Genomic DNA, 113,197 nt, shown 5'->3' with positions numbered 1-113,197 from the left:
TTCAATCTCCAGTTGACAGGACACCAGCAGTCCAGGTCAGTAGTGTCAGGATACCAAACCTGAACCCTCACCTGTGGCACAGCCCAGCAGAAACTGCCAGGCCTCTGCTAAATTGGCATGAGTCGGCAGGGACAACCAGAACCAGAGGTACGTCGGGAGTTCTCTGCCGTGCCTCTCAACAAAGTGAAGATCAGCAAAGACAGGACCCAAATGAGACCAAGTGTTGTAAAGCTGCGCAAGCCTCCTCCATCACTGGTTCATTGGGTCCCTCCTAACATCACACATCTTCCCACGGGTCTTGCCTCAGCAAAACACCACGTGAGTCTGTATCAGCTGGCATATCCAGAAACTTCCACTTCACTCTACCAATGGGCCCGAATCCTCGGAAGTGGCAGGAAACCGCCAGAACACCACCAGAAGTTTCTGGGCACATTTCTTTCTATGAAGTCAATGAAACAATGAAACAATGAATGGCACGAGTACCAATACCATCCAGTGTCATCCACCATCTGTTGGGTCATATTTATATTCTGTCTTAACATCACGTGTTCTGTCACGTGTTTGCTTTAGCAGAACATCCTTTCGCCTGGGTGCCCCAGCAAACCATCATTTGACATAACAGACTTTCCAAAGAAACCAGAAGTTTCCACTTCACCTCAGCCTGGCTTGTCTCTCTGGTGGACAGTACTAAGCCAGACTGCCTATTGCTGTTGTGTTAAGATATTAGTGGTCTCTACGGTGCTAATAGATCCACCTCCAACAACCAGGCTGTAGGGTACCTTTTCACCGACAGTGGCTATATTCTTTACTTTCTCGTTGCTGTGATGAAATACTGACAGAAGTAACTTGAGAGAGAAAGGTTTTATTTTGGCTTACAGTCCCAAAGGGACACAGTCCACCCTAGTAAGAAGGCGTGGCAGCAGTAGCAGGAAGATGATCATACCGAATTCATAGTCAGAAGGAAGTGACACCGGTCTGTCAAGCCTTCCTCCAGCGAGATGCCACCTCCTAAAGATTCCATTGTATAAACTGACTAAGTGACCACTCTATGGTCTGGTTATTGGGAATGTTTTTTGTAGATAGAAGAGATTATCCAGGGGTGCCTGGAAGAGTATAGCGCAGAGAAAGTAGCAGGCTGAACGTGGCCAGCAGACTGGAGCTGGCCATGGAAAACAGCAGTGGAGTAGAGGGAGGACCAGGGATAGAGAGAGCAGGAGTCAGCGAGCATAATTGAATAGGGTAATAAAAAGAATGAGTAGCTGTTGTGGATAATATTAAAAAGTCGGCACCCAGTCCAGCTTGTTCCCAGACGGCCACCATTTTCCTGCAGTTCTGGATGTCTAGAAACACCAACCCTGGCACCCATGAGACGCCAGCGTGGTGGCTGGCTCTGCCAATCCACCACACTCTCCGAAATGCTTGGCTGAGCCCAGACCATTCCCGCTATGACCGCAGTACCCGATAGAAATGAGACTCTTAATGCTTAAAGATTATCTAATATTTATATATTTGGAAATGCTCAATTAACAAGATGCCCACATGCTGGGCGGTGGTGGCGCACGCCTTTAATCCCAGCACTTGGGAGGCAGAGGCAGGCCGAAAAAAACAAAAAACAAAAAAAACAAAACAAAAACAAAACAAAACAAACAAACAAACAAAAAACCAACAACAACAAGATGCCCACACAATTAGAATTGTTAACCCAATTAACCAACCTAGATATGAATAACTACCTGAGACGGCTAGAGACACGCAGCCATCTGCAGCCATCTTCTCTCCCCCCCCCCACGCCTGCCTCTTTCGTCTCCTCCCCTTCCTCTCACTCCCAACTCCTCACTCCGCCTACCTCTCATGCAGCCCTCCACAAGTAGCTGTAGGGAGGGAAGCCTGTGCACTGGAGGACGAGGGGGGCCAGGATTCTAGCATGGACTCCGGGAAGTGTAGCAGGTACTTGTCATGCCGAAGGAGCCTGGAGGTCAGCATGTGCTTGCGCTTCGGTATGCTAACGGACACCACAGAGAGCCATTTGTCCCATCTGCCTTTTAGAATTTGAGGAAATGGAGCTCCCTTTGGACTTAGCATGTCACATGAGCCAGTGGGGGACAATTCTCAGACAATAACATGGGCCACAGACCAAAATCCATTTCATGTGCAAATATCCAGGAATGAGGAGTCAACAAATGGCCATATAACTCTTTTGCTAGTTTGGAACGTTCCTGCCTCTGCTTTGGGGCAGAACTGGCAGCATCAAGGTGGAGAAGTCACCGCTCAGTGGACGTATCACCTATGGATAAGTCTGGAAGGCCAAGTGATTGATTTGGAGAAGCAAACTTATCGCTAATGTTTGACTAGGGTCGTTTTAGGCACAACTTTATAAGCAGTAGCTAAGATACAGCTGCAGCCAAGTCTCCATGCGCTTTTACTACCTGCTCTAGCCATGAACGCCCCACCAAGGCCAAAACACTGAACATTTCCTCCGCCCTCCCAGTCCATCCCCCTCTGCTTCACAGGGAGTGCACTTTGGTGAATTTCTCCTGCACGGAATCATGTGTCGTGTGCTCTCATGTCATGTCTGGTTTCTCATTCGGCTGTTTTTGATTCGATCTTCTGGCTCACATATTCCTTTACTCTGTCGGAGCTGAGCGGAATTTCATTATATAAACACAGTATGTTTGTCCACTCTACTGAGGGTGTGTGTGTGTGTTACTTAGAGTTTGGCCATTGGAAATAGCTGCTAGGAATGCTTTTACTTTTATATATCCTGCCTCCACTCTCTCTTATGTGTTTATTTTTATTTCTCAACATAGCCTCACTGTACGGCCCTGGCTGCCTGACATCTGCCTGTCTCTGCCTCATAGTCATGGTCTGACAGCTATAGCTGCCGCAGCTGCCTTTACACATGTCAGTTGGCTGCCTCTAATTCTCATTCTCCTCTGGTGTAGCCCTATGAGTGACCTGCTCCATCATGGGGCAGGTGCAGTTTAGTAAATTCTGCCATTGTGCTGGTGTGTGTGTGTGTGTGCGTGTGCGTGTGTTTTGTCTGAGTGTGTGTGTGTTTTGTGTGAGAGAGAGTGGTGTGTGTAAGTGCATGTGTGTTGTCTGAATGTGTGGTGTGTATGTCTGTGTTGTGTGTGTGAGAGAGTTCTATGTGTGTGTGAGTAAGAAAGTGTATGTGTGGTGTCTGAGTGTGTGTTGTGTGTGTATGTGAGAGAGTGTGCCTGTGTGGTATGTGAGTGTGTAGTCTGTGTGTAAGGGTATGCATGTGTGTGTGTATGTATGTGTGTGAGACAGTGTGTTGGGGGTATGTATGGGTTCGTGTGTATATGTGAGCGCGTGTGTGGTGTGTGTGTATGTGTGTATAGCTATGTGTGTGAGAGTGTGTGTGGTGTGTGTGGGGTTCATGTGTGGTGTGTGCATATGTGTGTGAGAGCATGTGTGGTCTGTTTGCAGGCATGTGAGTGCATGGCAGGATGGGGAGGTCAGAGGCTATGTGAAGTCAGTTCGTTCCTTCTACCCTTATGTGGGTTCCAGGGAAGCTTCAGAAACAAGTACTTTTACCCGCAGAGTTGTCACCAGACCACACTTTATGCTTTTACATCCCAAGGTCAGTAACCCTGGCCAGAGCAGGTCTCTTTTGCTGGCTGCCTGTCTGTCTGTCTGTCTGTCCATCCATTTATCGCAGTGCTGGGGTCAAACTTAGGGACTTGCAGATGCCAGGCAAGTGTCCTGCCCTAATGTCCCTTTCAGTTGAACAAAGCAGGTTCTAATGAGGTAACAAGAGCAATGTCACCAGATCCGAGATTAAAAAGGGACCAGAAGAGCCCACTAGCTCTTAGCTGACCTTGGTGCATGTACACACATCTCAGACAACAGGGCGAGGAAGGTGCAGAAGACTCTGAAGTGACTTCAAAGGAATCAGCCAGCTCTAGGGGTGGGTGTTATCAGAGATAAGGGTCTGGGAGGCAGACTCTGACTGGAAGCTTTGTGTGGAAGCCAAGTTCTGGAAACAAGATTGCACACCCTGCTGGGACTGAGGCGGAGGTGTAGTCCAAGGAGGGGGAGCACAGGGCTGTCCTGGGTTGGCCAGGCTTGGGACCCTGCTTCTGCCCCTTGTGTTCCAGATAAGAGAGAGTTGTCAGAAGAATGGGGGGGGAGTCAGCTACAGCTTCCTCTCAGGGGACAGAGAGGAGCAGAGAGAGGAGGTAGAGAGAGAGGGGAGACTGGCAATTGATCAGCTGTAGGAGCAAAGACAGCAAACATGGTGGGAGAGCCCTGCCAGTTATAAGGAGTTCCCAGTGGCGAGCTGGTTAGCTGAGACAGTGTGGGGCTCGGAGCTGTTGCAGGCCTGTTGGAGTTAATGGCTAGATGCCCTCTCTGGAGACTGGGGGTGCTGTAGGAGTAGATAAGACAGTGGTGGCTTTTTCCTGGTAAACAGAAGCCCTTTGCGGGGACACAAGGTGTGTCTCTGTGTGTGTGTGTGTGTGTGTGTGAGAGAGAGAGAGAGAGAGAGAGAGAGAGAGAGAGAGAGAACTTTTACAAGGTTTGTTTTTGTTTTTTCGAGACAGGGTTTCTCTGTGTAGTCCTGGCTGTCCTGGCACTCACTCTGTAGACCAGGCTGGCCTCGCCTGCCTCTGCCTCCCGAGTGCTGGGATTGAAGGCGTGTGCCACCACCGCCCGGCTGCAGCTTTTGTTGTACCTGCAGTTGAGGACTTTTGTCAGTGTCGTAGGCGTCTGGCTGTGGTGTACGGTGTTCACTCCTACGGCCCATACTACTGCGACATGATTGCTTCCTCGCTGTAGATTGAGGGCATGGGGTGCTTACAATGATTTGCTTCTAGGAACGCTACTATGAAAGCTGGTAATTGTTTCCCCAGGGTAGAATCTGGGTAAGGACTTCCCCAGGGCTAAGGCAGAGACCTGGGGAATGCATTTTTTTGCCCAAAGTGCTTGTCACCATTCCCATACCTGGCAGGTTCCCGGGGGTCACTGTTTGTGTTTTCCAGACTCGTCTAGATAAGATGTTGACTTGGCGAGGTACTTCCTCCCCACCCTGGCTAGAGAAGGATCTGCCCCATGGTGGTTTGCACTCACCAGCTGTTCATGGATGATGCCATGTTGGCACCAGTATATAGTCAGCTCTGCAGCAAGCAGCCCTGGGGACAGCCAGCAAATGCTGCTGTAGATGGGAGACTGTTCAAAGGGGTACACAGGTACCTCTGAGATGTTGAAATAGACAGAAGCTGGTGTGTTTCAGCTCTAGCCCCATACTGCAGTTTCTTCGCTGTCCTGAGGCATGGCTCCTTCCTCTTTGAAAACAGTAACCTGATGCTTACTTTTCTAAGGTTTGGTGTGGACAAGATCCATTTTTTTTTTTTCTCCATTTGTTTTTCTGAGAATGGTCCTCGCTGCCAAGACGGTTACTTCATCCATCTCCCTTCATCCATCTGAGCCTCAGAGAGGACTTGGTCCGAGTCACATAGCTAGGAAGTGGCAGAGCTGGGATCTTTAAGTCTGATTCTAGAGCCCTGTGCACTGTTGTCCCCTCCACCCTCGGGTTTGTCTCTTTCTTTTTTCACCTTAATAACTTTTCTATGACATCTGAAAAGGGGGACCACAAACACTCCAGCATCCTGAGTCTTATCAGGTCTTACCCAGAACACTTCCTTTCTCACCCTCTGGCTGTCCATCCAGGTCCAGCTTCCAAATGCTTCTTTTGGGGGAGGACATGTGTCAGTTCCCTCTATGCTCAGCACACAGTAGGACAACACAAAGCCCGGGTGAGCTGGGCATGCCCTTTCCTATAACCTCATCTCCTGCAGGAGCCTGTTCTTTTTCCTCAGCACCCCAGAAAACTCAACCCAGTGAGTGGCACAGGCCTCTAATCCCAGCCAGGAGGTGGAGGCCGGAGGATCAACCTTTGCTCCATAGCAAGTTTGAGGCTAGCCTGCTACAGACGAAACCTTGTCTCAGGAAAAACAAAACCAAATGAAACCAAATGAGTGTGGTGCCCTCAAAACCTTGTCAGGGGAGAGCTCACTCCGCCGCCAAGGAGAACAGCGGAGGCTCTGGGTGCCCTGGTTTGCTGTTTGACCCTTCTTGACCTCCTTATACCATAGAAGAATCCCGGGACCTCTGACTTTGAGGCCCCTTCATAGCCCCTGTAGTCACACTGCCTCCTGGTGGCAGTCTGAAGGCAGCTAGGCAAGGGAGGGTAATCCCACATGCTGCGGGTGGATTATGTGCCTGCAAAAGTTCAGGAATCTGAGAACACGGAGTCTGGGGTTGGAGTGTCTGAGCTCACACTTCTCAGAAGCAGAGCGGACAGGTGCTGTCCCTGTCCTCATCTATGGGTGGCTGGAGAGTAGCAAGGCAGAGCCACCTCCCTTGACTCCTGTGGCCTCCCATGGCTCATTAGCTGTCTTGGGCTCTGCTGATAAGACTGTCTATCCTTCATAAAAAGCCAGCTGTCCCCTGCCAGCTCACTGCCGTGTGTGTGTGTGTGTGTGTGTGTGTGTGTGTGTGTGTCCCTAGGGTGGCAGCTTTGAGATCTGTGGATAAAGGAAGTTCGTTCCAGGTCATTTCAACCTTGTAACACTCAAGGCTACTGTCCAAGACAATGGCTCGGCTCTCCTCCCTCCTGGGTCTTTTATTTTTATTTTTTGTTTTGCTTGTGTGTGCCCAGTGCTCAGGGAGACCAGAAGAGGGCATCAGATCCCTTGGAACTGGAGTTATAGGTGGTTGTGGGTCACCACACGGGTGCTGGGGACCAAACCCAAATTCTCTGTAAGAGCTTTTAAATCCCAGGCCACTGTAATGGCAGCCAAATTAACTGTTTCCTCCCCAAACTGCTTTTGGTCATGGTGTTATCAGCACAACAAAAAAAGCAAACTAGAATAGGTGTACCAGATGGGGGCAGTTCTTAACTGAGGGTTCCTCTTACTGTGTAAGTCAAGGTGACAGCTAAAAATAACTATAGCAAGAGTCTACTTCAGAAAATTATCGGGAGGCAGAGGCAGGCAGATTTCTGAGGCCAGCCTGGTCTACAGAGTGAGTTCCAGGACAGCCAGGGCTACACATAGAAACCCTGTCACTAAAAAAAAAAAAAACAAAAAAAAAAAAAAAACAAAAAAAAAAAACAAAAAAAAAACCAAAACAAAAAACAAAAAAAACAAAAAAAACAAAAAAGAAAGAAAGAAAGAAAGAAAGAAAAGAAAGAAAGAAAATTATCCTTCGATCTTCACATGTGCCCACAAGCTTGAACACACACACACACACACACACACACAGACACACACACACACACACACACACACACGTGCGTACACTATTATCTACTTATTTGTTTATTTATTCATTTGTTTGTTTATTTATTTTGAGACAAGATCAGGTTATATAGCATTGCCTGGACTCAGACTCTAGAAATCTGTCTGTTCCTGCCTCCCAACTGCTGGTATCAAAGGCATTGTACACCATGCCAAGCTTAAAAAAAAAAATTCTTTTTTCTTTTCTTTCTTTCTCTTTCTTTCTTTCTTTCTTTCTTTCTTTCTTTCTTTCTTTCTTTCTTTCTTTCTTTCTTTCTTTCTTTCTTTCTTTCTTTCTTTGGTTTTTTGAGACAGGGTTTCTCTGTGTAGCCCTGGCTGTCCTGGAACTCACTCTGTAGACCAGGCTGGCCTCTAACTCAGAAATCCGCCTGCCTCTGCCTCCCAAGTGCTGGGATTAAAGGTGTGTGCCACCACTGCCCGGCTGCAAATATAGTATTTTCAATTCATTCTTATTTTGAGTATGGCTGGTGTGCCTGCATGTATACCATGTGTATGAAGTGCCCCTGGTGGCCAGAAGAGGGCACCAGATCCTCTAAAACAAGATTTACAGATGGTTTCAGTCCCCACGTTGGTGCTGGAATTTGAACCCAGGTCCTCTGCAATAGAAGCAACTGCTGAGCTGTTTCTAGTACCCAGATCTTAAGATGGACGGATAGATGGATGGATGGACAAAGACAGACAGACAGATAAAATCTTCACCCAGTTTCCTCACCAGTGTCCCAGTTTCTGGGTCTGCCACAGGCACCCTGCCTCTCCCTAGCCACAGGCAGAAAACCAAGCATTATCTGTGAATCACCTGGCTCACCTAGCCAGTCTCACATCCAAGACTCTGTGGCAATAGCTTTGCTGATTCATCCTCCAGCCATCCCCAGGCCTGGCCACCCCATCTTCTTGGATTCCTGGATCACTGACCCTAATCTCTGCTCCCTTCCGTGACTCTCCAGCTGGAGTGTGCTCCAAGCACACACCCCGCCCCACCCCCACCCCGGCTGTGGAGGTCCCATGTGTCTCTCTTCCACAGACCCCAGGATCCATCTGCTCCAGAAACCTTGGACTCTACTGTCTTCTGATACTGACAGGCATGTCACCTGGCAGGCACAGTCATTACCTGTCACCTCTATAACTCCTGTTAAGTTTAGGAATTACTGCCTGTTTTGCAAATAGGGGAAAATCCAAATGTACGGTTGTGAGTCCTAACTCATGTAAACAGCAGGAAAGACCCAGGGAGTCAGCCTGTCTGTTTGACCTCAAGGCCACCTCCCATGCCTGAGGTCATCATGCCTCCCCTCCCCAGGAAGCCCAGAGCTGTCTTACACCTCCCCCCACCATCTCTAGTCTGGGGTCCCCAGCTTCTGATGTTACAGCCAGTCTGCTCTCCCTCCCTCTTTGCTCCTCCTGAGGCAATCTAGCCTTGCACAATGTAGTAGTTAATTACAGGATGCCTTGGCTGGGTCTCTGCTTACTTCACATGGTCAGACTCCCAGGAAGCTAACTCCTGTTAGTATCTGGTCTGGGGGAGTTGAGGCGGCATTTCTCCTTGTTCTCATTGCCAAAAGCCATTGGCTTCTTCCTGTCACATGTCCCCGACACACCACACCCACCCCACCCCCCCACACCCACCCCCACACCCCTAACTAAAACCTGCCTTCCAAATCTGACAATTACATGTCTGAATCGATCTGCCGAAGATGGAACACTGGAAGGCTCCCTCCTTAGTGGGTGCGGACTGTGTATTTCCAGTTTGGATTGACAGAATCGTCAGTTTTGGGGAACTCCAGGAAAGACATCCATGTGCCCACCCATAGAGAGGCTGGGGCCAATCGGGACTAGGAGGGAGACAACTTGGTATCTCAGTTCTAATTCTGGTCCTGCTGCCATGGGGTGATGGTGATAGTCACGGTGATGGCTAAGATGGTGGAAGAGGATAAAGAGGAGGAGGGAGAGGAGGGAAAAAGGAGAGGGAGGAGGAGGGGGGAGGGAGCGGATAAAGAGGAGGAGGGAGAATATGGATAGAGGAGGGAGAGGAGGAGGAGAAGGGGAAAAGGAGGAGAGGGAGGAGGGAGAAGATGCAGAGAAGGGGGAGGGGAAGAGGCAGAGGAGGAGTGGGAGGAGTGGGAGGAGCAGAAAGTGGAGAGGGAGGAGGGGGAGGAGGGAGAAATACAGAGAAGGAGGAGGAGGGGGAGGAGGGGACTAGGAAAGCTTTGGCTGCCTTAGTGATCTACAGTGACATTTTTGGGCTGTGAGGAAATTTCCTCCTCTCCAGGAGTCATGCTGGGCAGCTCTAGAGCTAACCCTGGTCCCCAAGCCCTTGTTGTCCCTTACCAAAACACCTCTCTGCCCTGATCCTGATCCGGTCTCCACATGGGATCTCATGACAACCCTCCCCCCCACCCCCATCCACAAGCTGTTTCTCTATGTGACCATCTTGGAATGATCCAGCTGTCTGCTCTCTTCCACTTAAGAGAACCCACTCCAGCTGGAGAGATGGCTCAGGGCCAGAGGCTCTCCCTGAGGATCGGGGTTCAGTTTCCAGTACCCACATCAGGCAGCTCACAACTGCCTGCGATCCCGGCTGCAGGGCATTGGATGCCCCCTTCTGGCCTCTGGAGCTGGCACAGGGCTGGGAGGCAGGCAAGAGGACCCCGACCAGGCCAGGGACAGGGAGATGACAGTAAGAGCTGGGAAGGAGGCTGGAAACTGCTGGCTGGTTATTGACAGAACCTGGGAAGAGGGACTCTCATTGGAGGAACTGCCTCTATCAGATTGGCCTGTGGGCAAGTTTGTAGGGTATTTTCTTGATTAATGATTGATGGGAAAGGGCCCCGCCCACTGTGGGCGGTACCATCCCTGGGCAGGTGGTCCAGGGTTGTGAAAGAAAGCAGCTTGGTGTGGGGGTCGGGGAGCAAGCGTTTCTCCATAGCCTCTGCATCAGCTCCTGCAGCCCTGGCTTGACTTTCCTTCATGATGAACCTTAAACTGTGAGCTGAAATAACCCTTTCCTCCCCAAGTTGCTTTTGGTCACGGTGTTATCACAGCAATGGAAAGCAAACCAAGGCAAACACCCAGGGCCAAGCCTCCTCTGTTAGAGTTTTTGCCCAGAGCCAATCCTAAGGTAAGAATAAATAGAGAGGTGCTTGTGTTAGAACTTTGCAGAGTCTGAGGAGGGTGGGGAGGGGCATGGGGGTGGTATGAGTTGCTCCTCCCCTTTGAAAGCCAAAGCCACTGGGCAGACCACACTGGGAATGAGGGGGACACGGGCTGGGGGCGTGGCGGCTAGGGGCGTGGCATGTAACTTTGTCCAGTGAAGAGCAGCCTGTCAGTGAGGGAGGCACAAGGCGAGGCAGAGATTTTGCAACTGGATGCTGAGGGTTGAGAGGCACCGCCTCTGTGGACACGGCCCAGAGCAGGGAGCACGGAGCACGGCATGCCCGGCTCCTGGGTGCGCTCCGGATGGGTGGAGAGCACTGAAGAGTCTGTGCCCGCCATGAGTCTAGCTAGGCCATGAAGTCAGCGTGGGGTCTGCAGGACCACGCCCCTGCCCATGACTCTGAGGACTGTCAACATTTCATCCAGGACCTGGGGTCCCTTATCATCCCTTCAAGGGTGCCTCTCAGCAGAGCTAAACAGGCCCAGGCAGTGGCTGGATGAACACACCGTGGGTGCCTGACTGGGCCGGTAGAGTTGCCACATTCCCGGTTCTTGGCTGCCGAGGAAAGAGAGACTGAGCCAAGGCAGACCAGTGTGGGTTCATCCTCCGCTGGGAGGCCAGAGGCCCCGAAGATGGACGAACAGGTGTTCAAAGGGGACCCAGACACCCCTCATTCCATCTCCTTCTCCGGGAGCGGGTTCCTTTCCTACTACCAGGCTGGGGCAGTGGATGCTCTGCGAGATCTGGCCCCGAGGATGCTGGACACGGCCCATCGCTTTGCAGGGACCTCAGCTGGGGCAGTGATTGCGGCCTTGGTCATCTGCGGGATTGAGATGGGTAAGACCTTTATTCTGGTGTCTCTGAAGGGGGATCCTGGAGGGACTCCTCAGAGCAGACCCTGTACAAGCTTGGAAGTGCCCTGGGGGACAAAGCCGAGCCTGGCCAGGGTAGTCCTCTCTCTCTCTCTCTCTCTCTCTCTCTCTCTCTCTCTCTCTCTCTCTCTCTCTCTCTCTCTCTCTCTCTCTCACAATGCTCCTCCCTCTGTGTTGAGCCAGAACACTACTGTTTGGTCATGAGCGAGGTTGGGTGAGGCTCTTTTAAAATGTAAACATTTAATGCCTTATCTTCCTAGTACAGAGGGGTTTCTCAACATGCAAACCCCTGGGGCTTGAGGAGAAGCTGGGGACAGTGTGGCAGCTTCAGCTGTGCCATGGTAGGCCAAAGGCCACAGTGCTGACCCAGGGCTATAAGCAGCAGCCTCGTCCTAACAGTGTAGAGCACAGACCTGGCCACCCCACCCCCCACCTGCTCAATGCCAGGCTGTGGAGCTGAAGTTCTAGAACGTTCTAGAGAGAAAAGACAGTTAACAAACTTCCAAATGGAGATGTCTTTCCTGTCATGATGGAAGGGATGGGGGGGGGGGGTCCGTGAACAAATTGCTGCTGCCAGGGGCTGAAGGGGGGAAGGGGACCGTGCTTCAAAGATGTTCAGGGGCAGCCATGTTGAGGAGGTAGGTATGTATCCAAGTGGACACTTCACAAAGTAAGGAAACAGGCAGAGAAAAGACATTTCTGGGGCCCCGGGTGACAGACCTGAGGGCGAGGACTGGGGATGAGGTTGGAGGAAGCCACGGTGACTTGAGACTGTTGGCCAGCTCCAGCCCAGGGCTGATGCCTGTGGGGTGCCGAGTGTGCCCCCAAACTGAGTTCTAGCTCTGGCATTCAGTCCTGTACACACAGAAGCCAGTTGCTGGCCTTCCTTGTGCTCCAGTTTCCGCCATCGGGACAATGCCGTCAAAGGAGGAACTTCAACAGGGGTGAACTGCTTTGTGACTGGGGCGTGGAATGCTGGAAACCGCCAACTGTCTAATTTGGCGATTTTAAGGATGCCCGAGTAGAAGTCAACTAGGGCACAAGTGTGTTATGAGGTAGCAGCTATTGGCTCTAGCCTTGAACTCTCTATGTAGCTCAGGATGACCTTAACTTCTGATCCTCCTGCCTCCTCTCTGCAGGGGTAACAGAGAGACTGGGTTTAGAATGTGCTAGAAGGTAGAGTTGAGACCAACTGAGGTGTCAGCTATTGGATCTCTGAGGAGACAGCGGCCAGTGGGGAGGTGGGCTTTGCCGGAAAGGGTAACAGTAGGGTCCTGATTGCCATATACAGGCAAGGGACCGTCTCTTTTTTAATAATGTATAAGAAACAATGGGACAAGAGAGTTAAAATTTCGGCCCATCCTGCAGCCCCTAGTCCATTCACCCTCCCCAAGCCTGGATGAAGAGAGGGACAAAGATCTTTTCAGATCTTTCTTAGGCACGGGCCCTCTGTGGTTACACACCCAGTGCTTTTTCACCCAGAGAAAAGGATACCAGGCCTTTGGGAAGGTAAGAGTCAGCCCCTCCTGGGGTAGCAGGCTCCCTGCCCTGGAGACAGGGTCCCTGGGAGGAGGCCCTGGCCTTTCCGGTCCCTGCAAACGCTCTCACACTCCCCTTATCTTTTATGTTAGGCAGGGTCTCATGTAGCACAGGCTAGCCTTGAACTCTCTATGTAGCCGAGGATGACCTTAACTTCTGATCCTCCTGCCTCCTCTCTTCCAGGGTAACAGGCCTACACGTCCATGTCCATGTTTGTGGTGCTGGGAGTTGAACCTAAGGCTTTGCACAGGCTAGGAAAACATTTTATCCAGTGAGCCACATCCCTAGCCTTGGCCTCTGCTGCCTTATCCTAAGAGGCCAGCCTGGTCTACAGAGTGAGTTCCAGGACAGCCAGGGCGACACAGGGAAACCCCTTTTAGGATCAATTCAGTTTATTCAATAGAAGAAATAAAAACCTGCTTAGCCAGCCTGAGGTCACCATGGACCCCCACAGGGCATGGGAGGAGTCATGAAGAGGCCTCTAGAAAGGATCAAGGCCTAGACCCAGCATGGTCACGAGGATAGCAGGATGTAAGGAGGGGTGAGGTGTGCAGAACAATCCAGTTCAGTCATTTTACTACCCTGTGATTTCCTGGTGACCGGAATACCCTTTGTTTTTAGTGTATTAACTCATCCAGACTTTACAGCTCCTCCTGGGGGAACTGTTATCTCCTTTTATACAAAGAAGGAAACAGAGTCACAGGACACTTATACAGCCTGAGGTCATATAAACAGTACGTGGGAAGTTCAACCTGAAGTCTGTCCAGAGTAGACACATGAATGACTTAAACCATGTTGCTGCTTGGCAGAGTGGACTCCCATGGGATGCTGGCTTTGTGACTGCAGGGGTTAGCATGGGGGAGGGGAGAGTTTTTACACAGATCTGATGCACCAAGGGGATGGGCTGGAAAATGTATTGGGCCGAGGCATGGCGGTGCAGGCCTTTAATCCTGGTGCATGAGAAGCAGAGGCAGGTGGATCTCTATGAGTTCAAGGCCAGCCTGGACTACAGAGTTCCAGGATAGCTAGGGCTATATATAGAGACCCTGTGTTAAAAGAAAACCAAACCAAGAATAAAGAAAAATTCTCTCTCTCTCTCTCTCTCTCTCTCTCTCTCTCTTTCTCCATATATATATATATACATATATATGTATATATATATACATACATATATACACATATGTATGTATGTATATGTATGTATGTATGTATACACACATACACACACACACACACACTAAAAAAGTACTTTGGGGACAGAGAATGGGTAACTAGGGTATTGACCTGCTATCAGAAGCTCACCCCTGCTCAGTTCATTGCTCCGTTGATGGACACCCCAAGTCCTGTGATTGTAAACAGTGTTTCAGTGAGCAGGCTGGTTGGAGTCTGGCATCCCCAAGATGCATGCAAGCCCTTAGACTCAAGAGTAGCCTGTGGTGGGCTCTTCTATGCCATGCTGGAGGATTCTCTGAAATGACTGTACAGTTTAGGCCCCAGAGACACACAGGAGTGGTGTATGTGTGATGTCTGTGAGATGTATATGTGTGAGATATATGTGTGTCATTTGTGTGACGTATATATGATGTGTATGTGTGTAAGTGTGTCAGATGTGTGTGTATATGTATGTATGTGTGTGATATGTATGTGTGTGATATGTATGTAGTGTGTATGTGAGATGTGTGTGTGAGGTGTGTGTGTATGTGAGAGATGTGTGTATGTGTGGATATCGAGATGTATGTGTGTGATGTTTGTATGTGTATTGTGTGTGTGATGTGTGTGTGATATGTATGTGTGTGATATGTATGTATGTGTGTATGTGAGATGTATGTGTGTATGAGGTGTGTGTATGTGAGAGATGTATGTGTGGATGAGATGTATGTGTGTGATGTGTGTATGTATATCATGTGTGTGTGATGTGTGTGATATGTATGTATGTGTGTATGTGAGATGTATGTGTGTGAGTGTATGAGGTGTGTGTATGTGAGAGATGTGTGTATGTGTGGATGAGATGTATGTGTGTGATGTGTGGATGTGTATCGTGTGTGTGATATGTGTGTGTATGTGAGATGAGTATGTGTGTGAGGTGTGTGTGATGTGTGTGAGAGAGATGTGTGTATGATGTATGTGTCATATGTGTGTGTGTGTCCTCTCCAACATGTGGAGGCCAGAGGAGACCCTCAGTGTTAGTTCAGAAACATTGTACACCTTCATTGAGTCCGTCACTGTGGCCTGGAACTCACTGACAAGGCTAGACTAACTGGCTAGGGAGCCCCAGGAGTCCTCCCACCTCTGCCTCGGCCTCTCTGGTACCAGAATCTCAAACATAGGCACGCACACATGAACACACACATGTATACACATGTGCACACACACACGCACCAGCATGCCATGCATTTTCAAGACATCTTTTTTTTTTTTTTTAAGGATGCGTTTATTTTGACTTTTATGTGTATGGGAGTTTTGCTTGCATCTATGTCTGTGTGCCACATGCTTGTCTAGTGCCCCAGAAACCTCTTCCCTTCTCTTCCCCCCACCCCCGCTCCTTTCCCCCTCTTTCTTCCTCCCCTCCTCCTCTTCTTCCTCTTCCTCCCCCTCCTCCTCTTCCCCTCCCTCTTCCTTCTTCTTCCTTCCCCTCCTCCTTTCCCTTCCTCTTCCTTCTTCTTCCTCCTCCTCTTCCCCTCCCTCTTCCTCCCCTCCTCCTCTTTCCTCTCTCTCTTCCTTCAGACCTTCCTTCTATTATTCTCAGCCTCTTTGCCTCTCCACCATGAAAGGCCCAGTTTCGATCTTATCTGGAATTAAGGTCCCCCCACCCCCACCCCGTGGTAAATATAACCCATGTGCCCTTTAATGAAGACACCGGCAGCGGGTGTCACTATGTTTATTAATCTAAGGATCTTTGTTTTGTTTTTGTTTCACTCTGTAGACCAGGCTTGCCTGGAACTCATGGTGATTCTCCTGCCTCAGCCTCTGGGACCAGGTTTATCTCTAAGGTTCTTATGGTTTTTACTGCTGTAAAGGGGCTTCTTTTTCCATAGCGTTTCCTGATGGCTTGGCACTGACACAGGAGGGTCCGGGGGTTTTCCCTGCTGGTCTTGTTCTCAGGGATTTGGCACACATCAGTAGTAGCTGAAAGAGTGTATTCATTACCTTGTTCTTTACACAGGATTACTCTCGTATGTATAACTGGAGATATGTTGCCTTTTGAAATTATTTTTATTATACTTACGGTGTGAGTGCATGAGTGTCTGTGCAGGTGCACAAGTGCCACATCAAATATGGGGTCAGAGGACAACTTTCAGGAGTGGCTTCTCTCCTGCCACCAGGTGTAGATCCTAGGCTATGTCCCTGCACGGCTTGGGCCTTCTAACCCTGACTATGGGTGTTAGGGGATGAAGAAATGACAGATACACAGAAAAGCTGGGTTGGTGTGAACAGGGCTTTCTGATGAAGAAACTGTAGCACCCTGGAAGCTCAGTGTGTTTATTACAGACAGCAGGTCACAGAAGTAAGGTAATTACATACAGATAAAACAGGAGATACGATTTATACACAGCTCACAGAAGTAGGGTAATTACATACGGATAGACCAGGAGATACGACTTATATACAGCTGGACAAGGGGACAGGGCTATTGCATACAGTTGTACAAGAGGACAGGGATATTAAACACAGTTGTACAAGGTGGCAGAGTTATTATATACAGCTGGACAGGGGGATCAAACAGACAAGATGGCAGGGATAGTGCCTACAAATATACCAGGAGATAGGGTTATTATACACAACTGGACAAGGAGGCATGGTTATTATATGCATCTGGGTAAGGGGACACGGTTATTATATACTTCTAGACAAGAAGGCGGGTTTATTATATACCAGCTGGAGTAGGTTTGGCTAATCTTGGTAGGAGCAGTCTCTCTCTCTGCAGGGGAGCAATCTGCAGGCTGTAAATATCAGGAGGAGAAAGCTATGGTGGGCATTTTCTGCACACACTATCAACATCCACACGGGGACTAGAGGAAGGCTTTGCCATTCCCACGAGGCCGAGGCATTAGGTCTTTGACATGGCGGTGCCCAGGTCAAGAGCACAGTGACTCAGTCCTTCATTTATCTATGGCTTCTCCTGCTTCCCTTGGTCCTGGGTACCAAACTCAGCTCATCGAGCTTGGCAGCAGACACCTTTGCCTACTGATCCGATGGTGCCCTGTCTTTTTTTTTTTTTTCTTTAAAAAATTCTTTAAAGTAAGCCACACTCAAAGTTGCTTCCATGTGGGGCTTCTCTAGCCGGAGACTTCTCTGTCTCATCCCTGGGGAAGCTGAATGCTGCCAAGGGCCCACTTTCTCATACTTCAGTCGGTGCGAAGATATTGCAAAAGCACTTAGCACCTTGCCTGGTCCTCATGGGAGATGACATCACCATTCAGTTGAGGAGAGGCAGTCTCCATGACAACCAGTGGGGTTCCAGAGATTCTGCTGTGGCCAGAAGTGGGACACAGTCTCACAGATCTGAATTTCCTGTATTTTGAAAATAACTGCTTTATAGGGTATTTTAAGTTACATTCATTCATTCCTTTATTGTGTGTAGGTGTGGGTGGGTGAGGGGGCACATGGCACACCTGTGGGGGGTCAGAGGGCAGGAGTCTGTTCTTTCTTCCCACTGTGTTGGTCCCAGGGATCAAACTCAGACCTTCAGGCTTAACAGCAAGTGTCTTTATATGCGGAGCCATTTTGCCAGCCCCAAAATAATTTCTTATCAAAGGATAAAGATTTGGTGGTCTGACAGCTTCACCCCCTTCAGCTGCTACTACAGAAAGACCCCTCCCCAAAACACTTCATGGCAAGCCTTCCCACCTCTGTCCATGCTTTCCTTCCCTGTCTGTCTTATGCTTTCTTTTCTTGAGATGGGGTCTCAGGTAGGCCAGGCTGGCCCTTCATGTAGTCAAGGCTGACCTCGAACTCATGTTCCTCCTGTCTGCACCTCCCAAGTACCGGGACCACATGCCTGTCTCATCATGTCTCACCATGCCTGGCTCTCCATGGTGTCACTCTAACATGAGAGGAAGTGTCTCCTGGGTTCTAGAAAGGCACAAAGTGAGGCCAGCGCCTCCAGTCAGAACTGCCTGAGGGAGCCAGCACTATGAGTGGGAGTTAGGCAGGGAGAGACAGGCTAGGCAAGACCGGAGGCCTCCCGCAAGGACGTAGGAGGACGGAGTGACAAGGTGGACAAACCAGTGTGTCCAGAAGATGGACGGCACAGGTCACCTGGTGTCACAGTTTCAGAGAGGAGGACTTCGGTTTATAAAGGCTTCTCAAGTGGGAAAGCTGAGGAAAGGGAGCAATGGATTCTGGGGAGAGCCCAAGCAGAACCACTGGCCATCCAGCCGGTGGCCATGCTGCTGGTAGCCATGCCGGTGTCCCCTGCTTTACTGAGGCGCATTACATGGACGAAGGTGACCTATGACTGACATCATGGGTCAACACCCACAGTAAGAAAGACTTGGGCTGGAGGCAGGATGACTCAGTGGGTAAAGGTGAACCTGATGACCAAATAAGTGGTGATGTCATCTCCCATGAGGACCAGGCAGGGTGCTAGGTGCTTTTGCGATATCTTCGCACCGATGAACACATTTGATATAACACAAATCTTCACATTTAATAGGCAGGTGATACATAAACTAGTTTGCACCTGACTTCTTTCCCTCAGCGTGATGTTAATCAAGGGTCACCAGGATGTAGCATGAACCAGTTGGTGTTCGTTCCATGGTGGAATAATATTCTCCTGGGTGGACTTACTACACCTATTCATTCATTCTTTCGGTGATGGACATCTGGGTTGTTTTTACTTTGGGCTTTCATAAATAGTGCATTTGTAAGCATTTCTGTCCATTTAAAAATGCTTTTCCCCGGGCAGTGGTGGCACACGCCTTTAATCCCAGCACTTGGGAGGCAGAGGCAGGCGGATTTCTGAGTTCGAGTTCCAGGACAGCCTGGTCTACAGAGTGAGTTCCAGGACAGCCAAGGCTATCCAGAGAAACCCTGTCTCGAAAAAAACCAAACCAAACCAAACCAAACCAAACCAAACCAACCCCCCAAAACAAAACAAAGAAAAACCCAAAAACAAACAAACAAAAACCCCAAAAAACAAAAATACTTTCCTTTTTTTTAACATGGACAAAACTGAGCACATCTGACAGGATGACGTTATAACCCCTCATGTCTTTCTTTAGCTGCAGCATTCACCAAGGGATGTCAACTCCACCCCCAGTTGCTGTGTTACTGTAGAAGGCTTTAAAAAAAAAAACAACAACAACAACAACAAACATTTAGGGCTGGAGATGTGGCTCAGTTGGTAGGCCACCTGTCTGGAGGTGAGTTTGATGTCTGGCACTACGTAAAGCAGGCACTTGGTTCTTGCCGCCCCTTGGTCTGCTCGCAGATAGGTAGCGCAGAGCCGAGACTCTCCCAGGGAGGAATTCCATCAGGATTGCAGCTTTGCCCGCCCTGAGAACAGGAGCTAAAGAAATTGTGGGCAGTCGGAGTGGCTCACTCCAGGGCTCCTTGCTTCCCTGTGGCCTTTCTGGGTGGGATTTAGCAAGGAGGGAAAAGACTTTAGACCAGGATCCATCTCCATACCCTTCCACTCTGGTCCCTGATGTCATCATCCTCTCTGCGTCAGTTCACCTGCTTTAGAGTGGAAGAGACACCGCCCGTCTCCCTCCCTGTTGGCACAGAGATCTCTTGGAATCAGTGGTGCCCAATCTCCGGAGCCTTCCACAATCCCAGGAGACTGTTGAGAGAGCAGTATCAATTGGGGGCAGCAGAAGAGGGCCCTGCCTCTACTGCGCATGTCCTAGTTCCCCTAAGGTCTACGTGTGGCATTCTCTATAGACCCCAAGCCCCGTCCCAAGAGTCCACAAGCACCATCAAGGTGCACACAGGTGTTGCCCTGTGCCCTGTCCATGTCCACATTCCATTTAGTCAGAGGGGGAAGCAGACACACCCCTTCCCTCTGAGGTGGGACTCAGGTGACACACACCTTGTTAGCCCTCATCTGTGGATCAGAACTTAGTCACATAGCCTAGCCTGGTAGCAAAGGATGCTGGGAAGTGCAGGTCCGCTCTCAGCGGGTGGGGGTGGGGTGCGGGGCGCACATGCAGCCAAGGAATAGAGAGCCAATGGCTGAGTATAGTAATGTATATGGGTGATGTAGTCTTTAGCTATGACTGTCAATGGGTGACACAAAGTGACAGGGTGCTTGTCTAGAGTGCATGAGGTCCCAGGTTCAATCCCAGCACCATCAAAAAGAAAAAGAATAAGAGAAACTGTCCCCTGCCTCAGACCAACTTGGAGACTAGGAGGCCACCAGGTCACAAGGCTGTTTTGGATGGGGAGGGACATCTGTGGTACCCTGGACTTGCAGAGGCCTGGGCGGTGCTTGATCTGAGCCCCTGCCTTAGGCTGACCTGCTTTGCTTTCTCCTTCCCAGCTCAACGTTGACAGTTGAGCCTTGGTCTGAGCTGTAGAAGAGGCGGTCTCATTACCCATCTGAAGTGAGTGTGGCGAGGACCAAAGGGGAGGACTTGACATCAGACATCAGCGGCAGGCACCAAAGAGGAGCCAGGAAGGTTACCCCTGCAGAGAGCAGTCACACCGGGGTGGGGCAGGGCCCTGCAGAGTGGATGCCTCGGGCAGCCAGGGCTCTCCTACCATCAGCAGAAATGACTACGTATCATGGTTGAGAGTGGGGGTGGAACCATGGTGGGCAGGAGGCCTGGTCTTGCTCTGCCAAGGTATCCAACTGGAGAGACTCATGGCTGAAGGGGTGCCCTGCCACACACACAACCCAACATGGGAGAGGTATCCACAGTTCTGGCTTCACCTGAGGGTGTCTCACTCATGCCAAAGAATGTGGATGGGGCCAGGGTAGATTTCTACCTTGGACCACAATCTCCAAAGACGACAGAGAAAGAAGGGCGGGGTGGGGGGGTGGGGGTGGGGGAACTGATGGCCCTGAGGTATTGAGTCTCCAGAGAACTTTCTAGACATACTCATTCCCTCTGTGTTAGTTCAGCATGATCCGTAAGAGTCCTCCATCTTTCACAGGTGAATGTCAGGAGAATGTGCCTGGAATCTTGGGGAGAGGTGCACAGGGGTGGGGAAACACCCAGAACTATAATGTCCAAAGGGGTCTGTGTCAGATGGCTGGAAATCCAGGCTATGAGCCCATTCCCACGGCAACTGACATAAGCCTATTGGAGTTTCATTTGGTTGTTTTGGGGATGGGAATCTCACTATGTAGCCTAGGCTGGCCTAGAAATCACTAGGTAGCCCAGGCTGCCCTCTAACTCATGGCAATCTTGTTGTATCAGTTTCTTAGGGGGTTACAGGTGTGAACCACCATACCATAGTTCAGTGTAAGGTTTTTATTAAATTCTAGGGCTCTTTAAAAATTCCATGTATACATATGTGCGTGCTGCTAATAACATATTTCTGCTAACATAGGGTGTATGATTTAGAGTGTGTGTCCATTCATGTATGAACCTTCCCACCCACTTATCCACCCATCCACCCACCCACAACCTTACCCATCCATCTACCCATCCATCCATCCATTCATCCACCCACCCACAATCTCACTCATCTACCTATCCACCCATCCACCCACCCACAATCTTACCCATCCATCCACCCACCCACCCACCCACACACACACACACACACAACCTTACCCATCCATCTACCCATCCATCCATCCATTCATCCACCCACCCACAATCTCACTCATCTACCTATCCACCCATCCACCCACCCACAATCTTACCCATCCATCCACCCACCCACCCACCCACCCACAACCTTACCCATCCATCCACCCATCTACCCACCCACAACCTTACCCATCTACCCACCCTTCCACCCACAACCTTACCCATCCATCTACTCATCCATCCATCCATCCATCCATCCATCCATCCATCCACCCACCCACAATCTTACCCATCCATACACCCATCCACCCACCCACCCACAACCTTACCCATCCATCCATCCACCCACCCACCCACAACCTTACTCATTTACCCATCCACCCACCCACCCACTTATAACCTTATTCATCCATCCACCCACCCACCCACAACCTTACCCATCCATCCATCCACCCACCCACCCACAACCTTACTCATTTACCCATCTACCCACCCACCCACTTATAACCTTATTCATCCATCCACCCATCTACCCACCCACAACCTTACCCATCCAACCACCCACAACCTTACCCATCCAACCACCACCCCACTTAACCATCCACACATCTACTCACCTTCAGCTTTATCCTGGTCTGGAATTTCTACCTGCAAAAGCAGACAAACAAGGGCTGGTCTGGTATGTGAGGGGCTGCCTGTTAGTGCATATATGTACAGGTGCACATGCCTTTGTGTGCACCTGGGGTCAGGAATCAACCTCAGATGTCTTCCTTCAGGAGCCACCCACATGTGTTGTTTGTTTTTTTATCATCTCACAGGGGACTGGGGCTTTCCAGTTAGGCTAGACTGGTCAGTGAACCGCACGGATCTAGATGGCTCCCCGTCCCTAGCACTGGGGTTACAAGAGCACAACTTTTGCATGGGTTCTGAGGACCAAACTTGAATCTCGTGTATTCCTGGCAAGCATTTTTAACCCCTTGATCAACCCTCCCTGCATCTGGTCTAGTATTCTTGACCTAGACTCTCAGAACTATTCACTTCCAGGAATTTTTTTTTGGGGGGGAGGGGGTGTTTCCTGTGTAAGATGGGGCCAGGCAGTCACACAGGGTTCAACCTCCATTCAGTTTCATTCCTTAACAGCTTGTGTTTAGTCATTTTATATATCAATTTTCACTTTAGATTGCCTGGCACAAAGCCTTCTCTGGCTGAAAACTGGCCGTACCAGAGGGTCCCCAACGGACCTTCCGCAATCGTTAAGGCCAAATGCTTTTATGGATGCCTCTGCAGTGTGTGGTACATAAACCAGGATTACTGCCCTTAGAGTCTGACTGTCACTTGAAGATAAACAGACTCCAAGTGGGAAAGCCTGTTTGGGTGAACTACTTTCATTAAGAAAATAATAACAGTTATTATTAGAATGTGGTTAGGTAGTCAAGACAGACCCACGGGAAAACACAGCTGGGATTCCAGCCTGCGATTTGGAGCCAGTCGGGAGCTTAAGGCTTGCAGGTGCCTCCAGGGATTCTGAGCCTTGCAGAATCCCAAGCTTCCCTGGGAATCTGCTCACTCCTGCCTCCCAGAAGCCACCTCAACTCAGCTTCCCCTGAGCAGTCAAGGGAGAGATGGCTGGCCAACTGTGATTGGCTAAGCTGGAGGCTGTTGCTAGGTTACCAGTCTACTGAGACTAGGTGAGTGTGTATGTGCATGTGCGTGCAGCCCCATCCTCCTTCCCAGAGGCATCCCACACAGCAGGCCTAATTCTTGCACATCCAAGAACAGGATCCAGTCATTTGCAGGGTCGGCCTGCAGTGCCCTGTGTGGGGGAAGGGAAGACGGGCATCTGCTTTAACTCTGAGTCATCTTGAATAACTATTTGTCTCCTTGGGCCTCAGTGTCCCCTTTTGATTTCTGGAGCTCACTAATTTATTCATCATTATCTGTGTATGCATTCAGCTAATTAAGCATCTGCCTGGACTCCAGATGCTATATTGAATACTAAGGATTAGTAAGACCTCTTTGCTCTTGGGAAAGGGGTAAATATTTCCAATTTAATTAAATAACATACACAGGCATCCAATTATCTCTTTTATTCCCCTTTGGTGATTCTTCTAGTCCCTGATTTTTTTTTCCAACTCAACCTCCAGCCATCTCTCTTTGAAGAGGCATGTTGCCAGATTGGCTCTGTAACTCCTGAGACCGCGGGTCCACCTTCTTAGTCGTGTTTTTACTATGTCCATGTATTTTGTGTCTTGTTTTAAATGTATTTATTTTCATGTGTGTGGGTGCTTTGTCTGCATGTCTGTCTGTGTGCCACATGTCTGATGTGCTCATGAAGGCCAGAAAAGGGTGTCAGATCCCCCAGAACTGGAGTTGAAGATGGTTGTGAGCCATCATCTGGGTGCTGGATATCAAATCTGGGTCCACTGAAGGAATAGCCGGTACTCTGAAGCACTGAGGCATCTCTCTAGCCCCTTACTTTGACACATCTTGAAGAGGATGCAGGGAAAGATTGCTGCCTTGTTCGGTGGACGCTTTATGTCACATGGATGTTTACAGGCATGACCAAGATTGAGTGCATACTATATGCACTCACTGCATATAGCTTACACACTGTCTCATAACTCAATAAAGGAGGTATTCTCTTTTGGTGGTTGGTTTTTGTGAGACAGGGTCTTATGTAGCTCAGGCTAGCCTCTAACTTGCTCTGTAGCAGAGGGTAACCTTGAACTCCTGATCCTCCTGCCTCCACCTCCACAGTGCTGGGGTTGCAGGTACACACCAAGTCCAGCTTATGCACTGATGGAGGTGGACTAAGGCTTTGTGCATGCTGAGAAAGCCTTCTACCACCTGGACAAATCCTCAGTCCCAAAGAAGATATCTTTACCCATATTAAAAACATGTAACTGCTGGGCATGGTGGTGCCCGCTTGCCTTTAATCCCCACTTGGATGGCAGAAGCAGGCAGATCTCTGAGTTTAAGTCTAGCCTGGTCTACAAAGTGAGTTCCAGGATAGCCAGGGCTACACAAAGAAACCATGTTCCTGTGTGTGTGTATCTCCAACTTTCTATTTTTTAAAATTGTGTGTGCGTGCGGGCACATTTGGTCATGGGCACACAGACAGCATATATGTGCTTTGTGGAGGTCAGAGAACAACTTGTGTGAATTAACTCTCTCCACCCCGTGGTTCCCAGGGATAGAACCCAGGCTCCCTGGTGAGTGCCTTTACCTGCTGAGTCACCGCACTGGACTCTCCTTATTTTATAGATGGTGGAATTGAATGAACATACCTAAGTAGCCAGTGCTGCCCCAGATGGCTTGTGTGACCCTGGGATTGGAAGCAAATCTGCCTGGCTTTGCAGCACAGATCTGTGGTTAGAGACGATGAAACTCCCCGAGTAGCTGGAAGTCATTGTTTCTTCCTTCACACTGCCCCAACAGACTCCTCATCTTCCTGCTAAACTCCTTACACCAGAGGCTTTTGAAGCCTGAGTTGGCCACACTAGTCAATACAATTGATTCTTACTGGTTACAGACTTCCCTTCCGGCAATCTCACTGCTGGGGAGATACAGGGAGGAGGCTGGGGGTCGGGGTGTTTGATGGTCATTCTTGGCAGTATAGTAAGTTTGAGGCTAGCCTGGGATATAGGAGGCCATATACCATAATTGAATGTGTTCTCTATCTGTGTGTGACCTCACCTGACGGCCAGGCTTTCACTGAAGAGTCAAGCGTCAATGTTCCCTGGACAAGCACAAGCACCCACTGCTATCCTAGAGACTGACTTGGTAAGAGAAGGATTCCCAGTCTTTCTGGAAGGTTCCTGAAGGGCCTTTGCAGATACAGCATCCTGATGGGTTATCAAGGAGAGAGGGGAGGCCTCACAGACAGACACAGACACACAGACACATACATGAGAACAGCCACCTGTAGTAGAAGCAGCTGGTGGGGACTGGGTTGGGGCAACTAGCCTGGGGTTTCCTGACCAGGACACACTGAGCCCAAGATACTAATTTCAAACCCCATGTTGGTGTAGAAACCATCACCGAGGGAGCCTGGCAGCCTGGAAATTATCACTACTTGTAGTGACAAAACCATTTGACAAAAATACATAGGAAGAAAGCTTTATTTTGGCTCAGTTTGAGGGTGCCATCCATTGCCATAGGGATGTCACACCGGTGGGAGCTTGTGACAGCTTGTGAGGACTCAGGAGAGATCAAGGGTGGTACCCAGCTCCCTTTCTCCCTCTTAGGCAGTTCAGGACCCCGGCCCAGGCAATGGTGCTGCCCACTTTCAGACTGGGTATTCTCTTCAGTGAACTCTGTCTAAAATTTCCCTGATGCATATGCCCAAGGTTTGTCTCCGAGGTGACTCTAGATCAGTTGATGATAGTAACCACCACAGAGGCCTTTGAACGGGAGAAAGTGCTAGAAAATGACAGACATGTAAAGAAGTGAAGGCTCCAAACCCAGCCATGGTCATGTTTGGCTCTCTCTCTCTCTCTCTCTCTCTCTCTCTCTCTCTCTCTCTCTCTCTCTCTCCCTCCCTCCCTCCCTCCCTCCCTCTCCTCTCTCTGAGGCAGGGTCTTCCATGTGAGCATGGCTGGAGAACTCTCTATGTAGACCTGTAAAGTAACTTTTACTCATCTGATGTAATTGTCATATTACGTCAGTCCGCTAACCTAGGCCTAGTCCTGGAAGCTTTTAGCCTCCATACGATCTAATCTAAGCCTAGAATGTTTTCAACCTCTAGTACCCGCTGATGAATAAGCTCACCCTTTCTAGCTCTTTCTGAGCTCTGGCCAGCTGATTCGACTCAGCTGTTCTGGCTCAAATGCCTCTCCAAGCTGACTGATTCAATCTGGCTTCTTATTCTCGGCTTCTCACTGAATTGGCTCTGCTTGGCCTCATACTAACTTTGACAATCTGTTCTAATCTTCTGGCTCCTTCTCATTCTCTGGGGCATTCTGTCTTCACCTGTGTCTAGCTTGTTCTCTCTCTGCAACCATCTGTGTAAAACTCTTCCAGTAAAACTGCTTCTTTTTCTTTTCTCTATTCTCTTAAATAACCTCTCTTTTCTTCTGTTCTTGTCAGAGTTGGGCAGATCCTATTCTGTCAAATCTTTCTCTGATTCGTCACTTTGTCTGCCACTCAATTAGACATCACTTTCAAACATGGATGCTTCCTTCTACACACTAACTTTACCTTCATTGTTTGGGGTTAAAGGTGTGTACTAAGGTATTTCTACCCAGAGGGATTAAAGGTGTGTGCTAAGAGCATACACCACAACTAGAATCAGGTTTTTTCTTCAGTAAACAATGGAATCTCAGGGTTCACAGTGTGAACAAATATCCTGTGACATAGACCAGATTCAGTTTGAACTTGAAGCAACCCTCCTGCCTCTGTCTCCAGAGAGAGGATGACTGCCTGAACCATCACAACTGCTAAAGGTTGACTCCACCAAAGGACATTTGTTTGACCTGGTTACTTATCCATCTCTCCTCCCTATCACCAAAGAAGCTGGGAGGAGGGAGAGACATCGAGGGAAGAGGGCGAGACAGTGAGGGAGGAGGGAGAGACAATGAGGGAAGGAGAGATTGAGGGAGGAAGGAGAGACAGTGAGGGAGGAGAGAGAGACAGGGAGGAGAGAGAGACAGTGAGGAAGGAGAGAGAGACAGTGAGGGAGGAGGGAGAGACAGTGAGGGAGGAAGGAGAGACAGGGAGGGAGAGACAATGAGGGAGGGAGAGACAATGAGGGAGGACGGAGAGACTGAGAGGGAGGAGGGAGAGACAGAGGTGGGGAGAGACATCGAGGGAGGAGGGAGAGACAGTGAGGGAGGAGGGAGAGACAGTAAGGGAGGAGGAAGAGACAGTGAGAGAGGGAGGAGGGAGAGACAGTGAGAGAGGGAGGAGGGAGAGACAATGAGTGACCCCAAGGATGGACACACACAGAAACCAGAAGGGAAGCAAGAAGATGCAGGGAGACAGACGACCTTTTAGTTTGTGCCTGTTTTAAGCATCAAGGAAGAATTTTAAGCCAAACACCCCCAGGCTGAGAGAAACCAGTCCGCCTCCCTCTGGCTGTGTGTGTGTCTGCGTGGTACACAGCTGATTTCCCGACTGAACCATTCTCAGATGCAAGGACCCTGCAAATGTCAGTACTATTTCCATTCTCTCTGCTACTGTTCATCCCTGTCACTCCCCTCCCTATCGACTGGGAATGAATCCTGTTCTAAAGCTAAAGGAAGCACTGGAGGCTTGACTCATGCAGACCTTTGACCTCCCATGCCCACTTCTAACAGTTTGTCCTAAAGAGAATAGTCCAGGACATGGGCAGAGAATTTAGCATGGATTGTTTCTTCTGAGATATGTGTATTTTAGTTCGTCTATTTGTGTCTTATGCTTATGAGTGTTTGCCTGCAATGTATGTCTTTGCACCAAGTGCATGCAGTACTCACAGAGGTCAGAAGACGGCGGTAGATGCCCTGGAACTGGAGTTATAGATTGCTGAGTGTTGGGAATCGAACCTATTCTCTGGAAGAGCAGTCAGTGCTCTTAACCACTGAGCCATCTCTCCAGTCCTCTGGCAGACTAGTCTTTAAAATTATGTGTGCACTTGAGTGTGTGCATGCCTGCATGCTTGCTTGTATGTATGTGTGTGTTGCGTGCATGTATGTATGTGTGCATGCATGCACATGTGGTAGTTTGAATGAAAATGTCCCCAAAGGCTCAGGAGGTTGAATGTGTGTCCCAGGTTGGTTGAAGTCTTTGTGTAGGTTCAAGAGGCAGAGTCTTGCTGGAGGAGGTGTGTCACTGAAACCTTGAGGTTTCAAAAGATTCAGCCATTCCCAATTAGTTCTCTGATTGGGATCCTACTGTGAGCCCTCAGTGTCTGCTCTGGCTGCCATGTCTGTTGCTTGCTTCCATGTTCCCACATCATGGCAGACTCTTATCTCTTTACTTGAAGCAAGCAAATCCTCCCACGTGTTGCTTGGTCCTAGTCTTTTATCACGATAACAGAGGAGTAGCTAGTATGGTGTATTTGTTGTTGTGTATACATGCCCCAGTGTGTTGTAGTAATTATTCAAAAAACAGTGCCTGAGAAGCTGACTATCTAAGCTGCGCAGCTCTGCCTAGCTTAGCCACCATGTTGCGTGGCCAGAGGCCACGTGCACACCACAGCTAGAAACGGCCAGCCAGAAACACCAGCCCTGCCACCCATAAGACGCCAGCGTGGGAGATGGCTCTACCAATCTCCCACACTGTCTCTACAAGGCTGGGCATTGCCCAGACCATCCCGCCAGCCACACAGGCTCGGTACAAATGAGACTCTAATGCTTAGATTATATAAGGCTTATATATTTAGTAATGATCAATAACAAGATGCCCATACAATCAGAGGTGTAACCCAATACTCAACCTAGATATACCAACTACCTTTGACTGCTACAGACAAGCGAACATCAGCCTTCATGTCCCCCTCTCTCCTTCTCCTTCTCTCCCTAGCTCCTCCTCTTCCTTCTCCTCCTCTCCTTACTCCTCCTCTTCCTCTCCTTACCCCTCCCACCTTAGCTCCTCCTACACCAGTGGAGGTCAGAGAACAACCTGTAGAGTCCAGTTCTCCTCTAGCTTGTGGGTTACCAGGCTTGGAAGCAAGAGACTTTACCCACTGAGCCATCTCACAGGCTCAGTCTTCTTCAAAGGTCTTCTCCTTCTCCTCCTCCTCCTCCTCCTCCTCCTCCTCCACCACCACCTCCTCCACCATCTTCGTGTTTCAAGATAAGGTTTTGTTGTGTAGCCCTGGTTGTATTGGAATTTGCTTTGTAGATCAGATTAACTGCATGTAGGAGCTGGTGAGATGGCTCAGCAGTTAAGAGCACTGACTGCTCTTCCAGAGGTCCTGAGTTCAATTCCCAGCAACCATATGGTGGCTCACAACCATCTCTAATGGCATCTGATGTTCTATTGTTCTATTCTGGCATATAGGTGTACATGTAGATAGAGCACACACACACACACACACACACACACACACACACTACATTTTTAAAAAGGAGGAGGAGGAAGAGGAAGAAGAGGAGGAGGAAGCTGGCCAGACATTAATTTCTGAATAGAGGGCAATTCTGACTTTTTGTTCCTTTTGTTTCTTTGCATTTCTGTCTTGTTTTTAAGGCAGGGTCTATGTAGCTCAGGCTATCCTCCAACTCCTGATCCTCCTGTGTCTACGCCCCAAGACCTGGGGCTGCAGTAGACTTGTGCCTCCATGCCTGCTTGTATCAGATTTGTTTGGTGTTTCTCACACATGAGTGGGTGTGCTTCCTGTGACAGAAAGACACGTTTCTGCATCCTCCCCAGGCACCGCCAGTGATTCTCTAGAACTAGTAGAACAAGCTTGAAGCAGGGCTGAAAGCAGTCAGTGACCTTAGGTAACCTGTTAAAAATTAAAAAAAACAAACAAACAAAAAACAAAGCAGGTGCAGGCTGGAGAAACTGCTCAGTACTGGCTGATCTTCCAGTTGATCTAGATGGATCCCCAGAACCCACTTGACGGCTCACAACCACCTGTAACTCCAGTTCCAGGGCGTCCATCACCCCTGTGACCTCTGTGGGAATCAGCAAAGGCATGGCGACACGCATAGCTTGTGTCGTGATGTGTGTACATAAACAATAAGGTTCTCAAACATCTCATCTGATGGTAGACATCTGTCAACCCAGGACTAGGAAACTGGCTGAAGGGGGAGTCAGGAGTTCAAGGTCGTTCTTGGCTATGTAGTGAGTCTTCGGCCAGCCTACCTTACAAGAAACCAATTCCCAGAAGCTCGTGCCTGCCTCTGTTCTAATCTGTCTTCTGGATGACCTGAGACCTTGGCGGGCCCCTTGCCAGGTTGTTGTCTAACCTGCCAGCTTCTCACCACCCTCCCCAGAGGGAGGATGCTGCTTGCTCATGCCTACACATGGTAAGGCTAACATTGCCAAACTTCCAAATCCCAGGAAGGAGTATGAACAATCCATGTTCACAGCAAAGTCTGGGACCCCTACCGTGTAATGCAGCTGTGATCTGGGTGTGGGTGAGGGATGGCTTGGAGTCAGAACAAAATGACAGCAAACCTGCATTGCCTGACCGTGTGACCTCAGGCTAGACACTCGTCACTGCCTCAGTTTCCCTATCTGTCCAACAGTACTCCAGCACTAGTAGCCTCTAGGATTAGACCAGTAACATATAATCTGTGAACTATAAAATCCAATAGGAATAAGGTAGCCTTTTGTCTCTAAATTGTTGTGTGTGAGTTTGGGCAAATCAGTCACCTTCTCTGTGTGTCTGCCATGGATTGATTGCCAGGCGCTAGAATGCCAGCCTGAATCTCCAGGCTGGAAAGACTCAGCCCTCCCCACCCACCCAGGGATCTGGTTGATAAGCTCTCTGACAGAGGTGCTTATGCAATCTCCGCTCCCCTGCCTCCCACGGGCAGAGCGCTCATGACTACACAAGTCCCTGTTACATATGCATGATGCTAACTTTAAACAAATTTTTCCAAATGAGATAGCTGTTTAAGGACTGGCTGTGTAGTTCAGTGGTCAAGCACCGAACTTATGCAAACCTATGCAAAGCCCCGAGTTCAATCCCTGACACCAAGGGAAGACAGTATTTGTGGGACTGGAGAGGTGACTTAGTCGTTAAGGGCATCTGCTGTTCTTGCAGAGGATTTAAGTTCATTTCCCACTGGCCATGTCATACCGCTCCCGGCTGCCTTTAACTGCAGCTGGGGTGGGAGAGATCCTACAACCCTGTCTAACTTCTGTGGGCACACACGCACATGTGTACATACGTACACACGAATAAAAATAAAATGTAAAAATCAGGTTATGAGAGCAGGGTTTACAGCTAAGTTGGCAGAGTTCTTCCCAGCATCCATGCAGCCCTGGTTGTTTCCTTGGCACAGCATAAACCAAGCATGGTGTCACTCCTGGGGAGGAGACCCTAGAATTGAGAGTTCAAGACCATCCTTGGCTACGAAATAAGGGTGAAGTCTGTCAAGGGTGCCAGACTAAGTGCCCTTCAAGCAAGTGCCCTTGTCCTTGGTAAAAGACTTCCAAACACATCTGTGTTTGTGTAGGAATTTCACATAGGACCCTCATAAACAGCCTGGAGCCGGGCGGTGGTGGCGCACGCCTTTAATCCCAGCACTTGGGAGGCAAAGGCAGGCGAATTTCTGAGTTCGAGGCCAGCCTGGTCTACAGAGTGAGTTTCAGGCCAGCCAGGGCTACACAGAGAAACCCTGTCTCGAAAAAACTAAAAAAAAAAAAAAAAGCCTGATGGCGGACCTCAGGTTCGGGAACAGGAAGCTGGGGGAAGCTGTTTTGCAGGGGGAAAAGTATCTTTTTAGTCACTGCTAATTTCTGATGGTCAAGAAGCAGGACACCTGGGTCCCATGCAGGTGCTGGTGTCACCTAGCTGTCATCTGGGACTTTATGGTCTGGCTCTGTCCTGTTACACACACACACACACACACACACACACACACACACACACACACACACACACACTGCTTCTGGTTCTGAGGCCTCCTCGCTGTGAACTGTTAGGTTAAATGGTTAACATCACTGAGCCCTGGGCCCCTCCCCCATGGTCCTGCGCTGTTGCCGAGGGTGCATCACCCCTCTGCTCCTTCCACAGAGGAGTACCTCAGAGTGCTAAATATGGGCCTGGCCGAGGTGAAGAAGTTCTTCCTGGGACCTCTGTCTCCATCCTGCAAGATGGTCCAGATGATGCGACAGTTTTTATACGACGTGCTCCCGGAGGACTCCTACAAGTTCGCCACCGGGAAGCTGCACGTGAGCCTTACCCGAGTCACGGACGGCGAGAACGTCGTGGTTTCCGAGTATCGCTCCAAGGAAGAGCTCATCGAGGTAAGGCACTGGTTGGGGCGTCCCCACCTGTGGGGAACAGGAGCAGCTCAGTCCAGCCCACTCCCCAGCCTCCGTCTTCCCTTCCTTCGTGTCTCAGTCTCTGCCCGCAGCAGTTCTGTAAGAGAAGACTAGATTAGTCTACTAGGTGGTCCAGTAGATTACCAAGGCGCCAGCTAGGGATCAGGATGGGAAGTGAGTTTCAAACTGTTTCCCAGGCCAGTACCCTTACTTTAAATTTAAGGAATGGAGAATTGGTGGGAGTCGCCAGGCAGTGGTGTCGCAGGCCTTTAATCCCAGCACTTGGGAGGCAGAGGCAGATGGATTTCTGAGTTCGAGGCCAGCCTGGTCTACCGAGTGAGTTCCAGGACAGCCAAGGCTACACAGAAAAACCCTGTTTCGAAAAACCAAAAAAAAAAAAAAAAAAAAAAGAATTGGTGGGAGTCAGGAGTCATTGGCACCCACCCCAGGCCCTGTAGCATCTCAGCCCCCTCTCTCCCCAGGCCCTGTATTGCAGCTGCTTTGTTCCTGTCTACTGTGGCTTCATCCCCCCAACTTACCGTGGCGAGGTGAGTGGCTGGGTGACCTGAGACCTTGGAGAACCTTAAGGTGAAGAACATTTACTATGCAGAATTTCTAGCTTTTTAAAGGACGCCTTCTCTAGTTGGGCCAAGTCCCTCTCTAAATTCACCAACCCTGAACTGAACCCAGCAAGTCAAGGCTCCGAGGCTTGGCAGGTCCTCCCAGAAGTCAATGCGCAGAATACAGACCCCAGAACACAAGGACTTGAGACTCTGACTGAGGAGACCTTTGAGGCTATCACAGGCCAGTGATCACAGGTTTTCATGTACCCATGAGTAACTCAGAGGAGTCCTGAGATAATGAGGACTCTGCTTTAACAGATCTGGGCAAGCCAAGATTCTGCACCTCTGACTGGCCTTAGGGTACCCTGTCTCCTGGCTACAGTCTGAATAGTGGGGATGTAAGATATTTTATGGGTCTCCTGGGCTACAGAGCCTATGTGCTGGTCATCTCTTGTTCAGTTTATAAGTAAGGAAACCAACGGAAGCCCCACCCTGACTCCAAAGGAAAGGGATTGTAGGTGGGTGTACTGTGAGGTTGTGGAAGGGGGCTTGGTCTCTTGAGTCAGAGGAGGGACCTCACCCAGAGGCCACTTATCAGCAAGATCTCTGAGGGAGAATAGTCCAGGGCCAGAGCATTAGTGAGTCCTGAGGCCATTATTGACACAGCAAGTGACCGTGCTGGCACCATCCACCATTTATCATGGGGACCTTAGCCTCAAGACTGGTCGCAAAAGGTGGCTCTGCTCTCCCATGGCCACAGTCTCTCTGGCTGAGTGTCTCTCTTCTCGTCCCTGCAGAGATACATCGACGGTGGCTTCACAAGCATGCAGCCCTGTGCCTTCTGGACAGACTCTGTCACCATCTCTACCTTCAGCAGTCAGCAGGACATCTGTCCGAGGGACTGCCCCGCCATCTTCCACGACTTTCGAATGTTCAACTTCTCCTTCCAGTTCTCCTTGGAGAATATCACCCGCATGACGCATGCGCTGTTCCCCCCGGATCTGGTGGTGAGAGTCAGGACCTGGGGTGGGATCCGGAACAGATGGGACCCTCCTTTAATGCCTCTCCCCTCAGGGGGTCCAGGGTTTTGCCATGTTTAAAGGATTGCTAAAACCAGCAGGGCTAACGATGTGGCTCAATTGGTAGAATGCTTGCCTACCGTGCATGAAGCCCTGGGTTCAATCCCCCAGCACCACACAAACTGAAGGCAGTGGGGTACTGTAATTTCAGTACTGGGGAGGTAGAGGCAGGAATATCAGGAGTTCAAGGTCACCCTTAGCTTCATAGGGAGATGGAGGTTAGCCTAGGCTACATGCCATCCTTTCTCCAAAACAAAATCCCACAGCAGAATAAGTCCTAAATGTTTCCAATTTGGCCCCCCTCAGAGAAAGCTCTGTGGACCCCTCCCCACATCATCTGCAAAGATACTGCCACTATCCCCGTTTGACAGGTAGAGGAAACAAGGCTGTGGGTGGTTACAGCTACACAGCCAATGAAAAGTAGTGCCGGGATCTGAACCAAAATACCAAGCTCTGACATTATACCCCAGATGTGTGGTCTCTGGTTCCCCAGAAACATCCCACTAACTCCCACAGTAGAGAATGGTGATGCTCTGAGGACAGGTGACCGACACGCTGACGCACCTACCCCTACCGGTTTATCAATTGCTTCCCTGGGCAGATGATAGGGACGTGGGGGTGTAGCCCAGGGCTTGCTCACATGGTCCTGGGTAGGATGGACACGGGTAGTGTATACTTATAGAATGGCTATGGTGAAATGCTGGCTCTTTTGGTGGCTGCAGCCTCATTTATTTTCCCGTGTCACCATCCAGATCCTGCAGGAATACTACTATCGAGGATACGATGACGCTGTCTCATACCTGCGGAGGCTGAGTGAGTACCTAGAGCCTGGCAGGGGCAAGGAGTGTGGCAGAGGTGGGAATATAAATAAATCTGGGCTGTAGCCAGAAAGAAGGACAGAGACCCAGCAGCCTCTATCTATCTATCTATCTATCTATCTATCTATCTAGCTATCTAGCTATCTAGCTATCTATCTAGCTATCTGCACACACACAGACATACACACATGCACACACACAGACATACACACATGCATACACATACATGCACACACATACATGTACACACACATACACACATGTGCACACACATGCACACACACAGGCACACACACAGACATACACACAGGCACACACACAGACATACACACATGCACACACACAGACATACACATACACAGACATGCACACACAGACATACACACATGTGCACACACATACACACATGCACACACACAGACATACACATGCACACACACACAGACATGTACACACACAGTTATCATATATTTTAGTCTTTTGAGACAGGGTTTCTTTGCCATAGCCTGGGGTTGTCCTAGAACTCACTCTGTAGAGCAATCTTACCTTGAACTCAGAGATCCACCTGCCTCTGCCTCCCAAGTGGGGGGACCAATGAGCAACTTAGACTATTTCTAAACACGCATTTATGAAATTAAAATCAAAGAGGTTGGAGCTGCCATTCAGCTGATAGAGAGCTTGCCTGGCATGCACAAAGCCCTGGTTCAATCCTCAACACCGCGTCAGACAAGGGTGAGGCAGGAGATAATGCCACCACTCAGGAAAAGGCTAGAGGACGTTCCAGGTCCTCCTTGGCTCTGTAGCTGCTTCTAAGCCAACCTGAGCTGCTCCAGACCCAGTCTCAGTAGATGGACTAGTTATATTTGAGTGATTTACTGATCAACATCCTATGTTTGGTCTGGGAAGGGGACCCAGACCCGTCTCCTTTATCAGACAAATAGAAGAAATTCAGAGGCTAATTTCAAACTCTGTGAAGGCATGACTCTTTATGGAGAGAGATCAAAGACTTGCCTATACTTAGTGTTAACTACTTAGAATGTGGTTTCAGACGGAGGGAATCTCAGGGCCAAGGGCACTTACCGAATGCTGGCCCAGCCTTTCTCCATGTGGTCACAAAATCTTCAGAGTAGATGTATAATATCCTTTCGCAGTCATACAAAACACTCAGCTTCTGACCTTTGAGTTAGTTCCAAGCATCACTTATTCTGATATGGCTATATATCTCTGTGACTTTAAAAAAAAATACTGTGGGGAAATAAATATTTTGGGGCAAACGTAAGGGTTGAATAATATTTTCTTACTAGAATACATACACACACACACACACACACACACACACACACACACACACACACACACACACATATATATATATATATTTACTTCCTGACTTCCCCAGCTCCTTTTTCCTCTCTCCTTACTTTCTCCTGGGTCCTTAATCCTGTCCAGGCATCCAGGGACTTGGGAAAAGAGAATGATGGGGAGAGGGAAGGATGGTGGAGACAGACAGACAGAGAGACAGAGAGACAGAGACTGAGAGCCACTTGGGTTCTGGAGACAGTGGGGTTCTCAGCCTCAGCCCTTAGCTGTGTTTGTGTGGGAAAAAAAAATCACTTCTGCTCTCTGAGTTTTAGTTCCAATTTTGTAAAGAAGGGTTTGTACCCTAGCTCCTGACACCTTTGGGGTAGCCAGTAAAGAATCTCCTGGGGTCTCAGCTTCTGTGTCTGTAAAGGAGGGGCAATGGTAGTGGACATGTCAGGGACTTACCGTGAGCTCTCAGAGCCTGGAGGATGAATGAGGGTGTTGGTTGGTCAGTATCCTTTGACCGCTAGCTGGGAAGCCCTCGATCTTCCTGGGCGATGGTGTTTGTGAGGAACTTGAGGTTGGGAAGATCTTATAATCTGATACTTAGATTTTGGAGGCAACTCAGCCTAACTACACCCTCAGGTTCCTGTCCCACTGCGAAGGAAGCCCAGGTTCTTCCCGTGCTCCTTGTGATGTTCGGGTCGCCCGCCAGGTGGCGCTAGCACACAAGCACGAGTCCCTCCCTCCCTCGCTCCCGCCAGGCCTCTTGGATTTTTCTCCTGGTACCGGATGTGATCTTGAGCTACTGGTACCCAGAGCCATACTATGGAGTTCCCACCTGCCATTGGAAGCAGTCAGAATGCTCTCTGCTTGGTTGAGGGGGGAGAGGGGAAGCACTCATCACACACAGGGTGAAGCCGTGCTGGACCCCCTCAATCTCATCCTCACCCCCTCGCCTCCCTCCCTTGCAAAAGCTCTCCTCCACTCAGCTAATCCTGCAGCTAGGAAGCCGCTCGCCCGCCAGCCTGCCTCCCTGGTATAGGGAAAGGAGAGGTGGGAGCTGAAGGATGTCAGTCTGCACCCAGCTGTGCCCAGCAGGCCTCACCCTCATTCCTTCTGACAAGGTTCTCCCACACATGCGCAATCTATCATCCCCGACTTTCTGGAGAGGCTGGGACTGGGACTTGATTAGAGTACTTAGCTGGCATGCATGAAAACCTATGTTTAATTTCCAGTACTTCATAAACCTAGCAGGGGGGTGCACGCAGTAATCTCAGCGCTGGGGATGTTGGGAAGGGGTGGGATCACGGAGAATAGAAGTACAAGATCATCCTTGGTTAAATAGCACATTTGAGGCCAGGGTAGCCTGGGCTACGTGAGATCTTGTCTCAAAAAAAAAAAAAAAAGTTTCCTGGAGCTCCTTTACGACCCCCCCCCCACCTTCATCAACACCCCACCCCCACCCCCACCCCCACGATCTGTTCTCTGTCCTTACAGTCTTCTCCACCTTAGCTCCTGAGTGCTGGGACAACGCTGTGCTTATTCATATCATATTTATGTAGATTTTGCGCACACACCCTACCAGTCTATGAACATATCAAATCTGATGTGCTGTAGTTTCTCCTAGACGCCGCGTACCTGGACTCTCCCAGCAAGAGAGTGATTTTCCCGAGGGTCGAAGTATACTGCCAGATAGAGGTCGCCCTTGGCCATGAGCCCCTACCTCCGAGTCTGCAGAGCCTTGAGGCACAAAGGGGAAGTCCTGAAGACTCCCCACAAACCCATGTACAGGGGGCTCTCAAAGAGGACAGAAAGGACAGCCATTCCCCAGCAGCCCCATTGGTGCAGACACCTGAATCTGGGTGCAAGGGATTTGTGGGGTCACTCGTGTCACCATCGGTCTCTTCAGCCAAGCAGCCGTCTGTACCGCCATTGTCTCCAGCCCAGCCAGGCCCAGTAATGAGACCCACTTGCCCCAGTGACAATTGCCCAATAAATGTTCAAACTCCAAACCTGGAGCAAGGGGTGAAGGATGACCATCACCTGGACCGGGCCACCGACGACCAAAGCACAAACAGCTTCCTACCTGTGTTGCTCCCAGCTGCAGACTCGCACGGCTCAAAGGCTGCATCTTCTGTGCCTGTTGGGTCACCTGAGTCCCCTGGACTGCTGCCCAGACCTTCCCAGGGAGCCATAGCACCCAGGGTAACACCTGGACTTTCGACCCTAAGTCCTTCACCACCACCAGCCCAGCCACTTGTGGAGGACCTGGGCCCAGAACGACCCACAGGTATGACCCTCCCTGCTCTGGCCCGCAGGCAAGCAATTTACAATGCTGAGCTGAGAAACACCAGTTTGAAGGGTGACATTAGCCGTCTGTCTGAGCAGCTTCCACAGGGGAGACTGACTCCTGCCTTGTGTCTTTGTCCCCATGAATCTTGAAGCTTAGCCCCTCCCACACCACCAAGAAGCTGGAGAGATGGTGCAGGGTTAAGAGCAATTGCTCTTCTCTTAGAGGACCCCCGAGTTCAGTTTGGTGGCCAGGATGTTAGGTGGCTCAAAAGCACATCTGTTCCCTCTTCCGAATCCCATGGCACCTGTATTTGTACACTCACACACCTCCCATTTACACAGCTACAAATAAAATAAATCTGGGTTTTTAGGTTTTTTCTTTTGGTTTTCCAAGACAGGGTTTCTCTGGTGTAGCCTTGACTGTCCTGGAACTCACTCTGTAGAACAGGCTGGCCTCGGTGGTGGCGCACGCCTTTAATCCCAGCACTTGGGAGGCAGAGGCAGGTGGATTTCTGAGTTCGAGGCCAGCCTGGTCTACAGAGTGAGTTCCAGGACAGCCAGGACTACACAGAGAAACCCTGTCTCGAAAAACCAAAAAAAAAAAAAAAAAAAGAACAGGCTGGCCTCCAACTCAAGAGATCCTCCTGTCTCAGTCTCCTGAGTGCTGGGATTAAAGGTGTGTGCCACGACCACCTGGCAAATAAAATAAATCTTTATATAAATAAAATGAATTTAATATTGATGTTAAAGGCTTATAATAAAGCCATCTATATATATAACTCATATAATTTATACAAATGTTTAACCAATAAAAATAAACTCATGAGGACCAGAGTTTTATCCCTAGAACCCGCATACACACTGGGTACAGCAGCCTGTGTCTGTAACTCTGGCTCTGGGGGCATGAAGACAGACAGATTCCTGGAGCCTGACAAAGGATGAGCCTGGCAGGGTCAGTGAGAAATTCCAAATATATCTATAAAATTAAATATTTTATTATATTTAAATATTATTTAAAATTAAATATATATGCATACATATATGTGTACATATATATATATGTATATAATGTATATACATATATATAATATATATACATATATATATAATATATATATAATTAAATATTCAATTCCAGCACTTGTAAAGTAGAGGCAGGCAGATCTCTGTAGTTTGAGGCCAGCCTGGCCTACATAGCAAGTTACAAAAAAATCAGGGGTACACAGAGAAACCCTGTCTTAAAAAATCAAAAACAAATTTGAACACTCACTTGAGATACACACAGTAGTCCTAATAATCTTCGTTCCAAGACAAAGGTTTACTTACTTGAGGTGGTGGATGTTCAGGCCCCGCCCTCCGACGTCAGGTTGGGGGCAGGGCACGGCAGCGTGTGCCCACCGCAGCTGCACACTTTGCGCTCCACCAGATCCACTGCTGTGGTAATGTGGCTCTTAAATATGAGGAGAGCATTCTTTCCTGGTTTTATTGCTTCCTTGCTTGTTTGCTTATTATTTTTAAATGATCTTATTAATCCTTTGAATATTTCATACATGCCTACATCCAGATGTGTGTTTTGAATTTTGATTTGCTGGGTATAGCGGGATGCCTCCCACCGCACATACAATTTTTAAAAATCATAATGGTTAAAAAAAAATATCTTTGCAGGATGCGCTGGCCCCTGCCTTTAATCTTAGCACTTTCGAGGCAAAAGCCAAGCAGATCTCTGCGTTCATGGCCAGCCTAGTGTTCACGGCTGGCTCAGGATCCAGGACAGCCAGGGCTATATAGAGAGATCCTGTCTGGGAAAAAAAAAGTTTCCGTTTGGATGAGCGTGTGGGCGTTTCTGTTGCTCGCTCACATCCATACCTGGTACTAAAGATGTCAGAAGAGGGTGCTGGCTGGATTCCCCTGGAGTTAACAGTTATAGGCAGTTGTGAGCTCTGGGGTGGCAGAAGCAAGTGGATCTCAGAGTTTGAGGCCAGCCTGGACTACAGAGTGCGTTCCAGGATAGCCAAAGCTACACAGAGAAACACAGCCTTGAAAAAAACAAAAAAACAAAAAAACAAAAAAAAAAAAAAAAAAAAAAAAAAAAAAAAAAAAAAAAAAAAAGAAAGAAAAAAAAGAAAGAAAGAAAAAAAGAAAGAAAGAAAAAGAAAAAAAGAAAGAAAAATTGGAAAAAGAAAAAAAACTAACAAAAAATTTTCTTTAACAATAGCATCTCACTATCAGGTCCTTGGATATTCTGGCTCTCATTATGTAAACCAGGCTAGCCTCAAAACCTGAAATCCACCTGCCTCTGACTCCCGAGTACTGGGACTAAAGGGACGCTGGGCCACAACAACTGGTATCCTTGCTGTTTGTTCTCAGACACACTCACCGTTGTTATTTGCAAAACGACCCAGTACCCAATATCTGCCCTTACACCTCTCGTGTTTCCTCCAGCTACAGGGTCTCCTGCCTCAGCACCGCTGACAGGCTCGGCAGTACCGGGTACCAGGAAGGAAGCCCCCAACAAGCCTCTACTGGTGTAAGTTTCTCCTTCCCCAGGACTTTGCTTTCCTTCTTCGCTCAGGGGAGGGGGCCCAGCTAAGTGAGGATTCTGTTCTTGCGGCTGCATGGTTATCACCTAGCTCTTCCAGTCTGTGGGGCAGCAGCTCACGCTCCGTGCCCTCTCCTGTCTCCCGCAGTGAGGCGCTATGTGGAACCTACCTGTCCATGAGGCGATACCAAGCCTCTCCCCAATTCCAACAGACACTCGATACACCCTGTTCTAGAACAGTCAGTGCATGCGCACTCCAGGTCTTATTTTGGGTGAAGCCACAATTGGATAGGTCTAACTGGTGCACCATCCTAGCCTAGGTAGCCTCTAACGGGAGAAAAGGACCCTCGAAGGTCTCCGTTGGAGCTAGCACGGAGGTGCGTGGCTTTAGCCCCTAGCACTCTAACCATGAAGTGAATGAAAAGGAGAGAGTGGGCTGAGCGGAGAGGCAAGCATGGTTCAATGCTCTCTGCTCCTGACTGTGGGTGTAACGAGACCAGCTGCTGCAAGTTCTTGTAGCCTTGACTTCCTATTAGCAGTGGACCGTTGCCTGGATTTGTGAACCAAATAAACCCTTTTCTGTCTTAAGTGGCTTTGTCAGGGTGTTTGACCACCACAACAGACACCAAACCAAGAGAGCATGCTCAGTTGTCTGGGTTGCAGAACGGACAAGATCCATCCTTATCTCTGCAGTCCTGACAGGTCCTGCAGATCTGTAGTTCTTAAAGATCCCTGGGAACTACATTTCCCAGGCTCCCTTGCTGGTTGGATAACAGTTGGATTGGCCAATCAAAGATCAGTAGTGGGGTCATGCATCTGTCAACCACGGCCCCCAACTGCAACTTTGTCTTTTAGAAAAGCAGGGTTGAAACATTCCATTCTTTAATTTTATTGTTGGTTGTGGATCTCACTACACAGCCCGGGCTGGCACTGTCAATCCTGCCTCTGACTTCCGAGTCCTGAGATTATAGGTGTGTGCCATCATGTTCCTGGGCATTCTTCCATAGACATTTGTATTTGTTTCACACCTAGATTATTGAGATGGATTTGTTCCCTCCCCCCCTTTTTTTTTTTTTTTTTTTTTTTTTTTTTTTTTTTTTTTTTTTTTGGTTTTTCGAGTCCTGGAACTCACTTTGTAGACCAGGCTGGCCTTGAACTCAGAAATCCGCCTGTCTCTGCCTCCCAATTATGTAATTTTATCTCTACAACTGGGGGTGTGAATGGCTGGAGAGATGGCTCAGCCGTTAAGAACACAATCTGCTCTCACAGATCATCTGACCCAAGTTCGGTTCCCAGCACACACACTGGGCAGCCTACTACAGCCTACAGCTCCATCTCCAGAGGATCTGACACCCTCTTTTGGTCCCTGTGAATGCATACTTACATGTAGACACACTTACACATAAATAAAAAAAATCTTTAAAAAAAAAACTTTGACAGTTTGTGTAAGATAAAATATTTAGCTGGGCAGTGGTGGCGCACGCCTTTAATCCCAGCACTTGGGAGGCAGAGGCAGGCAGATTTCTGAGTTCGAGGCCAGCCTGGTCTACAGAGTGAGTTCCAGGACAGCCAGGGCTACACAGAGAAACCCTGTCTTGAAAAACCAAAAAAAGAAAAAGAAAAAAAAATATATCATACACATTAATGTTTCGAAGATGTAAGTTTGGGCCTTGTTTGTCTCCTTGGCCTGGTTATTGCCCAGATAAATAGTTAATGGTAATCAGACGTATTTGCTGGGGAATACCAACCTTAGCCTGGGCCACTGGGTCTGCTGAGCAGGGGCAGGACTCTGAAGGAGTCAGACACTGTTCAGGCTGTTGTAACAAGCACCTCCTTTGTCTCTCTGCCCAGGGAGAGTCCTGCTGTGGATTCAAACACAGCAAAAAAGATGTTCAAGAGGAAACAGAAGACAAATGCCACCAGAGAGTGCTTCCAGAGAAACCCTCGGTCCAAGAAGCCAGCTAGCAAACTGCAGTAAGTGCAAGCCTCTGCTCGGTCAGGAGAGCTCGGCGCTTACAGTTGGAATATCTAGGCTCTGAATCTCCATTTTCTGACCTGCAAAAACACGGGTGACCTGGCTCATGAGCCTGTGAGCAGGCAGCGCAGGCCACCCTGTGAATGGGAGACTCTTCTGAAGACAGTGGGTGTCAGGGTGGAAGGGTCTTGGAGGTTTGCCAGCTACTTTTCAACTGTGTGTTGTGTTGTTTTGAGCAGTCATCCTGGCTGTCCCATAACTCACCATGTAGACCAGGCTAGCCTCAAACTTACTGTGCAGCTAAAGCTAACTTGGAACTTTTGATCATCCCCTGTTCCCTCTCAACGCTCTGGTCCTGGAATTATTAACATGTGACACATAACTAGTTTAGGTCATTCTTTGGCCAGCAAACCCCTTACTTGTAGAAACAGGAAGTTGCTTTGACCATTCTTTAGCTGGCAGACATTTCTTTAAACATTCTTGACGTTTATTTACTTACTGATTGTGCACGTGCGTGAGTGTGAGCTGGAGAGGTCAAAGGACATGTTTTCTGGAGTTGGCTCTGACCTTCTGTCTTGTGGGTCCTAGGAACTGACCTCAGACTGGCAGGGTTGGAGGCACGTGCCTCCACCCTCTGAACATCCCCTTGGGTTCTCGAACTTGTATTTTGTTCAGCTGTCAATTAATCCCTCGTGATGGGTAGACGCTGGGACCCTCCTGCCTGCTCACAATTGCCTGTGCAGAGAGTCTCGCGTCACAGATGAGTCTAGGGATCTGCCTGTGTTTGGAGGGTCAAGGTTCAAGGCTCCCTTTGGTATCCCTGTGTCAAAGCAGCCATAATGTCACCCAAGAGTCAGTGAAACCTGCCAGTCCTTGGGTCTAGTTGGGAACCCCTGAATAAGGTACTGTAGTTACCATTGAAATAAATAAATGTAACTTTTAAATTAAAACAAGACCTATCCATGATGCTACAAGTCTAGATGCCAAGATTACTTCTGTGGTGGGTTCTGCAGGATCTTGTAATTTCCTAAAGAGGGCATGGGGCTATCCTGGGGTCACATAGTAGGCTTAGGTAAGGCTTGGGACTTTAATGGTTCTTCTTATTTTCCCTTACAAATATGTCCTTGGATTCTCTAATCCAGGTCTGCACCTTGTCAACTAGACTTTCCTGTATTCCCCAAGACAGTTTGGGTCACCTACAAACCTCATCCCAGCCGGATCCAAGAATACAGCTGCCCCGAGGTATGGAACTCCTCTGGGTGTCACCCAAGAGTGACCCTGCCTCTCCTGTCTCAGGAGGATGTAGCAACTCTGAGCACATAGCTTCATTTCTGCCCTTCCCGGCACAGACATGCTCACCTCTAGTCCATTGTGTGGACATCTGGAAGCAAAGTGTGGTGGCGTACACCTTTAGTCCCAGCATTTGGGAAGCAGGTGGATCTCTGTGAGTTCAAAACTAGACAACACTACATTATGAGAGCTTGTGTTAAAAACTCCAAAACAGGAAAAGAGAAACACGCACGCGCGCGCGCGCACACACACACACACACACACAGGGAAGCCAAAGCAAGCTGGGATGCTTGAGGAGGTGGTGGTGCACACCTTTAACTCCAGCACTTTAGAGGCAGAGGCAGGTGGATCTCTGTGAGTTTGAGGCCAGCCTGGTCTACATATCAAGTTCCAGGACAGCCAGGGCTACACAGTAAGATCCTATCTTAAACAAAACAAAGCAAAGAGAGCAGAACAGAAGTTACATTGAATTTAAGACCAGTGGTTTTCAACCTGTGGGTCTCAATCCTTTTGGGATACCATATTAGATATTCTGCACATCAGATAGTTATATTACAATTTGTAACAGTAGCAAAATTACAGTTACAAAGTAGCAACAAAAATAATTATATGGTTGAGGGTCACCACACAAGGAACTGTATTAAAGAGTAGCGGCTTTAGGGAGGTTGAGAACCCCTAGTTAAGATACTACCCAGTTGGGCGGTGGTGGTGTAGACCTTTATCCCGTCAGTCAGGCACAGAAGCAGGCGTATCTTTTTTAATTTAAGGCCAGCCTAGTGTACAGAATGAGTTCCAGGATGGCCCAGGTTACACAGAGAAACCATGCCTTAAAAAATCAAAACCAAACCAAAACAAAAAAATAAACCAAAACCACTGTACTGATAACCTCCAGATAGTACTCATAGGTCCACAGTCCTCCTGCATCTATCTACACCTGGCATAGAACAGTAACCACACAACTGAGCTGAGCAGTCGAGAGGCCACCCCACTCTTCTAGAAAAACAAGAACCAATCTTTTATAATATTTCAAACATTTTAAAAATCACTTCCCACTGGGGAGTCCCCTTTGCAGAGCAGGTAAGGGCTCTGGGATAATAAAGTGAAACCCTAAACTGGCTTTTGGAACAATCCTAGATCCCCAGTTTTGGTCAAGTACAGCAGAGAGAATGCTGGGAAAGTGGTATGGGTGAACTAAGACAAGGGATGTTCTAGGTAAAGGTCACTCAAAATGACAACTCTTTGTCCTTTCCTAGGGAGTAGGTGGACAGAACTCCTAAACTGGAGCAGGAGAGATTCCAGTGACCTGGGTCTAGCCTCCCACCTTCGGTCTATTGAAACCAGGAGTGCCTTCAATCATCCAGTGCTGCAGAAAGTCTACTCCCCCAAGTTTGGGTTTCCTGGTGTGAAGAGTCTCCTTCTTCCAGTCTTGCTGCCCTCCCATCATCCTGCTCTGAATGGAGAGACAGACAGACATCAACACATACCACTCACCGTCCATCTGGGAGGAGGGACACAATTCTGCTTTTGTCCAATCCAGGGACAAGCAAACTTTCTGACTGTACTTCCTGCCTATGTACCTCCTGCCTGCATGCGATCAAATATAGTTGGGGCAAGCAAGCTTGTTTACAGAAGTGAAAACAAGTGGCTTGCTATCTTACATGAACAACATTCTTCAGCATTCCAGGAAGTTAACTGCACTTGGGCAAGTGGGGCTTCCAGGTTTATCTGTCCCTGGGCAAATGGGGCTTTCAGGTTAAAAACATTTTTGTTTTATAGATCTCTTAGGCACAGTAATTAAGACTTAAGACACAACTTTAGCCTTTGTACTTTAAGTCTTTGGCAGAATTGTTGCAAACCCTTTGAAAGCACTGAATGAAAAAATAAAGAAGATGTGACTGTTCCGAGATATGGTGGAGGAGAAGGTTTATTGCAGGTGTATAGGAGAAAACAGCCAGAGGCATCTGGAAGAGTCCAGAGTGAACATGATCCTAAGGTGGGCCATGTGAGGAGAAAGGGAGAGGGGAGAGCCAGGAGCCAAGAGGTCCAGACAAAACAGGGTAAAATAAACACATAGCCAAAGTGGCTAGATTACATAGGGAAGAACACCTGGGAGAAGGGCAGCTTAGCCCTTATGCTAGAGAGTTCAGGGTAGAGGCCCAGGGTATGCCAGCTAGGAGAACCCAGTAACAGCTAGAGGCTGAGGGATGATGAGAGCCTGGCCAGGTCTTCTTTGATAAGTTGACAGGCATCTCACCTGAGACCAAAAGACCACTCACGACCTGGTGTTAAACCAGTCCAAGCTACCACAGGCTCAGCAGACGTAGGCACAAACAGACCGGGTTCTGGGCAGGTTGTATGCTTGCCTGCTTCTCTGCTTGCCTGTACTTCATGCTCAACCTTCTGGGTCTCTTGGTCCCTGCAAATACTGACCTTGGCAAGGAGGGCTAATTCTGCCAAAGTCTGCTACGAAGAAAGTGCACCTTGCAGCTTGCTGCTCAGCAGTCACTCTAGTCAAGCTAGGATTTGGAGGATGGGTCTCACTCTAAGCCTTAACATTTCCAGCTGTCCAGCAGAGGGTATCCCCCATTGCTCCCTAGAAAGGAGACCAGCCCAGCAAGGCTCAGGCTGCCCATAGGCCCCACCAGCGTTTGCTTAACTCGGACACAAAACCTAGAGCCAAGGCTGAAGCTCAGCTGTAAGACGGACTTGGCCACTGGGGAAATGTAAGCAGAGAAAGCCTGTGCCAAGGAGGTCTTGGGGGAGGCTGTGCTCCCCTAAGTCATCTCAAGGAACAATGGGCTTTGAAAGACTAGCAAAGAATCAAGATCCCAGAGAGAAAACGTGGCGGCTCAACCCTAAAGGACCAGAGTTCAAGGTCATCTAGGGCTACCTAGTGAGTTAGGGTCTAGCTTGGGCTACACAAGACTCTGTCTCAGGGGCCGGAGAGATGGATCAGTGGTTTAGAGCACTGACTGCTCTTCCAGAGGACCTGGGTTCAATTCCCAGCACCCACATGGGAGCTCACAACTGTCTGTAAGTCCAAGATCTGACATTCTCACCCAGACATATGAAGACCCCCAAACTCGGGAGACCCTTCCTCAAGTCTCAGGAAATCACGACCACCCAAAAACCACAAGAAACCATACCTGGATGCAATCAGCAGAGGTTTATTAGGGAAGAAAGCTGGCAGCCAGCGGTCTTACCACGCACTCTCGCAGGAGTGGGGTTCGACCCCAACATCCAGTCTGTGGAGGGTTTTGAAGGGAAAAACCACAAACCAGGGGAGTGGGGAGGGGGTGAGGGGTTGCCAAGGATACATAACATAAGAACAGTGAAACATCCCAGAGAAACCCACCCTGAATGGTTAGTGTCATGTGGAAATCACCCTGCATTCTTCTCAAAAATGTGGTTTTTATCATGTCATTGTGTCCTATCCTGCCATTACCAACTATTTCAGATTAACTATCTTCCGGCTATAGCCCCACCTAGGTGGCAGCATCTTTATCTGTAGTCAGGAATGTGTCTTCTTGCCTTGGGCCTCTCCCACCCATAGGTGGGCCTATTGTTTGAGGCTTGATTCAGGGGCAGTGTCCTTCACCTGGAATGTGTCCTGGGGAAAGTGAAGGCCTGAAATCTTATTTTCAGTTCTCGTTCTGGAATCTGCACTTTTCTGCCCAGGTCTAAGGGCAAAGAAATCTACACATATTTCATAAAGTGGCCTTTATAATTTTTCACTCTAAAGAGCAAGTGAGAAATAGTTAATAAATAGTTGGTAAATGACAGGGTAGGGCACAGTGACATGGTAAAACCACATTTTTGAGAAGAATGAGTGTACGGAGTGATTTTCATGGCTATAAATTGTTTAGGGTGGGTTCCTCTGGAATGTTCCACTATTTTTATGCTATATATCCTTGATAACCCTTAACCCCCTCCTCACTACCCTGGTTTGTGGATTTCCCCTTTAAATAGTTCCTCAGCCTGCCTGCCAATCCTGTGTGAGTCTGCAGTCTGACCGTTGGCTAGCCAACTCTCTCGCCCTAATAAACCTCTGCTGATTGCATCCAGGTACAGTGTCTTGGTTTTTGGGTGGCCGTGATTTCCCGAGACTTGAGTAAGGGTCTCCCGAGTTTGGGGGTCTTCAGTCTCTTCTTTTCCTTTTTTATTTGTCTTCAAGCATGAGGTCTTGGTAGGTAGTTTTAGCTGGCCTGGAACTCACTCTGTAGACCAGGCTGGCCTTGAACTCACAGAGATTCACCTGCCTCTGCCTCCCCAGTGCTGGGATCAAAGGCCTGAGCCATGGTACTCGGTTTTTCCTTTATCTGATCTTGGCTTGTGGACTGGGTCTTACATAGCCTGAGAAGGTTAGGCTGATTCTATGTCAGACTTCAAATTGGCAGGTAAGGAGACTAGGCCTAAAAACTGGAAGAGTCCAGGCAAAGGCGAGTGCAGGCAAGCCCAGGAAAGTCAATTACTAAGGAAAAAAAAAAAAAAAAAAGGCTCCAGCCTCCATGCCCAGGTAATGGGATATCTCAGCCACCTGGTCTGAGGCAAGGACAAATGGGTCAGCAGAAGTTTCCAGACATCCTCAGCTACTTCCTCAGTAACAGTTTCCAGACCTCCCAGCAAGTTTCCAGCCCCCACACCCCACTAATGGAATGTCCTTAGATGTGCCCTTCCCCCAGGCCTGAGCAGGCCTGCAAGCCATTTACCACAATAGACCAAGCAACAGTAGGACCTGAGATGCATTGCATTGCCAGCCGTGGCACCTTGGAGCCTGCTACCTGAGCTAAGAAGAATGGACTGCCTGCTGAGCTAGCCTTGACACCTTCTGAACTGCTATATCCTTGCCCAACCCCTGGACTCTGGGGGGGTGGGGCTTCCCCTTTATATGTGAAAGCAAATTATTAAACTTCGGGCCTTGATCAGAATACTTTGTCCTGGCCCCACGTTTCTCTCATCCTCCATTCCCGTTAATTCTTAGGCTTCCTCTCAGGAGAACCCGGTAGATAGAGATAGACCCAACAGATTAACATAGAAGTCACCTACCCCAGAATTCCCTAATGTGCTTTAAATCAGGCCTGCAAGCTCACTTGGGTGTCTCTCTCTGTCTTGGTAATGGGAGATCCCAACATGCTGCACTTCTGCAGAATAAAACATTCTTTGCATTTGCATACTATTCGAGTCCTGGGTGTCATTCTTCCGTGAATCCTGGACCCTCACAGTCCAAGCTGAACTGGATATTGTTAGGTCTCAAACCGGGGACAAATGTCTAACTGTGGTGCCTAGTTAACACAGCAAAGTAGACTCTGGCTACCAGTCTCCATCAGTTCATACTTACAAGTACTGAAGACCCCCATACTCAGGATTCCCTTCCTCAAGTCTCAGGAAATCACAACCACCCAAAGATCACAAGAAACCATACCTGGATGCAATCAGCAGAGGTTTATTAGGGAAAAGAGCTGGCAGCCAGCGGTCTGACCACGTACTCACACAGGAGTAGGGTCCGACCCCAACATCCAGTCCGTGGAGCGTTTTAAAGAGAAAAACCACAAACCAGGGGAGTGGGGCGGAGGTGAGGGGTTGCCAAAGATACATAACAAGAATAGCGAAACATTCCAGAGAAACCCACCCTGAAAGATTAATAGCCATGGAAATTACTCAGTACAATCATTTTTCTCAAAAATGTAGTCTTACCAAGTCACTGTCCCCTATACCGTCATTACAAAACATTTCTCACTTCCTCCAGTCACAGCCCCACCTAGATGGCTTGTATTTTTTATGGTCAGGAATGTGTCTTCCTGCCTTGGGCCTCTTCCACCCATAGGTGGGCCTATTGCTTGAGGCTTGAGGAATGTAATTCATCCAGCAAGTGTCCTGGGGTATGAAGGCCTGAAATCTTATTTTCAGTTCCTTGTTCTGGAATCTGCACTTTTCTGCCCAAGGTCTAAGGGCAAGGAAATCTACACATATTTCATAAAATGGCCTTTATAATTTTTCACTCTACAGTACCAGTTACAGAGTCATCCTGCCTTGCATACCCCACCCCACCCTCAATTTTTCCAACCCCAGAGCTTTACTCTCCTTCCCCCAGATTCCCTGATTCTGAAAGATAGAAAAATCATAAGTTGATCCCCTGAACCCTACTCTTAAAAGCAAAGACATAAAAACCTGTAAGTCAAACACTGTGTCACCTCAGTCCCAGGAAATTAGCTGAGCATTTGAACAGATGGCCCTAACTAAACAAACCATAAGATGTATGGTGTCAGGATGCTTTGGGCCCAAGATTAGCCTGGCCGCGCTTTGAACTAACAACCCTTAGACAGTTGGTGCTGAAGAGCTCCAAACTCCGGAGACCCTTCCTCAAGTCTTAGGACATTACAGCCACCCAAAAATCACAAGAAACCATACCTGGATGCAATCAGCAGAAGTTTATTAGGGGAGGAGCCGGCGGTCAAAAACGACAAGCTCTTTAGCTCCAAGAGCAGGGTTTTTGGCCCCCTGTGGTGGGTTAAAGGGTCTTTTATAGCATGGGGTGGGGGGAGGAAGGCATTTTCACGCGCTTACACATGAATGGTTGTTTTACAAATTTTGAACATAGCACTGGGAAGACCAAGGGAGGGGTAACCAAGAACAGTGGAACATTTCAGAGAATCTAGCCCAAATGATCTAGAGTCATGTGAGATCACTCTGCACACTCATTCTTCTCAAAAATGTGGTTTTCACCATGCTATTGTGTCCTATCCTGCCATTTCAGATTACTATCTTTACTTTTTCCGGCTATAGGGCTATGGCCCCACCTAGGTGGTAGCATCTTTATCTGTAGTCAGGAATGCCTTCCTGCCTTGGGCGAGGCTTGGGGAATGTAATCCAGCAAGTGTCCTTCACCTGGAATGTGAAGACCTGAACTCTTATTTTCAGTTCCGAGTTCTGTAAGGCGAAAAATCTACACATATTTCATAAAATGGCCTTTATAATTTTTCACTCTACAGTGCCAGGTTGCTAAAAGTTCGAGATTAGCCTGACCCCCTTGAACTGGAGCTCATGATATATAGTGTGAAACTAGTTTGAAATAGCCGATTATAAAGTGACATACCATCCATCTTAAGAATTTGAGATCAAATGTATCGATGACCTAGTGACCTGTTCCCCCTCCGTCCCCCTTCCCTAACTCCACTCTCAGCCTTCCCCCTTCCCTAACTCCACCCCCACTTGGTTTGTAGATTCCCCCTTAAAAGCTGTAAACTTCTTTTGTTCATGGCTGAATTCCTCTGCCCCTGCTCGGGCTTTTGGGAAGACAGCCCTGGCTAGCCAGTAAACCTCATGCGATTGCATCAAGTTGTGTTTCTTGTGAGTGATTTGGGGTGCGTCTGCAGTTCTCCGGGGATCGTGAGTTCTTTTTCGAGTGGGCTTTACAATTCCTTTATAATCAGCCATTTCAGCTGCCTCTTGGCTGGCCTCTTGGTCTGTGACTTCTCTTTTGGTCCACCCCTCCCCCTTCCTATCTTGATCCCCACCCCTATCTCATGGTCTAGGTCAGTCTGCTGGCCATGCACAGTCTGGACTCTCCCAGATGCCTCTGACTTCTCTGTTGCTCATGTCTACAATAAACTTCCCCTCAACCGTGTCCTCATTTTCCCATTTAGACACACAGCAGAGAATGGCCTCCTCCCTCCATCCACATCTATGCCAAGTCACACCAGCTACATGAAGTAATCAAGAAGAAACATGGCTGACACAGCCTCTCTGTGCCAAAAGAGTCAGGTTAGGACAGCAATATCTCATTCCTGACATTACCAGCCTGGGAGCAGATGGGAGTGGATAGGAAGCCTGGAGCTCGTGACCACCCAACCTGTGTCAGCACAGTGTCACCCCAAGAATGGGCCAGAGAGAACCCAGGATAGAGACAGGGAGGTTGGCCCCACTATTAAGCAGGCTCTGACTGTCCTGGATGGGGCCTGGTGGTGGCCATCTTGCCTCTTCTGGATGGAACAAGAGGGCAGCCATTTTGTCTCCTCTGGGTGGAGCACGGGGGTGGGGGCAGGGGTGGTCATCTAGTTTCCCTGAAAAGATACACTTTACACTTGAGTAGGTGTCTTTATTGGTTCAAACAACACAGTACAAAAACCAGACTTGGATGCCAGTATCCGGAACTCTTAACAAATATTCTACCGCCTGGAATGGTAGTTGTTACAGATAAGAAACAATGTCTAAGGTTTGGAAAGCGCTCAGTGGTAAAACAAGCCTGTTCCACCACAGGCAGCTCACAACCGGCTGCAACTCCAGCACCATGAAATACAGTGCCCTCTTCTGGCTTCTGTGGATACTGCACTCACATATACAAACCCATATAATTAAAAATAAAAACAAAATATATAAATAAAAGAAACTATGTACAGTTGGGTGCGGTGGCTAACCTGAACTATGTGTAAGACTTATTATCTTAATAATAAAAATAAACTATGTACAAAAGGTTCCTGACCCTTGTTTCAAAACTTTAGTTCCTGGGGCTGGAGAGATGGCTCTGTGGTTAAGAGCACTGGCTGCTCTTCCAGAGGCCCCAGGTTTGATTCCCAGCATCCACTTGATAGCAACTGCCTGTAAGTCCAGTTCCAGGAGTCTGACACCCACACACAGACACACACGCAGGCAAAACACCAATGCACACAAAATCTTTTAAAAAGTCATTCAAACTTTAGCTCTTGCATGTACATGCCACGTCCCAGAATACTACCTGAAATAAATCTATAAGGAGATCACCAGATGCCAATAAAAAGACCCCTTGATGCAATTTAAAAATAAATAAATGAATAAACGGACGACTTTAGTTGAACTTCCTGAAAGGATGCCTTCGGCTTGAGACTGGTCCCACCTGAGAGTCAGGCCTTCCTACCCAGCCCATTGTGCCTGTGTGGTCACCAACAGTCTCCAAGGCTGACACGGCTCAGTCTGCTATCCAAGCTTTAATCCCTCCCCCATGGCCACACCTTCCTGCCAATAACCCAGCGAGTCAGTGGCTCCAGTCCCTGTGTGGGGGTATGGGCATGTGACATATGCCCATCAGAGTCACTGCCCAGCTGGGTGTCAGGCAGAGGCTCTTACACCCACACCTCACAGTTGTGCAGACAGACACATCCACAAGAGGACCCATTTCAAGACACGTCCCAGCCATTGGTGAGGACAGTGTCTTAGTTAGGGTTTCTAATCCTGCAAGAAAACACTGTGGCCAAAAAAGTAAATTGAGAAGAAAGGGTTTAACCTGCTCACACTTTCCACATCACTGTTCATCATCAAAGGAAGTCAGGACAGGAACTCACATAGGGCAGGAACCTGGAGGCTGGAGCTGATGCAGAGGCCATGGAGGGGTGCTGCTTACTGGCTTGCTCCTCATGGCTTGCCCAGCCTACTTTCTTATAGAACCCAGGACTACCAGCCTAGGGATGGCCCCACCCACAGCAGGCTGAGCCCTCCCCCCCTCAGATCACTAATTGAGAAGATGCCTTACAGCTGGATCTCATGGAGGCATTTCCTCAACGGAGGCTCCTCGCTCTGTAACTCCAGCTCCTGTCAAGTTGACACAAAACTAGTCAGAACAGACAGAATGGAGACAGCATGTCTTAGGGCAAGAGACTCCTGGGGCAGTGCACATCTGTACAGCATCTGGGGCAGTCCAGCATGAACCTCTCTTTGACTTTCTGAAATCTACCCAGCTGTGACCATGATAAAGTAGCCCAGGTGTGGTGACATACAACTGTAGTCTCAGTACTTGAGAGCCAGGGATGGGGGATTGGGAGATGCTGGTCTGGGCCACAGAGTGAGATCTCTTCTCAATACGATAAAATAATTATAGACGGGGCTGGAGAGATGGCTCAGTGGATAAGAGCACTGACTGCTCTTCCAGATGTCCTGAGTTCAATTCCCAGCAACCACACGGTGGCTCACAACCATCTGTAATGGGATCTGATGCCCTCTTCTGGTGTGTCTGAAGACATCTAGCTACAGTGTACCCATACAAATAAAATAAATAAATCTCTGAAAAAAAATAATTATAGACATAGCACTAGATAACTTTCAGAATCTTCATGAAGGCTGATAAGATTCCGGGAGATCAAGGGTCACCCCTCAGATCTATAGGTTATCCTGGGCTCCTGTTGGGACCTGCAGGGTCCCAGGGGTCTCTCATGGACCTATGAGTATTATCTGCTCAACTGAGTGAGTGACGTGGCAGAGACCCAGCTGTTTGAGTGCAGTTGGAAACTGAATTTAAAAAACTATTTTCAAAACAAAGACTCATTTATGGTGGGTGGGCAGATGTTAATGATGTCAGCGCTGGAGAGGCAGAACCAGGCAGATCCTTCGGACTCTCAACCTTAGACAAGCCTGCTCGGCTGGGCCACAGAGTGAGAACAAGGTAGATGGAACAGGATGTCTGGGATTGACCTCTGACCTACACTCCCTCCCTCCCCGCAATGACACACAGAGACAGACAGACAGGCAGGCAGGCAGACACGCATGCACGAGTGCACGTGTGCGCGCACACACGCGCGCGCGCGCGCGCACACACGCGCGCGCGCGCGCACACACACACACACACACACACACACCAGCTAAGACTCATGGATTTGGCAGGTGTCAGTCACCCTTCTTCATGATAGAGGGATGAGGGAGTTGGAGGATGGGGGATGGGATGCAGAGGGAAGAGCCTCTCTTCAGGTTCACTCGATGGAACCTGACCTCTGAACCCCATTCCAGCGCTGACCCCAGCACAGCCTCTAGGTCAGGCTTCCAGGAAGAAAATGTTCTGACAGTGCTGAGAGCACAGAGAATTGTCCATTCTTGTCTGCGGAGACATTTGGGAAGCACAGAAGAGGGCCATCCTGTGGGGTCTTCAGGGTCTCTGGGACAAAGCTGCTGACCACTGGCTACTCCGAGAGAACTTGTGTGTGAGATGAGGCCTTCAGTCCGGACTCTGGCTAACCAGATTCGTGATGTTCTGGAGGGAGAAAAGCCACAGGCCAAGTCAGCAGGGTCCAGTCCACCAACAGCAAGCTCCATATTGAGTGGGTCCACACCCACGCTAGGCCCACTAGCCTTTGCAGCCCCCCTGCCCCTCCACTAGGCACATTTGTCCCCAGTCCTTCTGCCTCAGCCTCAGTCTCTAAATCCCTGATCATTCAAATTGCATCTGCCACTTCTGGCAGGCCTCCTGGGACCAACACCAGGCTCAGCTGCCTGTCCTTTGAAACTGACTACTGCTTAGCTCTGTCTTTGTGTTTAGAATTGTCCCAAAAGACTGCAACTCGGCAGGGGAGGGAGAAGGGGGGGGGGGAATTGAACCGAAGCCTAAAAATTGGATGAGAAGCCAGAAAGACGGCTCAGCCTCAGATAAATGCCTTTGTTACTAAGACTAGCAAGCTGATTTCCATCCATCCCCATACATAGCACAGAACCAAGTTCTACGAGTTGTCCCCTGACTTCCACGCGTGCGTGCATGCGTGCATGCGCCATGCCACTCACACACGTGTGCACACACAAGCATATCAAGAAATTCAGACCTGTTGTCCCTTGGGCCATGCTGACCTGTCCTTACCCTCCCTCTCTTACCTGCTGGGCCTTCCGGGACAGGAAGTGGGCGTAATTGTGTCCCATGTATTGGCCTCCTCGGGACTGCATGAGGGTGCAGATGGCGCAGCTGTGGTTGGCTGCAAACTTGTTCAGGGTGCCAAAAGCACACAGTGGCGGCTTGTTGGCGAGGCGAGCCTTCTGTCTGTCTAAGGTAGCCACCAGCTTCCTGAGGGAGGCATCCGAGAACTCATTAAAGAAACGCTTGAAGCTGGGATACTTCCGGATCTGGAACAGAAGTTGAGTTGTCAGTGGGGGCCACCAGCAGGTATCCCTCCCCCACCCCACCCTCACTTCTACAAGATATGGCTTGCAGCGGCAGGGCAAAACAAAACAAAACAAATGAAAGCGCAGGTAGGCGTTGACGATGTGCACAGACTACGTCATCCTGAGCCTCCCTTTAGTTAGAAAAGTGGGGGTGACCAGACCCCCTCTCCAAAACGGTTAGAAGTAGACTCAAGAGTCTACAAAAAAAACATTTAATGGATTCTTTGCCCCACACTAAGGTCCCTCTGGCTAATTTACTCCTCTTCATATCTGGACATGCAAATTGGGGGTCTCTGGGCTGGGGGGACCCCAAGACAAAGACTTGGGTCACATGCGATTTCTTTGAGATCCTGGGCACACTGATGGGGATAAGGACCTGGACAAGGTGGCCCAGGGATCGATGTGTGCAAGCCTCCTGGGGAGGCTGAGGTCTTCAGCCAGGGGTGGGGTAGGGAGGGGTGGGGGGTGGGGGGGTGGAGGAGGCTACTCTCAGGAGACAGCGGCAATGTCAAATTTTCCCTACTGCACATGGACATGGATCAGAGGCTCTGGTCATTGGGTGGTGAGATGCGGGTGCCCTGGGGCTAGGCCTGGGAAGTGGGAAGGGGGAAGTTGAAGCACCTCCAGGCCCTCAAGGGACCTGCCTGTCTCTTAGGAAGACTGCTTGCTGGTCAAGGGCAGGAGCCTGTGGGGGGGGCAGAGCAGCTTCTGGCTTGAAAGAATTGGATTCAGCTAAGCGGCTCACTGACAAGGCTGTGACCACGGAAAGGCACAGGGTCTTGGGGTGCTGCGGGTTTGGGGTTGGGGCGGGCCCTGACTGGCAGGCAAGCCATTAGAAGATTCTGGGGTGTGTGCGTGTGTGTGTGTGTGTGTGAGAGAGAGAGAGAGAGAGAGAGAGAGAGAGAGAGAGAGAGAGAGAGAGTATGTGCATGCATGTGCATATATGTGTATGATGTTTGCACACATGTATGTGTACATATGAAGGCCAGAGAGTGTCTGGTATCCCTGCTCTAGGACTCTGCCTTATTCCCCTGAGACAGAGTCTCTCTCTAACCCTGGAGATTGGCTAACCACCATTGAGCCCCAGTGATCTTCCTGGGGTACAGGATACAGTTCTGGGCTGGCAGGTGCGTGATCCCACGCCTGGCTTTTTTACATGTGTGCTTGGGATTTGAACTCAGGCTCTCAGCGGGCACTCTCCCTGCTGAGGCATCTCCCCAGCCTGCCTGCAATTCTATCATTTTAACCTAACATTCTCGTCACTTGCCTCGTGTTAGCGTTCTCTGCACCGTTTATTCAAACAGGGAGTATCCCTATTTTTGCAAAAAGGAAACTGAGGCTCAGAGAGGTTAAGGGACATGATCAAAGTCACTCAGAAGTAGGGATAGAACCCAGGTCTCAGGGGAGGGAGTTCAAGACCCCTGTATCTGCCTGGAGAGTTTGAGGGGTACTCACCTGCCTCCCTAGCTCACTGTCCACCTCTTGGAGACTGGCCACCAGGTGTTGGATAATGAACTCTTCTGAGGGAAGAAAGGAGAGATGAGAGGTTGTCCCCAGTGACACCCCGGCACCCATGGAGGACAGCACAGCTGTCCACATAAAGATGGCACATTCTCTCTAAGCATCTGTGACCAGACTCAACTCCACCTGACAGGCGGGAAAGCTGAAGGCTGTTAATGTCAGAAATGGATGCTTGCGCTCGGAGTGGCCAGCCAGAACACATGGAGGTGAACGTGCCTTGGCCATGGGTGCTGCCACAACAGGAGGGCCACTTGGCTGCACTGACGGGTGCTGCCACAACAGGAGGGCCATTTGGCTGCACTGTGGCTCTTTGGTGTTCTTTTGAGCTGGGCTCACTAAAAGATACAGGAAACTCTCAGAGAGGTCGTTGCGAGCAGCTTAAACCAAGGTAGAACCATTTACACCAGTGACACTGACTAAGGACCCTAAAGCCCGGCAGTATCTTTGCCCGGCAGTCTCGGTTCAAAGAGCACACCAATAGGGGCTGGAGACATGGCTCAGCCGTTAAGAGCACTGACTGCTCTTCCAGAGGTCCTGAGTTCAATTCCCAGCAACCACAGGGTGGCTCACAACCATCTGTAGTGGGATCTGATGCTCCCTTCTGGCAGGAAGGTATACATACAGATAGGGCACCATATACACATAAAGTAAATAAAATAAATCTTAAAAAGAAAAAAAGAGAGAAAGTACACCAATGGTCCCTGTCCCCACTGCAGGGTCTGGGGGGGGGGGGAGGTTCAGCCACCTTCTCCACTCATTGGAACGATCCCTACTTAGCCTGGGGCATGTGGAAGAGAGACAAACAAAGGCTACCCCACAGGTATACTGACTAGATTCCCAGGCTTCTTCTGATGAAGGCCCCTCATCGGGTGTGTGGCTTCTGGCCTGGAAAGGTGTTTCTGGGGACCCGGCTGTTCCCCCTCCTGCAGCCTCTGTATTCTGGAACTCCAGGCTTTCTGGAAGAGATTGCAGAAGAACGGATGAGTTGGCATCTGTCTCAGTCCCTGGGGGAGGAAGGGGGTTGCCAGCCCTGTTCTACTTCTGAGGGGATCTGTGTTCCTTCTCTGCCCTCTGCTTCCTCACGGACGGCAGTTTAAGAAGTGCATGGATGTGCACATGGCTCTCACCCAGCAAAATCACCTCCCCTTTAAATGTGCAAGCCTCGGCCCAGTCAGTCCAAACTTCGCCTTACTCTGTTGTCAAATGGGAATCATGAGACAGACCAGACATGTTAACTGAGATAGTACTGCATCCATGGTACATACAGCGGGCGCTGCATAAGTGCAGGGGAAACCACTGCATAGTAATGGTTCTTATGGTTTAGTGCAGTCACCTTGAAATCCTGGTGTTTCTGTTAACGTTCCCTAAGTGACATCTGACAACCACACACAGATCTAGCAACACTGGGTTTCTCTGTGTAGCCCTGGCTATCCTAGAACCCACTTCGTAGACCAGGCTGTCCTCAACTTTCAGAGATCCACCTGCCTCTGCCTCCCAAGTGCTGGGAGGCTGCCACTACTTGTTGGCAGTGCCTTTGTTTTTAAGAAACAGAACTGAGTTTTTGGTAGGTGTTCTGCTGAAATTGACATCTCCACTTCCCCTCTCTTCCCACAGTAGAAAGCAGAGGGCAAGGCTTGAAGTTACCATGGTAACACCAGGCCTGCTCACCTGGGCTGCTGGAGATGGAAGCTCTGTGGCCACCGACACACATGGGCAGGAAGCCGTGCCTCTTGGGTGGCCGGGCCTCCAGGCTGACAGAGCCTGGAGTCCCTGAAGCTTCCGTTTTCTTAGAATCCTTGGAGCTGTGTTTCTTGAGAGAAAAGGCTTTCCGGAGGTTAGTCTTCTTCACCTGAGACTTCACCTTGCCGGCTGAGGCCGGGTTTTCTCCAGCCTTCTCTCCCTTCTGCACTTGAGCTTGCTATGAGGAGAAAGAGAGAAACTGAGTCACGGCCCCTGGCCTCAAGAAGGTCAAAGGTGAACTTTGGCCTAGAAGGAGCAGGAGGTGAAGGCCTTTGGTGCTGGGAAATGTTGTCTGGGGGAGGCTAGTTGGGAGCTTAGAATGAAGCAGAGGGGTGGGGTCCCCTGAAGGGCAAGAGCATCAAGGAAAGCATCCTCACCTGCTCTCCCCGCTCTTCCTCTGTATTCTGGAGTAGGGCCAGGATCTTCCGCCTGAATTCTCCTAGGAAAAGAAGAGGGTTCCTTACAAAGGCCTCTGAGGTCAGGGCCAGGGCCACACACCCCAACTTTTCTGTTGTTTTTCTTTTCTTTGCATTCTGGAGTGCACACTTGGGTCCTCGTGGTTATGAGGTAAGAATTTTAATGGCCTGTGATCTCTCCAGCATCCCCTGCTTCCCCCAAAGTGGTTTACAGCGTCTCCAGATGCTAGACAGTATTTTACATCCAGGCCTGGCTCTGTCAACAATAAACTGATAATTGTGACGAGACCTCCCTTCCGTGTTCTCAGTCCCTTCCTGTCACCTAGCCAGCTCTCAAGCTGGCCACCTAACAGCAATGACAATGATCAGTAGTGACAGCCTGTCACTCAGTTAGAACCTCCAGCAACTCTCAATGGCCACCCTTGCAAAACGGGGAAACTGAGGCTAGCAGGTGAAGTAGGCTCTTGGCCCAAGCTGTCTCCACAGCTTGCGGCTCCCCACAGGGAGACTGAAACAGGCCTTGGCCTCCCTTTCTCTGCCTCAGTTTTCCCTTTCCAAATGGCTGAATCAAGATGGGCTCTTTGCCAGAGGTAGGGGTGGCGTCTCTGAGGGGCAAGGGACTAACTGGATTCCGAGGCTCTGTCCAGCAGTGGCTTCTCCTCGGGTTCCTGAAATACGGCAGCTGGTGTGTGGGGCTCAGAGGGATGGGAGCCTCCACCATCTACAGACAGGACCTCATGGAACTCAGGCGCCTCCGAGTCTGGGAAGCAGAAAGGCACAGTAAGTGTGTGTGTGTGTCAGCCACACCCAGCAGCTGGCTCTGAGCCCGGGCAGGTGCCAGTGCGCCCCACCCTTGGGCTCTGCAAGGTTACAGTGAGCTTCTGGGCTGTGCCAGGTCTGGGGCTCTGTTTGGGGATCCCCATCATGCTCTCTGCAGCCCCCAGAACTACCTTTCCTTGGCTTCTCTGCCTTTTTAAAAACTCTTTCCATGGGGTTCCCTTACCTAGCTGCTGTTTTTGGTTGGTCCACTAGGGGGCAGTAGGTGCCCGGGCTCCATGCCATGAATTAAGATTCATGGCCTAAACATGAAAATCCCTCCTCTTATGACCCCAAATCTATGCTCTCTAAGCCAGAAATTCTCCTAACAACAGTGTCATACAAGGCCAGCCTCCATCCACCCTAATGCCCAAGAAGAGCCAATGGGACTAGTCTTTCTCCTTCTAACTCTGGCTCCCGCTTTGATGAGCCAGGGTTCCAGCCCTGGTACCACACAAACTGGGTGGTCGTGCACAAGCCTGAAATTCTTGCGTTTAGGAAGTAGAGGCAGGCATACAAGAAGTTCAGGGTTATCTTTTGGCCACACAAGAGAGTTTGAGACCAGCCTGGGCTACATGAGACCCTGTCCCAGACAAACAACCACCCTTGCAAACAATCGTGACAAAATCGGCCTGTGTGCGTGTGGAGACATGGCTCAGTGGTTATGAGCACCAGCGGCTTTCCCAGATAACCAGGTTTGATTCCCACAGGGTGACCCATAATCATCTGTAACATCCTGCTCCAGGGATCTGATGCCCACCTTGGGCCTCCACAAACACCAGACAGGCATGCGGTGCCCAGACATACACGTAGGCAAAACATCCATACATTTTAAAAGAGGAGAAAAAATGTAGCTGGAAACCCAGGACCCTTGCCTCCAGTTCTATTACAAAAACAACCCCAGGCCAGCTGCAGAGACACAAGTGGCTGAGGGCCCTGCACACAGTCACTTCAAGGGCTGAGGTGAGCTTCCTGTACCCCAGTGAGACCATTTGGAGGTGATATCGTTGTCTCTCTCCATCTCCAACCCTCCCCGCACTGCTCAAGGCCTAGTCTGGGCATCAGAAAGACTCTAGAGCTGGAGGCAGCTGCAGTTGCTATGGCAACAGCTAGCTCCTGCTCACCATGGCTGCTGGACGTAGAAGTTCGCTGGCTACTAACACACACGGGTAGGAAGCTGGGCCTCTTGGGTCGGGTTTCTGGGCCAAGGGTAGTGGCAGTGCCCACTCTCTTGGGTTCCTCGGAGGCAGGCCTCTTGAGGGACAAGGTTCTCTTCAGGCTAGACTTCTTCTCCTGGGATTTCTTCCTGGGGGGTGCCGTTGGCTTATGCGGAGGAACGGCTTCTGGCTGAGGGACTTGCGCTTGCTGCGGGTACAGAAAGAAACTGAGTCAGACCCCTGGTCTTGAGGAGAGGAGAAAGGCAGCCCCAGACAGGGCCGACCCAGAGCGGGAGGAGGCGGCTTCTGGAATGAGGGAGTGGGGCTAACTGGGGAGGGGAGGCGGGGCACGAACCGGGAGCCGCAGCAGCTCTGCAGGCGCTCTCTGATGCCTGCGCCTCACCTCTTCTTCCAGTTGGTCTCCAGCTTTCTTGAGTAATTCCACGATCTGCCAGATGACGTCATCCTCTGCAAGAGAGCATGGGTACCACCGCTCCTAAGTACGCAGACAGTATCCAGATCTGGACTCCCAAGGAGAACGAAGCCACCCTGAATCCCTCAGGGCTGAGTTTCTCCAATACCCAAACACCTTCCCCATCCCCCACCATCCTAAGAACTGGCCGAGTCACCAGGGAAGGGTTTGTTTGTTTGTTTGTTTGAGGCAAAGTATGACTTTTTAAATTTCTTAATTAATTTTTATAATTTAATTATTAGGGAGAAGAGAAACACATGTGGAGGTCAGAGGACATCTCTTGGAAGCCAGTTCTCTCCTTCTATTACATGGGTCCCAGGAATCAAACTCAGATCATCGGGGCTTGAGGGAACATGCCTTTACCCTCTGAGCCATCTCACAGACCAAAGCATAGTGTTTTATGCAGGAATTTAAGGCCCGACGTCCACCTGTCCGGCCAACTGAGCTTCACAGATCTGAGAACTTTGAGTTGGTGGTGGGTAAGTCTCTTCCCCCAACTCTGGGTCTTTATAACCTTCCTTGTGACATTTGGGTCACAATCTCTGTCCCCTGCCTCTCTCATAGGCTGTCAGGACATCAAACAAGGGACAGGAATTAGGAAAATTTCCCAAGGATGATTCCAAGTCTTCCAGCCACACATAATAATCGGGGGGGGGGGGGGAGGATCTGTAGAGATGGCAGGTCCCCAGCCTAAGGCACAGAGAGGACATCGGCTGACATGCTGCAGGTCACACTGGATCTGCCCCATAGCTGCCTCCACTACACCTCATGTGAGAACGTTTCTTTGGGTGGCTTGCTCTGCCTTACACAAGAGTGGTGGGCCCACTCCACTAGCTGTGCCCCAAAGGTCTGTTTGCACAAAATGCCAAACAAACAGGCGTCTCTGTCCCCGACTAGCTGTGGGGGTTTCTACCCCTCACTCCTGGCCTCTCACCAGCTCCCCCACCCCACCCCCTTTCCCCCTTCCTGTTTCTTGACAGGGTCTGCAGTTCAGTTTCCTCTCAGAGGAGACAATGGTATTGTAAACGCCTTACAAATCTAACACAGAAATGCCTTTCTATCTCTTGCATGCCCTGGCTTTAAGAATGCAGCCCTTGTTTTTGGAGAATCAGATGAAGAGGGAATTGTGGAGGTTGCTGGTTGTAGTTTGAGGCTGGACACACTGCTGAGAGACGTTTAAGTCTGTGCTGACCAAGCTCCGTTTTATTCCCTATAATTCTGCAAGAAGATTTCAAAGCCAGTCTGACGGCTCTTCGCTGGGGCCGCTGGACAGTTCTTTCCATTTTCCCAGTTAAGCCCAAGACTTCTTACCTGCTAAAGCACAGTCCTGTCTAACTACACCTTCAGTCTCTATTCAATAGATAGGTGGTAGGTATGATAGGTAGACTAGACAGATAAGATAGAATAGATAGGAGATAGATAGATAATAGATAGGTAATAGATAAAATAGAGTATATAGATGGTAAATAGATAAGTAGATAGATTTTTAGATAGGTAGATGATAGATAGATAGATAGATAGATAGATAGATAGACAGACAGATAGATGCATAGGGTCTCATGTAGCTCCAAGTGGCCTCTGATTCACTATACAGCAGATGGTCTTGAACCAATCCTCCTGCCTCCACCTCCCCGGTGCTGGGATTACATGTGCCTGCACCACATCCCATTCATGCAATTCGGGGGATCTAACGCCAGCTTCCCGATGCCAGGCAAGCACTGTAGGAACTGAGGTGCGTCCCTGCCCCGTCTTCTACATATTTTAAAATACATTTTAGGAAACTGAAAGCAAAGTCACGTTGCCATGGTCCCAGAGGCAGGAGCGCTTGCTGGCAGCCTCTCTGCTGCCTCAGCCTCTCTCCTGCTAGACTCTAAAATACGTTCTCAATGCCAGAGGCAGCAGAATAGACCAGAAAGATCTGTGCGCCCCGAGAAACCCCTCTGATCTGGTGCAGACTCCCAGCCATAAAGAAAGAAGGATTTGGACTCACGGTCTGGCTTCCTGGGGTCCTCTTCTGATGGAGGGCCTGTGGCTTGGCTAGAGCTATCTGGGATTTCAGCATGGCCTCCTTCAGTGGGCAAGGCCTGATGGAAGTCAGAATCTGGTCCCCCTGGAAATCAAATGAAAGCAAGTCAAAACCAGATTTAGTGACATTCTTCAGACCTTGTTAACAAGCATGCAACGTGACCTCCACAGAGTGACAAGCCAGGCAGCAGCCACCCCTGAACCTCACCCTAAATCAGAAACTGGCCAGGCTTTCCAGGGGGAAAGTGGGATATCTCAAGCCAGGCTCCCCCACCAGCTCTCGCTGCACCTCCTTTCCCACCAAAGCCACAGTGTGTCTGCACAGCGCCTCCAGCACACGGCTGAAACCCCCGGGAGAGGAGACTTTGCTCCACATCCCCAGCTACGGGGATGCCTGGATCTCTCCTTTCACCATGGAGGAATCAGAAGCTCCAGGGGCAGCCACTGCAGAAACTAGCACTGTAGATTTGTTCTTTTGTTTATTTGTTTTGTTTGCTTGTTTTTTGTTGTTGTTTTGTTTTGTTTTTGAGACAGGGTTTCCCCTGCATAGCCCTGGCTGTCCTTGAACTTGCTCTGTAAATCAGACTGACCTCAAACTCCGAGATCTGCCTGCTTCTGCTCCCAAACTCCTGAGTGCTGAGATTAAAGGCGTGTGCCACCATGCCCAGCAGCAGGTTTATTCTTGACAGAGCAGGACCCAGACAGGGCACTGGTAGGCACCCATAGACCTGTGGGGTGGAAGAGCATCTACTTCTGCCCTCTCCCAAATCTCATTGTGTTTAATCACCAGCTACTGGGCAGCAAGCACTTGTTTTTGTGTAAGCTGTATTGACCCAGGAGACAGCATGTCTGTCTGTCTGTCTGTCTGTCTGTCTACCTCTCTCTCTTGTGGTTGGGGGGGGGGGCGTACATTAAGTCACCATCCCTAGGCCACACAGCATGCTGAAGTACTCAGCTGTTTAATGTCATAGAAAGGTCCCTCACTGTCCACTTCTGATCTGAGGACATTTAGTAAACAAACTTAGAGCACCCTGGTCCTTGGGGTAGGGCAATGGGGTTACCCCTAGTCTGCTCACCCCTGCAGATCAGCCCCAGGTCTGCCTCCTCGGTGGTGTGTGAGGCAACCAAACTGGGCTGTATGTCCTCTTGACCTTGTGCTTCTGCCGTCTGGGGCCCAGGAGGCTCTTTGGCAAGAGGCTTCCTGTGACTGTGTTTCTTGCGGCTGGTCCTCTTCTCCTGGGACTTCTTCCTGAGGGCTGGCTCCTCGGTTGCTTCTGATAGGTCCCCTTTCCCCTTTGATATCCTGCTGGCTTTTTCTTTGGGCTCCTCTAGCCTCATGAGTAAGAGATTCAGTACCATCCTCAACCAGCTATGCTGGACCTCTCTCGGAGGCTTTTCTTTCTTGGTGTCTTCTGGGGCCCCCTGCTCACTGGGGAGAAATCTGCTCCCTTCTCCCAGAGGGAGGGCTGCAGCTCCCTGGGCCTCCGCAAAGTGAGATGGGCTCTCAGATCTTCTGGCTCCATCGCTGGCTGTCCTCCTGCAGGTGGAGCTGGAGGGGCACCTGGAGTTCGAAGACTCAGGGTCCTTCCTGGGAACCTGCCGGTCCAAGGATTGAGCTCTCTTATTTCCCGGAGGCTTCTTCGAGCTCTTCGGGGTCTCCACCGGTCTACAATCAAAACAAACTGCTCCCTCAGGAGATTTCCCTGGAAGCCTACCCACCCCATGCCCACCTGCATTCACACACATTGTCACCATGATGCCACCCTTTCCTGGTGATGCTTCCCAAAGCTTCTGCCCTGTTTAATGTCCCCTAGCCAACCCACAGGGAAGGAGGTCACTATCCCTATTTCCCAGAGAAGGAAACAGAATCAGATTCTTCTCCAGCCGTTAAGTGGCATCACCAGAGTGGCACAGAGGAATACGAGCCTGACGATCCTGCCGTCGTCACCTGCTCTCTCCCCAGATGACTTGGAGTTTGTGACTCTAAAATAACTAATTTATCAGGAGACCTCCGTCTCAGCAGAAACAGGACCCTCACCCTCTTCCTTGCCCACACTGGTGTGGTCGGTCTGAGAACCAAAAAGCCAGTACCCAGCTCGCAGGGAGTAGCCGACCTCAAAGTGCCTGCGCTCGCGCCTGATGCCTGTTTACACCAGAAGGCTCAGGAGAGCCACGCTGCTGTTCCTGCTACAGCCATGAGGGGCGCCAGGGGGTTCTGGGTGCTGTTGCCTGCCTGCCTGCCTGCCTCTGCCTTGTCCCTCTGTCCCTCGCTCCTTTCCTTCTTCTTTCACTTATTTGTTGGTTTAGAGACAAGTTCACTACTGTAGCCCAGGCTGGCCTTGAACGCTTGGCCATGCCTCAGTCTCCTGAAGTGTACCACCGCACCTGACCTGACCTGATTCCAACTCAGGCCAGCAGGCTGTATTTTGATCTGTGCACTTTTCTGTATCTAAGACTTAATGTTTTCAGCACTCCAGCTGGAACCCAGGTCCTGGAACGTGCTATGCTAGGCAGATTCTAGGGCCACACCCCTGCGTGGTCTCTACATGACCTCCTCCCCCGCAATCCTTCTATCACTCAGTTTTTGTTCTGTTTTTAAGTCAGGGTCACTGTGTAATCCTGGCTGTCCTGGAACTCCATATGTAGACCAGGCTGGCCTGGAATTCAGAGAGATCCAAGTGCTAGAATAAAAGGTAGACATTACCATGCCCAGCTAATTAAAAGAAAAATTATGGGTGTATGTGTGTCTGTCTGTGCAGGTGTACATGTAATCGCATGTGCCCACAGAGTCCAGGAGAGAGTGTTAAATACCCTGGATCGGAGTTATAGGTTGTGAGTTGTCCTGTGTAGGTGCTTGGAATAGATAAATACATACATACATACATACACACATACATGACATTTAAAAATGTCATGAGCTGGCAAGATGACTCAGCAGTTTTAAAAGGACCCACGTTCTGTTCCCAGCACCCACCTCAGATAACTGTCTATAACTTCAGATCCAAGGTGATCTGATGCTGTCTTCTACCTCCACAGGTACCCACATATGGCACACACACAGCAGATACATATACAGGCATATGAATACACAAAAATGCATGGCTAATACACACACATATGTGTGTCAGATATACATACATATTCACACAGAGAAGATACACACAGCATACACATATACACACAGCAGATACACATACACACACAGAGCAGATACATACACAAACATACACGGCAGACACACACAACAGATACATACACACATAAATAAAATAAATAATAAAGTATATATTTGCATCACATCCCTTACTTTTACCCAATAGTTAATCTATCTTAAATGTATTCTACTGATAGGTCTAGCACAGAGGAAAAATAAGAATCTGGAATTGGGCTGGTGAGATGGCTCAGTGGGTAAAGGTGATTGCTGCCAAACCTGACGATCTGAGTTCAATCCCTGGGACCCAAACTCTGAAAAAATTATCCTCTGAGTTTCACCTAGTGCCATGGCATGAGCACAACACGCACACACACACACACACACACACAGCACACACACACACACACACACACACACACACACACACACACACGCCTCTGTCTGGGATGGGAAAACTGAACCCTACAGCAGACACCATCATCACTGGCTACTGCCTGGTGTCTCACAGAAAATCCTGAAGGAAGTGAGGATGTCGTCGGGCCAGGGGAGGTGAGCAATTTGGAAAGCAGCCCTGGTCATTAATGTTTCTTAAAGGGAACATCTGGGCCGTGTAGAAACCTGAAATAATGCCCGCACCTTACATGGAAACTGGCTCATTTTCCTGAAGCCCAGAGGCCGCTGTCTTACTGCTGTGCTTCCAAAATACGGCTCGGGGTGGGAGAGAGAGAGAGAGAAGAAAAAAGTCAAGGAAAATGTTTGACCTTCTCCACACACACTTCTCTTGGTTTTTACCATCCACCGGCCTCTGAGTCCCTCTTGGTGCTAAGGACACAATCACAAGCGACATGCAATCAATGTACGCCAAAAGAGAGTGTTCTGGAGTTTAAACTGGTCAACCTGGGGCCTTCAAGGGCAGCAGCTGCCCCTCTCTTTAGTAGCTTGCGGGCTTAAGAGAAGGCAAATTTAGATCAAATGGACCACCTGATAGATATTAATTAGCTCAAAGGAAGTTGAGCCAGAAATATTGTTCAAAAAGTGGTCAGGGCTTCTGTTAGCCAGAATGGCTGTCCAACCAAATTGTGAAAGCAACCAAATGTGTGGGACGCCATATTCATCCCCCTCTGAGGTGGCTTGCCACCAGGGGTCCACCCCACAGCAAGTGGGAGCATCCCCACCTGGCTGGAAGAAAGGAACAGCCATCTTTTTAAAAGAGGGCTGTTGCCATGGAAACAGTTTCCCCCAGCTGTGGAGATGAGCTCAGCATCTTTCTCCTACCTGCGACTTTACCACACGCACACAGTCCCGTGATGCTTTTCCAAGATTCCCAGTGAAGAACCACTCCAGGGTCCCCAAGACCTCCTGACCCCAAGGCCAAGAGTAAGAAATCTCTTCTTACTCTTCAGCCTCCTGCCCAAAGTGTCCTGGCCTTTGACCTCAGGACCACATCTTGGAAACTCTTTCCACGTGGCCTCAACTTACTGGACTCATCTCTACCCTCTGCCTGCTCCTTTTTCTGGCATGTTCTAGAAAGAAACATTGTTCCAGCTCCAGGTCAGGGACTGAGAGAGTATGGCTAGCCAGAGAGGGCGAGCCTGTTACCCTAGAGAGATGTTCTCTGTGCAGACCTGTCTTTTCTGAGAAGATGCTGACCCACCTCCCCAAATCACACCGCCAGTGATCTTTCTGGGTGCCTCTCAGCAGGAAATTTTGCCCATCTAGAAGTCAGCACGGACAACTGGACAACTTCCTGGCCCAGACCAGGAGAGCCCAGGGACATTTGCATGGATACCCAACCACTCATGTAAACATGTTTGTTGCCTCGGCTGAGAGTAGACTTCAGAACAAAGTCCATCCACCCACCGTAGGTCTGATGCACAGATCACAGGGGCTAAGACAGGGAAACGGCTCCAGTGACTCATTTCACAGCCACAAAGGACCAGAAGTCACACCGAGCTGGCACGGTTTTCCCCAGCACAAGGCTGTGTTTCGCATGTTTCCTAAACTGAGCTGTGACCTCATTACGTTTATTTGCTTGGCCTGTTACTCTCATGCCACCAAGTGCTCCCTCTTCCACCCCTGTAGGGAACACACACACACACACACACACACACACACACACACACACACACACAGACCGCACCTCCCAGGTGCTATGGAAGGCCCCGAAGGAGCACGTCATGTGTACTGTCTGCCTGCACTAACTCAGAATATCCAAGACAGTCTCTGTTCCGGGCGTTAAGAGTCTGCTCCTGGCCCCATGTCTAAGATCCATAAGGGATACCTGGCCAGAGGTTTCTCTGCTGTCCCCACTCCTGGCCAGGCAGTCCCTGGTTGTTTGTAGTACAAATAAATAATTATACACAAACACACTGTAAGCCCTTTCACCTCGGTGATTGCCTTGACTCTGACAGCACCCAGTGAATCAGACTGTCTGGCAGGGGCGGGTACTGAGGTCCTGAGCAGCTGACACATGGTCAAAATCCCAGAGCTGGGAGCAGAGAGTTGGGCTTGAACATTCTTCTCCCTGTCCAATTCCAAATACACTTATACCAAGCAACATCTTCTAAACACACACACACACACACTATGTAGTCACACATCCACATGTGTGTATAGAGAGTGGACACATGCACCCCAGGTACAAAGATGATGAATTCAGAGTTGAGCCTCACAGCCCCATGGCCAATGGCTGTACGCCTAAGCTTACAATGTCTCTCCAGGGCCCATACCTCCCAGCTCAGAACCTTCCAGGCAGGCGAGAGCCAGGAGAAGCCAAATGCAAAGCCATTGTTGTGGACTCCTGCACAGAGAGATCCAGCTACTTTGAGGGCTCTTGCCTTTCCACAGGCTGGGTAGTGAAGGGCTCTTTGCCCCCCCCCCCCCCCGAGCCTACACCAGCAAGCCTGTTCTCAGCCATACCCAGCCTCACTTGTTAAGCGGTGACAAATCAAAGTCTCCATCTTTTTTGTGGCGTTCCTTCTTGGGTTCCTACAAGTCACAGGCCCTGAGAAGTGCTGAGCCTACCTCTGTAGTGAGGGACTCCTTCACACCCGTTACCCACAGGAACTCCCTGTGTGTGTGGTGTGATGTGTGTATGTGTGTATACATGCATATGTGGTGTGTGTATGAATGTGGTGTGTGTGTATGTGCGGTGTGGGGTGTGCGTGAATATGTGTGTATGTGGTATGTGCTGTATTGAGTGTGTATACCTGTGTGTGTTGTATATGTGTGTGTTTGTGTGTGTGTGTGTGTGCATGAGTGTACTTGGTAGGGTGTGTGTATGTGTGTGTTTATGGTGTGTGGTGTGTGGACAGGGTGTGTGTGCGCATGTGTGTGTGTGGTATATACAGGGGTGTCATGGGGGAGTACTATGACATACATGTGAAGATTCGGATGAATCTTTGAACCCTGGGATTGAACTCAGGCTTGGATGTCAGTAGTGTTAGTATTCTGTCTAAACTCCACCCCAGTTACCTGGCAACAGTCAGGGGCTTCTCTCTCTCTCTCTCTCTCTCTCTCTCTCTCTCTCTCTCTCTCTCTCTCTCGCCTTCTTGCTCCTTCTCTGTCCTCTCACTCCTTTCCCCTTCCCTTCCCCCTCTCTCCATGTGCTCATGGCCGGCCACTCACTACTCTCTCCTCTCCTCCTCTCCCTCTCCCTCTCCCTCTCCTCTCCTCCTCTCCTCCTCTCCTCCTCTCCTCCACTCCTCTCTTCTCCCTCTCTCTCTCTCTCTCTCTCTCTATCTCTATCTCTATCTCTATCTCTATCTCTATCTCTTCCTCTCTCCCTCTCTCTCTCTGCCTTTCTCTACCTCTACTACCCTCCTAACTCCCCTCCCCATGCCCTGAATAAACTCTAGTCTATACTATACCATATGGCTGGTCCCTCAGAGGGAAGGGATGCCTCGGCATGGGCCCGCTGAGACATCCCCTCCCCCACACCTCACCACGCCCCCATAGAACACATTCTATATCTCTTTGTCTTTTTATAAACAGTCAAGTAGCAAAAGCCTCTTCCTTCTGAGCCGCGCTACTGCCCCGCTACTGCCCCCGTTACTGCCCCCGCTACTGGCCCCGCTACTGGCCCCCGCTCCATCTTTTTTAAAAAGTAAGAAATCAGATCCTAGGAAGATCAGCAAGCTAGAAGCAGAGTAAGGTCTGGATTCAGGTCTATTACTTTTATGTCCAGCTTCCTTTGGGACCCTGAGATACCCACCCATTACTCTGGTTCCAAAAGAGAGGATTCAACCTACCTCAGACCACAGAAGTCGCTGCTGTCCCGGGACATCCCTAGGCTGGGATTCCTGGAGCTGGGCATTGTTTCCTGTTAAGTAGAAGGCCTTTTCGGGTCAGATCCAACACTTCCTGGGAGAAGAAGCTGCTGCTGGTATGCTGGTATTCAGAGGGGCTCAGGACTTCTGGGTTATATATATTATTGTTTCCCAGGAGGTGAGCTCACAGGTAGCCAACCAGAGACAAGGGCTGGCTGCCAGGTTGCTTCACCGCTCTGGGCAGTGACTGAGATAGGAAGATCTCTACCCAGGAGAGAGGAGAAAAACACTCACAGTTTCAGTTGACAACTTCCTTATTGCACCTGAATCCCAGAACGAAACCAGCACTCAGAAGCCAGCTTTATGTCTGGCCCATGGATGAAATTGAAAGCAAACCTTCATTGGAGCCTTCATGTCTAAAGACCATCTTTAAAAAAAAAAAATGATTCTCAATTCCCAATAGCCAACTTCTCAGGGATTTGCTGGTTTTGTTTTTGGGGTTTTGGGGGTTTTTGTTTGTTTTTGGGGGGGGTTGGTTTTCTTTTCTTTTTTTTTTTCAAAACAAAGGCCTACCTGACTATTCCCTGACATTTTGTCCAGCCCCTTACCCCCCCAAAAAGCTCTGTGGGGGGGCTGCAGAGATGGCTCACTGATTAAGAGCACTGGCTTGCTACTCTTGCAGAGGACCTGGGTTCAGTTCCCAGCACCCACGTAATCATTTAATTCCAGTTTAAGGGGATCTAATACCTTCTTCTGACCTCTACTGACACTGCAGATATACACATATATTCATGTAAGCAAAATGCCCATACACACAAATAAATTTTTAAAATGTCCTTTATACACACACACACACATACACACACACACACACACACACACACATATTTTGGCCAAATTTAATCTTGCACTTCTTAATCCCAATATGCTGGAGGGAGAAGCAGATAGATTTTTGTGAGTTTAAAGTCACATAGATATATAACCAGTTTCAGACCAGTCAATGATAGTAAAATTTGGCCCCTCTTCCCTTGAAAAAAAGGTTTAGATAAACTTTCTGTCCTGTGTATTTTATCACATCAAAAAGAAGTCAATGGAGGGGCAGTTGTGGGGTCACTGTTCAGGTGTGGGGTCACTGTGCAGGTGTAGGGTCACTGTGCAGGTCTGGGGTCACTGTGCAGGTGTGGGGTCACTGTGTAGGTCTGGAGTCACTGTGCAGGTGTGGGGTCATTATGCAGGTGTGGGGTCACTGTGCAGGTGTTGGGTAACTGCAGGTGTTGGGTCACTGTGCAGGTGTGGGGTCACTGTGCAGCTGTGGGGTCACTGTGCAGGTGTGGGGTAACTGTGCAGGTGTGGAGTCATTGTGCAGGTGTGGGGTCACTGTGCAGGTGTTGGGTAACTGTGCAGCTGTGGGGTCACTGTGCAGGTGTTGGGTAACTGTGCAGGTGTTGGGTAACTGTGCAGGTGTGGGGCCATTGTGCAGGTGTTGGGTAACTGGGCAGGTGTGGGGTAACTGTGCAGGTGTTGGGTAACTGTGAAGGTGTGGGGTAACTGTGCAGGTGTTGGGTAACTGTGCAGGTGTTGGGTAACTGTGCAGGTGTGGGGTAACTGGGCAGGTATTGGGTAACTGTGCAGGTGTTGGGTAACTGTGCAGGTGTTGGGTAACTGGGCAGGTGTGGGGTAACTGTGCAGGTGTTGGGTAACTGTGCAGGTGTTGGGTAACTGTGCAGGTGTTGGGTAACTGTGCAGGTGTTGGGTAACTGGGCAGGTGTTGGGTAACTGTGCAGGTGTTGGGTAACTGTGCAGGTGTTGGGTAACTGGGCAGGTGTTGGGTAACTGTGCAGGTGTTGGGTAACTGTGCAGGTGTGGGGCCATTGTGTAGGCATCTGCCTGAAACTGAACAATCCTGCCCCAGACATGTCTGTTCTGTGTGCCAGTGCTCAGAGGATGGGGGACTTCTGTGCTTAGTCAGCCTACACTTCCCCTATCAGAGTCCCTCAATGTCCCCCGAGACCAAGTCTTAGTCTGCAGCCCTAGAGACTGAGTCATGGGTCTGAGGAACAGGGTCAGCCACAGGGTGTGTGTGGAGCCCAATGCAAAATGATTACAAAGAACCCTTCTTCAAACAATGTTAGGGCAGTGGGGTGTGGTGATACACAGTAGTAATCCCAGCATGCCAGAGGTGGAGCCAGGAGGATCAGGAGGTCAAGGCCAGCCTCTGGTACATGGTAATTTACACAAGACCCTGTCTTAAAAATGAAAGAATTTTCTAGAAAGGCCTAGAGCTGAGCCTAAACCAAGCTGAGCCACTTCCCAGTGCAGGCCCTACATACCTGTCCAGGTCAGCCTGCCAAAGATCTCTAATAGTGACATTTCCCAATCAGTGCTATAAAGAGAGGGCAGAAGTGGGAGCAGGGGAAACTGGGACTATTTTATGACATTTATATTTAATGTAAGATATAGGAGACCGTGTAGGGGCGTGGCTCAGGGTGGAGCACATGCAAGTGTGTAAGAACCTGGGTTCCAGCCTTAGTAACTGAAAACCAAAAATATGTAACCAGCAGAAAATATTGCACAGAAGGCTGGCTCAGAGATTACCAGCACTGGCTGCTCTTCCTATGGATCCAGGTTCAATTCCCAGCTGTCACACAGAGGCTTACAACCATCTGTAACTCAGGTTCAACGGGATCAGACACCCGCCTCTGACTTTCATCAGCACCAGACACACATGTGATACATAGATGTGCACAGGTGTACATGCAGGCAAACATTCACATACATTAAATTAAATCTAAAAATATCTAGAAGTGCACAAATAATAAAAATACAGCTCGCTAACTTATGTACAAAATAGGACAGGACAGGCTAACTGGCTTACTCCTGTAATTCCGTTATTCAAGAGGCTGATATAGGATCAAGAGTTCAAGGCTGGGGGCTGGAGAGATGGCTCACGGCTAAAACTATTGATTGCTCTTCCAGAGGTCCTGAGTTCAATTCCCAGAGGTCCTGAGTTCAATTCCCAGCAACCACATTACAACCATCTGTAATGGGATCCGATGAACTCTTCTGGTGTGTCTGAAGACAGCTACAGTATATTCATAAAATAAAATAAATCTTTAAAAAAAAAAAAAAAAAAAAAAAAAAAAGAGTTCAAGGCTAGCCTGGGCTATAGTAGCAGGACTTGCCTCAAAACCCAACAACAGGATCCAATGTAGTCAAATGTGCCTTTAATCTCAGAGGTTCAGACAGTTGTCTATGAGTTTGAGGCTAGTTAGAGCTACACAGTATAAGATCCTATCTCAAACAAACAACAGCAACAAACCCCATACATATCGAATGATGAAGGAGAAAGTAGGTAAACTGACCGACGTGACCCACCCAAGATATGGTTAGGCAGAGAGGCATCTGGAAGAGGCCAGAGCAGAGAGAGGAAATAGAGAGGGGAAGAGCTGGGCGGTGGTGGCACATGCCTTTAATCCCAGCACCTGGGAGGCAGAGGCAGATGGATTTCTGAGTTTGAGGCCAGCCTGGTCTACAGAGTTAGTTCCAGGACAGCCAGGGCTACACAGAGAAACCCTGTCTCGAAAAAACCAACAAAAAAGAAAAAAAAGAAAAAAAAGAGGGGGGGAAGAGGGGAAGAGAAAGACAAAGAGAGGGAACAAGAGAGGGCAGAGAGAGAGAGAGAGAGAGAGAGAGAGAGAGAGAGAGAGGTGAGGAGGGGGAGTTCTTAAGTGGTCACCAACGCTGGCATTTGTCAGGTCCACTCCTGGGTACCAGTGCCACCAGAGGGGTCCAAGCATCACTTACAATAATGTGTTGTCAGGACAATCTCTAATAACCAAAACCTCCAGGCCTTGAAATATCCAGTCAGGAAAATGAATAGCGACAGTATATCCACAAGTAGAGAGAATTCTCCCCCCCACCCCCACCTTGTGGGCAAGCGCCCTCTTACGTGGCTGTGTGACCCTGGGCATGGGACACCCCATAAAACACGGTTTTCAGTGAAATGAAGAGACTTGTCTCAGGAGCAGTTTTGAGGAACAGAGCTAAGAGAAGTTTCCCAAGTGACTCTGTAGTGTGGCGTGTTGCTGCCCTGCAAGTCTGTCCCCATCCCGGCAAAGGAATTTGGGTATAGAAATAAGGCTGGCAATGGAATTTGCATATAGAAATAAGGCTGGGCCCCTTCATAACCTCAGAGCAAAGAGCTAACTGACAACACACCCTCCTATCCTTTTCCTAGGATCCTCAGACTCAAGGTCTAGCTCTAGCTGGGTTCCCTAACTCAACCAGCTTCCATTTCTAATGACTCCCCTTCTCCTCAACAAGGGGGGAACCTGTGGATCTCTGGGTCTGTGCTTCAAACCTTTCCATCCTTGGCTGTTTTGTTTTAGATTTGGGCCTTTTAATATTTTTTTTTTTTTTTTTGAGACAGGGTCTCTCTATGTAGCCCTGGCTGGCCTAGAACTTGCTAAGCAGACCAGGCTGGCTTTGAACTCACAGAGAGCCTCCTGTCGCTGTCTCCAACGGCTGGGGTTAAAGAATTATGACCATGACTACTCTCTTAACCCCTACCGTGTAAACCGTATGAAGTTCTTCTTGCTGGAACACACATCAAGAAGTTGAAGCTCAAAATGATGAAATGCTTCAAGGGTGCTTACAGTAATGGCAGACTGACCTCAAACAGGGGCCGGTGAAATGGCTGTGTCAGTTGCCATGCATCCGTGAGGACCCAGGTTCAATCGCATGTCAACACATGTCGAACAAACGACAAAACCTAAGCTAAGTATGGCTGCCGAGTTTATAATGACAGCGCAGGAGGCAGAGGCGTGTGCATCCTTGCAGCTTGGAGGCCAGGCTACTCTGGGTGTCCCAGCCAATTCTGGGGCTTTATTTCTGAGGCTCCCCCTCAGAAATAAAGGATAGATGGCTCCTAAGGTTTGACATCTCAAATTTACCTCTGCATCCTCCCACCCGGGATGTATCTCCCCACCCCAACACACATACATACACACATATACACACACACACACATACACACATACATACATATATACACACACATACACACACATACATATATACATACACACACATACAAACATATACACATACATATATACATACATACATATACACATATACATACATATACACATATACATACATATATATACACACATATACATGCATATACACACATATACACACATATATACACACATACATAACACATATACATGCATATACACATACATGCACACATATAATACACACATATACATAAACACATACACACATACATACATATATACATACATGCACACATATAAACATACACACATATACACATATACAAACATATACATATATACATACATACATATACATACACATATACATATATACACACATACACACATATACACACAGATACATACACACATACAAACATATACACATACATATATACATACATATACACATATACATACATATACACATATACATACATACATATATACATATATATACATGCACATATATACATATATACACACATACATACACACATATACATACACACATACATACATGCACAATACAAACATACACACATATACACATATACATACACACATACATACATATACACATACACACATACATACATATATACATACACATATACATACATACACATATACACACACATACACACATATACACATACACACATACATACATACACACATACATGTACACACAGATACACACAGATACACACACAGATACACACACATATGCACATACATAAAAACACATACACATATCACACACACACACACACACACACACACACACACACACACTCAAAACCAAGCCAGTTAGTTGGGAGCCAGGCATGGCAGCCACACATCTGTAATCCTGACATCGGCATCCAGGAGGCAGGGAGATCAGAAGTTCAAGGCTAACCTCAGCTATAGGAAATTCAAGGCTAGCCTGGGCTACTAGAGACCCTGCCTCAAAGAAATAAACAAATTCTCTGTTCTTTGTCTAGCACACAGCTTCCTATGTTTATCTGTGCTTTCTTTCTTCTGGTCAGTGAGATGGCAAAGTGGGGAAAGCATTTGCCGTCCTAGCCAAGGAGTGAAGGACAGATTTAACTAGCCAAAGTCAAAAAAGTCTGCTCACAGAAATGCTGTCAAAAGTAAAATTTTGTTTGTTTGTTTTGCTGTTTTGACAAGAAGCCCAGGCTGGCCCTCTGTTGAGGATGACCTTGTGCTCCTGATCCTCCTGCCTCCACATCTGGAGTGCTGAGACTGCAGGTGCGCAGGCTGTGTTCGGTTTATAGGATGCTGGTCATAGAACCCAGGGCTCCGTGAAACTTACGTGGTCTATGAACTGAGCTGTAGCCTCTGATAAATCCACTCTGCTTCTGTCAAGCCCCCCTCCCCTCCCCAAGGAGATCCAAGGACTTCATTTTCCAAATCCTTTGCAGCTGGGAGTTTCAGGGTGATGTGGGATCTGGCAGGGGGTATCCCTGGCCCTGTTTTCAAGGGAAGAGATCAGTCGGGGAGCATTTTCCTGCAGGAACGAACACGGTTAAAGAGAAGTCCTTTATTCTCAGCCACGAGCCAGGGACACGGGTCCCAGTGGCACCCCACTGTCTACAGCACAACTATGGCGAGCCACCCTGCCTCATTCTGGAACCCTATCTGGAACCTGTCTAATTCACCCCGTGACTTTGTCAGCCCTTACTCCTTCCCGTGGGATTAACCAGAACCCCGTCCACTTCCAGCAACTAAGCGGGTTGATTCCAGTCCGAGGGAGCTTATCTCCCTGTGAGATAAGTGGAATGGAAGCTCCCGGGAAAACAGCACGAGGCAGCAGTGACTCAGCTACTCACAGATTTCCCAATAATATTTTAACTAGCTGCCGGTTCTCGAAGTTCACTGACTAACCCTGGTGGGCCAGGCTGGCCTTGTCGAGTCTTAGAGAGCAGAAGGGAAGGCTCTGCAGGCTCCGGGTTGACTTGAGGAGACCGGCTCACCATTTATTTATTTATTTATTTATTTATTTATTTATTTATTTATTTATTTATTTATTTATTTATTTTACAAGGGCTCTAATAGCCCAGGTTGGTTTGAGGAGGCCAGCTTACCATTTATTTATTTTTATTTATTTATTATTTATTTAGAAACAAGGTCTCTGAAAGCCCAGGCTGGCCTCAACTCACAGTATAGCAGAGGATAGCCTTGAACTTTTGACTGCTAGTTCTCAGGCTGTTCAAATATCAAGAAATGAGCTCTCCCTGGACTATAGGCGGATTTCTGGCAGATGCATAAAAGCCCTTACTCAGCGCTCCGCAGGAGCCTTTACTCTGGCAGAAGGGACTTATGGCTCCATTGACAAGTGACCCATACCTGCCCATGTGACCTCCAGGTTCCTTCAGTCCTTCTTTCAGGACTTGCTATACATTTCCCTAGATTCCTGGCCCTCCCCACCCCCAGCTTCTCACCCACTGTTCTCTGCTAATCCTAACACTTATTCTCCCTTATTCTCCCCTCTCTCGCTATGCTCCGGTCTGCTCTCCCATTTCCCCACCTCGCCTCCCTGGCCCATGTCTACTCTGCTGGCCATGTTCCGTCTACTTCTTTTTCTCTGTGCCCTGGACTCGTCCAGATGCCTGTGGCTGGTCTCTTTTTCTCTCTTATCTACATTAAAACAAACAAACAAACAAAAAAATCAAACAAAAAACCAAACCAAAAAAGCAAAAAAACAAAAAACCTTAACCAAATCATGGTGCAGTCACATCTGCAGTCTCTTAACTCTTCATCCCCACCTTCTGAAAGCAGAGATGGAAGCTACTGCATGTGATGTGATTTGGTGCTGAGGATGGAGCCCAGGGCTTAGTGCACGGTGAGCAAGCACTCAGCCAACCGTCACAGCATCGGCTGGCCTGATGCATCTAATGTGACAGAGGGAGTCCTAGACCCTTCCCTTGTGGTACCCGGTTAAAGAGAAGTCTTTATTCTGAGTACACTTGTGGCATGCCCTGACACAGACAAACAAAAGAATCAACTAAAGGGGCTTTTCCTGTGTCTGTGCAGGTACTGAGTGGAGCTTTGTTTTTCAATTGTATCACACAATGTATTACATAGATACCATAAACTCTTGTTGTTTTGAAACAGAGTCTCAGATTGGCAGCGAGATCCTTCCGTCTCGGCCTCAGGAGTGCTGGGATTACAGGTGTGAGCCAGCACACCCAACTCTTTAACTCTTGATCTATGGATTAGAGATAAAACTCATTAGAAGGCCGAGCCTTTAGCCTCGGCCAGGAAGAAACTTTAATCATGACTGGAATGACCTGACTCTTCCCAGTTAAACCTGAGTTTCAAGGCAGCTCTGAACATCCCAGGCAGAGGGCACCTCTCTCCTTCTGGGAAACTACTAGTTACAGTACTGACTGGGAGAAAGGGCTTGGGAGGGAACTTGAAAAGCACCAGGCAATAGTGGGAATAAACACACATTACCTGTTCATCAGAGAGTAGAGCCCTCCCTCTCCATGGTACAGGAGAGACCCCTCCCCGCTTCCAAGCCCAGCCAATTTACACAAGATCTGTCTGCTAAATTGCAGGGATTGGTCACTGGGATTGGCTCACTGACTGGAAGAGGAAACCAGACCTCAGAGGGCAGCCACCATCAGCCCCCCTTAGGGGAAAAAAAAAAATCCCTCTGGACTAGGACTGGAGAGATGGCCCGGTGTTTAAAGAGTTTGCTGTGCCCAAGTTAAGTGTGAGGGAGCCGGTTCATTGCCACACGTCAAAGCACTATCTTAGGTTAATTTAGCACAGAGAATTGTGAAAAGGCAGAGCTGAGGATGGAGCGGTTTGGATGGGAAGTTGAGGGACATGTGTGTCAGGCTGCAGGCCACAGACGAGCTCTTTCCTGGTCCCAGAGGGAGAAGAAATCTGTTTTGGAGACCACAGATGGGCAGCCAGAAAGCTCAGAGAAGCGGAGACAGTATTTGCCTCTGTCAGTTAAATAGATTCTTAGTGTGCAGGCCGCTCATAACACACATGGGAGCCTGAAACAGCTGGAAACTGAGGCCAGGGGTCATACAAGCTGCCCAGAAGAAAGACTAGTAAAGCAGAGAGCAGGTGGACAGGGACACTGGCTACCTCCAGAATCCGTGTCCTCAGTGTGGGCTACCCAGGCCAGGGCCTGCATTCCCAACCTCCTTGTGTGGGTCACAGCAGGAAAGAGGTGGCCCTTTCATGTAGGTCATTGAGAGACTCTATTAACAAGTATGTTTAAAACGCCGTAAGTATAGGTGTGGAGAAGTGACCAGCAATATTGCAAATCCTTAGGGCTGTGACAGCAGGGGCTGGCATAACCCCTAAATGGTCCAGGTCAGAAGAAACTTGGAAAGATTGTGTAGCTGGAACAGTAGACAGGAGAAACTGAGTCTTTTTTTCTCCTTCCCTTCTCCCTCTCCGACCTCATTCACTCCGGCCCAAAGGTTTTTTATTGATTATATGTGAGTACACTGTAGCTGTCTTCAGACACCCCGTAAGAGGGCATCAGATCTCATTACGGATGGTTGTGAGTCACCATGCAGATGCTGGGATCTGAACTCATGACCTCTGGAAGAGCAGTCAGTGCTCTTAACCACTGAGCCATCTCACCAGCCCCAAACTGAGTCTTAATGAAAGGAGTGTGGCCAACCTGTGGGAGCCATTAAGGATAAATTAAGGATGAGACTTTGGCCAGCATAGTGCCTGTTAGAATCTACCAGAAGCCAGAGGGAACTCAAGCAAGCCACAGAAGACCTCCAAGCTGGGTGAAGAGGGTAGCGTCCATAGAGGTAGTAAGTTCACTCAGAGGGAAGGCCCTTGGTGTGTCACATGCCGACTTCTGGTCACAAGGATGGGCAGAGATGATGGAGCCACTCAGTCCTCAGAGGGTCTCTTCCCCCACCTGCTGGCTGACCAGCCCTGAATGAACTTCAGGAGGTTTAGAGACAGCATGTGCTGGGTTCAACAGTAGCTGCCTGGCTTCAGCTGATGTGGCCTTGAGGTGGCAGCCTGGAAGTGGGGGGTTCTGGTGTGGTGTCTCCCTGTCTGAGGAGTAGAGTGGACAAATGAGCATATCAGCATACCTTCCTGCTCAAAGTAAAAGGCTAGCCTAGGCTAGCCTGAAACCTGCCTTGTAACTGGGGATTTCCTTGACCCTGGTGATCCTTCTGCCTCCGAGTCTCAGAATGCTAGGATGGCAGATTTATATCTCTACGCCTGGCCCTTGAGCACTAAGTAAGAATGCTACCAACTGAGCCACATATCCAGCCCATTTCTCCGTTTCACTAGGGACCTCCTGCCCTGGCTCAGGTCAGACCTGTTGGCAAAGTCCTTTCTCTCATTGTGTGACTGATAAGACATGAGTCTGTGAGTCACCATCTGCCATGAAAATGTAACCTTAACGCAAATCGCTTTTGGAGTTCAAAGACACTGGGGTGGTCATGGTTTGTTCTAAAGTTTGCAAGGGTCCTGGGTGACTGTAGAATACTGGACCCCTGGAGCTCCAGTGGTGGCTCTGATCTTCCCCTTATCTGGGGAACCCCTGATGCTGGGGACTTGAGGGGGGCTGATCAGCTAGTCAGGTACCTCAGAGGCTTTCTGGTGATTCATACGCCTCGTGCCAGTCACAACAACCCTCCACCCCGGAGCTCTGACGGGTACCCAAAGCTACCCCGGCCTGAGAACCTGAACTTGGCCTTACTGGGAAATGGCTTCTTGCTCAGGACTGCTGGGATTTCAAGGGTCACAACAGAAGCCAGGGGACTTTCCAGGTGCTCCATCCCCCAGCTCTGTGTTTCCTCAACTGGAACATCAGTGGGGTTAATGAGATGAGAAACTGCCTTTGTCTATTCATCTGTGTGCTGTGCAGGAGACAGACAAGGGCCTGGTGAGTTATACACCCTGCCCGAGCTCTTTTTTTTTTTTTTTTTTTTTGGTTTTTTGAGACAGGGTTTCTCTGTTTAGTCCTGGCTGTCCTGGATCCTGGAACTCACTCTGTAGAGCAGGCTGGCCTCGAAGTCAGAAATCCGCCTGTCTCTGCCTCCCAAGTGCTGGGATTAAAGGCGTGCGCCACCACCGCCCGGCTCTGCCCGAGTTCTTGAAACTCTCTCGGTATGTAGCCCAGGATGGCTTTAAATATGCAACCCACCTGCTGCCGTCTCGTCTCTCAAGTGCTGTTTTTACAGGTCTAGATCTGCAGGACCACCGTTCAAGATGCTTTATGATCTCGGTCTACTAGCTTGTGACTTCCCACTGGGAAGGGAAGGGGAGACGTGGCCATGGACAATGGTCTCATCTCCCCAGCTTTTCTGACCACAGTGCACACCCAACAGGACCACATTTGACTGGTTGCTATGGAAACGAACAATAGCATCTGTCACCGGGCAGTGGTGGCGCATGCCTTTAATCCCAGCACTTGGGAGGCAGAGGCAGGCAGATTTCTGAGTCGAGGCCAGCCTGGTCTACAGAGTGAGTTCCAGGACAGCCAGGGCTACACAGAGAAACCCTGTCTTGAAAAACCAAAAAAAAAAAAAAAAAAAAAAAAAAAAAAGCATCTGTCACCTGTGGGGGAATCACAGGCCAAGTGGAAGGAGACAGAGGATGCAGGAAGAGTTGCTGCTGGTGGCATTTTACAGAGCTTCAAGCCTCTTAGGGCACTGGCATCACACATCACCACGGACTTCCTTCTTAGCGCTCTATTGCTTCAGTTACAGCCTGAACTTGATTATTCGTTCCTTCCTGGTGGCCTCTCTGGTCCCCACTTTCTCTTTCTTCCTGTTTCTCTTTGCTGTTGTTGTTTTGAAGCAGGAACTCCATATGTAGCACAGGCTGGCCTGAAACCTTTGAGCCTCTTGCCTCAGCCTCCCGGGTGGTGGATGTCCTCTGTGCCCTCACCGTCTAGAACAATGCCGAGTATATGATGGATGCACAAGAAATATTCATTACATAAATGAACTTGTCGTTTCTTGAAGTTTCTCGTCAGCTTCATATGCCGACAGAGACCACAGAAGTTTCTGACATGCGTCTGTCTCTCGACTTACCCAGTAAGCTTCCGGTCACTGAGCCGACCCTCCAGGGCCTGGAAGCCCTGCTGCAGAGCTTGGCCCACAGAAGCAGAACAGGCCACTATACCAACACAAAGGGGCTGTGCGCCTCCTGCTGGAGGTGGCTCTAAACTGCAAGCCTCTCCTTGAAGAGACGCTTGGGACTCTAAGGATCCCCACTCCCATTTCCTGGCCTCCTACAGAGGCCACAGAGGGATGACGCTTACTGGCTTGCTCAGTCGGCTTTCCTATGTAACCCAGGACCACTGGCCCGGGGGTAGCACCTCTTACATCAATCATCAATCAAAAAATATTCCCGCCTCCCGTCCTCCACTATAAGCTGATCTGATTGGAGGCTAGCATCAGGAGTCGGAAGGCGGTGGGGGTGGAGCACAGTTTGTTCGGGTCTGGGTCTCAGGCTGCCAACTGCACTTTTATGGGTGGTGTGCGCAGCCCAGACCAAGGGGACTTCCACATTGCTAGCTAGTATCGATGTGCACTTTCAAAGAGTTTCTGAGAGACCGTTTGAGTAAAAAGCCAGGACAATCACGGAGGTGAGGGACTGGAGACAAGCCAAGACAGGCTGGGCTGTGGTTTGGTTCTCTGGCATTACTGGAAGTTGTTAGGGGCGGGGCCTAATGCGGGTCAAGGGTCATTGGCAGTGTGCTGTCAGAGAGGACTGCTGGACTCAGTACCTTCCTCTTCCTCCTCCTTTTTCACACCTCAGTATTAGGTGACTGGTTTTTTTTTTTTTTGGTCGCCTAGCACTGGGGAGTCATGGCATACTGCCCACCACCTGAGACCCGAGAGCGACAGTTCTGCATAACCACAGACCCAAAGTCCAAAACCATAAGCCAGGCTATGCCGTTTTTTCCTGATACCTCAGGCTACCCACATGGTTGTGAAAGCTGACTAACCTGGCTGTTACCTCTAGGATCCTTGACACAGATGGGCCACCCAGCATCAACATGGCTTCCTACAAGAAAAACCCAAAACACGGTAGGGACAGCAGGGTTAAGAACGTTCTAGAGGCTGGGCAGTAGTGGCGCACGCCTTTAATCCCAGCACTTGGGAGGCAGAGGCAGGCGGATTTCTGAGTTCGAGGCCAGCCTGGTCTACAGAGTGAGTTCCAGGACAGCCAGGACTACACAGAGAAACCCTGTCTCTAAAAACCAAAACAACAACAACAACAAAAACCAGAACGTTCTAGAGGAGCTAGAGAGAAGGTTCATGGGTAAAAACACTTTGTCACACAAAAATGAGGACTGGAAATCAGATCTAAATTGCTGTGATGATTTGACAATGCTTGGCCCAGGGAGTGGCCCTATTAGGAGGTGTGGCCTTGTTGGAGTGGGTGTGGCCTTGTTGGAGTGGGTGTGGCCTTGTGTCACTTGGTGTGTGCTTTAGGACCCTCATCCATCCAAGCTGCCTGGAAGTCAGTTTGCTCCTAGCAGCCTTCAGCTGAAGATGCAAAACTTTCAGCTCCTCCTGCACCATGCCTGCCGGATGCTGCCACTTGGATGCTAATGGTCTGAACCTTTGAGCCTGTAAGCCTGCCCCAATTAAATGTTGTCCCTATAAAAGTTGCCTTGATTATGGTGTCTGTGCACAACAGTAAAACCCAGACTAAGGCAATTGCTCACATCAAAGCCCAGTAGGCATGGTGGGGGCGGGGCTCCTGGAATCCAAGAATAGAGGGAGGAGAGCTAGGTCCTGGGGTCAGCTGTGCAGCTGGTTTTATGGGTCCTTTTTATTCCTACCCTTTATATCCTCCCAGTTTCACGCCCAATCACTGATAGGAGAGAAAGGAGAAGGAGGGGAGGGGGAGGGGGAGGGGGAGAGGGAGAGGGAGAGGGAGAATCCTTGAATCTAACTCTAATCTTGAATCTAACTCTTTCCTTTTGTTTCTTCTTTGGGCACAACTACTAATAAACCACAACCAACCCTCCCTGTTGGGGCCGACTTGTAGCAGAAAGCGACTATCATCCTTGCAGCCATCTTGAGCCGTATACCCTGACATGAGACTTGGATTACAATAGCCTACAACAGCTGAGCACACTCCGATAACATCTTGGTTTAGATACCTCGGGTGTGTTAGATTAAAGGTATGTGAGATTAAAGGTGTGTGAGATTAAAGGTGTGTGAGATTAAAGGTGTGTAATTTAAGGGTGTGACTTAGAAGTGTAGAGAGATTTAGAGACAAGACCTAAGGGCATGATTAAAGGTGTGACCAAAAGGCGTGGTTTAGAAGTGAGACATAAAAGGCAGAGGCAGAAGGTAGAGAATCAGACACTTTTAGGAGACACTTAGAGGAAGAGAGACTGAAGAATAAACGGGACTGAATCACACTCTGTCTGGTCTCCATTCTTCGAGTCCGGCCTCACTCTCTCTCTCTTGCTGAACCCCGACCCTCAGACTGGAGCAGCAGCTTGGACCGGGATACAGTGGCCACCCAAACACAGGGCAGCCCAGGCCTCAACATTTTGCTCAGACCGAGACATTTTTGGTGCCCGAACAGGGACTTGAGCTTAGGTCCCAACATTTTTTGGCCGCCCGAACGTGGGACTAGTGCGGTTCCCAACACCTCCCCACCCTGCCCAACAATGACTGGACAACCACTAACCCCAAATCTCGGGGACACTAGCAATTACACACCCTCTGAAAAATTCCCAGAATTCCAAATGTCACACAATCACAGAAACTATCTGCAGCTGGCAAAGCCACGCCTTTTCGAGAGCACGAGGCAAATCACTGTCAGCTGCTGCGGACAGTCTGAAGCCGCCCCACATTCCCACACCCAGGATTAATGAAAGCACATTCTTATATTTATTCTGTGTTTTTTTTTTTTTCAAAGAAATCAAAATTCCAGAATTCTCACTACAGAGCTGGCTAGCAAGGTCTAGGTTATGTGGGAGCTCTGCCTCAGGTATAAGGTGGAGAGTGACACCCAAGGCCTAACCTTAGACCTCCATACCTCCACATGCATGCACGGGCACACGCATGAATGTGTACCTGCATGTGCGGGACACCCACACATGCAAACCCAGGTACCATGTGCAAATATACACCCAGGCCACACACATATGCGCATTACACTCATATACACACTCAAAAATAAAGAAGCTGGTTACCGTAGTGCTTGCATCTAAGTTCAGCCCTCGGGAGGCAGAAACAGGATTGCTGCAAGTTTGAGGCCAGTCTGGCCTACACAATGAATGCTAGGCCAGCCAAGTCTACATACAGAGTTGCTGTCTCTAAATAAGTAAATAACGGGCGGGAGAGGTGGCTCCTCAGCTGAGTGTTTCCTGATTTTGCAGATCAGGAAAGCTTGCTTCCCAGCACCCAATGTTCCCACAACTGTCTGTAACTCCAGCTTCAGAATCTAGTGCGCCCTCTACTGGCTTCTGCAGACACTGCACCCGTGTGCACATCCACGCACACATTTATTTTAAAAATTAAATGAGATCTTCTAAAATAAATAAGGTTGGTGATAGCTCTCTTGTGTTTGGAAGAAGAGGTCCATGGAAGAAAGTTTGTTCCTCCCACCTGCTGGAAATTGCTGACAACTTGCAGGGGTTGGTTCTCTTCTATCTTGTGGGTCCTAAGGACTGAACTCTGGTTTCCGCACTTGTCCGCAAATGCCTCTGCTCTCTGAGCCATCTCGTCAGCCCCACCCCCCCCCCACCTTTTTCTGAGATAAGGTCTTGTAACCTAGGCTAGCCTTGGACTGCAACTCTCCTGCCTCAGTCGCCCAGATGTTGGAATTATATGGCCTGAGAAACCATACCCAGCTCTATGTTTAGTGGTTTTTACAGCATAATTTGAGCATTGGCCAGTGTGAAGCTCTCTCATGCGCTTCTCTGTGTGTACACTTGTGGTGACACCCCAGGGACCAGACTCTAGAAATTTCCAGAGCCCAGAAAGTTTTGTGTCTGTCTGTCTGTCTCTCTCTCTCTCTCTCTCACACACACATAAATAAATAAATAAATAAATAAATAAATAAATAAATAAATAAATGAGGAACATGCCTGGTCAGCTGTCAAGGATATGAGTTACTGCCCATGTCTTGGTCACCCATCTGTAAAATGAGGACAGTAACAACAGCCATGTATTGAGGTCACACGGGTTTGTCACGAGCTGCGGTGACACCATTCATTTAAAGAACCCTGTCCAGCATCAAGGTACTTTCCAAGATAAACAGATTAGACGATGCTTGTAAATTCCTGGCAGAAGCCCAGTGCTCGGAGGGCACAGCCAATGGCAGGTGTCTACTCTCCAGAACCTCCCTGACTTGTTACATCAGAAGCCAGACATGGACTCCCCATAGCTAAACTCCCCATCCCACCCCCACCATGGTTCACCCCACACCACCCCTGTGACAGTTCTTTCTCTCTCTGAAAAATTCTTCTCCACTGTGTATCCTCTGTCCCTGGAAGATGCTTTTATTTGTCTTTCTAATGTTAAAGATTGTTGTGTTTTTTTTTAACCATTTTAATTTTCTATGTGTGTAAACACGTGTGTGTGTGTGTGTGTGTGTGTGTGCGCGCGCGCACACGAATCATCAGTGCAGGCATCTTTGGAGGCCAGACAGGGTGCGTGCCCTGCAGCTGGAGTTACAGGCTCGTGAGCTGCCCGGTGTAGGTGCTTGGGACGCGGGTCCTCGAGAGTAGCGCGTGCTTCCACCAAGGAGCCATCTCTCCAGCCTTCTTTTTCTTTTTGAGATGGGATCTCAGGTAGCCCAGGTTAGACCTGAACCTGCCGCCTGCCAAAGGTGTATGTCTGAAACAGATGAACAAACACCTCTGTGTCTCTCCATTGGCTAATAACGAATCCACAAGCTTAGCAGTTTATCAGCATTGATTTGCGGGGTAATCCTGTCTCCCTGTGGCTCAGGCCACAGTGTCTGGAGGTCAGAAGACTTTTGTGAGTCCTCTCTCTCCCCTCCTGGGATTGAACTCATGTCTTCAGGCTTCGTGGTAAGCACTTTTCCCCCTAGAGCCATCTTCACCCTTATTACATAAAAAGAAAAGAAAAAAAAAAAATAGGGCCTAGAACTCACCATGTAGCCCTGGCTGTCCTGGAACTCACTATGTAGCCCAGGCTGGCCTTGAGCTCACAAAATCTCTCCTGCCTCAGCCTCCCAAGTTCTAGGATTCAAGGTGTGAGCCACCACACCTAACTCTTACTCTAATCTTAACAATTAATGTTCATCCTCAGACCACACACTGCATCCTACTGCATGGGTCTGTGTGTGTATGTATATGTAGGTCACAGAAAGGCAAAGCCATCCCTGAGAAGCTGACAGACAGCGGGTTGGAGGGCTGTGGAGAAATGAGGGCACTGGCTGCTCTTGCAGAGGACCTGACTTCCGTTCTCAGCCCCCAGTCAGCTTTCACTCCAGTGCCAGGGGGTGCAAGGCTTTCCTCTAATCCCCACCAACACTGACACATACATGGCACACAGACACACAGACACAAACACAGAAATAACTAAATCTTAAGAAAACTAAGATAGTTCTGCCCACCCTCACCCCCCAAAAAAAGTGTCAGGGGAGGGAGGATGGAAGGAGTGCTCCCCTGGAGGTGCTGAGGTGCTCCCCTGGAAGTGCTCCCTGGAGGTGACACAAGGTGGAGCACAGTCAAGCTGCAGAGGGGAGGTGGAGCAGGGTGGGGAGGCAAGGGGGCAGAACAAGCTTTATATAAACTAGGGAGGCACCTGGACCAGGCCATGTCAGCAAGTGGGGAGCAAGCTTAGCTCAGGCCAGGGAACTAGGGAACTCTCTGCCTGTTGGGGTCCCTTGGCCTATGTGTTAACTGCCTTCCTCTATGGTGTTCAGAGGGAGGAGTTGCACCCTCATCTTCAGACCTTGTTTCTCTGACACATCTGGGACACACCCATACCCTACGGTCCCAAGTCCCAATTTGCTTTGATAGACAGGGCGGGACCCTTTCTATTTTTAAGTTATCAGTTTGTTCCTTGTGGGTGGTACCAGGCAGATGGCTTTGTGTACAAGTCTGCCAAAGTGCAGCGTCACTCCATCACTCAGCTCCTTGTTTACACTCCAAGTGGAGTCAAATGTCGCTTTGTGAAATGGAGGTCCTCTCCCACACCCGAACCTAGGCAGAACCCTGCAGATGGTCTGTACCCTAGAAAGATCTGGAACTTACCTCCTGCCTCTACTGCCCGAGCACCTATTCCTACTTTAAGTGGCGCTGGGAAGGAGGCCCTCTATCACCAGAGCTACATTCCCCAGGCCCCCTGTCTTTGTTGTTTGCCTGCTGGCCTGCTGGCTGGGGATTTCCAGCTGGCTGGCTTCCAGCTCTTAGAGTTGTCTGGGCAGAGGCCAGAGCTAGGGAAACCAGAAGCACTGTTTGGCACAGCTGGAGAGCTCAGGGGTGTCCCCAGGGAGTCCCTACTTCCTGGCGTCCTGAGCAGGGCTGGACGTGGGGCCGCCCTCCTCTTCTCTGCTATGTGATCCTCCAGAGCTCTGCACTCTGTTCTGATGAACCCTTGTTTACCAGTTACCACCACGGCCCTTGGCTTTCCTGTGTCACTCTGATCCGGGACCCCGATGGCTTGGTCCTCACAGGCTTCACCGACCATCCTTTTCTGGTCAGTCATATTTAGTTTTACGGACATTCTACAAAGATGTCCCCTGTGTGGGAAGTGGGATGTTCCTGGTGCTTCTCTGGGGATGGTGGTCCATGGAGAGAGGCTTGGGAGCCCCTACACACACCAAAAGCATGTATTCCATCAATATTAGCTAATAGTAATATTAGCTATCATTAGTACTGCTCAGACACATTGATTTTCTTTCTTTCTTTCTTTCTTTTTTTTTTTTTTTGTTTGTTTGTTTGTTTGTTTTTTTGAGACAGGGTTTCTCTGTGTAGCCCTGGCTGTCCTGGAACTCACTCTGTAAACCAGGCTGGCCTCGAAGTCAGAAATCCGCCTGCCTCTGCCTCCCAAGTGCTGGGATTAAAGGCGTGTGCCACCACCGGCCGCCCGGCCAGACACATTGATTTTCAATAGTCACTTCAAACCTTTGTCAGTCTGAAGGGATGGACTTAATGCCATAGTTTATTATATGTCTGTTCCTAAGGTGTCAAAGGTGACTCACAAGTACAAGAATTGTTTTCTTTGTTTTGTTTTGTTTTGTTTTTCGAGACAGGGTTTCTCTGTGTAGCCCTGGCTGTCCTGGAACTCACTCTGTAGACCAGGCTGGCCCTGAATTCAGAAATCTGCCAGCCTCTGCCTCCCAAGTGCTGGGATTAAAGGTGAGCGCCACCACTGGCCAGCAAGCACAAGAATTCTTGAATTGGTCATTGTAGGGATGGCTCAGTTTAAGAGCACATAACTGCTTTTGCAGAGGACCCAAGTCTGCACCCATGCTGGGCAGCTGTAACTCCACCTCCTGGGATCCGGATGCTCTCTTCTGGTCTCTGCACGATCCTGCACACACGAAGGGCGCAGGAGATGCAGGAGAGGATAAGGTGGGCAAAAGGTACAGATAGTGTTCCTCCAGCTGTCCACAAGAAGCCCAGCCTCTGTCTGGTGCTGGCTATTTGCTTATTTAGACGCGGATGGGACAGTGAATCAGTCAGTGCTAGTGACCTAGTTTCTAAAACAGTTACATGTTTACAAAGGGTCACGATGAAGTTGTGGTCTGTATTTTCAGATGTTTCAATAAACATGAGTCATGGAATCCGAGGCCATCGGTTCAGTTTCAACCAGAGCTCCGCCTACAGCTAGCTTGCTTCCGGATTCTGAGGGCCTCTGGCAGGGGCTCTGTTTCAACTGGAGTGGCTCCCTCTGCCCCAAGCACAAGGTGACAAGGACACACACACATACCCTTGAATACAACCCTGCATGGATGGCCCATGAGTAGCTACAGTCCCCAGGAACTTTGTCACCGCTGTTGAGGTGGTGCGACCCCGGAGTATGGAGCTGACAAATGAGGTAGATTCTCATGCAACTGCCAGCTCTATTCAGACGCTCACAAATCCTCTGTTTTTCCATAGAAGCACATAAAGGATAATCTAAACACTTAACTAAATAACAGCAGCAAGCAATGACAAGCAATCTGAAGCAGGCTCCTTCCTAGCCGCCACACCTGTGGGGGAGCGGAGGGCGCAAAATCCCGGTCCAAGAACAATTCCGTGTTTTGAGGAAACCCGCTACAAGTTTCCTCTTTCTCCATGTGTTCTCGCAAGCAGTCAGCCTTCTCCTCCCACGAGTTCGTTCTTGGAGCATCGCTACGGGTGTGTACCCTCAGTTGTCCAGAGTTTGACCTTCTGTTACCCTAACAGCCTGAGAACACTTTCCATACTCCCTTCTGTGTGTCACCTTCCTTCCCCAGTCCTCACCAGCGTTCTCAAAGGCCTGCTTCTAGAACATGCATCCCAGGCCGCTCAAGAGAAGAGAGCCGCATCTCTAAAGAGACGCAGGAGTCCTGGCTACCATCTCGCAGGAGCTCAGGGTTAGCACTTCTTCCAGGCCCCGCCTAATAGTTACCTAGCAACAGCCAGGTACTACAGGTAGGAGCCTGGCTTGCCATAAAAGGACTGTTGGCCTCTTTCGCTCTCTCTGACCGCCCCCGCCCTCTGGCCTCTCTCTTTCTCTCATTCCCTGTTTGTCCTCCCCCCCCAACCTCAAACCCCCACCCCTCACCCCCCACCCCCGTCTCTCCGACCTGTTCCCAGCTGGCCTCTTCTCTTTCTCCTCTCCTCCTCAGTCTCAGTCTCTGTCTCTCTGTTTCTGTCTCTCTGTCTCTCTGCCTCTCTCTCTGTCTCTCTCTCTCTCTCTGTCTCTCTGTCTCTCTCTCTCTCACACACACACACTGTCCCCTCTCTCTTTCTCTACTCCCTTCTCAACTCCTCTTCTCATGCCCCAAAATAAACTTCATTTTATACTAGACCCCGTCGCATATGGTTGGTACCTGGAGGACCTGGGGAGGGGGTGGTTCAGCACGGACTCCCTAAGGCACGCCCCACTTCCCGCCGCATCACAAAACATCACTCACTGACCTCACTCGTTCACTCCTTCAACAAAATATTTACTGAACCTCTGAGTTTGGGAAGTTTGGATTTACAGAAATATGGTGTCCTAGGCTCCTGGGAGCAATCTAGGTCTTGAATTCAACTATTATTATTCTTATACGTCATGTTAAAATGTCTACAGGGCTGCAGAGATGCCTTAGCAATTAAGAGCACCTGCTGCTCTTTCAGAGGATCCCAGTTCAGTTCCCAGGCTCTTGTCAAGTGGCTCACAGCTCTAGGAGATCCAACGGGCCTCCACAGGCACCAGACTTATGCATGCATAATTAAAAATAAAAATAAGGGGGCTACAGAGATGGCTCAGTAATCAAGAGCATTGTCTGTTCTTCCGGAGGACCTGAGTTCAATTCTCAGCACCCACATGACAGCTCACACTTGTTTGCAACTCCAGTTCCAGGGGATCTGATGCCCTTTTCTGTCCTCTGATGTCACCTGCACATGCTGTACAGATATATACACTCAGGTACAAAATTAATTTTATTTTACTTTTTGGTTTGAGACAGGGTTTTATTTGGGGGGCGGGGCAAGATAAAGTTTCTCTGTGTAGCCTTGGCTGTCCTGGAACTCACTCTGTAGACCAGGCTGGCCTTGAACTCAGAGATCCACCTGCCTCACTGAGATTAAAGGTGTGTGCCACCACCATCAGGCTAATAAACTGAATTTTAAAAACATACAAACACATAAGCAGACACTTTTTTTTTTTTTTTTTTTTTTTGAAAGAGAAAAAGGAAAGAAATCCTGAGCCCCTAAAGTCTTCCTGAGGAAAGTCTGTCTTTACTGAGTTACACTGGGGTCAGCCCTGGGTGGTTTGGTTCATCTGAATCAGAACAAGCAAAAAGCACAGGAGACAAGATGCAGGGCAGATGGGCCTTTGGGCTCTGTCTGGTACCGGCTGCTTCCTGTATTCTACACAAGGAAATGGACTGCAGCTCCAGCCAGGGCCCGGCTTTCACTTGGTGTCCTTGAGAGCAGGGTCTTTGGTGCTGAGCCAGCAAAACAAACTCCACAAGCTATGGCTGCTACACATAGGAGCCCCACACCTTCTGCTAGTAACCACTGGGACAGGGATGCAAGCAAGAGGAGGTGCCACAAGAGCACACACACACACTGCACACCATACATGTGTGCACATGTGCCCAGGTACACACATGTACGAATAATAGTAAAAGTTAAAAGCAAGCTATTTCAGAAAAAGGAATTGCTTGTGTAGTGAATGTGCCCTGCTGTTAATCCTTCTACTGTATAATCTGACAGCTAGTGGTATAGCATTAGGTTGTTATAGATACAATAAATAATTTAGAGACTCTTCAAATATACAGGGTGGCAGAGGTTGTGGGTAACTAATACTCTGTTTTTAAAAGAGGAACATTATGGATTTTGGAAGAACAAAAAAATATATATGTATATGTGTATATATATACACACATATATACTACATATACATATGTATATGTTGGGAGCCGACTTTAGTAGAAAGCGGCTAGATCAACTTTGCAGCCATCTGGAACCATATACCCTGATGAAAGACTTGGTTGTCAAAAGCCTATAACAGCTGAAGCACACTCTGATAAATATATTGTTTATCCCACATAGCTTGTTTTGCTGTTTAGTGACCTCAGCTGTATGGTGCACGTGGTAAAGTGTTTTCACCTGTGTTCTCCTGTGTGTGTATATAAATACCTCAGAATTCCCTTCAATAAGAGAGACTTGAGAAAATAGAAGAGACTGAATCACACCGTCTTGTCTCCATTCTTCGAGTCTCTTGCCCCAAGAGCCAAACTCTCTCTTGACCAGAGCACTTAGCCCCAAAAGTGTTGAGGCAAACCGTTGAGGCAGAATGTGAGCCTCAACATGTATATATACACATATACATACACACACGTATATACATATACACACATATATGTATATATACACATGTATATGTATATATATTTCTCTGTATAGTTAAGGGCACAGGATAAAAATAAGGGTTTCCATTGTAATTCTCTTGTTTTGATTTTGAAACCACACAAATACCTATTCAAAGGATTCCAAAATATATTTTAACTGTATTTTATTCTGTGTGCCTACGTGTGTGTGCACAGCATGGGGGACATATTGGGGTCAGAGGACAACTTTCTGGAATCCAGGTCTCTCCTTCTCATGTGGGTCCCGGGGAATTGAACTTAGGCTATCAGACTTGTTGGCAAGCCCCTTTACTGGCTAAGCCATCTAGTCAACCCAAAAGATTAACAAGATGGAGAACATTTCCCTTTGGAAGGACAGGGGACGAGTGTATATATATATATATATCAACATAAGCAGAAATATGAGAATCCCTCCTCTGCAGAAGAGACACACAGAGGTCTTGTGCTCAATAAAATATTTATTTTGATTTTTAAAAAAGGAACACTACGTACTAAAAACTCAGAATGTGCACACAAGACTCATAATTACTAACGAAGTTTCTCAGGGCTAGAAATTCTTTTAACAGGGGTGGGAGGGCTGAGACAGACAACGCCTGGGAAATGAGAAAGAGTAAAACACATGCAACAGGCAGAGCCATCCTGGTGAGCCTCGGGAGAACCCTGGGAGAGCCCTGTGTGGACCTCCAGTGAGCCTCGGAAGAGCCTCAGGAGAGCTTCGGGTGGGCCTCCGGTAGGTTAACTGTCTCAGACTCCGGCTCCCTAGAAGGTGAGGTTGCTGGGCAAGCAGAGGCACCCTGGAGGGGGTGGGGCTGGAGAGATGTCTGTGAGCCTTAGGCTGAGGGATGGGGTCAGGCGAGGCCTAAGAAAGAACTAAACCTGCCTGGCACAGTCGGAGCAGGAGATAGACCATGAACAGCGTGCAAGGGGAGGTGGATGGGCCAGGGGGTGGGCCTGCGTGCTGGAGACCCAGCTCTTTCCAGCTTTGCACAGTTCGAAGGATCTGAGGCCCAAGAAGACCAGGTTCTGAATGAAGTTGGTTCTTAATGAAGGTGATAAATGCAGGGTCAGAGGGCATGAGGGGGTGGCATGGGGAGGCAGAAGTCTGTAAAGAGGTTCACAGGGGTTACTCTTGATGTCCTCTGTGGCCAGTCTCCCAGGCTCCCAGACTTCTCTGGCGGTTCCCACCATCTGTAGACTCTGAACATCCAATCAGCAACCTCAGCAAACGGGCACAGACAGACCTTCAGCGGTGGGAGGAGGCCGGGTCAACGGTTTGGCGACCCCCCCTCCCCCAGCTTGACTCCTGCCCCTTCGGAAGCAGCCGGAGGGTGGGGCTCGTCTGTCTGTCCTTTACAGCAAATGGTTCCAGAAAAATCTCAGTAGCACCTGGCCTCTCATGAACATCAGCGCGACAAAAGGAAACAGCGCATCCCCGATTTCCTGCAGAAAAAGCTGTGTGGAAAGACAGGTGTTTTTGTGTCTGTGTGTGTTAAACTGCTAATTTGGGGCTGGCGGGATGTCTCTGCAGGGAAAGGTGCTAGCCAGGAAGCCTCACAACCCGAGCTCATGTGCTGATGGGAGAGAGCCAACTCCTGCAAGTTAGCCTCCGACCTCCACATTCAGATATTTCTCTCTCTCTCCCTCCTCCTCCTGAGCCACCCCATCCCCAGTCTCTAACATAAATAAGAATTACAAATATAGCCGGGCAGTGGTGGCGCACGCCTTTAATCCCAGCACTTGGGAGGCAGAGGCAGGCGGATTTCTGAGTTCGAGGCCAGCCTGGTCTACAGAGTGAGTTCCAGGACAGCCAGGGCTACACAGAGAAACCCTGTCTTGAAAAACCAAAACCAAAACCAAAACAAAGGGAGGGGGGAACTGGAGAGATGGCTCAGGGGTTAAGAGCACTGACTGTTCTTCCAGAGGTCCTGAGTTCAATTCCCAGCAACCACGTGGTGGCTCACAACCATCTGTAATGGGATCCGATGCCCTCTTCTGGTGTGTCTGAAGAGAGCAATCATGTACTCATATCCATAAAATAAATAAATAAATCTTCAAAAAAAAAATTTTTTATTTATATGTGTATGTGGGTGTTATTAACTATGTCTATGTATGAGGGGTGTGTAGCTGCACGCAGGCACCCACAGAGTCCAGAGGTTACAGAATGCCCTGGAGCTGAAGTTAACAACGTCCTTTGGAAGAGCAGAACACACTCTTCATTGTCATCTCGACAGCACCTTTATGGGTATTTATTTTGTATGCATGTGTGTCTGTGCAGCACTTGCATGCAATGCCCACTATGGCCAGAAGAGGGCAGCAGACCCCATAAAACTGCAGGGACAGTTGTGAGCTGCCATGTGGGTGCTGGTAATTGAACCGGGTCCTCTGGAAGAACTCTTAATCACTGAGCCAGCTCTCCAATCTCCAGCGGGTGTCACTCTTAAGGCGCTGTCTCCCTTTGTCCCTGTCTTGCTCCCAGACACCTCCTACAATCTGATAACTATTTCATTTACTATTTGTCTCCTTCAGAAACTCCCTGAGGCCTGGCTTTGGTCCCTTTCTGATCGTGGCTGTAACTCGGAGTTTAAGCAGTGGCTGGCACACGGCTGGAGCTCCTTTCTGAGAGGTGATTGGATGAGCTGATGACCACCAGCAAGGGACTAAGGAATGCGGATTTGGTTCTGTAGCAACTGAAAAACAAGGCATTTTGACCTCTCTGGAGTTGAATGCCCGTCCCTCCAGCATGGTCATGAGGAAAACCACAGGCACTTTGTCTAAATCACCACTCAACCCTGTCATCTCTCTGAAACTCAGCTACCTCCCCTGACCTGTGCCCTTCAGTAACTCACAGGGCGGCTGGGAACTTTCTCAGAGAGGCGCTCATGTACTGGAAGAAGCTGGCCTCCCTTCCCACCTCCTAGCAAACTCGGAATTTCTTGTTGTGCTACTACATAGCTCAGGTCCCAAGAACAATACAATGACCCAGTCAGGCTAATTTGGTTAAATTTAGAGACTCCATTCCCAGATGGACAGTTCCCAGCGCCCAGGAGGGACCCATGGCTAAGAAACCAAAGTGTGATGCCATGGGGTTGTTTTGTTTTGCTTGAAACAAGATCTTAAATAGCCCAGGTTAGCCTCAAACTCCCCGTGGAGCCCAGGATGGCCTTGAACTCCCAATCCCCCTGACTCTGCCTCAGTGCTGGGATTACAGGTCTGAGCCACCACACCTGGCTTCTAAGTGTAGTAGTCTAAAACTTTGTATGTGTAGGAATTACATGGCTGCGGTGGCGCACGCCTTTAATCCCAGCAAGCTAGAGTCACTGGAGAGGAGGAAGCCTCAGTAGAGAAAACGCCTTTGTAAAATTGAGCTGCGTGGCATTATGGTAATACCACACAGATCCCCTGAAGAATAAAGCATCCGCTGCTGGTTCAGGCCACAGCCTAAGTTAGTCCACATCTGCTGTCCATAGATGCCAGTCCTGCCTGTTCTTGGGCCACAGTGTCAGGTTCAGGTAGGAGACCAATTGTTGGCTGTTAGGTCGGGACCCTGATCACCCCTGCACAAGCTGGGAACCCCCACCCCCGAGTCTGCTCTTCTTTCCTCAACTCTAGGAGCACAGAGAAACCTGGGGCTGTCATCACTTCCTGTCTCTAAGTTTCTGATAAGCCACCCAAGAGTACCCTCCCTGGGGCTCAGTTTTTGACTATTTATGGGCACAGTCCTGGCTCCTAGCGGGTACGTGTGCCTATAATCTATAACCCAAGCCCCCTGCTTTAGCCCAGGTCAATGACTTTATTGACCTCTACCAGAGAGATCAGTGAACCCTGTCTGAGAGCTGCCATTTTGGAGAAACCAACCGCTGGCTTTGCCCCAGGGTCGTAGACTGCAGGTCTAGTGTTTGGTGAGTAAACACCATTAATTCCGATCATTCCTGGGCACCTCTTCCCTCCCCAACCTGGCAGGCCCCTGCTGGTTCTCACCTCTTGAATCATCCTGTAATTGACACTGTCTCCAATGTGTCTGAGCTGCATGACCAGTGCCTGGATTTCTTCCTGCTGATGACGGTTCTGGCCAGTGTTCCCTTCAGGCTGACAAATCGGACTGTGACCTGCATGGACAGAAGTGTTCGAGGGACAGACATTGACTTTGCAAAGCCACCTCCAGCAATTCAGAACCATCACCGCGTGCCACGTGTGCACGTGTTTATTTCCGATCCCCTTCCTATGAAACATGGATATGGGTCAAGCCAAATTCTAAGTGTTTAACAATCAGCTAGTAGCTCTCCTGCTGGACCCTCCCCCCCCCAATGACTGAATCTTTTGGGTTGTTCAGAATCTGTTTTTGTTTTGTTTTGTTTTGATTAAGTATCTTACCCAAAGAGACCTGAAAACGTATTTGCTTCCAGCGTCCACGGGCTGCTTTTAAGCAACACAGAGTGTCAACCACTCACGGGTGCATTGAGGGAGGACCTTGTAAAGAACGAACTCCCGAATGATTCAGGAATAGGGTAGCAAGGGATGTAAATGATGGCCATTGGGCCTGGAGAGATGACTTCGGAGTTAAGGGAACTGGCGGCTCTTCCAAAAGAACCAGGTTCAAGTCCCAGCACCTAGACAGCAGTTCATAGCCATCTGGTAACTCCAGTTGTAGGGAATCAGAAGCCCTCAATGTCCTCTTTCTGGCCTCTGCATCAGACACACATAGTAGTACACAGACAGACACGCAGACAAAGCACTTAAACGCATAAATTTTGTTCTAAAAATAGCTGTCAGGGGACCTCGGGCTCCCGAGGCCAGGGTTTCTTTGAGAAGCAGTTGTATTTTTACGCTGCTCAGTGGGGAGTCTCAACACCTCCTCACCTTACCTAACCTTGCCTTTGTTTCGGCCCAAGGCTCTAGCCTAACTGCTCAGAAGCACATGCTCCAACAAGCCGGCGTAGACACCACGTGCTCTCCCTCCACCAATGGGAAGGAAGTACCACGGAGGAGCTTCTGAATAGCAGGCAGCTCCTCCCTCTCCCTCCCCCACCTTCTCTCCATCCCTCCGTTCTTCCCTTCCTTCTAACAGACCCCTTTTCCCTTATTTTTCACTTTCTTAAAGATGCATTTTCAATTATGTGTGTAAGTTGCAGGTGGTTGTGAGCCACCCGGTTGGATGCTGGAAACAATCACTAGTCTTTTAAATTTACTTTGCTTTGTTGTTTTTCCGAGACAGCGTTTCTCTGTGTAGCCCTAGGCTATCCTGGAACTTGCACTGTAGACGAGGCTGGCTGGGAACTCGCAGAGATCTGCCTGCTTCTGCCTTGAGGAGATTAAAGGTGTACACTACCACTGCCCACTCAGTCTCCAATCTTAACCGCTGAGCCCCCTTCTCTAACCTCTAGAATTTACAAGCTTTACCCAGTGAGCCATCTGTCCAGCCTCCCTGAAGATAACGTTTTTATAAAAAGATAGTCGTGGCTTGGTGAGGTGGCTCACACCTTTAACTCCAACATCCTGGAAGTACAGGCGGGAGAATCTATGAATTCACATCCAACTTAGTTTACATGGGGATTGCTGGCCCGCTAGGGCTACACAGTGAGACCTTGTCCAAAAAATTAATTAATTTAATTTATTTAAATTAAAAAATAAAGATGAGGGCTGGAGAGATGGCTCAGCGGTTAAGAATGCTAACTGTTCTTCCAGAGGTCCTGAGTTCAATTCTCAGCAACCACATGGTGGCTCACAACCATCTGTAATGGGATCCACACAGCTACAGTGTACTCATATACATTAAATAAATAATTAAAAAAAAATAAAGATGAATGGATCTATTTTAGTTGATTTGAAGTTTCTTAGTTTTTTTCACCAGTGGCTCGGAGCTAATAATTTTATTTATTTATTTATTTATTTTTACAAACAGATGAATGAATTTACCCATCTTCCTGCGGTTAATTTTTATTTTAAAGAACTTACGTTTTATTTATGCATATGTGGGGTGGGGATGCCCTTAGAGGCCACATGAAAGAGGGTTCTAGTCTCCCTGGAGTTGCAGACAGCTGTGAGCCACCTTGGGGGTGCTGGGGATCAAACCCTAGCCTCTGCAAGCATAGACCTTGCCCTTAACTACTGAGCCTTCAATCTCTCCAGCACTTTAATGTTTAAACAATGCATTTAACACCCAATTTATGTTCACAATACTGATAAAAAGCACATATTAAGTAAATATTTACCTGAGCGTGATGCTAACCCCTTACCTGGGTTCCTTGGCATAGCTGGAATGGGCTGCTGCGGACAAGTTGGGTCACGTACTTCTCCGAAGAAGTTTGTTTGCCGATAGCAATCTGTAACAATGTTACTTTGAAGGTTGGATACAGAACTTTTTTAGGTTTATAAACAATGCTATTGGGTGGGATTTGTTGTTGTTTTCCCTGTTGAAAAAATACACCCTCAGCTGGGCAGTGGTGGCGCATGCCTTTAATCCCAGCACTTGGGAGGCAGAGGCAGGCGGCTTTCTGAGTTTGAGGCCAGCCTGGTCTACAAAGTGAGTTCCAGGACAGCCAGGGCTACACAGAGAAACCATGTCTCGAAAAACCAAAAGAAAAAAAGAAAAAAAGAAAAAAATACATCCTCACACAGCTTTCCCAGTAAATGTTTGGTGTGTCAAATGAACAACGATGCTTTAATATGAGTGATTTTCCCCACAAACACGTGGATCTTGTCCGTGGGTGAGAAATAGGAGACAATATTCTTAAATGTGTTTTTGTTCCTTTAAAATTTATTTTATATACAGATATTTTGCCTACTTTGTACATGTAGGTGCACCAGAAGCAGTCAGTGCCCTCGGAGGGGAAAAGAGGGGCAAATCTCCTAGGACTGTGACCCGATACATGGGTGCTGGGATCCAAACCTGGGTCTTCTTGGAGAGAATTTGTTGGGAACCAACACCTAGCTGAAAGCAGCTATCACCTTTTGCAACCATCTTGGGTCATATATTTGTACATTGATACTTTTCTACCTTGACACAAAAGACTTGTTTTTCTAGCACGATATTTTTAAAGCAGCCCACAACAGCTGAGCACACTCTGATAAACACCTTGTTTTTCTCGGACATATCCCGGACTTGTTGTTTAGTGCCCCCAGCTGCAAGGCACTCGTGGTAAAGTGTCTCCAGCTGCACTCCCCTGCTTGTGCTTATATACCCAAAATTACCTTTCAATAAACGAGACTTGATCAGACACCCTGTCTTATCTCCATTCTTCCATCTCTTGCCCCTTTACTCCACTCTCTCCCTTGTAGAGGGACTTTACTGGAAGAAGGGACGACCAAAAATTCAGAAGTGAAACAAAGGTGATCACATGGAGACCGGTAAGTTATAGTAACGAAAATGGGGTACGAAATAAGTCAGTATGAACTGTATGTGGAAAAGATGAGAAAGGCTTTAAAGACACAAGGAGTAAAGGTGAAAATTCAGCATTTGTTGTCTTTTTTTTTTTTTTTTTTTCTTTTTAGAGAGTTATGTCTCTGGTTTCCTCAAGAAGGAACCATTGATGACAAAAGATGGCATAGAATTGGAGATGCACTTAAAGATTTTTACAGGGCATTTGGGCCTGAAAAGGTCCCAGTTACTGCCTTTTCATATTGGAACTTGATAAATGAAATGAGCTCAACAAAGTATTCATCGATAGCGATAGTGGCGGTTGTTGAAGAGGGTGAAAAAATTTTTAAAGTTAGTGAAAAAAAAGAAAAAGGAAAGGAAAAGAAAAAAGAAAATATTGATTTTTTTTTTTTTTTTTTTTTTGGTTTTTCGAGGCAGGATTTCTCTGTGTATCCCTGGCTGTCCTGGAACTCAGAAATCCGCCTGTCTCTGCCTCCCAAGTGCTGGGATTAAAGGCGTGCGCCACCACCACCCGGCCCTGTCTTTTTCTTTTGAACAGTTGAGTCATTTCTCTCTTGGATTCTCTGCCTCTAAAGTCTGATCCAAATTTTGGGACCTATTGAATGACTTTTGAGAGGTCCCTCCCTTATCATCACCACTAGCTAGAAAAATTAAATCTATTTCTTCCTTAGAAGAATCAACCTTTTCGCCGGGCAATGCAATCTTTCATTCCTTCTTTCTTCCCTTCCTTCTTTTTTTTTTTTTTTTTTTTTTGTTTTTTTTTTTTTTTAAGATAGGGTTTCTCCATGTAGCCCTGGCTGTGCCAGAACTCACTACATAAACCAGCCTGGTTTTGAACTCACAGAGATCTGCCTGCCTCTGCTTCATGAGTGTTGGGATTAAAGGCGTGTACCAGCCGGGCGGTGGTGGCGCACGCTTTTAATCCCAGCACTTGGGAGGCAGAAGCAGGCGGATTTCTGAGTTCGAGGCCAGCCTGGTCTACAGAGTGAGTTCCAGGACAGCCAGGGCTACACAGAGAAACCCTGTCTCGAAAAACAAAAAACAAAAAACAAAAAACAAAAAAACAAAGAAAGAGAGAGAGAGAAGGAGAAATCACATATATCCAGAATTAAAATCCAAAATACAACCAAAGGTTGATGACGATGTGTTGGGTCGGATTGGGACGACCTAGAGGAAGAGGTGGCCAAATCTTATGACCCTGAATGGCCCTCTTCCCAAAGGCCCCTCTATATGTGCTTCCGCTTTCAAATGCTCCCACTATGGGATGGTGGTTGTAGATCCCAGAAAGGAATTACAGGACAAGATTTTTTTTTTCCTTAAACAACAAATAGAGTTAGAGGAAGAGTATCAGGACTTAAGTAATCAGCTACAAAAGTTAAAGACAGGGAAGATGTCTCGAAAGGGCAAGGCCACCTGCGAAAATCCCTCGGGTCCTTGAGTTCTTCAACTCAGAGTCCAAAGACGGCCCCTGCCCTCTGGCTTTAGTTCAGCCACAGATCACCCAGAGGAGGGACAGGCTGAGGCTTTCCCTGTGCGACCACAGATGCTCAAGGGGTTGCTTGGAGACATCACACAGGCTTTGATTAAAGAATTAAAAAAATGCAGTGTCACAATACAGTGCCACTGCTCCTTTTACTCTTGCAATCTTAGAATCTGCTGCAGAAGAGTGGCTGACTCCTGAGGATTGGAATATTCTAGTGAGAGCAGTTCTTAGCTTTGGTGACCATCATATTTGGAAATCAGGATATTATGAGAATTGTAAAGAGACAGCTAGGAGACATGTTGAGGCAGGCAATCGTTGGTCCTTTGATTCCTTAGTAGGAGAAGGGCAATTTGCTTCTAGTGATAACCAGATGCAATATGATCCAGGTTTATATGCTCAAATTCAAAATGCAGCCATGAAGGCTGGGGGTAAACTCCCGGTAAAGGGAGACCCTGGTGCATCTTTAACAGCAGTCAGACAAGGGCTTGATGAACGATTTTCTGATTTTGTTCATTGATTGATGACAACAGCAGGGAGGATTTTTGGTAATGCAGAGGCAGGTGTAGACTATGTGAAACAGCTTACATATGAAAATGCCAATCCTGCCTGCCAAACAGCCATTAGATCCTACAGGAAGAAAGCAGACCTCACTGGGTACAATCTATAGTTAAACAAAAACCTATAATGACAATATGTCTTGATGGAAAGGCATTCCAAGGCTTGGTTGATACAGGGGCCGATGTGACTATCCTAAAACAAAGTGATTGGCCCACCACGTGGCCTCTGACCCCAACCTTGACCAATCTAAGAGGTATTGGCCAAAGTCAAAATCCACGACCAAGGTTTAAGGTGCTGACATGGGAAGATAAAGAAGGAAATACAGGAAATATACAACCCTATGTCATCTCGGGCCTTCCCATTAATCTCTGGAGCCAAGATCTGTTATCCCAGTTGGGATTGATTATGTGCAGCCCTAATGAATTAATATCAGCTCAAATGGTAAATTTCCTGGGGAAAGGATTAGGAAAATTGGTTCAGTTTTGTAATCGACATGCATTTGTTTTCCCAACTCGCACTGGGCATGCACCTATAGAAAAGGCATTGTTAGTTTTCACTGATGGTTCCTCATCAGGAACAGCTGCTTATGCCTTTAAAGGCCAAATAATCTCCTTTGCTACATCATCTGTGTCAGCACAATTGGTTGAATTACATGCTGTGATTGCTGTGTTACAGGCATTTCCAAATCAAACCATTAATATTTATACAGATAGCTCATATTTAGCTCAGTCTATCCCTCTGCTAGAAACTGCTATGCAAATAAAGCATTCCTCAGAAGCAGCTGATTTGTTTTCACAGTGCCAACAATTAATTTTGAGGAGAAAATATAAATTCTTTATAAGAGACCTGAGAGCCCACACCGGACTATCAGGTCCCCTTCTCTGAAGGAAACATAAAGGCAGATCTAGCCACTTGTGTAGCCACAGTGACTTTATCAGATCTGCCATCTAACTTGGATCAGGTCATAAAGGCTCACGAGTTACATCACCCTAATTCTCAAGCTTTAAAGATCATGTTTAAAATTACCAGAGAACAAACTAGCCAAATTGTCAAACAATGTCAATCATGTGTTACACTTTTACCAGTTCCTCATTTGGGTGTAAATCCAAAGAGACTGATACCAAACAGTCTCTGGCAAATGGATGTTACTCATTATAATGAATTTGGAAATCAAAAATATTTGCATGTATGTGTAGATACAGTGGTTTAATTTATGCAACATTATAAACTGGAGAAGCAAGCAAGCATGTGATTGCTCATATGCTTGCTACAATCGCTGTATTGGGTGTGCCTAAACAGATAAACACTGACAATGGCCCAGGTTACACAAGCTCCAGTTTCTACTAATTTTGTGAAAAATTGGGAATACTACATAAAACGGGTATTCCATATAATTCACAGGGCCAAGGTATGGTAGAAAGGGTGCATCGAACCATTAAATGTCAATTTGAAAAAATTAAAAAGGGGGAATGGTACCCTACCAAGGGATCCCCCAGAAATATCCTTCATCTTGCACTCTTCATTTTAAAATTTTTAACTTTTAGATTCTGAAGGAAAATCTGCTGCCGATAGAGTTTGGTATCCTGATACCAAAAAGAATTTTGCAACAGTCCTCTGGAAAGACCCATTAACCAGAACCTGGAATGGGCCAGACCCGGTGCTTACCTGGGGAAGAGGTTCTGTCTGCATATATTCCCAAACAGCAGATGCCACATGCTGGCTGCCAGAGAGACTGATTAAACAAATAGAAAATAATAACAAGCTGGGCAGTGGTGGTGCACACCTTTAATCCCAGCACTTGGGAAGCAGAGGCAGGCGGATTTCTGAGTTTGAGGCCAGCCTGGTCTACAGAGTAAGTTCCAGGACAGCCAGGGCTACACAGAGAAACCCTGTCTCAAAAAAAAAAACAAAAACAAAAACAAAACAAAAAACAAAAAACAAAAAAAAAACAAACAAACAAAAAAAAAAAAAAAAAATAATAACAAGTCCAGGGAGGAGAAGCCCCCTGGGAACCGTATCCGTATTTTTTCTTTGCAGGAAACATGAAGATGCTTCACAATTACCTTCAAACTGGAACAGATCAACCAGCATATGCCATATAATCTGACTTGGAAAGTCCTCAGTGCTGAAGGAGACATCATCACCAGCCCCTCCAAGGTGGCTCCATTGGACTCTTGGTATATTGCTTAGACCCAGGAGAGAACCCATTACCACAGTTACTGTAGCTGTCCTTTTGGGGTTGGGATTGACTGGGGCAGGGACTCGGATTTCCTCACTTGTTTTGCAGGATCAAAGCTATGATCAGCTCTGTACGTCTATAGATTTAGATCTAGAAAGAATGGAATCTGCTATATTACATTTGAAAATTCATTATTCTCTTTAGCTGAAGTAGTGCTACAGAATAGAAGAGGCTTAGACCTTCTACTCCTCCAACAGGGGGTGTTGTGTGCCGCCATTAAAGAAGAGTGCTGCTTTTATACTGACCATTCAGGCATTGTTAAAGATTTTATGAAAACTGTCAGAGAAGGCCTAGAAAAACCCGCAAATGCCAGTGTGACCAGGAACAGGGCTGGTTCAAGGCTTGGTTTAGTACCTTGCCATGGCTCACCACTTTACTCCCATCCATCTTGGGACCCCTATTAGGGCTACTTATTCTCTTGTCTCTTGGGCCCATACTGTTCAACAAACTGGTATGACAACAGATGGACACTATTCAAATGAAACCCATACAGGTTCATTATCACAGGCTGAAAGTATGGGACTCTAAAACCTCTGTCATAGAGACTGACAAGAATTAGCCCTTAACTTATGTGCTAAACCACATAGTCAACGATGGGTAAGAGAATACCTCAAGACCCTTGCCTCTAACTGGGAGGCTTCACCAACCTAAGACAGGAGCTCAACACAATGGCTGTTGAGTATCCAGAGACAGGAAAGGGAGGCTGGGGTCTGTTGCAACCTAAGACAGACACAGTTTCTGTAAGTTTTCCCAGCCTTCCCTTTTGAAAAAATTAAAAAGGGAGACCCACTGGGAGCCAACTCCTAGCTGAAAGCAGCTATCATCTTTGCAGCCATCTCGGGCCATATATTTGCAGGTTGATACTTTTCCACCGTTTTTCTAGCATGATATTTTTGCAAGCAGCCCACAACAGCTGAGTACACTCTGATAAACACCTTGTTTTTCTCAGACATATCCTAGACTTGTTGTTTAGTGCTCCCCAGCTGTAAGGCACTCATGGTTGTATGTCTCCAGCTGCACTCTCCTGCTTGTGCGTATATATCCATAATTGCCTTTCAATAAATGAGACTTGATCAGACACCCTGTCTTGTCTCCATTCTTTCATCTCTTGCCCTTCCATCCCCACTCTTTCTTGCAGACCCTGTTGACTGAGCATGGGCTAGATCAAGAACCCTGTGCTCATAACTGCTGAGTCATGTCTCTAGCTCCCTTACAGTGTTTTTAATTTACTTAAAAATCTTTTCTAGGATCCATAGTCCTTAGATCTACCAACTCTTTGTGGATTTTTATGTGTGTGGTCTGTGTGTGTGTGCGGTGTATGTATGTGTGTTGTTCATGTAAGTGTGTGTGTATGAGTGTGTGTGTGTGTATGTGTGAGTGTGTGTAATTTTTCTCCAACTGCTTAGTAGCCACACTGCTTAAAGAGAAGTCTACGTGATACAGACCTAGGAAATGGCTCAGTGGGTAAAACTGCTTGCAGAGCCTGCTGGCATGGGTTCAGAGTCACAGAACCCACATAAACACTGGACTGTCCTCTGACCTCCATATGCAGGCCATTGCTCTGTAGACTGGGCTGGCTTCAAAGTCACAGAGCTCTGCCTTCCTCTGATGCCCTAGTGCTTGGATTAAAGGTGTGTGTCCCTACTGTTCAGTTCCTTTTTTTTCTTGATGGGGATTTATTTTGATTTGTGACTTCAGAGGACACAGAGGACCTGGTGGAGTCTTCTCACATAAGGACCGTGTGGTCGGGCTTTTCATATCTCTCTAAAGAAAGAAGCTTCAGATGAATGTTGGAACTCATCAGACTTTCCCTCCCCGACCCTTTGGTTCAATCTTGGTCCCCCATCCTGTGGGTTGGTGCCATCCAAATTCAAGGTAGGTCTTCCAGCACTTGGGAGGCAGAGGCAGGCAGATTTCTGAGTTCAAGGACAGCCTGGTCTGCAGAGTGAGTTCCAGGACAGCCAGGGCTATGCAGAGAAACCCTGTCTCAAAAAAAATAAAAAAAAAAAAAAAAACAACAAAAACAAAAAAAACCCAAAAAATCAAGGTAGGTCTTCCTTCCCAAGTTTGTGAAAATACCCAGGCTACAGGGAATTCATGTCCAGTCAGTCAGTTTGGCAATAAATCTTAACCTGCAAGGTTATATAGTGAGTTCTAAGCCAACCTGGGAGGCATCCTGACAGCAGCCACAGCTCCAGAGACCAAAACTCCAAAAAGAAGTCGGCCAACAGTGATTTCCAGTGTGGAGAAAGAAGGAGGGGGCTCCCACCTGAGGGTGAGGGGCTCATGGATATCTCTGCCTCTCTCCAGAAGGTGCCACCACAGCCGCCCACTTCTGGAAAGTTCCATCCCCATCAGGTTTAGCCTCCACAAGCTCCATATCCTGAGTTCAGTCCTTACTACCCACACCTCAGCCACGGGGTAGAAACCCAGAGCCCAGCACCAGCCATTTCCCACTTGCTCAGGCTGAGCTAAGTTACCAAGCCTACAACGGTCCAGGTACACAAGTCCTCCTCCAGGGAGATGCAATCTTGGTCATCGTAGGTAGCAACCCAACCGAGTCTGCGGGTCCCTATGATACTCCTGGCCAGCAGCACCAGTGCCATCCAAGAAGTCCATGGCTCCTCTCAGCCTGGTCATGGCTCACGATCTGTATGTGGCCCACACCTGTGAGGTGGAGCTTCCGGTGCCCGAGATGGTACGTGGCGTGGTGTCCGGACACCACAGGGTGAGCAGAGGGACGAGGGGCTCAGTCAAGACCAAGTTGAGTGAGAGCCGCGAGAGTAATACACCAGGTCCCCATCAGCATCTGGAGACTTTGGAATGTCAGTTCCTGGTTCCTTTCTGGGGACTCAGTAGCGCTGTGGGTGTGTGGCTGAGAACGCACTGGCCCTGCATGGCTTTCTGCAGAATTTAGTACGAGCGAGGATGTTATTGGGAAATCGGGGTTTCTTTTTGTGAATCAAGTCTCCAGCTTCAAGGATGTTTAACTGCCAAGGGACATAGCTGCCAAGACTCGGCGGCAACCTCGTTGGCTTCACTTCTGCTTCTTTTTGAGACTGCTCAAGTCCCCATGACAGTCTGTTGGTAAAGTCATTTTGTTGTGCCTAGGTTGAGACTTACGTATTTAGTGACAGGGTTTTGAGTATCCCAGCGTGACCTCAAACTCACTTTCTGTCCTCCTACCGTGGTTTTGAATTATTGAAAGTGAAGTTCACTGCCTCTAATCCTAGTTTAACAAATGTATGTTTGAAGGCTTGACAGTCTCATTTTCTTTTTTAAATGACGTCTATTTAAACTCATATAACGTAGGGGCTGGAGAGATGGCTCAGCAGTTAAGAGCACTGACTGCTCTTCCAGAGTACCCTAGTTCAATTCCTAGCACCCACATAGTGGTTCATGATTGGTGGTAACTCCAGTTCCAGGGGAATCTGATGCCCTCTTCTGGCCTCTACAAGCACTGCAGGCACCTAGTGCATTAACATACATGTTAGGCAAAACACCCATACACATAAAATAAAAAAGAAAAGGAATTTTTTAAATAAATACATAAATAAATAAATCTTTTAAAGAGTGTATAAAGCTACAATTGACTGGGCTGCATTAAAAAAAGAAAAATTCATAATAAGGTAACAAAACCCTTCCAGTATCCAATATTGGGTTTGAGAATAAGAACAGGGGGGCCGGGCGGTGGTGGCCCATGCCTTTAATCCCAGCACTTGGGAGGCAGAGGCAGGCAGATTTCTGAGTTCGAAGCCAGCCTGCTCTACAGAGTGAGTTCCAGGACAGCCAGGGCTACACAGAGAAACCCTGTCTCAAAAAAACAAACAAACAAACAAAAAACAAACAAAACAAAACAAAAAACAAACAAAAAAGGAGAATAAGAACTGGGGCTGGAGAGATGGCTCAGCGCTTAAGAGCACTGACTGCTCTTCCAGAGGTCCTGAGTTCAATTCCCAGCAACCACATGGTGGCTCACGACCATCTGTAATGGGATCTGATGCCCTCTTCTGGTGTGTCCTAAGACAGCGACAGTGGACTCATATAGGGAGATAAATAAATCTTTAAAAAAATTTAAAAAGAGAAAGAGAATAAGAACTGTATAGTCACAAACACGAGCCATTGTGGCTGACTTACACATGGGCTGGGACTCAAGTGTGTCTGTGAACTAGCAACCAGGGCAAGGAGAGAGAGATAAAGACTTCCCCAGCCATCCTGGAGCATTGACGCCTCGTTCACATTTCCTGTTTTCCCACATTCGACTCCCTAGAGGACTCTGGCTTGCAGAGTTGGCCTTGATTCTGGGTGCTCCACCTGGGTATCTGTGGGTTTCAAACAGTCAGCTCCCTAGGATGAGTTCTCGCCCTCTTCAAAGTGTGACGAGCGGTGTCTATAGCTTGCTCTCTGGACTACCGTTCATTATCTTTTCATTTCTCCCTATATTTATATTTGCTTAATTTTGTGTGTATGTGTTCAGGAGGAGCCCATGAAGGGCAGAAGAGTCAGCTCCCCAGGGATTGGAGTTACAGATGGTTGTGAGCCACCATTCGGTTGCTGGGAATTGAACTCAGGTCCTCTGGAAGAGCAGTCAGTGCTCTTAACCTCTGAGCCATCTCTCCAGACCTTTCTTTTAATTTTTAAATTTACATTTATTTATTTTGTTTGTGTGTGTTCATTGTACGGAGGTCAGAGGGCAACCTTGAACTGGCTCTCTCCTATCATGTGGGTCCCAAGGATTGAACCGTAGGTACCCTGGCTTTGTAACAAGTGTCTTCAGCTGAGGCATCTCGCTGGCCTTAACTTTTTTCTTTCCTTTCTCTTTTTCAAGATTTTCTCTGTGTAGACCAGGCTAGCCTTGAACTCACAGAAATCTGCCTGCCTCTGCCTCCTGAGTGCGTGTATTAAAAGTGTGTGCCACCACCATGTGGCAACTTGGTTTTTTTCTTAGTGCATTCATTTCTCTCTTTAAATAACTTAAACTAGACTGTCTGGACAACAAGCCCCAGGGATCGTCCCATCTCCAGAGCTGGGGTACAGAGTATGCTGATATCAGCACCTGGCTCTCACAGATCCAAACCCAGGTTCCTATGCTTTTGCAGCGATTACTTTACCAGCTGAGCATGGTGGTGAATGTGTGTAATTTTAGTCATCTGGGGGTTGAGGCAGGAGGATTGCCACAAGTATGAATCCAGCATAAAATACAAAGTGAATTCTAGGCCAACCCAGGTTATAGAGACTCTCTCTCTAAATAAATAAATAACAAGAAAAGTCTCTACTTATTAGGAGTGTGGCGGAGTTCCCCAGGGAGCCAGGAGATGGATCTGTGGTCTCCTGACCTGGCTGAGCCTCCTATAAACACTACCCAGTAGTTTAATAGCCTAGAACACTATCTGTTTATGTCTTGTTTTCCTTATGTGTAAATCTCATGGCAAAACCTTCCTCCCTTGTTGGTTGGAAGTTTTTTTGTTTGTTTTGTTTTTTGTTTTGGTTTTTTGAGACAGGGTTTCTCTGTGTAGCCCTGGCTGTCCTGGAACTCACTCTGTAGACCAGGCTGGCCTCGAACTCAGAAATCTGCCTGCCTCTGCCTCCCAAGTGCTGGGATTAAAGGCGTGCGCCACCACCGCCCGGCTGGTTGGAAGTTTTAAGGGTTGTAAAACATCATGAAGATTTTTCAAACTTCTGTGGTATTTACTGGCAGCAGGTGCAATATTTTAGGAAATGTACTAACCCCATTTGTTAAATGAACCTGTGTGGCCTTTCAAGTCAGCCATTAGAAACAATGAACGTCCCAGGCCTGCCCATCTGGCTTTAGAAAGAGTTACAGCCCCAGATGATAAACCTAGGTCAGATATTTGGGGATATGGTTAAATCAAAGTGACAACAATCAGCATTAATACACGTTTCTTGGGCTGGAGAGATGGCTCAGTGAATAAGAGCACTGACTGCTCTTCCAGAGGCCCTGAGTTCAAGTCCCAGTAACCACATGGTGGCTCACAACCATCTGTAATGGGATCCGATGCCCTCTTCTGGTGTGTCTGAGGACACCTGCAGTGTTCTCATATACATAAATTAAATAATTCTTTAACAGGTGTTAAGTGTTGGCTCAGGACGTGTGAGGGAAACTCAGAAATAAAAGGAAGAGGAAGTTGATTGTCCTGTATTCAGAACAAGAAAGGCATCGCCCCTCTCCCCGGGGGTGTGGAGACTGCACAGGGGCAGGGGCAGGGGCAGGGGCAGGGGCAGGGGCAGGGGCAGGGGCAGGGGCAGGGGCAGGGGCAGGGGCAGGGGCAGGGGCAGGGGCAGGGGCAGGGGCAGGGGCAGGGGCAGGGGCAGGGGAGCAGAAGAGGAAACATCTGGGAGGATGAGTGATGATGTGAGTGTGTTCTCTGTAGTCCCAGGACCCAGAGATGCCAGCACATATGATCTCATTACTGTGTTGGCTATTTGTGTGTGTGTGTGTGTGTGTGTGTGTGTGTGTGTGTGTGGTAGGTGGTGATGGTGGTGGTGATATTTGTGTTTGGTTTGTTTTGAGACAGGGTTTCTCTGTGTAGCCCTGGCTGTCCTGGAATTCACTTTGTAGACCAGGCTGGCCTCTAACTCACAGAGTTCCCCCTGCCTCTGAGTGCTGGGATTAAAAGG

General features: G+C 48.6%; 2 protein-coding genes and 3 long non-coding RNA genes across 10 annotated transcripts; 3 read left to right on the top strand and 2 right to left on the bottom strand.

Moving 5' to 3' along the window:
* The first annotated feature begins 10,669 nt into the window (after positions 1–10,669).
* Positions 10,670–47,571, top strand: Pnpla1 (patatin like domain 1, omega-hydroxyceramide transacylase). Of its 2 annotated transcripts, none has more exons than XM_034524824.2 (10): positions 10,670–11,307; positions 32,256–32,488; positions 32,989–33,054; positions 33,867–34,076; positions 34,901–34,961; positions 37,899–38,561; positions 41,006–41,090; positions 42,954–43,076; positions 44,220–44,319; positions 45,621–47,570. In XM_034524824.2, exons 1-10 carry the CDS (start codon positions 11,103–11,105, stop codon positions 45,642–45,644), a joined length of 1,770 nt encoding a protein of 589 aa, XP_034380715.1. In that variant the 5' UTR covers positions 10,670–11,102; the 3' UTR covers positions 45,645–47,570. The 2 variants fall into 2 exon arrangements, with proteins under 2 accessions (XP_034380715.1, XP_076772647.1); XM_076916532.1 differs by lacking the exon at positions 10,670–11,307 and adding an exon at positions 25,309–25,369 and having other exon boundaries at positions 45,621–47,571.
* Positions 47,572–52,447: 4,876 nt separating this feature from the next.
* On the bottom strand, positions 52,448–72,056 carry Bnip5 (BCL2 interacting protein 5). Of its 4 annotated transcripts, none has more exons than XM_076916483.1 (12): positions 71,805–72,056; positions 65,477–66,066; positions 64,366–64,485; positions 62,259–62,371; positions 61,871–62,111; positions 60,556–60,690; positions 59,892–59,953; positions 59,443–59,692; positions 58,605–58,730; positions 57,709–57,773; positions 55,969–56,214; positions 52,448–55,357 (listed from the first exon to the last, which is right to left on the bottom strand). In XM_076916483.1, the coding sequence occupies exons 1-12, from the start codon at positions 71,867–71,869 to the stop codon at positions 55,322–55,324; spliced, it is 2,049 nt and encodes a 682-aa protein (XP_076772598.1). In that variant the 5' UTR covers positions 71,870–72,056; the 3' UTR covers positions 52,448–55,321. The 4 variants fall into 4 exon arrangements, with proteins under 4 accessions (XP_076772598.1, XP_034379624.1, XP_076772597.1 ...); XM_034523733.2 differs by having other exon boundaries at positions 62,307–62,371; XM_076916482.1 differs by lacking the exon at positions 71,805–72,056 and having other exon boundaries at positions 65,477–66,738.
* Positions 61,856–62,945, top strand: LOC143435160 (uncharacterized). The gene is made up of 3 exons (XR_013105210.1): positions 61,856–61,915; positions 62,319–62,403; positions 62,618–62,945. It is a non-coding gene; the product is annotated as an uncharacterized LOC143435160 (long non-coding RNA).
* A 14,687-nt stretch (positions 72,057–86,743) lies between the features above and the next one.
* Positions 86,744–90,456, bottom strand: LOC143435202 (uncharacterized). Its single transcript, XR_013105290.1, has 2 exons — positions 90,108–90,456; positions 86,744–88,719 (listed from the first exon to the last, which is right to left on the bottom strand). It is a non-coding gene; the product is annotated as an uncharacterized LOC143435202 (long non-coding RNA).
* Positions 90,414–92,555, top strand: LOC143435201 (uncharacterized). Of its 2 annotated transcripts, XR_013105289.1 has the most exons (4): positions 90,414–90,552; positions 91,307–91,430; positions 91,616–92,198; positions 92,297–92,555. It is a non-coding gene; the product is annotated as an uncharacterized LOC143435201 (long non-coding RNA). The 2 variants fall into 2 exon arrangements; XR_013105288.1 differs by having other exon boundaries at positions 91,616–92,555.
* The last annotated feature ends 20,642 nt before the right edge of the window (positions 92,556–113,197 follow it).

This window comes from Arvicanthis niloticus, chromosome 20 (genome assembly GCF_011762505.2).
Source record: "Arvicanthis niloticus isolate mArvNil1 chromosome 20, mArvNil1.pat.X, whole genome shotgun sequence".
Lineage (NCBI taxonomy): Eukaryota > Metazoa > Chordata > Mammalia > Rodentia > Muridae > Arvicanthis > Arvicanthis niloticus.
Note: the sequence above shows the minus strand (reverse complement) of the source record. Positions and strands in the feature narration are given on the sequence as shown.

Bases quoted from the DNA above. Each gene is read 5' to 3' on its own strand.
- Pnpla1 (XM_034524824.2), top strand. From the start codon at position 11,103: ATGGACGAACAGGTGTTCAAAGGGGACCCAGACACCCCTCATTCCATC. The intron at 32,489-32,988 runs GTAAGGCACTGG...CTCTCTCCCCAG, and splicing joins CCAAGGAAGAGCTCATCGAG to GCCCTGTATTGCAGCTGCTT. The intron at 41,091-42,953 runs GTAAGTTTCTCC...CTCTCTGCCCAG, and splicing joins CCCAACAAGCCTCTACTGGT to GGAGAGTCCTGCTGTGGATT.
- Bnip5 (XM_076916482.1), bottom strand. From the start codon at position 66,155: ATGGTGACAATGTGTGTGAATGCAGGTGGGCATGGGGTGGGTAGGCTT. The intron at 59,954-60,555 runs GTTAGTCCCTTG...TTCTTTTCCTAG, and splicing joins GGACAGAGCCTCGGAATCCA to GAGAATTCAGGCGGAAGATC. The intron at 55,358-55,968 runs GTAAGAGAGGGA...TTCTCCCTCCAG, and splicing joins TGTCCCGGAAGGCCCAGCAG to AACATCACGAATCTGGTTAG.